Source organism: Falco cherrug, chromosome 1 (assembly GCF_023634085.1).
Source record: "Falco cherrug isolate bFalChe1 chromosome 1, bFalChe1.pri, whole genome shotgun sequence".
Taxonomy (NCBI): domain Eukaryota; kingdom Metazoa; phylum Chordata; class Aves; order Falconiformes; family Falconidae; genus Falco; species Falco cherrug.
This window is the reverse complement of record NC_073697.1, coordinates 78,552,916-78,697,094: the sequence shown is the minus strand read 5'-3', so window position 1 is coordinate 78,697,094 and position 144,179 is coordinate 78,552,916. Positions and strand designations below refer to the sequence as shown.

At 40.2% G+C, this 144,179-nt stretch overlaps 6 protein-coding genes across 8 annotated transcripts in view; 2 read left to right on the top strand and 4 right to left on the bottom strand.

Moving 5' to 3' along the window:
* The window catches only part of RBM46 (RNA binding motif protein 46), a 17,939-nt gene extending 3,044 nt beyond the window's left edge, over positions 1-14,895 (bottom strand). Inside the window, exons 1-4 of the mRNA XM_027804548.2 lie at positions 14,705-14,895; positions 13,785-13,946; positions 8,092-8,559; positions 5,897-6,679 (exon numbers count right to left, since the gene is read on the bottom strand). Coding sequence (XP_027660349.1) covers positions 5,897-6,679; positions 8,092-8,559; positions 13,785-13,935 — 1,402 coding nt within the window. The 5' untranslated portion in view covers positions 13,936-13,946; positions 14,705-14,895. The remainder of the gene's footprint in view (positions 1-5,896; positions 6,680-8,091; positions 8,560-13,784; positions 13,947-14,704) is intronic.
* Positions 14,896-28,930: 14,035 nt separating this feature from the next.
* Positions 28,931-33,372, bottom strand: LRAT (lecithin retinol acyltransferase). The gene is made up of 2 exons (XM_055700922.1): positions 32,817-33,372; positions 28,931-32,304 (listed from the first exon to the last, which is right to left on the bottom strand). The coding sequence occupies exons 1-2, from the start codon at positions 33,354-33,356 to the stop codon at positions 32,152-32,154; spliced, it is 693 nt and encodes a 230-aa protein (XP_055556897.1). The 5' UTR covers positions 33,357-33,372; the 3' UTR covers positions 28,931-32,151.
* A 4,129-nt stretch (positions 33,373-37,501) lies between these two features.
* LOC106631146 (uncharacterized) lies at positions 37,502-103,066 on the bottom strand. Of its 3 annotated transcripts, none has more exons than XM_055704183.1 (20): positions 102,864-103,065; positions 102,499-102,599; positions 102,080-102,149; positions 101,151-101,281; positions 99,330-99,418; positions 96,604-96,703; positions 95,216-95,259; positions 93,984-94,061; positions 83,355-83,551; positions 81,077-81,141; positions 77,969-78,075; positions 74,612-74,723; positions 68,472-68,574; positions 56,579-56,618; positions 55,544-55,595; positions 52,276-52,387; positions 47,138-47,221; positions 45,479-45,602; positions 40,573-40,663; positions 37,502-39,486 (listed from the first exon to the last, which is right to left on the bottom strand). In XM_055704183.1, the coding sequence occupies exons 1-20, from the start codon at positions 103,027-103,029 to the stop codon at positions 39,412-39,414; spliced, it is 1,941 nt and encodes a 646-aa protein (XP_055560158.1). In that variant the 5' UTR covers positions 103,030-103,065; the 3' UTR covers positions 37,502-39,411. The 3 variants fall into 3 exon arrangements, with proteins under 3 accessions (XP_055560158.1, XP_055560163.1, XP_055560173.1); XM_055704188.1 differs by having other exon boundaries at positions 68,472-68,571; XM_055704198.1 differs by lacking the exons at positions 37,502-39,486; positions 40,573-40,663 and adding an exon at positions 46,489-46,530 and having other exon boundaries at positions 102,864-103,066.
* Positions 103,067-111,775: 8,709 nt separating this feature from the next.
* Positions 111,776-117,432, top strand: FGG (fibrinogen gamma chain). Its single transcript, XM_027804508.2, has 10 exons — positions 111,776-111,919; positions 112,011-112,055; positions 112,487-112,670; positions 112,775-112,868; positions 113,889-114,019; positions 114,713-114,846; positions 114,980-115,164; positions 115,896-116,173; positions 116,519-116,688; positions 117,208-117,432. Exons 1-10 carry the CDS (start codon positions 111,845-111,847, stop codon positions 117,220-117,222), a joined length of 1,311 nt encoding a protein of 436 aa, XP_027660309.2. The 5' UTR covers positions 111,776-111,844; the 3' UTR covers positions 117,223-117,432.
* Positions 117,433-123,604: 6,172 nt separating this feature from the next.
* On the top strand, positions 123,605-130,614 carry FGA (fibrinogen alpha chain). Its single transcript, XM_005438632.3, has 6 exons — positions 123,605-123,762; positions 125,560-125,688; positions 126,759-126,942; positions 127,231-127,376; positions 128,335-129,388; positions 129,765-130,614. The coding sequence occupies exons 1-6, from the start codon at positions 123,712-123,714 to the stop codon at positions 130,481-130,483; spliced, it is 2,283 nt and encodes a 760-aa protein (XP_005438689.1). The 5' UTR covers positions 123,605-123,711; the 3' UTR covers positions 130,484-130,614.
* Positions 130,615-133,133: 2,519 nt separating this feature from the next.
* Positions 133,134-140,581, bottom strand: FGB (fibrinogen beta chain). Its single transcript, XM_005438633.3, has 8 exons — positions 140,445-140,581; positions 138,706-138,909; positions 137,312-137,495; positions 136,519-136,746; positions 135,789-135,902; positions 135,092-135,214; positions 134,645-134,930; positions 133,134-133,726 (listed from the first exon to the last, which is right to left on the bottom strand). Exons 1-8 carry the CDS (start codon positions 140,520-140,522, stop codon positions 133,498-133,500), a joined length of 1,446 nt encoding a protein of 481 aa, XP_005438690.1. The 5' UTR covers positions 140,523-140,581; the 3' UTR covers positions 133,134-133,497.
* Between the last annotated feature and the right edge of the window lie 3,598 nt (positions 140,582-144,179).

The window sequence follows — 144,179 nt, the reverse complement described above, 5'->3', positions numbered from 1 at the left end:
GAACTTCTTCCTAATATCTAATATCCTGGGAGGTTTACTCACCTCTACTAGCCCACTATATTGCGTTCAGGGACAGAAAAGTTACATATGCTTGCTCAGGGGCTGTGATAAAAACCATTATGTGTAAGTAATCCGGTAAGTATTTAAGACTTCTAAATTCATACTGTTTCAGAACCTCTTATACTACATTCTGAGCATTTCTAAAAATCCCTAAGAAAATAAACACCTGTTTAATAATCTGTATTTGTTAAACAAAGCCAGCAATTTCTGTTTTGCCTTCTTTTTTTTTTTTAAACATCTTACATTTTGCACCCAGCTGTTGCTTGTTCCAACAGCAATATAGTTAATTTTGACAAAGCAAACCAAGCCAGTGTTGAAGAAAATCCTTACAACGGATATCCCTATAGTAAAATAAAAACATTTCACTTGAACTTTATGTCCAAAATCCAGGGCAGCTATCTATTGATACATTTGTTCCGAGGCCCAGATGCTGAGTACATGCTCTTGAACTAGTTTATACAAGTTTTATCTTTGACTTGTAAATTGCTACTGCATGCAGTATTTAAGAAGATTAAACAAGTGAATTCGTAGTAGTGAGATATAACGCTTGCTCCATCTGTTTCAGTACCGTTTACTACATACATTTTATGTGGTGAACTGGAATTAAAGAGTTATTTACATGCTATAGTTATTAAAATGCTTTTCCTTATTTCAGAGACTTATCAGTACATTTTTAAATACTTTGTTAAATACTTTTAAGTACTGTCTTCTACCTAAAAATTAATTTCTTAAATTGTGCCTCAGTGAGATGCAACATGGATAGCATGTGTGAGTAATCAAAGAACATCCTATTGTTGAATACATGTCTAAGATCTGCCAGATCCCCAAAACTGAAGAAACTACCACAACTTCTTAACTTCTTCCCCATCACCCTTAAGTCAGACTCAGCAGGAAAAGAACTCCCCAGGACTCAGTCTTTGCTACAGAGGGTGTTATCTTAAGGACCAGAAAGAGGTTCTGACATCTTCTGGTATTTCCTGATACCAGTGGAATTCCACCAGCAGTAAGGGAAAACAAAAAACAAAAATAACCACCATGAACCAATCATTCTCAGAAGAATGGCTTCTGATGGTTACTCTTAGTAAAGAAAGGGAGGTGGAAGCTCTCCTATAATTCAGAGCACATCTATGCAACTTCGAGTTCTCTTCTGCCTATACATCAAAGTCATCCAGACAATCTAGCTTGATTCTATAACTAAAAAGCTACATTACTGATGCAAAGGGCCTGAATGACAAATAACGCTTCCTGTTTGGAACTGATTCTGCACTGACACTGCTTCTGAACTAGAGGTAGAATACAGAGTGTGTTAACTAGCACAACTATACAGTCTCCAATTTGGACCTGCCTCACATCTAATCAGTCTCCAGGGCAGACAAGAGTAGGAAGTCTTACTCGACACACATTCAACAGCCAAGCACAGTTTTGCAAACGCTAAGGTGTTGCATAACTTCTAAAGACACAGATCTATTTGCATTGAAATGAGATTCAAATTAATGAAAAAGGTACTAATTTCTTCTACGGTGCATTCAGGTTTTTTTCTTTTTCTGTTCCCCACTGCCACCCCACCTAACAGTTATCTTCTGATATTTCAACATGTAGCTCTGCTCCCCTTCTCACACATGGACATCCAGACATGTAATTTCCATGTATGTAAACAAGCCTGACTGTTTTCACTACCTTGATCTGTCCATGATTTACCCAGTAACATTAAAATACAGGTTATTCATCTTTCAGTGAAATGCTACTTTCTGTATTTTCTCCAAGCATCATTTTCAAAATATTCAGGTGACACCAAGTGGTTAACTGTTGTACTGCTATCTGTTCAGGGCTACTGTTATGTCAAAGTAAATACAGAAATACCTATCACCAAAAACAAGCCAACAGAATGCTTTGAGATTATTAACAGTCCAATTTGAAAATTCTATCAAAGCAGCCCGTTCTCATTCACTTACCTTAGTCTGCTTATATGCTTTAAAAAGAAAACTTGTACACACCATCAAAAAATCAAGTGGGCCAAAAAATTAAGTTCCTGCAAGAGAAGTTACTTACCAGAAGGAATTATTCCATGTCCTCTTTGTATACTCATGCTTTTAGTGAGTTGCTTCCAAGAAGAAACACACTTACACTTTTCCTCAAAATCATTGCTACTTATTAGAAAAAACAAAACCAAACACAAAAAAAAACCCCACACACCGCAAAGAAAAACCACAACACATGCATCCATGCAGCATCATTAAACATGTCAAATCACACAACAGACTCTTCAGTGAGAAGGTGGGATCTTGTGCCACAGCTCGTAACTCTTCTTCAGCTGCAGATGTCTCTTTCAACACAGTGTAAGTATTAAGTTGGAACAAAAACAACTTCTGTAGATTAGATAGGAAAATAAACTTTCTAGACTCCTTAGGGCTATGTTTCAGTATCACGACAATGCCAACATCCAAAAAGAGTTTTATCAACATGAAAAAGATGTATCTTTCCAAAGTCTGCCATGAGGTTTGCTTTGAAATATGGTTCTGTATACTCCATGCAGGGCCAAATCCTCAGAAACAAGAATGCACAAGAAGCCATGAAAAGAAAAAAGTTTTAATAGTTCAAAGAAAACAAGACAGCATTACTAGCACTACGCCATTACACAGAGAACTTTTACAAACCAAACCTGGGATCTGGGAATTCTGCTAAGTAAGAATTCACATTAATTGTGATCATATAGCACACTGAAGTACTCAAAGTACTGTTAATTTAAGCTCACCTTAACATGCTTTCCCTGTAGCACTTGTATGATTGAAGCTATGATTGAAGAGAGAAAAATCTCAACACATACTTTCTTCATTTTTTTAAACTTGTCTGCATTCTGGATTTGACCACAGCTGTGAATAATCATTCTTAGTCTAACTGGTTTTTTGTTCTGGTGATTCTTTCCCAAAAAAGTACAGGAGAGAAAATACTATCTTTAGATAACACATCTGTAAGCCACAAAATGGGCAGGTATGCATGGTCAAGCATAGAACCTGAAGCTGTCTTCATTCTTTTTTAAAGAAGGAAAGTCTCACATCACTATTTCACATTTTGCATCCTTTTCGTGTTCAGATTACACAGGTTATAAAAGCTTTGGCCCTAATTTTCATAGCTATAAAAAACCAGAAACAGACGCTCAACCAGTAACACCACCCACAGTGTGTACAAAACCAGGCACAGATATTTCGCCATTGTATTATTAAAAATAAGTAACTCCCATCACTTTGACCATCTGAAAGCAACGCCTTTTGGAGGTGACCTACTAATGCAAGCCAAAAATACCACTGCTAAAGTGGAGACTGGTTAAGGCTTTGTGTTTTGGAGATTGTCCTTCCTCTGAGACCTTTTGGGCATGCAAAATCAAAACCAAGGAGAAGCAAGATTCTAAGCAAGAAGAAAAAGCTTGTTTACATTTCAGTCATGCATTGCAAAAAAAGGCATCACAGTCAAGCCTTAAAGAAGTCTGCCACAAATTCATCCAGAGGAAAAATCTCACCACAGCCTAAGTATCAAGAGGCTTCCAGAACAAGTGCTAAGTAGCAGTATGAGGAAAAGAAGGATGGCAACACTATTTTAACAGTTTGCTATCAGCAGTAGCTTTTTCAATCCACCAAAACTAGAACAGGTGAGAAAAAAAGAAGAAAGAAAAAAAAAAAAAGAAGGGGGGGAGGGGAATAGAGGGGAACAGAAAAGCCTTTCTTAAAGAAGTTCTCAATAACAAAAGCAGCCATCACTAAACAGGACTCCACTTAATCTTTCTGTTACTATTTCTCCTTCCATTTCCCTGAAAATTTACTTTCACTGGGCCAAAATTACAAAGTAAAAGCATTTTAATAAACACTGCTTTATCTGTTCTCATTTGTCCTCCTTACATTCCTAAAGCAGAATTGAGCTTTAAATGCTGTGGATGTAGTCCTGGGCCCTGTACACATGCACAGCTAATCAGAAAAGGATTATTTACTGTACTGTACAATGTCATCGTGCTTCTATCCAGAGCTGCACTATACTGGATCAAGTCTGATGCCTCAGACACACAGTAGGCACCATCCACAGAGAATGCCACCGCCCTTCAAACCTGGAAGTCCATGGCTTCAGAAGCCTGATATTCTAAACCAAAATGTGAAAAAAACACAGCAGTCTGTTAATAAACACAAATAATAGTATTTAAAGCACAATGTGCTTGAACATCCCAGATAACAGAAGAAACTTTGGAAGAACTTGCCTACCACCACTCTGAAAACCAAAACACTCCCTCCCAAACAAGCCTGACATTGCTTAATTTCTGAAATAAATTAAAAAAACACCAAACAAACACACCAACATACAAAAAAAAACCCAACCCACCACCCACAAACTAAAAAAAACCTCCAACTTTCTGCGCATAATTAGACAAGAAACTAGTTTGCATTATCTGAACAACCCCATCATCTCCAATGTAATTCTTCACAGAAATAATTCTGCATGGACAGGAAAAAAAAAAAAAAAAAGAAAAAAGAAAAAAAACCCGAATCTCTGGCTCTGGGATTCATTAGGAACATTTTTTTTTTTGTAGTAACAGGAAAATATTTATGTTGCTCTAAAAAAAGACTAGCAAGAATTCATTTCATGATACAGCATCTACTGATCTAGTCATGCTGAAAGAAACCATGTAACAACAACACAAGAACTTTAGCAAATCAGAGAAATTATGTGATGGTTTGTAATATATGCCAACTTATAAAGATCAGTCCTATTTCATCTTCAAATATAGCAGGATATAAAGGCCAGAAAGAGAAAACAAGCTAACTAAGCAGAAAAGAAATGTTTAAAAGAACAAGTGGAATAAATTATACAAAGCTTTGTCTGGAAGTATGAGGAGTTTTCAGACCATTATAGTAAGTCTCCGTAACAGCCTTCAAATCTGAGTACCAAAGAGCCAAAATTCCACTTTCTTTGAGGATGGAGTTTGATCTCCAATTGATAGCTGCAATTACTAATGAAACAACCTGGCACTAGGAATCAGTTCTCTGTTCTGAATGCTGTGTGCTGAATGTGCTGAAAAATGCTGGGCAGGAACTAGATGGCAAGTGTTCTGTTTTGTATTATTTACATAATTAATTTCCTAGAGCTCCACGGATAACACTGTCAAAACTCCAATGATCTGTCATCTCAGTTATGAAGAGATTTTACCATTGCTTTTTATAATATAAAAACTTCCCTTTTCTAGCAGCTGCATGCTAATTTTAAGAAATGCAATATATACAAATGAAGACACTAGACTTAGAAATTAAATAAGAATAACTGTATCCATGTTTTATCCCATTTCTGGTTAAAAAAACAATTTAAAAAAGAACAGTAAGTGACAGCACTTGGATACTCTGCTATAGCTTTAGGAACGTCTATAAAGAGCAGTAAGAAAAGCTTCCCAAACCTATTTATTTATCTGAATATGGATCTAACACTTCTGTTTTCCCTTTATGTAATAAATTAAGAACACAGCCTTTCAAATAAATTTTCGGCATCATAATCATCACCCAGAAGACCTTATACCTAAGTCACTTAGCATGTCATCTAGTTCTTCTTTGTAAGTCATTACAGCAGATAAAAGGAAGCAAAAATGACCCTAGCACTGCACTGCAGATGTTTACACACTGTTTCTTCAGTTCTCTCACCTGATGGTCCAGACTCAACTGACAATGTAAGAAATAATTATTCTGTGGACTAACTTGTATTTTATATAAAGATACACACCAAGGCAAGATACATAGACAAAGAACAGTATTAAAGTAACTTTTCTAGCTTCGTTTCTTAAGAACTAGTTGACAACATTTATGCTTACCTAGATGTAGAAGTGTGAACTGTGCTGCCAATTCCTTTGCACCTTCTACTGTTGTACAGAGTTTGTCTGGCATGAAGTAACTCTGGGAACCATCAGCTATACTTGGAATAAGCACCTTGTACACCAAGAGAATTCTCCCATCCTGACTTGTGGTTGAATACAGGTAGTATTCTGGCGGTGCCCAATTATTTTTATTGCAAAAATAATCCAGGTGCATTGCTGCAGAACTGAAGTGACTGGATTTTAAAGAATACATGCTAATTGGAGTAAGCTTTATTCCTGGAAAAAAAGGGTATGTACATCTTTCAACTTCAGGGGGGCTTGGACTGTGCTGACCATTAAGACGAACTGAAAGACTTGCTGGTTTCCCTAAGGATTTTTGATGACCATCTTCTTTGTTAGGAAACCCTGAGAGATTTTCTGAACCAGGACCTATCTGACCATTGAAATGTTGCTTCCAAGTATTTTCTTTGTTAACTGGCTTTGCCAGTGTCACCTCAATACTAGCTCCATCAATGCACTTCCCATTCATTACAGACATTGCAGCAATGGCATCTTCTCGGTGGAAAAAATGAACAAACGCATAGTCTCTCAGCTTCTTTACACGTTCCACTACTCCTGGCTTGAACTTGTTGAATTCAGCTTTAATTGTGTCCTCTGTAGTAAACATCATTAAATTTCTTACATATAGTACTTTAACTCTTTGCATTGTTTCTTCATCGACTTCTTTCTCAGGATCTGCCCAGTCTACTTGAATAGCATGGCCCCAGAGCTGGAATGTTCCTACAGCAAAGCAGTATTACATCAATAAGAAATATGCGAAGGAAAACAAAATCATTCTTATCAACTACCTCTACAAAAAGCAAACGTGATGCATGACACATGAAACTGGTTTTTGTTGCCTGCATCTACTTAAAGCAAAATATGTAAAATATTGCTACTTTAAATTATTAAAGAAAGTAAGACACTGAAAAAATTCAGTGTTCTATCTGTAACCTTTAGGTTCATTCAGCAACATAAGCTGTAATAACAGATTTTGTGATTCAGTGGCATGCATATACATGCATATATAAAGCAAACATAAGCAACACTGTTTTGCTAGTTATTAAACACAGCCTCCTCAGTAATATATCTACTTTAAAAACTAAGGTCAACACCTGGAAGAAGTAATCTAAATGTATATGGACTCGTGTATAGCACGAGCCTTACTCTATGTTGCAGCAGACACTGAAACCATGAACTAAAAAAAAAAAAAACCCACATTGCTACTCATTTCAAGCCACCACTTTGCATAATCACACAAGTAGTTTATTTTACATTCAGTGATATTGCCATATTTCTCCCATTATTTTACAAGGCTTATTTAAGTCTTAGGTAACACTTCTTCCTAACACTGTCAGCAATCAACGTGCAACTTGCCTACATCTTTGCCTTAATACATAAGAGTTTTTTCATTCATTTCAGCAAGGCCAATGCTGTATTATCTGGTTTAACAACTTTGCTTCTCAAACTATTTTGTTTCATTTCCTGTTTAATTTTTCTTCCTCTCTTCTACAATTTCCCTTTTTAACTGTACCTTCACCTAGTCCCTCCTCTTCCACTATATTTAATCCCTTATATTTCCCCCTCTCAAAATGAATAAAGGTGCAAAGAAAAAGTTGTCTTCTATTTGTTAAACTCTTAAAATTATTTTCTAGTAAAAGATTAAATACCCACTTTCAACATATTTAAAGTATGAAACAGCAGTAACATCATTTGTGACACTTAAAGGTAATAAGGAACACATTCCAAGTAGTTTATTTTTTAGGCTCAGCTTTAAGAGAATTCATGTACAGGGCCTAGAGCATGCAAATGAAAACTGGATGGACGCCCAAGCAAATACCTATCTTGGTGTAAATTACAGTAACTTGTGCTTATAAAATCAATGGCTGCTCTTTCATTCTCAGAATTGCTTAAATGTTAAAAGCCCAGCTTCTTTCCTAAAAAAATAAATTATGAAATACAAACCAAAAAAACCCCGATTTATGAATGAAAAAAACCGAAACCTCTTTAGCTGAAAGGCAGCACTGCAGTTTTGTAACTCTCAAAATACCTTAAAGAAAGGAAAACAAGGATGATCATCCACACCCGACACCCCCCACAAAATGGAGACAGATACTCCCACAAAAACTAAATTTAATTACAAATAGGTTTACCTGGGATTAGCCGTCTTCTAGCCATTGCAGCTGCTCTGTGAGATTCATATTCTACAAAGGCAAAGCCACGATTTTTTGTTTTGTCAGTGGCATTTGGATAAACAATGACATCCACCACTCCTTCTGTAACTTTTCTCATTTCATTCAGTATTTCTTCTTTCTTCTTCTCTTTTGGAATTGCTCCAATGAACAGTCGGCAGTTATCCAAGCTTACGCAGACACCAATAAATTTCCCTGGACGAATTTCGTAATTATTTAGAATCCTGATGGCTAGCTGGGCGTCCTCTTTAGTAGTATACATCACAAAAGCATAGCCTCGATTCTCACCACTAAATTCCATCATCAGTCTGAACTCATAGATTTTCCCAGCTTTCTCAAAAACAGGAACTAATTCATCTTCATACATATCACGAGGAATTTTACCCACAAAAACTTCACATCCACGAGGTGGTGGAGGACCTTCCCAACCTTGAAATAAATCATCCAACAACAATCTTAGTACAAACGCCAGATAAGCACACTTCTCATCCCCGTAATTTGCAATTGGAAGTTATTTACTTATTTTTAGTCTCAATTTAGAACTAGCATGTTCTCATCCATTATTTAATTCTTATTTTTGCTATGTTTAAATAAAAAAATGCTATAAGCCCATGATCTGTATTTCTTCTAATTCCATCTTCTGCTTTTTTCACTGAAATCTCTATGCCAACCCACTGAACCTAGCATTATTAAAACACTGATAGGTTTGCTATAAGAGTCCACGTTTCAATTATTTTTTGTCCTATAGAATTATATGTCAGTTTATTAATACAATCAACAGGTGATAACTGAGAAACAACTTAAGTTCTTTTTTCTACTCTAACATTCAGAAGTTGCAAATGTTTCTCTGTACTTCTTCCCATATTTTACGAAATTTTGGTCAGGGTCCCCAGTGCAGTATTTATTTTTTTTCTTCCTTGACATCATTCAGAAGGACCAAATATTTTGCCTCCACCTCCTCCATTCATCCACTAAAACAGGACTCCCTAAGGAAGGCAGGATACAGAGCCATCCTTTCTTCAACAGCCAAAAGGCTGAACACTTTTCCTCTAAAAACAGACCATGCTTTTCACAGGCTGGAGCTGGATGTAGGAAAAAAGAAAAAAAAAGAAAAGAAAAAAAATCCACAGAACAAGCCAGTCCCTAGTTCACATCTGAAAGTTACAAGAACATCCATGCCTCTGTCCTTAAGCCAAGGACTTTAATACACTCTTTTATATCTCTGCATAGGTACATTTAAAAACATGGAGTTATAGTCTGCAAATATGGCACTCCACTTTCCCAAAATACACATTTCAAAAAAAAAAAAAAAAAGCTTGAGTTTTTTGTAACAAATTAGACGAAACAGAAGTTTCAAAGGCAGACAAATAGTCAAACCATAGCTAACAGCTTTTTCTGAAGCTCTGACAAGAAAGGTTCTCTGCATGACAGAAAACAAGTACAAAATTGGCAGAAACAATTCATACAAAATTTCTTAAGTACTAGTATGAAATGACAAAGTATAAGGAGGTAAAGTGAAAAAAATTATTGAAAAATTACTGTTGACAAGTTAAAACAAGAAGGTAATTAAATACTTTGGCTTGAAGCTCAGGATAAATTGTATTTAGATGATTTTCTAATTAACTTAAAACTTTTTCCTTCATATTAGTATCAGCAAAGGGCACATAATTTACTCGTGAAAAAAATTTTAACAGAATTGAGAAATTTTTGCCTTCTCACAGAATAAATTTTCATCTATAAACTGTAGACTAGGAACTACATAGTACACGGGGAAGCTACCAAGGCATCAGAACTGATATGCATTTGGAGCCACGCTGCCACGGCTTATCCAGGACAAAGTCTGGCCCTGTTCCATGCAGCACTCAACATCTTTATCATGTTCAGCTTTATAAACATTTATGACCACTTCAGCTGAGGTCTGACAGGACATGGCAGGTAATCCAGTTTGCAAGTTAGTACTGCCATCACTCACATCATGCCAGTCAGTTGCCCACCTAAAAAGCACAAACTAACAGTACATTTAGGAGCTCCAAAGACAAAAGCAACTGCACACCTTCATGAGGAAAAGAGAAGGCTACGCTTGGCTGTGTAGGAAAGTAATGTAATTCAGTAACAATGTTCATTTACTAACTAGACAAACTTTTACAATCATCTTCAGCCTGGTAACTGATTAAACATCAGTTTTCAGTAAGTAAAAAGCCATCTACCATTCAAAAAGACACCCTTCTTATTTTAGAGCTGCATACTAACTTAGCATTCCAGCACATTATGGTCAACTGGGAGTAAGTTATGACTCCTGACTTAAAACATGGTCTGTGCCACATTTGCCAACGAGCAACATATAGTTAAAGCAAGCATGGAAAGAACTACCCAAAAGCACCGTTCCTCAAGTAGTTCCCAACTGACCAGACCATTTCCTTGACTGGGTATTTGATTCATTCACAGATGATACATTATGGGATTCCTTTCTTTGCAGCGGTTCAAATGATCAAACTTCAGTGAACATTATAGTAATAATCCTCCCACTGTTAGTGAGATCCATGTAATCTCAACTTTTCTTCCATGTAATTCTAATGACTTACATACCTAATGGCATTATACCTGCAACAATCTAAGCAGAGGACTCAAACAAAGCAATGAAAATTCACAATCTTAAAGATTTGGTTTTCCTCACTCTACAGGTACATTTTCCACACGTGGCATAAACTGAACAAGAACTGTGCTGCTGCCAATTGAAGTGTGTGTCGGGGGGAAATAGTATTTTTTAGGGCAATTTTGAGCCAGAAGAGTTGCTTGCTCTGGGTAATGTGCCAGTCACATAAATAACATGATAACAGCAAAACAGAGCTGACAGTGAGACCATCTCCTTTGAGAGCAACACAAGTTTATAGAAATCACATCTTACACAAGCAAAATTCACAGTGAAACTCTTCATTTACAGTTACTGTAAACTTATTACAAGCCATCTCAAACATTCAAGACTCATCTGCCTGGAAAACCATTTATAGTAACTTGGGGTAATTCTCAGCCTAAGGAAGTATAAAAACTCACGAAAATTTAAAGGAGAGGTATATAATTAATGTCAATGAACAGTTGCAACAAAAATATACCTTGTCAAACGCATCTAGTTACAGAAATTCAATTAAATTTGCCAAACACATATGCTTAATACTGCCTAATGTTCTAATTAAAAATCATATTGATAATGTAACAAATGTATTACATAATTTAAGAACAGGCTGAGACCTCAAAGTAGTCAGTGATTCCCTGCAGTTCTTTTTCCAGTGCCATTTGCAAAATAATTTCACAAGGCTTCCTTTGGCTATTTTATATAGCCTAGTAAAAGTATGTACATACTTTTAGACTTGGAAAAAACTTCCCAACTTCCAGAAAAAAATAATTTTGATGCAGCTGTTATCTTAAACTACGTATAGCAATGAGCAATACAGTTCATGCTTACAAGCATGACTTACAAAGATAATGGATTACAGGCCACAACTGAGAACTAACTGAAACAGCAGTACAAAGAATTTTCCTTCTTTCTGCTTGTGTAAGTGCATAATCTGACTCAAAAAGATGCGTTACTGTGCTCCATGGGATACAACCAAGACTAATGGCAAAATTCTTCTACACAGTTGATGTCAACAACTAGGAAAACTATTCAAAATAGAAAACATGCTTCATAAAGATTTAAGGCATTTGACATATTTCATCAGAATAACAAGCAATGTTAAGATAAAGGGAAATGACACAGTATTATTACAGAGAATTACAGGTACTAAGTATTTCATAAGGAAATTTCAAAAAAACTATCTCAGACTAGAAATAAAGCCCAAATTCAGCAGCAATGACACTAACCATTTTAACAAGGTAAGTGTAGGAGGAGATAATCCCACCTTTCAGAGCTCTCAAAACCAAAGCTAGATACTAATCTGAACATGTGTCTTAGCCAAAAATAGTCATCAGGCTCAGCACCGTAACAACTGCAGAAAGTAAATGTGTAAGACATATAGAAGTTCAGACTAAATGATATAGAAGCAACTTAATTTCTTAACGTATTCCTGAAACGGAAAAAATGACATTTTGGTAGGGAAAAAAACCAAACATAAATTTAAACGCTTGAACAGAAGAACAAAAAAATAAAAAAAACAAAATGAAAAAAAACCCCAAAATGTATCTACTGAAATATTCCTCCTCCGCTGTTCAAGTGCCTTCATTCAAAACAATAATAAATTCAATCATTTGGGTTTTATTAATTTATTTAACAAACTTTCAGCCTTTGCATCACGAGATAAACCCACTAGTTTCCAGCATTCGTATAAGCACGGATTAAAGCTGAATGATCCTGCAACATCTTCAAACAAAAACACCCTTTAACAGTCCTACTTAAAACTAAACAAAAGCTTTTCCTTGCACTACCTGTGAGCATTACTCGCTTTCTGTAAATTAAATCTGCCGCAGCAGTTTTCAGCAAAAGTATTTTAGCAGGGAATAGGGCTATTTCAAGAGATTTATTATTGCCAAGTTACTTAATCACAGTATCAGACACGTTTTTAAAACAGCATTTAATATACAAGAAAAAAATCAAGTCTTCCAACACAGTAACATCCTGAAATGTTTACTAAATCAAATAGCCACTGTTTCAAAATTGCAATATACACATTCCATATAGTGCAGGATTTAATTCTTCTTTTTTTTTCCACTGACTTTACTGGAAATATAATTGGGCATACACAAAAACAATTCAGTGGAAAAGTTTGTTTTCACTGCAGCAGTAACTTCCCAGTTCAAGCATGTAGGTCTCCTTTCTGCATCATGACAATAAATCCCAAATCACCATACACTCACCAAGAGGACTGTAGTTTTTATAACAATCTCTGTTATCCTCTGAGATTTTTATCAACTGTTATTTTCTTTTTACATATGGATACATACTCAACAATTTCTGTCTTCCATTGTATTAAGTGAAAGAACAGTAACACAGGAATAATAAACTGTTGTACTTCATTGTTAAAAACACATCCAACGAAAGATAAAAGCTCCAGAAGTTCAGCTATCAATTTTTCTTCTCAGAATGAAGGGGTGTGGGGGTAGTTATGTTAGATATGGAGAACAGATTAGTCAACTCTGAAAACAAAATGAGTTATATTATATTCACTGGTACCACTTCAGAGTTTGTTAACAACAAATATATACATATATATATATACACACACACACAAATGCTTTGGCCAGTGCAAGTGGAAAGACAATAAATAAAAGTAGGTTATGCTTGGTTTCATCAACTTGTTTTTCCCCTTCTGTGCGTCTAAGTATTTTCAAGCATGTTCTCAGTAATATGGAACACACTCAGTATTTTCAGCTCCACATTCCTTTTGCTACCTGTCAATTTTAGCTGTTCTTAAATCGGTGACTTCTTAAATCCAACGAGAGCAAATGTTCAACATAGTCTAGGACAAGAGATCTCAAAACTGCTAGAAACTGTAAAGCACATCAAGACGCTGAGCACCTTGTGTTTCTTACACTCCTCCCATAAGCACCTACTAGCGGTCACTGTCAAGATACAGGGCTATGCAACTTTTCAGCCTGATTAAGTATAGCTCTCACTGGAAAAAAATGAAGTTCAACTTTGTAATCTGAAAAGAAACACCTACCTGGTGGAGGACCACCGAATTTTCTTTGCCCATTTTCCTGAACCATGCTGTATCCAGTCTTCTCCATCAGGGCAAGTAAGGCAGCCTCATTCTGAGTGCCACTTCGGATTTTGCCACATCCATTTGCTGCAGCTTTACTTTCCTCATGCATATCTGCAATAGCTTCAACAGAACATTTCCACTATTTCAGTTCAGATAATTCTGAATTGTTAGATGTACAGAGAAGCTACCAAAACACAGGAAAACAACTTACGCTATACTTGCCTGTTTACTGTGACTTTGTTTAGCATAAGGCTTCAGTCCTATATCCAACTACTATCATCTATATAATGCTTTCAAAACATTGTTCTGTAGCTATGATAATCTTGAACCTTAACCAGCAACTACATAGTCTATATGCTAACTTTTGTTAAGTGGTATCACAACTATTTTCTAAGTATGCTGCCCTTCAAGTAGAATAACGAACTCTTTCATACATCACATTATTACAGTTGCGTAGCGACCTATATGCTACTCAATGTGACAAGTTCCACTTTTTTATTGCTGTATTTTATAGAAAAACTAATGATTTTTCAACTATTTTAGTACAAAAATACTTAAGAAATACATTAAGTCCATGCCTATTTAATACAAAGAATTCAAAGAATGAACAAAATAATTTAATTTAAACCAATACACAACAAAACCAGGCAGAACTGTCTGGTAAAACTAAGGGGCTTAATTAAACCCACCTCTGGGATTCTTGTTTTCATTACTTTATTCATTTTCACTATTTCCAGAACTAAAAAAGTTTATCAATATAGTTGTTGCTGTTGTATCCACTATTTCTCTGGCATGCCATGATCTAGTTCGGCTGCTTTATGTTTCTGTCATCCAGGTGACAGGAAACAATGACACCAAGGAACCTGTTTGGTACTTACAACTTTGCTAGTCAAGCCTCCAAAAAAAATTAACTTTCAAGTCAGATATTTTTTTTTCCCCAACTGATCTCTTCTTTTCCCAAGATTTTCTGCGTTAAGGTCTGCAATACTTGGACAAGCAATCTTCTTCACCCCTTCAATCCTTTGTGTAAATGGTATATCCAAGTGCTATGCCACTCATTCTCCAAAACAAATGCTGCCAAAAAAAAACACCAGCAAAAAAATAAGCTACAACTTCTGTTTGTCATTTAACTTCCCTTGTATTTTCAGCTTGCTTTGTCTCTAGGATCAGACACAAATAAATCATGTCCCGACACATCAGCAGTTGATTTTTTTTAAAAGAAAAAGTCAAAACCAGCTTAAATTTCACATAAACGTTTCCTGTCAACCCACTATTGTCTGATGAACAACAAGGCTTCCTAATTAAGGCCTCGATTAACAAAGTATCTGGAAAACAGAGAATAAAGGCAACTAAATCAAGGGCAGTGAAGAGCACACAAGCATTCACGTGCCTATCTCTTCATTACGCTTCCACTACTTAAGGCCCCAAGAAACCAGTTACTGCAAGCACTGCAGTGAACTGGAAAGTTGTGTCACTGAACTGAACACTTCAAAAGGGAGGGAAGAAGGGTTCAGAACGGTTACAACTGCATCCTTTTTCTACAGTCTGAAGCTCAAGCCACCTTCTTCTCTTCAGCTTATCACTTCTGGTGTTTCTGTACTAACTAAACCATTACTTTTAAGTTGATTATCCAAATGAGCAGCACTGTCTACACAGATTACCTAACAGCTATGTAACTCGAATTAGTAACAATAAAGCCGTATATATTTGCTAACGTCCCAAATGTTACCCCACACATCTTTACACATAAAGGTTTTCAAATGATTGCTCTCACCCTACGCAAGCAGTTGCCTCCATACTCAAAAGATTAACCATACCCATGGCTGCTAGTCTTTTTATTCTTAAAAGATTCCACTGAAAACTACCCCATTACCTCAAATTAAAATCATTTTGCATAAATTTAAGTTTTTTAAAAGATTGTACCTTGTATTTATGGAATGATCAAGCCCCTTCCACTGCCACACTTATGCATGTTATGCAATATTATTGTCCAGAGGTGGACTTCCCCCCTCTCCACCTCCCCCAAGGCTTAAGTCATTTCAAATGTGCTTTGAATCAAAGTAATAATGAAACCATTCTTCAATGCATTCTTTCCACAACTGCCTTCGTATGACATTGTAAGAGATTCTACACTTTCCTTAACAAGAATGGCGACAGAAAAAACACAACTGCTATTTTTTTCCATCCCAGAAAAAAGACAACTTTTTGTGGTATTTTTTTTTTTCTACCAAGCTGGTATTAATTTTGGGGCAGGTATCCATGTAAGCAACCACTCTGGAGAAGTTTCTGACACCCACCACCAGCCATTATAAAAGCCAAACCCCAAGCTCATGGCTTCATCAAAATGAGATTCCAGAAAAGGAGGGTAGAGCATAAAAAATCCCCCGACAGGCACCAGCATGTTGCAGGCATGTAACACCACAGCTCCCGTTTGGTGTCCCACGTCCTTCCAGCAAGTTAATTACATTTACTGTGTTTCACAGCCTACAATCTGCATGGAGATTCCATCATCAGGGAATCTCTCAGCAGTTTCAGGCCTAGCAAGGTACAGAAAAAAAGACAACAAAGGTGGGGCGAGGGAAAGGTAGACTAATTTTCCCTTCATCTCAGTTAGTTCAAATGTGCAGCCAGAAAGAACGCTATCCCTAAGAGCAGCAAGGGGACACCAGATTAAGATAACGGGAATTAATAAGAATGTCCACAGCGCTCCCACAGAGGTGAGGAGGCAGTTAAGAATTCAGATAAAAGACCAAAGGAGGAAACAAGGGGTCCACGGAGGGGGCCCGAGGACGAAACCAGCACTTGAGGCAGGAGGAGGGCATGGGGGACATGGACAGAGAGGGAAAACCAGCAGCCCCAGAAATACCCTGCGCTCCTCTCGCCGACTTGCACGTAGAGGGCGGCCGCCGGCGGCCCCTTCTCCACACACCCTCGTCCCTCACGCCCCCGTCACCCTTCCCCACAGCACAGCGAAAGCCCGAAGCCGCCGCTGTCCCCAAGGAGGCGAGGCCGCGGCACGACACCCACCGCCCCGCTGCGAGCCCCACGCCTCACCGGCCGAGCGCGCGGCAGGACACAGCCTCCCCCCCCACCCCCCCGCCGCCGCCGCCGCCAGGCACCTCACCCGCTGCCCCGCCGCCACGGCTTTCCCTCGCTCTGCGCCCGCCTAGCCAATCAGCAGGCAGCCAGGGTGGGCACGGGTATAATTGAGAGGCGACAGCAGCCAATCAAAACAAGGCAAAGGGCGATGCCCGGCACGCGAGCTCTTTTAAAACAGGAGACCGTTAAATGAGGAGGGTGCGGCCGGCGCCCGCGGAAGACGGTTGGGCGTCGCGTGACCGCCTGAAGGCGGGTCAGCCGCCTGAGGGGAGCCCCGGCGTGAGGGGAGCCGCCTCACCTCTCCCTCCATCCCGAGAGGGGAGTTGTTCAGCCTTGGTTAACTTGGCTGTTACCCGGTGTCTCTTTTGGTTTAAACCTGCTTTTAAAAGGTGTGTTTGGGTGCTGGTGTGCCCTTGTGCTTTAGGAGGCATTTAGTGTTGTGCAGGTCCATGTCGACCAGTAATACTGAAGTGAAATAAGTCTGGTTTCAATCCCTATTTTTTTTAATTAATACTTCGGTCTCTTGCAAACAAAGCTAATTAGCTTAAGGGCTACCGACACTTCTCAAGCCAGTGGGGCTGGAGGCCTTGCAGGTTCAGTGCTGCTCTTGAACTCCCCATTAAAACTCCTCAGGGGTCACAGCTGTGCAGGCACACTGTGGCACTGATGGGCACACATCGGATACACCCAGGTCAATAAAGAGTATGAGTTTGTTTGTGAGTTCTTCAATTTGTTCTTAGGAACCTCTGGCATGTTTTCTTCATCTAGCAAATGAAAGTCTCCCAAAGCCAAAATAATTTCACTAACGACTCCTTCCCCCTCCCCTTTCCTAACATTTAAATGCTTAACTATTAATAAGGCAGAGGACCCCAGGAATTTTAACTTCGGGACATGCAAATTCATCTTCATTATGAGTATGTTCCAGAGCTTTTGGCAATCTAGTTTTAAATACATACTGCCATAAATTTGTTACATCATATTACCCATTTACCTATTTGAGTCTGCTTATTTTTCAAAGATAAAGCTTATTATCCTCTTACTAATAATGGCGCGATACACTAATCATATTTTACAAATGATGTGCCTCCATTTAAAAGTTCTGAACAGCTGATGTACCAAAGCTATTGCCTTCAAGATTTCAGGTGTCTGCTTGTTTTTTGACCACATTTAAATGGGCCACAAAACCTCTAATAGGAACGAATTTGGGGTATATTAAGTTAAATAAAGTTTGGGGCACTTTGACTGCAGCTTAGTGTCCCTGTTACCTTGGAGACTGCTCGGTCCCTGGCAGAAAACTCTGTATGTCTCAGTTGTTATTGTTGGTGGGAAGTAATGAAAGAATGCAGACAACCTCTTCTGAATGAAAACGGGGAGGAAAAAAAAAGAAAGAAAAAAACCCCAAACAAACAAAAAAACCACCCCAAAACCAAAAAAAACCCCACCGACCCCGCAACTCCTCAGCATTTTCTTTGTATTTCATCTAAGTGACATCTTACTGCATGGGTTACCACTTACTTACCGCTGGAGTACGACAACTGCTGTTCTAGGACAGAGGAGCTGGGCAGCTGGAAATGTTGACCTGTTCCAGCACTTCACAGCAGAACGTCTCAAGGAAAACCTACAAAATTGCCACCACGTTTTTCAGTTTATGACATGAATCAAAGAGAAAAGCAAAATAACCTAAAAGTATTCAATGTCTACATTATAATCTCTTATCAAACATCAAAGTCATAGGGACTAAAGACTTTCTTGCTGACACCTGCCTCTCTAAAAGAAATTAGTGATCCTTTTTTTCCCCTTGTTCCCCACATGCTAATTGGGTATCAGAGTTCTCACTACCCCCTTGCCCACAGGTACTAGCTGTTTTTTTTCTCTCTGACAGTCTGATTGTTCAGTATAATTAGTTTTTCGTAAGAACAACTGTTTCTGACCTGTATTTGTTTTGGATTTTGCTGTGACTCAACGATGAAATCTGCATGGAATATTTTTATTTATTTTCTAAGACAAAATTTACATGGGAGTACCATGTTTTTGTTAAATCAAGCAGTATATCTGATAACTTAAGGTCTTCAAAAAAGAGTTTGCACACCTGAAAGCTCACGGCTAAATCAAACAAGTTATTTACTCCAGCACCCTGAAGTGCTGCTTTTCTTCGTATTAGGAGCAGAATCCTCACCAAGCAAGCCCTTCAGTCAATCTCCTATTGTAAAAAGTTAGGTTTAGTTACTTTTAACAGTGTGTAATTCTGTCAAATCAGAAAACAGTTGTAGGGAATAAACTGTCTCTCTCATCCTCCAGATAGGCGCTGCCCCCAGGGAATTCCACCTTATTTTAATTTCTTTCCCTTTTGCCCACACAGTACTTGATTGCATTGTGCATTCAAAAGACGCGTCTGGCCCATTTATCAGTAGCCATCAGTTGGAGAAGGCAGGAGAAGGACAATTAACATTTTAATTCCCTTTTCTAAGAGTGACAGCCATTCACAGCAAAGGGACAGTTTCTCACAGTTGTAATTTCTCTTTCTCCATACATGTATGAGTACCACTTATCCAAATTTATGCCATATTTTAATTTGCTGATTTTTTACTGAAGATAAACAAAAGGATGGGAAGAAAGGCCAGGCCCAGAACAATGTTTGTTATTTATCAGAGTGTTTAGTTTTTTACTGCTTTATTGAATCAGTACCTTAGTACATTGATGTTTAACTTTTAACCCCAATGAACAGAAACTTATTTCAGGATTATTTTACAAGCATTACAGCATGCTTTACAAAAAGCACTTGGCACAAATTCTGATTAGAAAATTACTTTAAATTGCAAATAATATGCTATTTGCCCTGAAGCTTTATACTGTTCCTATTAACACTAAGTTAGTTTCCTCACGAATGTCTTTTTGAAACTGTCCCAGCTCTGATGGATGAGGAATGAGGGCAGAGTCCTGCCAAGATTATGACATTTATTCCTTTGGCTAAATTTGAAGATGTGAAAGAGGTCTTTTTCTTGCACATTTTATTTTATAGGACTGCACCAGACAGTTGCTTTTCTTTTCCTTTCAAGTTATTTTAGGTAGCTGTAACACAGAAGTCCTTGATGTTTTTTAACTTCTGTTTCATTGGAATGCTAGCAAGCCCCAGCATATATATTCCTGGAGTGGGCTATTACTGCAGTTGTAATATGCTTTAATAGAAGCATAAACTTTTTTTTTATCAGTGTAAATTTTACTATGGCCTGGAGCAGGAAAAGAGGGTATGTAGTATTTCTCCACTCTGACAGGTTTGATATGTAGGTGGTGGAAATACTTTAAAAGGAAGCAGACATTCTTTGAAGTTTAGACAAAGGTCTCTGTAGAAAACCTAGACATAATATGATTGTAAATCTAACTATAGTAAGCTGTCTAGAAAGACTTCATTTTGGGTTTCATTTTATCAAGTAGCTGCAATGGCTGTTAAGTAGGATCCTCCTGACAAGGCACCCTAGTGCCTAAAGGGTCTTTTTTCTTGAAAGGTGCTGTTTCTCATCATTCAGCTTTCTGCCCTAAAAGACTTGGAATGTTTTTTAATTATAAAATTACAAAATCTGATATTGCTGGAACAAGCATTTGGGGGAACAGAATATTAATTTTAGAGAAAACATAATATAGAATTGTTTTCCCTTTTTTGTAAACCACTTCAAGACACACATGCCACATGATTTTAACATGCAGATATGCAATGAATATGAAAAAATGGATACTGAAGCATGTTCTGCCTTCACTAACATGGGCATCAACAATTTCACTGATGTAAATTGAATTAAATAAACTTTAAGCCAATGGCGTTGACTGCAGAGTGATGTAAAATGCACATAAAATGTATAAAATCTCTTTGTTTTTCCTCTTACTACTTCCAGAACTATTGTTTGCTGCTCTTCCTCCGTATCTCATGGAATTGTGGAATGGTTTGAACTGGAAAGAACCCTAAAGAACATCTAGTTCCACCCACCCACCCCCCCCCCCCGCCATGGGCAGGGACACCTTCCACCAGACCAGGTTGCTCCCAGCCCCATCCAGCCTGGCCTTGAGCACTGCCAGGGATGGGGCAGCCACAGCTGCTCTGGGCAACCTGTGCCAGTGCCTCACCACCCTCACAGAAAGAATTTTTTCCTAATATCTAACCTAAATCTCCTCTCTTTCAGTTTAAAGCCGCTCCCCCTTGTCCCGTCACTGCAGGCCCCTGTACAACGTCCCTCCCCAGCTTTCCTGTAGCCCCTTCAGGCACTGGCAGCTGCTAGAAGGTCTCCCTGGAGCCTTCTCCTCCAGGCTGACCCCCCCAGCTCTCTCAGCCCGTCTTCATCTTCGTAGCAGAGATGCTCCAGCCCGCCATCTCACTCTAAACCTGGACCCTGTGTGACAAAGCCATACCTTTAATCGCTGAACAAACCGGCTGGTTTCTGGCAATACAGCTAACCCCCAGAGGGAAGGAGCAGATGGGAACTGATGAAAACAGTAACGCTGCAAGGGGAAGAAGAGGTAAATGTCAGGAAATAGGAGGGAGGGAAGGATGGAAGGGCCGAGGGAGATGGAGGGAAGGATGGAAGGGCCGAGGGAGATGGAGAATCCTGCCCTGCAGCCTTTTGATGCTCCACCATTACAGAATGCTTTCTCATCTGCTTTTTAGGCAGGCAACTTAAATGAATTCTAAAATGGTAGTATATCCTCCACATGGCTGTACAGCACCAGTTAAAGAGGTTTGGTATTTTTAGTGCTTCTGAAAGTGGCTACAGCCCCAACAACCTTGAAACCAAAGTTTTCTTTCCACAAGAATGTGAAGCACCTTTTCGTCGCACCGCTAGTGTCTCAGTCCTCATCTGAGGGCTCAGAAAGATTGGAGACAGTCCCCTCTCAGTCACTGTAAAGTTTTGGGTTTTTTTTTCTCTGCAAATATTGTCAGAAAATACTTGAATTTATGGTAGCTTCTGTGAAAATCTTAGAGCGTGTTTCAGCAATGGAACCAAACAGGCATCAGACATCAAACTGCAAAGTCTCTGGTCATACCTGATCTGATCTAGGCATTAACTGGAAGTTTACCAGGGAGACTATAAAATTTTTATATCACATTACCTTCTGAATATTTAATTATTCTGGAAACAAATTACATTGAGTGCAACAGTGGAGAACAAGATTTTTACTTTTCCTAAATTCAAATATTTAAAATACCTTAACTGTAGTTTGAAAAGTGGAAAGAAGCCCCTCTTTCTTCAGGCTGTGCATACTTGGCTTTGAATTCCAGCTTATTCTGAGAAACCTAAAAGACATTGATTTTCAAGCTCACATCCTTTTAATTTATAATCCAGCTGCTGTGAGCTGCTAACTAGCTTTTAAGTCAGGAAACTCTGGACTGTCAATGCCAATTATAGTTAAACAACTTAAGATGCTTCTGTGTGATTTTACTTTACATTTTTCCTCAGGCTTTAAGCATATAGTGCTATGCTTGGAGACACTATTTAAGTCTGAAGCTATATAAGGTGTTTCTGTGGATTTCTTTCACTTACATATATATACACATATTTATATATATTTGTATCTTGTACACACATAGAATCCCATGACTTACCTTTGACGGTTTTAACTGAAAGATTTTTAAATGCTTTTCTGTATCTAGCTCTTGTCTTTCCTACAAAACCTAGTGACACAACCAAAACCGCAATGAAAAACTAAACCAAGAACCACTACATTGTGGGCAACTAGAAACAAAATTGGTGTAACACAGATTAACTGTTCCTTTGTGATTTCTGGTTAGATGTTACAACAGTGAAACAGAAATTAAAGATCAGCATTTCTAAACCTACTGAGCAGTTACGTCGACTTTAATAAAGAGCTGCTGACCTAGCTGTTCTTTAAATGCAAGTTTAGCTAACCTCCCGTTTTGCTGCAGCCAGTGCATTTTCCTGAACGTAAGAAAGCCACTAGGTGGGAGTATGTCCTCTTAAAACAAGGATTGCCAACTCCGCGAGGTGCTGCAGCACTGCCCACACCCTGGCCAGCTGGTGGTCGAGTTGGGATTTTTCAACGCTGGTGGCCACACTGCGCACTGGGGAGATGCTGCTTGCCTTGCTCCTCCTTCAGCCCAGCAGGAGTCGAGCTGGGGCAAGCAAAGGCAAAGGCTCAGCAGAAGTGTCACCCTTCAAAAAGCAGATCTCTTACCCTAACAAGGAGTACAAGCGCTCTGCATAAGCTAGTTACGTAGAAAGCCCAAGGAACCAGGCTAAAACAGAATCAGTGGATCACGTTGCTAACATAAAAGCTAATAATTAAAAAAAAGCAAACAACAAACAACTTAGTAAAGTATTTCAGAAGCCCGGCGTTTGGCAGAGGGAGAACTGGCAGATGATATAGAATGGGCCTTTTGAAGAATTAGGCTATAGGAAAAAAAACAGTTTTTTGTAGTGATACTCAACACAAAAGTGATAGAGAAGTTTTCAGAGTAAGCTGGTTCTTTTTTACAGGTAATAGAGCTTCATATTAGTACTAAACTGAGGGATCAATAAAAGGCATTTTAGGACAGATGAGTAAAATCAAAGTAACAGATTAACAAGGCTGGGTGTATTCAAGTCTAAAGAAACTCCAGGATGGCATTATTGGACTGAGAGGTGTAATGTGTAATAAATTTCTGAAGACAGCCATGGTCCTAGAAGGATGGTGCCAAATGAGCTGCTTTCTAAAGAATTTGAATACACATTTATGGAAACGGCAAAGACTTTGACTTCCACATCAGGAATATCTGAGTTGTAAGACTGTAAGTGGAAAAAAATGAATACAAAATAATCATTGTTCCCTGTAGTACAAGAAGGGGAGGAACAGCTAAGGTAGTCATCAGGCAGCCAATTTAAAATAAAGTGCTTCTTCATATGTTGTAATTAATCTTGCCATAAAACCTTTTGGAGACCAGACAGATAAACTAAAAAAGGAGTAAGCAAGTTCACAGAGCATAAGAGTATTAAACATGATGAAATGAATGCAAGCTTTAAAGCTGGAAGTTTGTGAATTGTTGCTTACGGAAATTTTTGAGACAGTATCAAGACTGTCTGCACCCATAGCCTGTCCACAAGCACTCACTGTTGCTCACCAGTGGAGAATGATACAGGGCTAAACTGACCTTCAGATATTGCCAAGTTCATTCCTGTGTCCCTGTGATGCTGAAAAATTTGGCCCTCATCTATAAGCTCAAGGATCTCAGAGGTAGTTAAATTGTTAACGGTGTCTGGTTGTCTTGCTGCAGCTCTGGATTGAGAGTCCAGTTTTCCTAAAGATTAATGGCACTAGTTGTGCTCACAGAAAAATACCTCAGAAGCCAGCTGAAGAGTACATTGCCTAGACCAGTAAAAAAAACTAGGCAGAAACACTAGTGGCAGCACAAAAGCAACCATAGGCAGCTGTCTGAATAGATTTGAAAAACTACAACAAAAAAACCTGCACAGTTTATGACCTGTAAGATTCTTCAGATCGTAATTCAGTGTGAAGTTCATAGTCACTGGAAGTTCATTTCTGAACATCGTTATTAAATTTCCACAGGTACAAGATTTTGGGGAGGTCAGGGAATGGGTAGGAAAACTTCATACTTAATCTTGCTCTCTGTGAAGACAAGGACAAAGCTCCTGATGATTTTAGCTGGAAGAAACATACTCAGTGATGCTGTTGTAATAAAGGAGCCTGGAGCACTATGTACTATGTAGTGGCAGACCTAGTGAATCACTGACAACCTGTCCTAATGGGGTAATTTTAAAATACACAATGCTAGTAAAGTGATTTTTTTTTTTATTTTAAAGTAACTTCTCTTACTATTCTTTTTCTTAGGATCAAATGGTCTTTATATAAACAGATGTCTTGCTCACATCCCATGTTCCCTTCCTGCTTAATTATACAGTGAGCGCACAATTAATGTCACAAATCCAGCGTCCTTCCCATAAGAAGAGACTTGTTGTTGCAAGCACAAATTTGTATTTAATTGCAGGACTGAGTACTATCTGTTAGAGAGCTTTTAATACAAACATTCCCCAAACTGAAAAATGCAAACTAGAAAGTTACAGAGGAAAAGTAATTTCTGTAACTGTCTTGGGTTTTCAGTTCGCTTGTTAAAAAAAACCTCTTTGCAAGTCATAAAAACCTCATTATAATTTTGAAACAAATTTCATGACTATACATCAGGTCTACTGCCTGTGCAATTCTCAGTGCTTTAACTACTAGAGTTACTGGAATTGCTCAAAGACATCAGAAATAGAAACGCTCCGTTCCTCACTGGAATTTCAGTTCACTGGCCAAGCAGAATTACTGCTTTCTCCAGGCAAGTTTTTGAAAAGACGTTATTCCCAGTCTATACCCTGTCTGTCAATATATGATCTAATCGTCATTCTAAAATAGTTACTTGTACAACAGAGTTGTTCTTTCTTACCTACAATATGACCAAACCTACTTGCTGTCAGAAACTGGGAGTACTACCTAAAGGAAAATAAAAAGCTGTCTTTACCATGCCATTGTCAGTGCTAAATGGCAGATATACTGGATGAAGAGATGTTAACTTTCACCTCTTTGTCCAGGACATGTCACATTACATGTCATTACACATTTGAATTTCCAGAGAAGCTGGGTTTTGTGCATGTCCTGAGCTTGATGAAAGACTGGGGAATGGGACATGGCAACATGACTGGATATCACAGGCTACATCTTCACACATACTTTAGGCATTGCAGCCTTACATACTTGCCCATCTGAGGTAATTCTCAGTCCTGAGCAAGGCCTTCAGGCTCCTCTTCCAAAGCTTGGGAAGGGTTAGATACTTCGAGAAAGACTTCGCGGGAATTGACAGAGCTGAAACCTGTGTAAAGTAACCCATTAATAAAACAAGGCTTGAGATGGAATTTAAACTGTCTGGGGCATAACTGCATGATTTAGAGGTCTTGTTTCAGGCAGGTTGGTATGACTGCAAAACGGGACAGGATCGTGAAGTGCTACCTGTTCAGGCCCCAAACGTGACAGAGCTGGGATGGTGTGATGCTGAATCAAACAGCCTTCTTCCCCGAGGGCTAAACGCACTTCTGTGTTTGCACAGCTATGCTGGTTCTGGAGGCAACCGAGTCATCGCTGGCTCCAGCCTGCTTACACAGTGCACTACCGCATCGTCTGGACAGACTCAAAATGAACATGGTTGAAACCAGGTGCCTCCCTCCTCCTGAGCATCCACTTGGAGCTATGTCCGATCCCGTCTACAAACAGAAATAGCAAAAGTTACTCCGTTTAATAGCTAATTCTGATCTTTCCACCAGGAGTGCAGGAGGGCTCTCATTATCTTCACCGCCCCATTTCTTCGCTTTTGGTTAGATTTAGTTACTAACCTTCTGCCTACTGTGGGGCAGTAGCAGACCCACCCCTCCCCGTGTTTGTGTGCGGTGCTAATTGGAAATGTGCAGGTATTTTCTGCGAAACTGCAAGGAACACAGGTGCAAATCTGAGTCGGGTCTTAAACTATGCAGAAGCAGAAGATAAGGTGGCTTGGCAAGTTTAGCAGAGCATAACCCTTCATTTGCGTGTATTCTTAATTATATTAAATAGCATACCTCCTTAGCCTCACAGAAAACTGGTTTCACAGGCAGGGAAATTGCCTTCTGGTAAGGAACCATGGATTTCATTTATTTGATGAATAAATACATCCAATGCAAGGAACCCACAACCTTATGGAGATATTAACCAAGTCTTGCAGCTGGCCAGAAAAGAGAGAGCGAATTACTGTTCCAGTTACAGAAATAGGGAAGAATTTTAAGAAAGAAACCAAAGGAAACAGTTATGGCAGGTAGCTGCTTTAACTAAAAGTGCTTTAACTAAAGCAATGCTGCAGCAAAGCAGCAAACTTTTGATTTAACCTGATAGTTTCTCACTTATTTTTACCTGAAAGTTCTCTGAATGGCTGCGGGTTTTGTTGTGTCAGAGTCAGAAATGTCCCAGTCAGCACTTTTAGTTCCTGGCTGTATCTAGGGATCTGGTTCCCACTCAAAACCTCACTGGGGTCCATAGATCATAAGAAGCAACACCCCTCTTAGAGGGGGCAAATACACAGAGCCCGAACAGAGCCTGTTCCAACACCGAGTGGCTGGAGAGCCACTTTCTCTTTCTAATTCAAAGCCAAAGGTGTTGCCTAACTTGATTTTAAAAATCCCAAACAAAACAGTAAACACTGTCCTAACCATGAGATAAAACTAGAAAAGGTGAATGGTAACTACCTCATAGCCTTGTCCAAAGTCTGGCAAGTCTCCTGCAGGATGGACTGAGAAGGTCCTAGGAACAGGTCCCCCAGATCCCCACAAATGCTGTAACCATCACATTTTTGCACTCTTTATAAAACGGCATTGCTGTTTCCATTCAAAGTGCTGCTCGATCAGGAAGGGACTCAAGGTTTTAGGTAACAAATGGGGATGTCTACCTTAAAATTCTGGGCAGGTTAATCAGCTAAACAAGGTCACATCTATGTTTGCATGGATGCTCTTTGCATGATGCCAGTTGCAGCCCCTGGTAACTAGTGCACTCTTGGAGTGTGCCTTGGGACAAGGCAGATCAGGGAGCACTACCTATAGTTACTAGAAGTGAAGCTACACTGTAGTGGTGAGGGAGGTTAGCTATATGGATCTGAGTCACAGTGTACCACCGTGTAGTCAGAAGATGGACCACAGCCCATTTTCTTTGCTAGATTAGATTAAAGTCTGTGGCATTGATGGCATACCTCTCAATTTAAGGGAAGGCAAGTTAATCCATTTAATCTCAGCCCTAACATACAACCCCATCTCAATCCCACTAAATTCCAGCTGGGGACAGGACAGCAGAGACATCACTGTTCCCAGCGTGCCCAGCTAAGCAGCGTGAGTCTTCACAGGCACACGCCTCTGCCTTCATTGACTGGTGCTTCAGCACACTCAGTATGACCTGCCCTCACAAATAAAATAAACCTACATTACCTGCCTCCTGCGCTTTCATGGCCTTGTTCAGACCAAGCACCTAGTTGTAGGTGTCGTGATGTAGTTGCAGGGGACTATGCAGCTGATTAGCCTCAAATTGTTCATTCACAGAGCTGCCGACTGTTTTCCAATTCACAGATATGCTATAGAGAAGAGGCAACTACTAAAACAAGGCCACAGGGCTAAAGTTCCCTAATAAAAACAGGGAAAACATTAAAAAGCTACAGAACATCTTACAGAAAGCTTTTTACCCTGAGACACAGAAACAGTAACCAAACCAGCAGTTTTGTCACAGACACAACTGCAGTACTGCAATCAACATAATTCTAATTTAAGTCTCCTAAAGATCACCCCGCTCCTCCCTAGTCTGAGTGCTCAGGACCATATCCTAAATGTTCCCTTGACTTTGGAAGCAAAGCTAAGCCACAAAACACAGCACACAATTGATTTGTAAGAAATTATGCCAAAAACATCCCTCAAACCCTTTTAGTGATCTGTTCCTACAGCAGAGGAGATAGTTTTATTTTACCAGCGCAGTGTTTAGAAGGATTTCTGCAACGCTTACAGCAGTGCAATGCACTACACCAGAGCCTCAAAGCTAAGCTTTTGTATCTTCATCTCCCGTCAGTAAGCCCGTTCATGACAGTTCAGCACTCAGAGGAATTGGGTCCTAAGCTATTACAAAGCATAAGGAGCAAATGGCTCCGAAGTCTCACCTGAGACATTTTCTTTTTTTGTTTCCACGTATAAAGGAGATGCTAACTAATGACTGTCTAACACAGGCCTGTATCATTTAGTGGTATGTGCTGCTTTAATGTGAGAGCATTCAATAAATAATACAAACCCGTATCATTTCTAGAGATCACAGTTCTAATATTTCTTGTTGCTGCAGCTTGCTTTCTAAAACCTGTCTGGACGATGTCAAGTCACACACAAGTTTAATGCGCTCTTCCCCACCCCCTCAGACTTTCAACAAGTATTGCTATGATTTTGTTTTCATTAAAAGCCTCAATGGTATTTATATGTAGCATTCTCTTTCAGCACAGGAGGACCCAAAGGTGAAATCAAGCAGCAGATGACTGTTCACCACAAAATGAGTAATCATTTATGTTCCGAGCTAAAATAAATACAAACAGAAAGCTCACTGTTCTAATGCCTTCATTTAGCAACTTTTTTTTTTTCCTTTTAAATGCAGGGTTTGTAAAAACATTTCAAGCCTTGTGAATGATCATTTTATTTTTGTTTTCTTTGGAAAGCCTGAAGTGCAACATCTATCTTTTTGACTTGATGTCTTCACTACTTGCCTTTCCCAGTGGCACAGGGGTGATGGTTATACTCCTCCATTACATCTTCTGGTTTAACCACACAGCTTTTCAAAACAGCCCCACTACTAAAATGAGCTGCAACTCTAGATTTACACTCCCCGTCACCATCACTTAGTTACCAATGAACAATTTCACTTCTAAGCACACACATTTCCAAACAGCTGAACCGCTCCACAGTTTTCTGTGTTTTTCTTATTATAACTAGCTCCTTCACTTCAACAGCATCACAGTTGAGCTCAAGTCTGAAATGCAATGCTCCACCTAGGGCATGTGCTTATTTTTACTCAAGTAATTACAGAAAAAAAGTTGACGCTGACATTGACCAAAATATTTCAGAGCACAAACACCACCGGCTGAGCTGAACATGAGAATTCATGCCTGCTAGCCTTGTTTTTCCTCCCAGAGTATGACGAATTTGACTCATGCCTGACTTCTAACACAATTTCCAGATCTCTGCTAGAATTAGAGCTGGTAGGAAAAAGCTCCCAAACACACAGCTGAATTTCTGTTCCTATGCCCGTATTATTACTTCTGTTTGATGAAAGGATACAAGGAGACATTCTAGACCATTTCATAGTATTTCATAATGTTAAAACTTTACTTTTTCTTTGAAGGAAATTCTACTAATAGAGGTGGAAGTCTGCAAGGAACTGCTTTCATTTCTTTCATGGACACCCATGAAAATCCCTCTTTAGCCCCCCCAGTCTAATCTGGATTCTTCTTGCTCAATAGCATTAGCAAAGCAGGAGCACTGGTCCTTTGATAGTGAAGCTGGAGCAGGAACATTTCCCTGCCTTCCAACAATCCCACTTATGATTTGGATACTGGTCATGACCCCGTTGTTTATTGCATAAGTGAATTGTAAGAATTACTGGAATGCTTATAAATCCCAAGTAAATAAAGGGGAAAAGAAAAGCCTACCTGTAATCAGACACCATGTAACTGCATGTTAATGGACTGTTCAGTGCCCTACTGGGGTACGTTAAGAGTAATGCTATAGCATTACACTCCATTTCAAGAGACCGGTAGACATTTTTAAATGAATAAATTCTATTTATATAATTACAGTAATGACTACAGTTCATACCTTACACACAGCAAGTAAAAAAAACACACTAGTATTTATGTCAATATTACTAACACATACACGATGAAAAAGCAATTCATGTTAATTAAAAAACACCTTAATTTGAAAAGTTTACCAGAAACAGTTACACTACACATGGCAATCTTTGAAAGCGGAACAGAAGTTGTTTGCAAGGATCCAGCAGTAATTGATATCCAGCTGCTTGGAGCTGGGCTGCAGATTGAATGCGTACTGAAAGCTGGGCTGAAATCCTCCCTTGGTTGATGGCAGCAGCAGTCATGCTGCTGTCTCCTAACAGCCTGGAATTTCACCCCAGTCTTTACATTCTTCGTCGGTTAGAGTGGAGCAGCCAGAAGAAGATGATTAGAGAGCGGCCAGATAGACTGACAGTTCAAGAATCCAATCTTCAAGCAGCTGTAAGGTCTAGGGCAAGGAGGATGGGTTTATACAGCATGGTTAAACGAATCTAAAACCAGGGAAAGTGGCCGCTTCAGTAGCAGTGCTGATGACGGGATACTGAACACCACTCACAGAAGTCCTCGCTGAAGACACCACCGTATTTGCCTCTGACCAGAAAGGAAGGCAAGCATAGCGCGTGAATGTGTAAGTGCGTGTATCGCAGGCAAGGCATTCCAGCTGCTGAACAATTTCTCTGCATACATCAAGACATTGCTAAGAAAAAAAATAGCAAAGGTTTTTAGCGCTCAAACAATTGGCTAGATGAACTTGATTTCAAGTCCAACTTTACAAGTTATTGATAAATGGAAAGGCCTCAACAGAAGACGAAAACGTTTTTAGCACCAACTGCTGGCGAGTGAATACTTATTCACAAGGGACGAGTGCAGAAAGACACGTCATCTTTCACGTGACAGCATGTTGTTTTAAGGCAATATCCAAAATGACAATACAGCCAGCACAGAAACTGCTCCAGTGATCCCTGATGCTTTATGGCATCCACATCGGTCCCAGCGCTGAGGGAAGGCAGGAACTAGAATGAGCATCTGTCCTCCACCTCCCTGCCATGTGCCCTGGCACGCTGGAAACTTCCAACATTTGTATGTCACTAGTTGTCATACAGCAAGCTTGTTTCTTCCTGCATCTCAAAAAACCCCTCTGTAGCCATTTGTATTAGCCATACTAACCACTACCAGTAGCAAGGAAAACGCTGAGGAATTGCTGTCTTTCCTTACCACTAATCCAGTTAAAAAGTTGTTCAACACCATAGCAAGTGTTTATACAAGTCATACAAATGAGAGATTTGTGAAAACTTCCCAGAAGGGAAATGACTACAGCTGATCCGGCCAGATGTGTTCCCGCAGCACCCAGCCTAGAGCTGTTTTTTCTTCTTTGCTATCAAATCGAGGCAGTTTACTTACTTGTATCTCCACTAATGGATATTCTAGTGAATGAAGACAGTGACTTCTGAATATACGCTGTATCTAAGGAAAAGGCAAGTAGTTTGTTCTCCACATCCTTCACTTTGTGGAACACCATCATCCATTTTTATTAATAGTTATGGCCCCTGGATATGCAACCAAGAAACTGAAGAATGTGAAAGCATTACCAGAATCACTTATGGCTAATGGCAAGGAGCAGAACTGCATCGCAACCCTACTTTTTCATGATTTCAAGGTGTGTTAAAATGTACCAACAGAGATTCAGGAAATCTATTATTCGGCTTACACAGTAAGCTATGCCTTGTGCACTGCGTTCTAGACAAAGCTGTATTTAAAAACAGCACACAAGGTTAAGAAACTTTACGTGACACTGATGCTTTCATAAATACAGTAGCATACATCCTATATACAGACAGTGGCTGCGAGCTTCCGAGCAGGCCGTTAGCCAGCCATCCACAGAATGAAGGGAATGAAGATAGTGGGGAGCGTGGTGGAGGGTGCCAAACCCAGGCAGACTATTGATGCTAGTCCCACAAGCACCGAAGCAAGTACACTCCTCTGGTCCCGAATAATCATCTTCACAGTCTCACAGAACTGGAGGGGGGGAGAAAAAAAAAAAAAGCAAAAGATCAGGATTAAAGAGGAAAGCTCTAACGGGGCAAGCTGGAGCTGCCCAGTCCCTCCGTTCCAGAGCACCCCAGCCCTCAGCGGGCTCCCCAGTGCGCAGCACAGGGCGAGTGGGGCTGGCTCACGGCCCCGCTTGGCCCCGGTACCGGCCGCGGCTCCAGCGGGCTCCGGTAGCTCCGGAGCTGCTTTTTAAGCGCCTGTTAATCGTCCCGCGAATTCAGCGTCGCTCTTCTCGCCGCTGGAAGCCAGCGGAGGCCAGGTCACCCGCCCTCCCGAGCGGCTCCGCACCGCTGCGGGCAGGGGGCCCGTCAGCTCCGGCGGGGGGCGGCCCCGGGGGCGCGGTGCCGGCTGACCCCGTTTCGGGGAGCGGAGCGGGGCCCCCCGGGAAGGGCAGCCCCGCCCCCGGCACCGCCCACCGCCCCTCCCGGCAGCCCCGCGCCCCCCCGGCGGAGCGGCTCCCGGGCTCCCCGGCGCCGTACCTTGTCCGTCTGGAAGCTGACCGGGGCTCCGTAGCGGCAGTAGGTGACGAAGTGCTCGCAGTTGTTCCAGAGCAAGCTGTAGGCCGTGGCGCCCACCAGCTTCTCGGCCCGGCGCGCCGCCTCCTCGCTGGCCAGCACCTGGTCCTCGAAGAGCCGGTCCATGTGGTTGACCAGGATGCTGCCGCCGTAGGCGAAGTCCTCCACCGTGTCCACGCGGATGCTGGCCGTCCTGGCGATGACGCCCAGGATGAGCCGCTTGTTGGTCACCACCTGCTGGATCTGCCGCCGGTCGCCGGTGAGGACGGGCAGGATGTCGGGCATCAGGTGGGCGACGCGGTTCTCGCCCAGGTAGATGCCGAAGTGGACGAAGAGGGTGCGGGGCACCTCCAGCAGGTCGCCCCGCTTGAAGCAGCTGGTGTCGTAGTAGCTGGGGGCCGGCGGCGGTTCTCCGCCGGAGCCCGCCGGCAGCGGGCGGACGTGGACGAGGAGCAGCAGCTTCTCCAGCAGCAGCGAGGCCGCCTGCGGCACCGGGTTCTTCATGGTCGGCGGGGGGAGCCCTCGCTGCCGCCGAGCAGCGCCCGCCGCCCGGCCCCGCTTTTCTAGGCTGCGGGGCGGGGCGGGGCGGCCCGGGCCAGCCCACCGGCTGCGGCGAGCGGCAGCGCCCGCCCCGGGCAGCGCCGCGATTTATGGCGGGGCGGCCGGCGGCCCGGGCCGAGCAGCCCGCACCCAGGGGCCGGCCGGCCCCGCCAGCTGCCCTCCGCCTCCCCCTGCGCTGCCCGGGTGGGATGGCAGGAAAAAGCGCGTCCGGAGCCCTTCGTGCGACCGGCTCCCGGCGCCGCGGCCATTCGTCCTCCTTCTCCCGGCGATGGGACCTGCGGGGCCGCGGGCGCCCGCGGGCGGGGACGGGGCAGGACGGGGACACACGGAGGGACACAGGCTCGGAGGCAGGGCAGGGGGCTGCCGCGGTGTCGCCCGGCGGTGGGAGAGGGGAGCGCAGCCGTGTCACTGGGGCTCAGAGGAAAACGGGCATCCGAGGGGGGCAGCGATCCCCTTTATAATGTAACTCGCCCGAAAAGAAAGAGCGGGAGAAGCCGGGAGGCATCCCCGAGGCAGTTGTCCCTGCTCATCCCGTATGTAAATGACAGGTCCTGGCAACGGAGCCCGCAGCAGCGCAGCCCGCTCGGCTCAACAAAGCCGCTCCGGCTGAGGCCAGTTAAATTGCAGTAGCCCAGCAAATTCCCGCCCCCTCGGGGACTGCGGGATGATGGATGGGACATTCATCTTACCTGGGAGGTGACAGGGCCCCGGGAGGGGCGGCCCGGCCGCCCCCCGAGCCTACATCCCTTCCCCAGCCCCCGCCGCCCGGCCCCGGCTCCAGCTGCGGGGCAAGCGCTGCCCTCGGTGAGACTCGGGGTGCGCGGGGGGATGAGTGAGTTTGTCAGAGCATCTTCCCCCAGCCCCGGCTCCGGAGCTGCCGGCTCGCCTCAGCCATCCTCCTGCAGGCTGTGGCTGCTCACTGTAACACGGCGCCAGGTACAAACCCGGAAAGCAGGGAGAGCAGCGCTGGCGTGCAACTGCTTGGCGCCTCTCCACAGGCAAACCGTGTTGGAACACCGAGGTTTTTTCCCCTCTCCTTAGTCACTTTAAACCTGAGAGCCTGTGGGTCAAGAATGAAATCCCTAGACCGTCCTCGAGCTGCAGAACCTCTTTAGTCACACGAGCAAAAAAGCAAAAAGATTCCCCATCCCTTTTCTTTCCAGCAGGGAAACAGCTCTAGTATGAATAGAAAGGCAAAGGGGATGTGAATGATCCAGCAGGTGAGAGCCTCCTACCGCCACGGATACAGAACCAAGGCCCAGGCAGGATCTTCTGCACAGGAAAGATGAGGCTTATCAATGACCCTAAGCCAGTTTTCCACTCCTCAGTGAAGAAAATATTTCAGGCAAGTGGGTAACCTCACTGCTTGCCAGCAAAAAGTGATGGCTGGCGTTGCCCTCCTGCTTCCTCCTGCTGGAGCACAGCCCAGCTTCCTGGGGAACTGAAGATTATCCTCACCTTGCTTCATCTGCACAGAGGGCCATACCATAACCTCGTGTGGTCAGATCACACACTTCTGACCAGAGCGATCAGGCATTTGGGATTTTCTTTGGAGAGTCTCAGCCAAATTTTTATGCAACAGAGGCTTAGTCCTCTCAAGCTTTCCCACCCCCCCCCCCCCACCCCCCTTCAAATGGGATCACTTACAAAAGAGAAAATACCTTATAGATGTGGTTTGTGATGCTGGTACGAACCTGTGAATTAGCCACCACCCCCACGCAATTACATAATTAAACCAGCATATTTTCAAATCCACATTTAAATGGATTTAGAAGGTTTGAAGCTTTTGCTACTAGTAAATAAAAACAGGGAGAGGAGGGGGAGCTTTTCTCATTTTTAACTAGTACGTTATTTTTAATGGACAGGGGGGGGAAAAAAAATTAAACTCCCTCCTCGGGATAAAGGGTCTCACCTGTCTGGTGACAGCCACAGCACCTGGTCCAGAGCTGGAGCATTGTGTCACTGCTGGGAGGTTACCAAAGACTCCACTGAGTCCTGGCACAGTAAGGTTTCCATCTCCCGTCTGCAAGGGCAAGCCCTGGTTCTGCCCTGTGCTGCCATCTTCAGAGCTTCCCCCCACCCCACCCCCACCCCCCACCCCCAGACCCTTCCCAAAGCTGCCAAGGGAGCGTCTGGATGGTCCCTGTTGAAATAGGTGTTAGAGACGCTTCATGTCCCACAGTGCAGGTTTCTCTCTCCTGCCCGAAGGAAGGCTGAGGAACTCAGCCGAACGCCCTGGTAGAAACAGCCATTTCCCAGCAGAATGGTTTACTTGGAGGCATCCTTTGTTTGCTTCCTTAACGCTAGTTAGCTTTAATCCCAAAATCACCAGGGTCCATTTCAGGTAAATCCGAAAAGGAAACCAGGATGAAACTGAAGATGAATAGTCACGAGGAGGAGACTTGAAGTCTTACTCCATGGGAGGGTTTCAAAGAAGTCAGGGCAGAGGTGCGACATTTCTGCAGTGCAATTTCCTCGTACCTGAGGCACCCACGAGCCTCCCCCCTCCCTCCCCAACGGAACAACCCCAACTGCATTACACAGCAGGCAGGTCTGGGAAACTGCTTTGCGCCCCCAGCCAAAACAGGCACCCGGCTGCAGCAGGTGAAATCCACCCAGGTAATGCTCAGCCACCACCTTGCAACTGTTGCAAGCGCTGCTGTCTGCAGAACACTTCACACAACATAGCAAAGTAATTGCTGCATGAAGCCTTCCATATTCTAGAAAGACAACCTGCACCCGGCATTTCCTGCTTTTAACATGTTAAGGGCAGCACTCCTATTTAACTTTCAAAGGGCCATGATGCAAAACAAAATTTAAAAGGTATACTTACAATTATTTTTCCTCTCCTCTAAAGGGGAAAATCACCCCTGTATTTTAGTGGAAAAATGGCTTCATGGAAGATGGCTAAACTGAGAATATGCTCTATGCCTCGAGCACTCTGGCACATCCTTTATCTTGGATCGCTTCTGCATAATAACTTTTGTACCTTTAACACACAAATTTCAGTGGGAAAATTACTTTGAAATATTAAACAACAAACACTGACAAAGTATTTTTTTTGGACTTCTAGCTGCTATAGAATAATTTAATGATAAAACTATTTGTTTTTGAGAGTTAGGTGAGCTGTGGCAAGGAGGCTGTGACAGGTAAGAGAACGCAGCCCTTGTTTTGCAATGCAGATGAGCCACAAGCACAAAAACTTCCCAGGCAAGAGGTGTGAGCCAGTTTCCATTACACCGAAACTTGTATATTAGATGGAACCTTATTTCTTACACTAGGCACTACTACTTCCATCCTGCCCACACAGCTAACACAAATCGGGGAAAGAAAGGCAACTGGAAGCTTAAATTCTTGCCCGCAGGAGGAACAGCCCTGGTTTAACAAGCAGGCAAAATGCCAAAATGCCTTTTTTTTTTTTTTTTAAATTGAAGTTAAACCAGCGCTGACTGCATACACGCTCACCTTCAAGTACAATTTATGTTTTACCAAAGCTCTCTCAATTACTCAACCTCTACTGTACATTAAGAAACAAATGCAGCTTTACCAAGCTTTCAGGTCAGCTGCGACCGCTTCCAGCAGTACAGGTTCATGAATTCAAAACCTGTTAAGGAGGTCAAGGAGAATAAAATCTTTGGATAGGGATTTTTACAGGCTGTAATTTGTGAGAAAAGTATCTGAAAAGCAGTACCACTTGGTTTCAGCTGGTACGCTGAACCGCATAATGGACAGAAAGCCTGTTTGAAGGATGGTTTCACAGCATCCAAAAGGGCAACTCCAGAGAGAAATAACGCCTTTGTATTGCCATACCCAATCCATCTGAACACTGTACCATTCTTCTCAGCAAATTACAGCTTCCTTTGTAGAGCTGTAAATGACCAGCTCTCTAGAAAATAGTATCATTTACTTCTTCAGTTTTTGTATTTAACAAAGACTGGGGACTGAACAGACAAAATCTGAAGGAAGAAGGGGACCAGCAAGACAATGCATGAAACTGCAGGCAAGTGAAACAACCCCAAATCAAAGAACCTTTGAACTAAGTATTGCTCTCCTCCAGTCAAAGAAACAACATCAATGACTAAAGCAAATTTGTACTTCATAAATGTTCACTTTTATTCAAAAATAATTGTATACACAGTTACAGTCACTTAAACAGCTTATCGAGTGAACTGCAAATATTTACTGTAGCCTTTTTATCCTTGTAGGTTTGCTACTTGGGTCTCCCACTTTGTTTCCTTTCAATACCTCTGTGTCTTGCTAAACTAACAGGCTTCCAAGTTATTAACAAGAGTTTTCTAACAATCAATAACTGTAAACATAATAAAGCCAGCATGCCATTTTCCCTTTGAAGTTAAGTTAGATATTTTTCTGCAATGAAGTAATGACTCATTTTTTACAACTAGACTGAATCATGCTGTATACACAGCACTTAGGACTCGCTAAGAGAGTAATATATTTAGATGGGTAAAGTGTTCACTTACGATACCTTCCATTCAAATGAGCAAAACCACAGAAAAGGTGGGAACAATTAACTTTATAGTCCTCATTAGCAAGCAAGAGACTAGCAAATTAATAGTAGTGATAGCACAGATTGAGATTTAGGAACAACTAACAGTTTTGGTGACAAAAAAAATACTCATTTTCCTGATTTTATCTGATATGAGTAGTCTCATTTTGTCAGCACTAAACAATTAATACAGTCCCCCCAAAATAAATGAAAATATTAGCTTGGGAATATAAAATGCCTGAACCTGTGGAGTAATATTTCTACGGCTTCTGCAGAAGAAATACAGTTAGTCATTGGGCCAGAATTTCCACCACAATGTTGTCCCAGGAGGTATGATACAGATTTTTAAGTTTCTGCCTAATCAGGTCAAGAGGTTCAGGAGTACCCGAATTTGAACATGCCAGTCATGTTGTGCAGGAGGGGAGCCGGGGAGGTGATGGCGCAATCCGGAAAGGGATGGAGCACGCTGCGTTCAAACAGGGTATTCCTTTGCAGCAGGAGACAGACCTTTCTGTGGAAAGTTTGTGGACCCTTCTGTGGGAAGGGCAATGCAAATGACAGTCCAGAATTCAATCCAGGTGGAACTCTGCTGCAGCAAACGAGGACTTAACAGCCCTGAAACAAAACGAGGTATCCCTCCACCACCAGGCGCACCGCCTCCCTGCCAGGAATGCACCACCACGAGAGAGCACGAGCAGGCGGACTAGCTCACTGCACTCTCCTCATCTCCAGATTTATTCCCACAGAGATCTGCAATCTCTTACTGATTAATCTATCAGTTGAAAGTTGTAAATTGAAACTGATAGATTAATCAGTAAGAGATGTTAGGAGCTGTAATAATAAAGCCTGCCTTTAATTGGGCAAAGTGCTAGAAGCTCGGTGGATTACCACCAAAGGTCAGCATTTACTACCAGTCACTCTGGAACAGTAACAACGCCAACTTTTCCTTACTGCCCGCTGGGGAAGGCTGTCACCCAGTACCAGACGGTGCTGACTCCGCCACGATGCACAGCAGGTTGCCCAGACACACTCTGCGTGCAGGACAAACGCAGCTGCCACGAGCTCAACGACGCTGGTCCATTTAATTTTCCAATAAAGATTGAGAGAAGGGAAAGCGAGATGGACTGAACAGGAGACAATTTCCATCTTGGACCAAAGATTATCTCGTCTCATAATTAAATGTTATGTTGCAATGTGATTAATTCTATTTTACAGGAAATAAATTAATTCTTCATCCAATGTATTATCCACACAGGAAATGTTATCAGTCACAGACAAAGCCATTAGTCTGGTATTACTCAAAACATTTTCTAATCTGTGCCATATAGCTAAGCCTCTGAGAGATAACTGTCACTAATTGCTACTCTTTGACTTAAAAAAACCCCCAACAACCAACCCCACACTAAAATATATCTCACTCAAGAAGCCCGTTCTTGTTTATAACGTGTTTTTATGCCACTCAGTGTTAAAAGCATATGTATTAAACACCTGTTACTCTATCAGGGATTTTAAATCGGGAACATTTTTAATCTGGAAATCCAACAGCATCTGTCCAAGTGCTTTGCCCTGTAAGAAAAACACCCAAATCAACATTACAGTTTGCCATCTAAATATACCACCTTTGTAAAATAAGTTTTATAAATGGGTTCATAAGGCATTTTTCCTATAATCAGTGTAAGAATGCAGTGTGTTTTTTAAGTTTTATGAGTATTTATCTCAACATATACTTACATAGACACATTTTGGGTGAATTTTATATCAAGCCCTGGATTGTAAGTTATCCAGAGTTATATTTACCCTGTTCATTTATTTGGCTTCCTCACTTGTGAATAAATGTAATGACGTAGGAAAACAATGTACAGTTTAGTTTTCAAGCATCTCAACCTGAACAGATTGAATAGTTTCTTCAATTTACTTCTTACCTAGTGCTAAAATCAATTTATTTGGGGTCAGTTCTGCTAGCCGATTCATACATAGCATGACCTTGTTTTGTGAACAGTCCTCCTGACCACGCTGAGATTATTTGTACACATAAGCATTTGTCACCCTATGCTGGCAGAACTGTGCTCTGCCGTAGCCACAGCATTGCCACATTATGGGATCTCATCTTCAGGTTTAGATGTTTCAAATTTTTAAAAAAGTTAGTTTCAGATTCACATAACGTCAACACAAAAGGTCTTCTGTCCATCTAGTTTGCACTTTGAGATTTATATTATTAACATTTTAGCTGTAGGAGTCATAGGCTAAGCTAGAGGAGCTGTTATACAGTTAACAGTTCCTGTACGTACTAGGAAACGATCAGAATTGTCTAGTACAACTCCAAAAATTTTTGAGATGCTAATTTTGTTGGTGCATCTAAAACCACAGGTAGCGCATCATAATGAGTGCAACTGATTGGAAGACTCTCTTAGTAGTTCCTTGTACATATCTTTTTCACCCAATACTCTAAATAAACCTTCTACCTCCCTGTGTTGTTTACAAATCTTAAAACTTAAAACAATTAGGTAGATAATGTATATTAACAGGAAAGTAAAAGGAACCGAAGAGTCAAAACTAAAAGCTTACAGTTCCAGCCCCAAAGCTGGTTATAAGGAGACTGTGTAATACAGAGTTATAAAGGATTTGCATTAAAACACATGCTTCGATACATGCCTGTGGGTCACTTCTTAGGGATGCTATGCCACCACCACCAAGGGAATTCTTCAGAACAAAGTTTAATCCATGGATTCCTGGCAACTCGTATCTGCAAGGTAAAATCTGAACATTATTTCTCAGGAGAATTTGTACAAAAGGCTTGTACAGAACGTCAAGCAAAAGACAGCATGCAAAAATTCCACGCTTGTGATGGCATACCACTGCTGAGTCAAGCCTAAAAGTTAACTGAAGATTAACCCATGGCCTTCCCTACCTTCTTGTTCCTTTGCCTTACCCCAAATCAACAGCCCTTAACAGTTTTAAAGTAGGATCATAAAGTAATCATTCTCCTATTCAACTTCATGACTCATTCATTTCTAATGAGGTTGTTTTCTACTTTTTTTTTTTCCCCCTAAGAGTTAAAGCCCATACAGAAGGCTCTGTAGACAAGAAGTTCAAGATCTAATATGAACTCTGAGAACACAGTGGGCAGAGGGAAGTAATTTTAATACTTCCTAGTTCTAATACTGAAAAATACCGTCGCTTAATTCCTGGAATTCACTGTTGCTAACAAAGGCTACCAGCTAACTGGGAAGGCATCCTCCTTATTACTGAGATACAACTACGAGTCACTAGATTAAACTCCTACGACCAACTACAGATAATTTTATAACAAGTGGAAAGTAGAGCTACATTTCAATGCTTTCTTGGAGCCACGTACTTTGTTCAGATGAAATTTCATTTTACTGTGACAGACCTATTTTTCTGTTCCATTGCCACTGTAAGGATTTTTCCATCCTTGCTTTTGACTGGTGCAGTTCCAATCTGGAAACTTTTGTGGAAGTTTGGCAAATGGCTCTGTGGTTTCCTAACAAAGTTGTTTCAAATTCCATAAATAGGTCTACAGCGTATTTCCATTTGCTTCTCCTTGCACAATTTTTCAGCATTTTGTCACCTTTCTTCTAGTCTTGCTTTTCTTTGCTTTTGCTTTTCTCCAATATTTTCTTTGTCTAAGGACTCAATAGCTTTCCTTTTTTATATAAGAAAGGATTTAATCAGAACATCAGCAAGATGAGGAATAGCAAAGAAAGATGGTATCCAATTCTTGCTCTGCCTCCAGATGTTTTACTGCTGCAACTTAAATCACGTTTCCTCCAACACCACCTATTTTTCTTTACCCACCTACCTGATCTTCATCTGTTTGGGGCAGATTCTTCAAATCTGTCCCCTTAAGTAGCTGGAATTTCTTGCAGTGCTCTTACACTGCTGACTTTGTCACTGTGAGGTTTATCTTTTTCAGCTCCTTTTTAGCATTTTGAAAACTGCAGTCATTGCTGCTGTTCCCAGCTCTGTATATGCCCCTGTATCTTGGGCATAGGATGCAAACCTTTCACGGAAGGAGATGAGCCTGCTGAGCAGCCTGGCAAACACTTCGGTTCTTGTTATGCTCTTGCAAGCAGTAGTCACGGAGTCTCTGTGCCTGTGTGCCAGGCGAGGGCTTTTCACTGTTGCTTCTACCCTTTCATTGCCACACTCTGCTTCAGTATTAACGTTATTAGTTGTTATTAGGAAAAACCCTGGCGTTAGCATTCCGTTGACCTCCCTTGAAAACTTGTTGCCAGGCAACATTATCATGCTCAAAGGCAAATCCATTGGGAAGGCAGGAAAGTTCAATTAATTCAACAGTGCTCTACTAGACAACAGGAATACGAAGAATAAAGCCATTTCCACAGTAAGTCATCTACCTAATTTAGTAAATCTAATAGCATAATCCACTACATAGCAGGATCAGAGGACCCCACAAAATTTTCAACTAAAAAACTCAAGACTTATTTCCAATAAGAATATACCATGAAAGCTAGAGGTCTACCAAAACACTACACTGCAAATGTTACTCTGAAGAACTGGCAAAGACTTCCAGGCATCAAGCAATTTCACAACTGGCCGATCTCTCCGCAAGGACTAGACTAATGGGATATGTATTCCAGGAGCTAATATCCCAGGTCTGAAAAAACGTTTCATGAAAATCAGTCGCGTAGACAAATCAGGAAAGAAACTGAAGAGCTTATAAAAGCAGAAGCAAACAGTAAAAGCAGTGGAAGAATTTAGTTTTACTTTCTGCAGTAATTCTGGCAGAGGGAGTATGTAATACTAGCAACAGATCTTAATTTGGAACGTTACAGAATGGTGAATTCCCTTCAAGTACTTTGAGGAAATATTTACAGTGAGATACTCTAGCTAAAACTAGGTTTACAATATAATACACAAAGGTCAGCATGTTCAATATTTTAAAGTCTGTTTGAAGTTTGAAGCATTTGAGCATCCAATATATTTCCGCACAAAAAAATACACTCCCACAATAAAAAAAGAAAAACCACTACAACCATCGTAATAGTCTTAAGCAGCAGCAACGCACTAACCAAAATGCTGGCATGCTTTTATCCAGCATAATTAAACCATTTAAGTTTAATTAACTGAGATCTAAAGGAAGAAAATGTTACCTAATTGTACAAATCAATCAAAAGTTTTAAGAGCTGCTTTTAAAAAGCACAGAGAACAAATAAATCCTTCCAAGAATATTAAGTCTGTGACAGAAACCAGTAAAACAAGGAAAATTCACTGTTGTAGCTGAACTGCTATGCTTACGCACAATGGGGTGCCTGCCTAACTACTTCCCTCCCAGTGCTGCCCATGCTGGCTCAAAGGCAGGTTTCCCTCTGAATTTCCTGTTAAAATGCATGGAACTAATAATGGTAACAGAAATTATCTAATGCATTTAAATCAAGGAAGAGATAGGATTCCTCACATCAGAGGAAATCAAGAACCGAGTCCATAGGCTAAAAGAGGCATTTACATATGAGCTATACTATAGAGAAGTATTCCAGCCACCCCACCCCCCATAACAAATGTACCTACAAAAAAAGCAATCTAGAATCATCAGGACGCACACTCTGTGTTCTTCAGCTCTCAGTAAAAATACCCCAGAAGAAGAAATCAGGTGTTATTTTTTTTTTTATTTTTGAGCACTGGGATGCTCTCATAACACAAAGGTAACAACCATATTTCAGAAGATGAAGCCAGCAAATTCTCACAGGATAATCTGACTATCCTTCTTAAATGACTGACCTAATACCACTAAATTAGAAGTCTGTTATTCCATATCTTACGATTATCAGATCTATTAAGAATGTACTCTACATAAGGGGAAGAAGCAATGGCATAGGTTTGGGGTTTTGGGACGCAGGGTTTGAAAGACCACCTTTTGTCACTATGTTACCTGAAAATGTGGAAGTTTATAAATTTTCAGTGTTCTCCATCAGGATAATCCCACCTTTTCCCTGTTTAGTACACCTATTTAATAGCTTTAATGAAAAAGAATGAAAGACAACTGGCTGAATTTCTCTGCTCTGTAGTGAGCCAGAGCCATGGCTGGCATGTTTCTTAACCACTCGCAATTTAAATAAAGGAAACTAAGGAAAATGAAAGAGTAAGGTAGCTCTTTTTATGACAGTTACAACGAAAAAATAAACAAGTAATGTAAAAACAAACTATACAATCTGAAGCACATGAGCTTATAATTCTTTATTCCTTATAATCCTAAATATTTCCACAAAAGGATTTATTCTTTTGCCCCAGTAGCTTTTCAATTCACTCACAAAGCTCCATTATCACATCATTAAAGGAAGCCAAACCCAGAAACAGATAATCTAATTAACCACAATAAATTGCCTTCACCCAGACACAGCAAATTCTAGCTTTTTTTTTTTTTTTATGAACATAAACAGCATTAAGGAACGACAATGAATCAATTTCTAGAAGTACCATTAAGAGGCATGACATTTTGCATTTCTTCCCTTCTTTACGTTTCAAAGGAAACTCAATCACATTTCTTGGTATCAGTTTATTAGATAGATTGGTTAGCACTTGTGAAACTCAGTGGGTGAGACCTGCACTGAGCCGCTTATGAAGACAAAGAATGGCACTTACAACTCAAAGATCAGGGGTTAAAGTAACTCCAAGCTCTCTCTGAACTTCGAGCTGCACCTTTCTGACTCAAGCTGTTTCAACAAGCAAAAAGACACTTAAGGGTTTATCCATTACTCATGGAAATACATAATGGGTTTGGCAGAATCTCCAGATCTGCAGAATAATTGACGTTGTATGAAAGCAGGTTTTAGAAGACTCAATGGTTTGTGCAATATTAAGCTTTTGTTTGTTTTTGAAGAGAGAAAAAGGTTTGAATTCTGTTGACTGTTTTATTGGACATCCTTAGGAGAATCAGCCCTATTACCTCGTGCTACAGGAACAGTGGGTGTCTCATGTGCCAGTCCCCAGGAAGGACCCCGAGCATCAGCCAAAACCACCATGAAAACAAAAATACTACATAAAGCCATCCGCTGGCAGAGGACATTCTTTTGTAGATGAATACCAGGTAAAAGCGTCCTCTTCAGGATGTATTCCGTTTAATATATTAAAAATGGAAATTAGCTGAGGTTTTTTTCTTTCAATTCTGGCTTGGTATATGTGTCAGAAAAGTGGGTAAGAGGCTCCAAATGGTTCAAAGAACAGTGGGAAGATATTTTTCCCAAGGGACATTAGAAGTTACTTCTATTTTGCAGAAACATTCTGTACCGAACAAAACAAAGAAATAGCCCTAACGCTAATGTGCTAATTCTGGGATTTTAAGTGCCTTCACTAAATGGATTCACTACCTTTGTCCAGTTGCAGGAGAGGCCCAAGTTATTATTCTTTTTCAATTAATACTGCTCAAGCTGTTACTTAAAAAGGGAAAGAAAGATACATAAAAATGTACTGAAAACAATACACACAGGTTTGTAATATTTATGTTAACATACTTTAAGATAACTTCCGATACCATCATGTATCTACTGTACAACTGAGGACCAAACAGCAAGCGACTCACCTTGTTACCAGCTCTTTTACAGGTTCTTCTTGCTTTAAAAGGTGTTTGAAGTAATTCTCCAGGGCTTCGGCTGTTAAAGTTTTCTTTAGGTACGGATAGTAGAGGGGATGCCGTGCTATCACACCTGTTAGGTGTATAACTTTGTGTTAGTTGGAACAGCAGCTGTTAAAACTGATCTGTATTCACCCTTTCAAAACTGATTTGAGATCCTAACTGAAACCATGTATATGGATCCTCTTTAATGAGCTCCTGAATAAAAACCAATAGTATGACAGCTTTCCTTCTGTCAGTAGAGACTTAGTGTGGAGAATGACATGAAAGAATGCTCCCAGACTAATTATTTTTCTGGCTGCAAACAGTCCCTTGCCACTGAAAGACACCTAAAGAACAACATCACCACCACAACAAACAACCCACAGGCACGTGTCTTCCCCTAAATGGTTTCCAAGACTTAGATAAGTAATTGCAATTACCGATAACACAGCATGATCAATGACTGAAGGTTCGGTCCTTGCCCTACTTCTTGCGTGAGATCCTGACGTAAGCATGAGAAATCACAATTACATTTTTATTGCTGTAAATATGCTTTCACAAGCTTCAGGTAACTTTATCCTGAAGTTGAGAGGTTCCACAGCAGAATCAGGAAAGCAGATTTGTGTCACGGGGATCTTTCTATCTGTGGACTTCAAAGCCAAATTAATCTTAGAGGTCAAGTTTGTTCTTGTTATTGTTCCTTAATAAAGCAGTAGTGTCTGTATCTGAGGAAGTCTGTCAGTGATGCATCACTGATGGTTTGGCAATGCTACATTGCAACAGTGGTCATCCATGGGGAAAGAAAAAGAATAAAAAAATAATAATAAAAAATAAATAAAAATCAACATTCTTTCATTCTTCAACCCAAAAAACAGTTTCACAAACAAGGACAAGTAAACGATAACCCTAAACATAAAATGAACAGAATTAATCAATTTTAGCATGACAGCTAATAGCAAATCAAATCCCAAACGCACCTTTAATTCATACTGAGCTTTGAACACCACACGCTCTCAATCCTCCAACAAGTAAGAGAGCCAATTGTTGCATGCAGAAGTAAGGAATAGAAGGAATTATTAAACAATGCAAGCAGCAGCACAATCCATGTAAAGAGACTGCACAGTGAAATACACCATTTGGATTAACAATATAATAAAAACATCCTCTTACATGCAAGAACAACTTCAGCATCTCCTAACACTGTCAATGTTTTAGCCATATGCATGTTAAAATTAGATGTATGGGAATATTATACATGATCAGACAAGCAAAAGATTGTATTACATAACACACAGACACGAAGGAGGAGCAACTGACATGTAAAGGAAAACTTAAAAAGGCATTTCTTAACTTTGGGGAGCTTGACTTTGCTACCCTAAACAAAGACCTTTCTTTGCAGTATGACATGCAATTTTTTTTCTTAGTACGTCAGATTTCGACTGCTGCTAAACAGAAAACTACAGATATTTCACTAGTAATATACTTGTTTTAGCACAGCCACAATTAAAAAAAATAAAAACCAAGTAATGTGAGACATCTAAAAAAAAAACCATTAAGAGCTCTTGATACGTAGATCTTACGTGAAAAATCTTGCATCACTTCAGAAAGCAAGAAAAAGAAAGATACCTATGTTCGCAGAATTGCCTTTATCTCCACTTCTAGTATAGGCAAGATCTTCTAAGCGGTAAGTATGTGGACCGCTTGGCAGGTCTAGACAACATAAAAATGAATACATGTTAATGACAGCTACAATTAATAGTACATTTTGAAGAAGTAACTGTCATTTTAAGTGTATACCCTCTGCCTTGTTCTGTAGTACTCCTGAAAACCTTCCAAAGCTTTCTTCCCACAGGAACACGCACAGAACAGAGGCAAGGCTGGGGACCAAAATTACAAAACTGATCCTTCCTGCTCAGTTTCACAAATCCCTTTTACCTTTTTACAGCCAAATACTGTGCCAGGAATCCCCTCTTCCACCACCCTTGAATATAAAAATTCATCCTGGTCTTCGCCATGTGGTACCTCTGAAGAAGCCATAGCAGCTACTTGTCATTTCTTGACTAGCTGACAACTTTTGTCCCCTTAACACACACAAGTCTCTGCTTCCAGTGCAGGCGGAAAAAAATGTAGTTGCTACTGTCCTGATAATTCTGTAATGTCTGTTTATTCTGATGATGTTTGTAGAAAACAGTCACAATTTAAAATTCCATTTCAGGCCAACACGTGCCTCTCACTTTCATATGCCATTATAACAGGTATTTATTCAGCTACATAGAAGAAACCAGAGATTTCATTTTCAAATTAGAAATTTTGTAAATATCTCAGCATTATATAAGACAAGGTCATAAATGCATGCTCAGTAGGAAGCCAATCAATTTTTTTTTTTACTTGTTGATGTCTGAGTACTGGACTTCCAAGCGTTTAGGAACTAAACTCACTGAACTAAGTTCTTACTATTTTTACCCATTTGCACATCAAAAAACCACAAACCCACTCCTGCCCAAATCCAAAAACTCAGTCTTGTGGGATCCACACAGTTTATCCACTAGGTTTGATGGTTAAGTTACACAGCACAGACATCTTGCAATCCTTGATTACTAAGGGTAGTAAGCTATCACCATATAGTTTCTGTTCCCCAAAGCAAGAGATGAAGCACACGCTTGTCACCGAGTTTCAGTTAGACACTGACAGCAGCCCAACACTGGAACTTGAAGCACAGGTTATACCCCAGTTTTTAGGCAGTGAGAATCCAGGAGTTTCCAGCCAGTTTTGCTTCTGATCCAACCCTACAGCCACATCAGCTCTCCTGGCCTCCCTGGCTTTTCAGTCCCAGCACCTCTAACGGACACGTTGATGCTCCTCACTCACCTAGACTTGTCACCCCTCAGCCGCCCTTCTCCCCTTGCTGCTGTTTTGTCACCCTGCACAGGAGAGGCAGCCACCCCCTCTCCCTGCTCCTCGGACACCAGCAGAGGGAACATTCAGAGCAGGGAAGCAACGGCCCCTCCTGCCTTCTGCCACAGCTGCTGGTGGCAGCCACACAGGAAGCAACTGAAACGCGTCCAAAACACTGTTTGGGGTTTTTTTGTTTTTTGTTTTTGGTTTTTTTTTTCACTTCTGCAAAACACCAAACAGTTCAGTCCCAGGCACATGCTTGTCACAGCAAATTTCAGTCTAACATGTTAAAAACTGTCAAATTTAAAGGAATTGAAGAAAAGGTCTTGTCAAGCAATTATGCTGGAGAAACCATACTGCAAGACAATGCAATTTGAAAATGCATCAGTATCTTTTTTGTATTGTTATTGCTTCTGCTGAGGATATCAAACTATTGTGCTGGTTTTGTTTTGGTTTTCCTTTTTTTAAAATTTATTTTAGGGAATAAGAGATCCAATACTAAAGATGCTACGTTCTAAATGCTGACCAAAGGCAGGCTATATTAAGAAGTGTAAATATACTGATCTAAATTCACCCTCAAGGTTCACATGAATGTTTGAACTACACTTTAAAGCCAAGTTAACACTGTGGCAAGTTCAAGTATGATTTAAAGTACACCAACTATTAAGGCATGGGTAGATACCAACTGGTGAACGGCATCAGGTGATCAGGTCAACCCAGCCCCAGCTAAATCATCATTACCTTTAACTCCTTCCTGCCCACAAAAAACTGCTGACTTCTCAGACATGAGCCAGGCTGACCTGAAAAGCTTTAGCAAAGCTGGGTATGAAAGAAACTACTTCCAAATCCTACTGGCTGCCATTTTCACTGTCCCTGTCAGAAAGGGAGGCAGTCTACGGTAGCTGGACAGATCCCCAGAGTTCATTTTAGTATGGAGGGGGAGATACTGTGGATGACAAAAATGCCTTGCTACAACTTCACACATAATTTGTATGATATATATTTTAGTGTATGGCACGTACTTGGTTGAAACAGATCTGGCAGCACTTACAGGAGTTAACCTGCTGGCACATCTGAGTGGCAATAATGGGGAAAACAGTAAAAAACAGCTGGGGGCTCATCCCACCAACCTCTTCTATGGCACAGCAGGATCAGAAAGGGAACGTCTACAAACAACTGCTTTAACTGAAGTTTTACAACATACGTTGGGTTACTGTCAAAAATGAACTGCAAGTGATTCCAGTTTAGTCTGGCAGAAGGGTTATTCGTTGGTATTAAGTCACCATAGCATGATATCTGAAACAGTGGAAGCACACAGTGAAGGAGTTGTTTTGAGCTTGATGCTCAGTCTTTTCCACGATCAGTTCCATGAAAAATGCAAACAGAAATGTGCCATGAAACTCGGCAGAAAATACTGAAGGGTCTATTTATTAGGAATACTATTTTTGATTAAACATCTCCATTGAGAAAGGATCTGAAAAAGTCCAGCTCATTGTTCATTCTGGGTAAGACTACCGCACTTCATGCGCCACAGAAATCACATTATTTTTAATAATTTCATTCAATACACAATTCCAAGAAGAAAAATAAAAGTAGTGCTTCTTCAAAGGCTGAAGTATGACTATGTTAAAATTGTATAAGCTGTAGAAGTCTTCTCCATCAGACATTTTACACAGGCAGTCTTTGAGAGTTTTCCTTTAAACAAAACCAGTTCAAGACAGTGTTCTGGTGTTCTCTACTTATTACTCTCATTGATTTATCTTTCGCGATCTGTTTATCAGGAAATTAGTTTCATTTAATAAACAACTTAAATCTACAGAAGAATTTTGCTAGGGCAAACGGTAAATTCAAATTCCACCCTCCCAGAACCACATCTAGCAGCATTTCTGAAACCCATTTTCACATATTTCTCTTATCTATTCAAAGACAACTAACAGTCCCTCACACTTGAGATAACCATGAAACTAAGAAAAATACTTCCCTCCTTACTAAATGCTGACAGAAAGTCTTTTAGCAGAAGTTACTTCTTTTACAGTCTAACCTATTCATCTATTTCTCATCCACGCTGTCTGTGGGTTAAGCCACAGAAGTAGGGAAGTATTTAGTGACATACAGAAAACATTTATATTTACAACTAAGGGCAAAAGTTTAAGAGATGCTTCTCAGGGGAAACAACCAGAGGAGCTCTGCTGTCCCTCAAAAGTGGGGTTTCGCCTGAATAAAGCCTGAAGAATTCAGTACTTAAATGCTCACGTCAGACACGTCGAAGTTTTCTCAAATTATAAGGTGGCAATCGGGAGTCCCAATAGCTTTTTGTTTCTCCAATAGTTAGCACTGTAGTCACCTTGGGGAAAAAAATAATATACCAGGACCTTTGCTAACCCTTTTATTAAATGGAACAATGATTCCCTATTCATTAACTCCCCCAGTTTGATGGTCCAAATCTCCTGCTGCCCTCCTGGTAACTCCCAGGTATCACAGAGGTTCTGGTGTGATGTTAGATTTGCAACAGATACAAGAGCTGCAAACGTATTTAAGAGTTTAAGTTGTTTCTGCATGACGCATAAATCATGTCATTGAAGAGATGTCTGAATAGATGGGGAAAATTAACTCAGGCATGGCAATCAGGCATCCACTGTTGGTGACTTTCAAATGGCATTAAACACAGTCTACGTGTATTTCAGTGTTTCTCTACATGATACAGAACATTCCCTACAAACTTACAATTAGTTGTTACACTATTCTATTACCAGTTTTTAGAAATACTACTTGCCTGTATCTGGAATCCAGAATAAACCTTAACATATTGGTGCCTTCATAGCATTAATTTTTTGAGCATACACAGACTTAAGTACCTGAATTACGCTTTCAGCATTAGTATTACTTTTAGAAATATTTCTAACAAGTAATCTTTAGGTACAGTTACCCAATTTAGGTTTGAAATTACCTATTCACAGCTTTAAATCAGTTCTCTCAGTTCTCTGGTAAGCAGGAATAAGGTAATAAAGATTCTGTTTGGACCAAAAGGGAATTATGAAGTGTGCTATATGTTAAGAAACACTGTATATAGTTCTGCCATTAGAAAAAAATGTAAACATTTTTGAGTGCCTAGCACTTTGAATAATCCATAATCTAGGACCGAACTTGTAAGGGCAGCTGTGATTGAACACTTCCCTTCTGTTGCAGGCATCCTGACCCATTTTACCCAGCTCATGGGTTTGCCCTTCTCAAATTTTCTTTTTTCCTTCTGCACAGAATTTGGTTAGACAAGTCTACCAGCAACACAGGAATTATCGTGTTGGATCTCATTAGCCCAGTATGTTTTCTTTAAAAGTCACCAGTTCCGGGTTGATCCCATTCTTGTTCACTTTGTAGAGGCTATCGTATAGAATAGGGCCAAATTTTAATTCCCTAAAAGCTAAGCATTCTGTAAGTCTGTTCTCCATTCTCAACAGCTATTTCAATGTAAGAACCCAAATATTTCCAGGCTTAACATTATATTTAATATATATAATATATATATTATATGTGATATATTATACATATCATATATATAATATATTTTATATATACATATACTGCAGTAAATGTCAAAACCACATTTTCATTTCAAGGCAGCATTCAACTGTCTTCATTTGTGTCTAAGGCTTAAGCTTTCTGGACAATTTACTTACATACTTGTTAGTTTCAAAACATGTTTTATACTGTGTGATGCTAACCTCCTTCCTTCCAATAAAAGTAGCTTACGTGTTTTGCAACAGACTTAAAAATAAAAAGAGGCAAAAGTATATTTCACAGACAAAATCTAACATGATTTTCCAGGCTGATAGATAGCAAATGATGCATTCACAAATAAAAGATGAACAGACCTTTCAATTCACTGCTCCTCTTAGGTGGATCAGAGGAAACAACCTCATCTGACGTAAATGTGAGATCCTCCTCAAATGTCTCCACATGCTGACCATTTAAAAACAGGTTGATCTGGAAGAAAAAGATACCAAATTTCAAACTGTAAAATTAGAAATCCAGTGCAAAGTCAATAAATAAAATATATTTCTAATTAAGTACTGACCTGGCACATTTTCAGTAATAGCTTTATGGATAAGGTTCTGTCACTCCCTTTTAGAAAGTCACAATAATTATCTATTATAAATCTAAAAGAAATCTTTGTGTAGGGAAAAGAGCATAAAAATCAAATAAGTGATCTATCTAGTTGGGTCTGTTTCAAAGCAAGACCAATCTCTCTCTTTCCATCTCCTCTTCCAGCTCTTCCATGATATAACCAACCTCTTTTCTTCTTAATGTCCCTGTCCATATTAATGAAAAACCTCCCTTTGGATCCTGTCATCATCTTCAAATAAATTTTGTGAAAGCAACTTAGAACAAAATAAAATTATACTGGATATTTTGCATCTATGTTGAGATGAAAATATGAAATTGCAGAATGCCATGCTGTTCACCTTGTATGATATGCTCTCCCTACCCCTGCCCTCAAAGAAATCGGAAAAAATAGATATAGTGAAGTGTGCCAACTCATCAGCTGGTTGGCCTGTTCACTTAAGATTAAGCAAAGGTTTCTCCAATTAAATCATACAGCACAATCACGCTGAAAAATTAACTCCGTCCATTTCATCTACGTTGGAGGACTCCCAGTACTGAAGACTCAGACGTACAATCAGGTCACGCTGCCACAACAAAACAATATACACCAACTCAGCTGCAGCAGTTATCAGTGCCCAGCTGTCAACAAACGCAAGGTAAATCTACTCAGCCCTCTTTCTTAAGATCGTTCTTAGATCATAGCCAACAGCGACACAGGTCTCCAATGCTTATGCAAGGGGAAGACTAAAAAAAAATAAATATGTATTTCAGAAAAACCTGTTTTTGCCTTCAGTAGCGTTGGCTGGAATTTTTCTCCCTAGGGAAGAGTTTTAGGTTTTTAAAACATGTTTTTAAACATGGAAAAGCACACACGGAAAGTAACTACTGTCCGCACTAACACCACCGGTGATAGATGATAAACTAGGACAATTGCATAAGAGCAGTGGAAACAACGCACGCAATACTGGACCCAAGCTGACATCCAGAAAGGTGTTATCAAACACAAAACAAAAGAACCCACTGTGGCAATGTTAACATATCTGAAAATCTCCTTACGGCGTTTTTTTGGTTTTAGGTCAAATGCTGAACTAGGGCAGCTAGACTCTTTGTAACTGCACTTCCAACCCAGAAAAGCAGTTAATTTATCCCTTACTTACTCTGTAATCTCTACCTAGACCACCGTCGTTAATACATGGACAAAATGCTGAATCAAGGACTTGAATCACTTCCACCACACTTTTACATAACCTTTAGTATTACTGCAGTCCAGCAGTGATAGGTCACGTGGCATGTTGCTAATAGTGTATCAGCGCACTTAGATTAGTTACACAGAGCAAGGGGTTTGATTTTCTGTATTGAAAAGAGCACACGAGACACAGCTTGTTTTCCCTGCTGAATTAGGTTACTATTTAATCTCAACAGCATTTTACGAAGTCTGGAACACAGCGCTAATTAGCATGTTTACAAAACAGTGGGAGGCTAAACTCCCATAAAGATAATAATTTCATATTGAACTTGGCAAAGAAAAGCCATTTGCATAAAGCAAAATGTAATTGACTGTAAAAATAAGTAGCTGAACTTCTTTAAATGACAGGAAAGGTAGGGGTTTTTTCTAATGCTTTTCCTCTACACACAGTTTATAAACTTAGTTTTAATAACTAAATAGCATCTCCTCTGTAAAATCAATCTTAAATTATTTCCCATTAATGCAGAGTATCACTCAAAGAAAAGTATAACATGTGGGCTTGCCTGTGCCAAACACTGCACGCATGTGAAAAAAGTAAATAGTCCTTTTCTGAAATGCTTAGAACACTTACATTGCTGGCTGATAACAGTTTTACAACATTGGGGTTTAGATCAATTGGGTTTTGTTTGTGTCCATCCCCCTCGCTCCTCCCCATCTTTTCACTTGCCGCCTGTGCTCCTCCTGCTCCCCTCCACTACCCTACGCAGAACCCTGTCACAGCACCTGTGGTCCAACACGGACCAACATTCTGGCCTTTGGCTGCTTCCTCGATGGTGAATGAGTGAGAAAGCTCTAACTAAGTGAGAAGCATCATCATTAGGATGCCTTGGCACGAGATGCCTGCAATAGCTTCAAGTCAGTTGAAGGCCTTGCAAAAAGAAGGGCGTGTGTGCAGTTTTGTCTGCAGTCTCCATTCAGAAAACAGAGACCAACATTTATAAATCCAAACATTCTAGTTCACAGGACAACCAGTTTCTTCAAGTTTGTCTTGAAGACTTCGATCTAGACAGACATACACGCATAACAGGAAAGTAGGGCTCTAGCTCAATGTTTCATCTTACGCTGTAATTTCCCACCTAGGGCCACCCCGTCACCTGACCCGTAACTTCTCAGACTGAAAGAAACTATCGTTACCAACCGAGTAGGGCCACAGAGAGAGATCTCACTCATGGGCTCCTCCGGGACACTCATCACAACAGTTGCACAGGCTTTCATAATCCTACAGTTTTTGCAATATAGGCAAGAGCAGAAATTACTATTCCTATTTTTATAGGCAGAGTATTTGGAAGGAAAAGACCAAAACCTGTGTGCATCTGGGGAAATTTAACTGATGTTAATACTTATTTACAGTAGTATATACAAAATATAGATGCCCCAAAAAGTCAGAAGACTTGTCCAAGTTCACAAGATTGATGTTCAACTCTGAACACCCAACTGCCTTCTCTTTAAAGAGGGACCGTTAACTCTCAAAATACATGATTTTCATAACCACTCTGCAGATGCAGTAGAAGTAATTCAAACCTACAGTTCCAGGAACCTGAAAAAGAGAAGTTCAGTTTTGATGCAAGATATTTCAAAATCTGCAGCAATTAAAATGCAAGGTTGGCAAGTTCAACCGCTGTAAAACATGCTGCGGGAGTAACACCAGTGTCCGAGAAAATATTTTTTAATCAAAGTTACCAGAATACTTCGCAGTTTTAGGACTCAAAGTCACTGAAAAATGCCAGAGTCAGCAGATTTTTCAAGCGACTTCAAAGAGAACAGAGCAGGTTTTAAGCAGTAAGTCTTACCTGAACATTGCTTTTGGGATAATAGAAGAAAAATGGCTTCAAAACTGGAGACCTAGACATACAAAACCAACAAGGATAAATGCATTTAACCAGAAATTAATGAAAATGTCAGATCATACATCTTTAGAATATCCATACACCACACAAACACTTCGGAAATTAAAAGCTATTTAGCCACGATTAGCAATAGTTTTCCAAACATCTTAGAAAGCCTGAGAAGTGTAGAAATTCCTTTGATTTCATTATGAAGAAAGTAAGATTTTGTTTAAAAAAAAAAAGAAAATTTTACCAGGGGGAGTAGCTAAAATGAAAAAAAAAATTGACAATGCATTAGCCCCATGTTGACACGTAGGCTAGTTGCAGAGAGATACTAGCAAGATATCTACAGGTTCTTCCCCCACCTCCACGTGCAAGACAGACAAATACTGAAGTATTTGCTTAGTGACAGGAAAGTTTTAGACGCTCTCTCGAGTATGGCAGATATTAGCCATATCTAGAAAAATACTGAATCAAACTAGTTTTTTTTTAATATTCTCAACAGTATTCTGTTCAGATCGCTCACATAATGGGTTCATGTTAACATTTTGTGGGATGTTCTGGGACATTCGACCTCACATTTCTAGGGTAAGTGGGTTGGCACAAACATAGATTTGCTGTGCCCATATTCCAAACTAAGCAGTACAAGAGAAACCTGGTCCAGCAACCTGCAGGTCCTTGCACATGCTTGAGCTTCTGCCCTGCCATAAAGTCACATCTAAAGTTCTTCCTACAGCTCATTAAGCAAAGACATTGTTATGAGTTGATCATAGACTTACATGACTCATATTAAATAATTCAATAAAGAATGTTACTATCTGCCTACATATCTTGTAGCACTCACTATTACCTTGTCATTAGTTATTAAGCACAGCGTGCAACAGGAAACTTCAGTTGCTTCTGTGGCTGCTCTTTCAAGGTGGGGAAGCTTGTGATGGTGAGTGGCAGGAACGCTACCATCACACATTACAACAAGGTAACGATGGGGAGTTAACTTACACTCTGGGGCGCCCTCCAACAATGCCAGTGAGGCCAGGTGCTGCAAATGGAAATCAAATTCACAAAAATTACTGTTAAAGCCGTCTTGAAATGCTCCTATAATGCACATTTAATAAATACTGGGAAATCCCTAGGAAATTACGTATGTTCTCATAAATGAATAAAACTGAGTATTTTATGCAGCAGTTAAAAAGGCAAAACATGTAAAAGGCACTGTGACTTCTGACAAAAAATGAATTAGTTTCAAAATGTGTGAAGTATAAACTAAATTCGTAGGTTCTTCTTCCAAACGTTTTGTATTCCAATGCCAGTCAGGCAATACACTTGATAGAAAAAGAACTTAGCTTTGGGGTTTTTTACTGCTGTTCTTTTACTTACTTTTAAAAAGAGCAGAGAAACAATTCTGACCTGAACCATGGTTTAATACCTGTTTAATATGACTTTGCTTATTGGATTAACTGTTTCAGATTAACTTGCATCTTCCTCTTCAGCATATTCACTGGCTAACTTTGCTTTTTTAAGGTGCTGGGTACTGCAGATCTCATTCTCTCTCTTTGATACATAAGTAATTTAGGGCCTTAAGTCACTAGCATACCAGATTTGCAGAAGTCAGCACTGCAGTTAGACTCCTGTGTATTAGGTTGCCATATGACCTAATACATGTATCTTATATACATAAAACTGACAAATGCAATACACACATGACCTAAAGACATATATTAGGTTGCCAGGCTTTGCTACCATGAAACCCATCTACCAGCTCAGTACTTCTGAAAGAAACAGTTCTGCTCTCCTCATCCTGAGCACAGCTTCTCACCCTTCTTTCTGGCATGGACAGCATGCATGCACAATACATCACAGCTCCACAGAGTTCCTCAGGGGAAAGAAATCATAAAGCGCATACATTAAATGAGTCTAGGAATTAACAAAGTGTGTTAAGCAGTCCCTTAAACACAAATGCTGTGGAAAGCTGCCCGTATGGTGTATTTACCCAAATTAATCCCGGCTAAAATGGGCTTCATGCTTCCTCCAGGTGTGAATTCTCTCTGTGCTCCACACAGACTAAAAGCCATGTAACTGTGCTGCTGTAGTACCAAGTTCACACTAATAACCTCTACTTTGTTTTGACTTGGATTCAGTGCCTTGCTACCGTGGCCACATACCAGCGGCAGCACAGAGGGTACACCAGAGCACAGATTACACTCTTGACACATTCATGCGCACGGGAGGTGAGCTCCCTGCAATAGTGGTTAGCAAGGTGGTTTAATGGAGTTTTTGAAGAGGAAGGCTGTTAACTCGAGGTTACACAGTAGTACGATCGAGATACGTATCTTGATCACACTGCTCCAACTGGAGACACATCTGGAATCAACAAAACTAAAATCCAGTGCACATCTGAATGATTCAGAGATGGTAACTACAGTGAATAAACCTAAAAGGTACGGAAGAGGTCTTTTGCCTGAGGCTAGTCCATCATGCTCTGCCACCTGGGCCAGTGTGCTAGTGCAGTACTTGCATGTTTTAACTCATTCACGGGGCCAGAGGCTGAAAAACCAAACCAACCCCAAAATTCTGACTTTTACTTTTAGCAGCCTTTACAAGCTGCTACAGTTGAGAACAATGGGAAGGGATCAAGTGTGTTAGCACTAACTTCCCCTCTTTCCCCCAAAACATAAGATGTTTTTTAGTATAGGGAAAAAATAATTACTTCAACCAAAAAAATGCCATGAACTACCACCTCCTTACCTAATAAGTTCTGCTGCAAAAAAATGTGGTAGCGGACAGAATGTGAAAGAATCCCTTACATTAGTGTTACACAACCTACAGTGATCCAGTGAAGAGTCAGCCCTATACGTATTACCTGGGCACTCCTTCAAGCAGAAATCTGCCATTCAACATTAAAACCAACTGAAGTTATTTTACTGAATTATGTGCCTAGTTTGTTTATTTAAGTTGCTGGGGGAGGAGGCTGGGTATGGTAAGGTCAGGTTGAAAATGTAAGTTCATAAAGCTAGTTAATTTAAATTATCTGCGGATTGTCACAAGGCTCGCTTCCTGCTAGGCAGCCGCACTGCTCATTAAGGGTACCAGATTTTACTCCAACATAATTTCAACTTCCTGAAAGCTCTGGAAGAAAGCTCTTCACTTGCCTGCTCTCACACAACGGAACTTGGCTCCTACAACAAAGCAGTTCTCTAAACACTGACAAGAAAACAATCCATCCAAGAGCAACCACTGCTCACACCTTGAGGCTACCACAACCTCCTCCTGCTGCTTGCTACTGCTAGTCTTCCAAAGTTCTCCAGCACAAGCTACTGTAACAGCACATCTGCCTCTGGAGATACTACAGCTACCTCTGCACATGAACGCAAGCGCAGAGCAAAGCTACACCAATATTCCAGTTGCAACGTTATTAGGATCATCCAATCCATTGTTTATGCGAACATAAGCAAGATGGGAGCACTTGCAAGTACAATTTAATTTTATCTATATGCAGTTCTCCTTTAGGCTTCAGGCAGAGAAGGTGAAGCAAATCTTAAATTGATTATGGCTTAGAATCAGTGATTTGTTATTTGTGTAAACACCCCTGGAGCACACCACCACACCTCAACCCAGCGCTCAGATCTCCATTACATCTCTCCAGTTAAACTGAAAGAAGGAACGGAAGGTGAAGCACAACCAGGTAACAGCAGCCTTGTCGCTGTGGCCAGACCTACTTCTGCCAAATTAACTGTCGTCTCCTTAGAGCAACTGTTGTCCCATGACACTTCCTTTAACAAGATCTTCTCGTGCTGTACTTTACTTTGCATTGCTTGCTTAAGTATCTCTGTAGATGCTCTGCCTCCCTCCCTCCTGCAATACCTATGTTTACCTACAGTGACACCAACAATTGGTCATACTTGTAGAAAGTATCAATCAGGCTGCAGTACTGTTGATAAGGTTATATATAAAGTTGGGAAGATTATCAGCTAAACTGAAGCTGTTGATCTCCCTTCCCAGAAACTTTACAAGACCACTTTTTAGTTAGCAGAGCTCCATTTATTACTTCCTCAAGGCAGACAAAAGCATCCCTAAACACGGTGTCATCCCATCTGCCCTCCTGTCATACCAGTCACCCTCCTGAACAAGTTGCTTCACTTCAAGTTCACGAACAACTCACCACTGCTACCTGCCAGCTTCTGTGCCTCAGAACGGCACAAAACTGATGTATTGCAAAATAGGCCGACTGCATTTAAGTTGGAGACCTTCCTTTCGATCAGTTTATATTCTGTACATCTGTAGGTACAGTAGTTGTCTGGTGTAATCAAACTAAGTAGCGTGATATTTATTTTGCTTCAAGTGTTTGACCCCACCATTTCTGAGAACGTTTTCCCTCACTGTAGTTTAGGATCTAGCCTGGTAACTACCGATTCCCAGGGTGGCTGGGCACTTAAAAGCAGTGAGTCAGTACCGGGTATTACACCACTCCAGTTCCACCACCTTCATTAACTCCCAAGTATATGGCACGGTAAGAGAAATGTCAGACACTAAGTCCATTAAATTTACTTCTTTCTAGGTGATTAAGCACTGGTATAGGACCCTTTCTTAGGATTCTGTGCTTAAAGGTCTCAATCTACAAAATAAAGAATCAATTATTCGTTAGCAAGTGCTGCTCTTTGGTTAATCTGCGCAATTCTTCATACCAGTGTCATCCTGTCTTTTCATTTTATGACTCCTCCCTCTAGCCTACTTTATCTTAGCCATTCTCAGCCTAATTACCTTAGGAAAAACAAACCATCACCCTCTGCGCGTGTATGTATGTATGTTTATATTTGTCATTTTTTTCCCTCCGTGTCCATGACTCTTCCAGCATACCTGCAAGACCCCAGATTTTGGGTCCAATGGCATGTTTCATCCAAATCTGAAGGATGGAGAGGAATCTCAAGAACATCAAAGCACATTAACACCCCATGATCACCACAACCCTGTGATCTGGCAGCAGTGTAGCGACAGCTGTGCATGTGGATAATACAAGATGAAGCCCACTCGATATACTCCTTGATACAGCAGTTCCATTGTTTCTGAATCCCCATAGATGTTTTCCTTATCCAGCTGCCCCTTAAATCTTCTTTATTCTCTCGCCCTACAAAACTCATCCGAGGATGGACATGCAAGTACTAATACTTTTAAAAATCATATATGCTATGCTGGAAAAGACAGCAAGTTTCTGATAAATTTCATGCACAGTGGTAGCAGGCAAACAAGAGAGTGCTAGAAAAACCAATGTTGCTCTCGGTTCATCCTTTGTCTCATTCTTCTCTCCTCCCCTGCACCAGCTCCAATGCTCATACAAGCATTTCAGGGAGTGGAATCCACTGAAAACCAGCCCTGGCAAAAAGATGCCCAAGATCAGCCCAAACAAGCACCTATTTCAATATGCAGAACCACCATATTCTAATACACTGCCATCTATGCCATAGGTATGACACCCTGCAAAATGCCCTGCGGCAGGAGCAGCTCCAGTCGGAACCTGCAATCAACCTATCTATGAGATGCAAATTCCCAGCAAAACAAGCTTCATTCCTTCCAGCTCTCGTAACTCCCCACTGGATCTTCTGATGGCGAAGAGCCTTATGTTTTGCCTCCTCAATAGTTCCTCTTAGCCTACTCAAATCCTACTTTAATGGCCACACCCAATTTTGGCTTATTCTTCTCGCTCTTTAAACCTACTTCTGCCAAAAAATAATAAATATTTCCATAGAAATCGGTGTATTTTTCAACAGAATAAAACATTATGCCGTATCTGAAGCAAAGATACTACACTGAACCAAACTTTTCATAAAATGTTTTGGAGTGAAAAAAGCATGAAAATGCTCTGACTAGTGGAAATCTGAAAAGCTTTAAATGCTTTAAATTTAACAGGTGACACTTCTTTCTTTGGAACTTCACAGAGATCCAAAATACAATGTCTCTTGCTTACCAACTTAACAGATTTTAACCCTAAAGGGTTTGTCCTTTATATTTCTGGTGAATGAATGAGCTCAACCAAAACATTAATTTATTTACTACGTACTTTAAGGAATGATATATATATTTATATACAAAAAACAGACATCAAAAGAAGTCTACTTTTCAAGCATTTCTTTTTAAATGATCGAACTAGACAAATCTAAAATCACAAGGTTTATATTCAACAGTTCCTACAATATAGTTGAGCAGAAGTACAAAATGCATCCAATCTTTTTTACAGGGGTCAATCATATGTCCTTAATTATTCTATCTACGTCCTCCGAATACAGCAGATAAACTATCTTCTGCAGTATTAGTCTCAAAAACTGAGGACTGCGCTAAACTGTTAGAATGAGAACATTTCTGGAAGTATCTTCCAACATGCTTAGGAGATCAATCATAATATTTACATATACTCAAGCACTTTAAAATCTCAAGTTGTACTAACCAGCTGTCATCTTAGTGTCAAACTCCGGTCATTTAGATGTGAAATAAGGGTCAGCACATGATTTCAGCTATTAGTAAAACATTTCTTAGCTACCGAACCCCTATTAAACTATAAATGCCAATTTCCCACAGCAAGGCTCCTCTTGAGCCTCTTCCACACTGCACTTTATTCAGAATAAAACATCTGAATTAAAGTTGAAAAAATAAATACACTACATCCAAATTATTTAAATGTTAATCCTATTGCTGACCAGACCGTACATGACGAAGACATTTGCACAGAGCAGTACAAACCTGCTCTGTGATTGCTAGCTTTTACGAATTGAGGGTGAATTGCTACAGACTGGGAAACGCAGAGCTTCGCTGAACTCCCACAGGCTACCACCGATGTAAAAATCGGAATCTACGTGCCTAGGATTCTTCGCTGCCAAGTACAGAAAAGCTCACTTTATGGAACAGGAAAATAGGTGCAAAGAGTTCACTATTAAGGCTGAACATTTTACAGACACATTTGAAGTTTTTATTTTTTTCAGGAGACCATACGTGCATAAAGCCAAGCAAGCTTGCCAGCTGCTGTTAAAAATTGGCTCTTATCAAGGTTCAAAGTACTGTGAAATAAACAGAAAGCATACTTTTACCAATTGAAAGTTTAACTCAGGTGTTAACAGTAAAACAATCAGAAGATTGGATTAGGTTTTGTGACTTTTTTTAATAGCTTGTATCCTTGACTTTATTCTTTTTTTAAAAAACTTGTATCCCTTTAAGCTCATCAGAAGAGCATAATCCAAATGAAAACTGATTAAGTGTTCAAACTGGCAAACTAAATACCATGCTCAACAGAAGTTTACAGTAAAAGCCTTCCATTCCAAACAGAAAATAAACAGCAAATCACTCTCTAACGTATGGCATGTCTATATACAGTAACTTTAAATTCTTCTTCAGGCTTAAGAATCTCATCCGTGGTTTTTAATAATACTTCGAAAAACTTCTGTGCAAGTACACTCATGTACCTCACTAATCTTAAACAAAAACAACGGGAATTAAAAAAGCATTAGAAAAAAAAATGTTAGGGAATAGCTATGAAAATCTCAGCCTTTCACTCCTGATTACGGAGGCTTTTTAAAAAAGCTGCCACCTCCCCAGACTCGCAGGTCTCAACTCCTGGTCTGTATGGCAGAGCCCACACACTTGGTTGCTTCAGCTCATTTCAACATATAGGTAGAATCCCTTTATCTTTTCTTTCTGGCACAGAGGATGAGATTTCATAAGAAATCCGGAATTTCAAATCAGCACGGCACCTTGAGACAGTTGTCTTTCTGCTGATTATCAGAAGGAAAGATCTACCACAAATGGGGTGGGGGGAGCTGGCACTCTCCAGTTGATCAGAAGTTATGGAGCACTCTCCTTTTATGAGGCCCAAGTTTTATTATCCTTTACATACACAAATACACAAAATATGTATTATTTCAAAACATTTTTGGATACAATCAAAGCTGCAAAATCAGTCAAAAGTTAAGAAATACTGACATTAAGACTTTAGCTCTTCTAGTGAATTTAAAAAGTACATCTCTGACACTCAAGACCTAACATTGTAAGTTTTAAGTCCTGCTGTGAAGCATCAGGAAGACAATTCCTCAACAAAATTGTAATATGCTTTTTAATCACAGGAAGAAAAATAATTTCTTTTCATCTTACTGTTGTTCCCCACACATTTGAAAAACTGTAACTGGACTCCCTCCCGAAGTTTATCAGGCAAATAGCTCAGAAAACTTCTGATTCAAGTGATGCGGGTGTAGCCTAAGTAAAAGCCCTCAAAACTCGGCTTTTAGTACTGGCTATTAAATAAATGTATACCTCTTTTACCTACAACTTGTAGTTCTCATATGATGACAGTATTGCCAGCCCTGCCTACCAAACCCAGCTCAGGGCTCCACAAGTAGTGACTAGCAGGCTGAGACAACCTGACAAAACCCCCAGAGTGACAGTGCTCCCCGATTCCATCTCAAAAGATGAAGCTGATAAACACAGGTAAATCTAATAGCCTAGGCTGGGTGCTGCTTCCCTCTCAGATGTACGAGTACTAGAAAATCCTGTGGAGCAGAGAAGGAGCTCTTAGGACTCCTCACCCTTATTCTGAATCATCAAGTCTCCTTTCTTTCTCTCGCTCTCTCTCTCTCTTTATTCTTCCCGTTCCTAAATTTTAGCTAGCCCGGTCCCCTTAAATATTGGTGGAGCTCCTCTCTAGCATTTCTTAAAGGAAAAGCAGAAAAGGACTCTAATTCAAATTCTTTTGCGGTTATGCTTCCTTCCACTATCTCAGGAAACCATTTGTACAGCAGAGAGATTACTTCCCAATGTTGCTAAATGTTAGAAAGCTTAGTCAACGGCGTTTACATAGCTTGCTAAAAATTCTTGGATGAAAGGTGCTATATATCTGAAAACTATTATCTGTACAACTGTCCACACATCACAGAGTAACAAACACCAACCTGCTATTGGGATGAAAGAAGAATATAGTTGAGAACAATACTCCACAGTCTCTATAGTCCAAGCAGAAGAACAAAATTTATCCTTTTTACCTTTTTGTCTGGTACAGACTGAATAAGTGTTCTTTATTTTTTGGAGGGCACTGTTAAATACCCCCAAAATAATGAAGTGTTCCAGTTCAGGTGACATCACTCTGCAAGTCAACACCTCCCTCCTTGCTGCTCATTACAAAGGACTTATAATTTGTTCCTGCTTTTCCTCAGTTTTTCATTAAGAAAACATACAAAATAAGAAAGAAGAGTTACTTGCTATCGTTCTCAGTCTACCCTGAGAATAGTCTACCAGCTCTCCTCCTGGAAGAGGGCTAACACAGGAGAGCTGGCGAGGGGACATGACCAGGCTGGCAATCCTTGGGATGCAGGACTTGTTGCTTAAAGGGTGCTTCTGTCTTCATTGGGAAAAGCCACACATGCTCAAAGCCTCACGTGGTGTGCATCCCCACCACTGCCACCCTTCTGGCAGAACGAAGCCACACGGGGTTACATCACACACAGATCCACGCGGGCTGTGCAAACCCACATCTACAGGCACACTCCACCCACGCCAGCCGCGTCAGCCGCAGCTGTGCTCCTTCAGTGCTGCGTGGCAAGAAGTGGTGCAGCACTGTACTAAAGGGGACCCCAGGTGCTCACTGCCCAGAGCACTTGGGGTATGGGAGGTTCCAGTTCTGGGTTCTTCTCTGCCCGTGGATAGTCCCACCCTCCTGAAAGATTGACCGAACTGCCACGGGGCATGCGCTGTTTCTTGCCGATGCTGTGACAATTTGGAGAATTGTAACCATCTGCAAAAATGGCCTAGTGAAACAAAGAGGGCAAATAAGCCGAGGGAAAAGAGGCTCGGAAAGGAGTATCAAGTGCTGTTACTAGAGAATTCACGCTGGACAACAACAATCTTGGTTCTGGCTTCTGTTCCCAAGATCACTCACCTATTTATGCAAGTGTTGCCTATGGAGCTGCCTGTTTTAAGGCAATTAAGCAGCAGGTACTCCTTGTTCTGCTCTTCACAGCAAGTTCTGGCAGCCTACCCCGCTGTCAGAAACTAAACATCATTAAGCTGATTCAGTTATTAGTACACCGCTAATTATTGTTTGGCAATGTTGCACAATTTTTTTTTCCCCCTTAAGTCTCATTGAAGAAAACAAGAAAAGAAAAAAAGACTCTTCAGAACCACTAACTTAAAAGTATTCCACATCAATAACCAGCCTACTGAGCATTTAGATCCCAATTCTGACCCTTCTCTGCACACACTGAATTTATCTGTACAGGTAAAATGGAAACCTACCACATGACAGCAAATGAAAGTGATTGCATGAAGCAATATCTCTTCAACAAATTAAAAAAATAACTATTTATGCAGTTGTTCAAGCACTCTGAAGCATGCCAATAAACAGTTCTCATACCTTCTGACACTAGTAATTTATATCAGGCACACCAACAACCTTCTTGCATGCAGTCCTGTACCTGGCAAGCAAAAGTGCTATTTATCACCAGATGCCCCAGATGATTCCAGAAATATGCTCTTTCCCATTACTGCTCATTAGCAGCTATTCTATGAATTCAAAAGGATAATTATCTTTTTTTTTTTAATAATAGCTGCCACAGGATGTTCTAAAAAGCTTAAACTGTTCCTTTAGGAAACAAAACCAACACCCCCCCATCATCCACGCAGACTGCCTAACCTGATTCTACACAGGAATGAATCTGCCATGGTGAGAAGCCCTGATAGTGTGAACGGACACCTTGCCAGCCACCCTGAAACACAGATCTTCACATATCATGTTAACTCAATTTCAGTCCTCTACGTACTCCACCCAACCCAGGTAGCACGGATTTATTTTTTTTTAAACTTTTCATTCTGTGAAGAACCATGGTGAAAGAAAAAAAAAACCCAAATCTTATTAAACCTAGCACTTTCAGACTTCAAGCAAGGCTTATACACACAGTAATCGCTCTGTAAAAAAAAAAAAAAAAAAAAAAAAAAAAAAAAAAAGGCACAGATTAAGAATTGGAGAGACATGTCCATTAGCTTTGGATCTTACAAATAAGTAGTTATTTTAAAATCTACCCAGCTTTCCTTTGTTCAAAAAGATATTTTCTAGGGGATTTCCTATGCATATATAAAATAAATACTTACAGATCTTTACTTTCAGTTATGTTACATAGTCTACTTGAGTTAATGAAAAAGGAAAAACTACTTCAATTATGAACCGTTAACTAACTATAGAACTGGCAGTTTGGTCCAACTTTCATTCATTAGAGAAAAAAGTCTTTAGAAGCAACTTACATCCATGCTAAATGCTGACCTACTAACCAGTCTTCAGAACTGCAGAATCTTTTAAAATTATCTCAATGAACAGTTGCAATTAGTTCTACATGATCATATTCTGTCTTGGTTCTGTCTTGGGGGGGGGAAGACCATGCATTGACCTTGCCTCTATAAAAACAACTTTTTTTTTTAAAAAAAAAAAAGTCTGCCTTGCATTAACTGTATCTCTGCTACCACTGTAAAGACCACAACACAGAATGTGCATACTTCCATACAATTTTGCATCCACTGAAAATAAGATGTTTATTAGTTCCACAACTGCAAGGCAACACCTACCCACCCCTCCATTAATCAGGATTCTAGATTTGCTATGAAGTTGAGAGATTCAGATTAAGCTCATGGAGTTCGATTTTGAAGATCTATGTAAATCCTGGATATATTCTTCAGTAAGATACATAGAAGCCACTGCAAAGTATCTGAGCTCTAGTCCTCAAAATAAGGTGTCCCAATTTTAAATGGATAATAAAGGTAGGACAAGTATCCATAGCATAAGCAGCAAATCACAATATATGAACGTGCCACCTACAGCTGAGACTGATACAATGGTGGCTTGGGAGGAGAACAAAAACGGGGCTGGCGTGCAGTAGGGAGGGTGGGAAGAGAAGTTTGTGCAAAATAACCGAATGGTAACTCATCCTAGAAAGTGAAGAGAATCCAATGACATCTACAAAGAGCAAATGTAAAGGTTTTTTTGGAACAAACATTTGGTAAATGACAGCAGCATAGATTATTTCACACTAAGTGATGCTTATGCAAATACTTCAAATACACACTCAATACGAAGACAAATTGGTTAAATCCCAGTATTTTGACTTTACCTCACAAGTCACTTACAAAAACCCCCCAACATCTTGCAATAGTTGCAGTACATCACAAAATTATACAAAATCGAATGTTAAAAAGACAGCTTCGTTTGAAGTTAAGACTTAATAGTGCAGGATCAGAATTCAAGTTTGGTAGTTAAGATACCCTGTGAATAAAAAATTAGATGCAGGTTGTTAGCATTATCACTGCAGTATTAAAAAGTTTTGGTTTATATCTGAAAGTTTTAATTACCTACAAAAGCAGCTACACATTAAACAGAAGTACAGTAGTATATATAAAAATCCTTTGCAGTAACATCAGATGATAAAGTGCTGAAGAGACCGGCTGGACACTGTGGTAAAATTTTGCCAGCTGAATAACATTCTTAATGTTTATTGCCAGTGAAGTCTAATAGCATCACTGAGGTTTAATAACATGGTAAAACAGAGTAAGACGCTATTGCACATCAGTGTAACCATGGGTAGGAAAAAGACAAACGAGGAAAGGGGGGGGAAAAGCAGGAAGGGACAGTAGCAGCAATAGAAGGATAAAGAGTCTCAAAAGAACAGAGGTAAACCTCCAGAACTTTCATTTTATCATTTTGCTAATGTCTGCAGGTCCCATTTCTACACCAATAAATACCTTTAAAAACAATTATAATGTCACTAAGCACAGCAGAAATGAAACTGAACACGACTAAGTCTTTGGGTGCTAGTCATTCTCAGGGACAAAAAAAAAAAAATTCACTGTAAAATTATTACAAGATGATGTAAATATTTACCCATGCCAGTTCCAGCTGGTGCAATTTCTCTGGAGAAGATCTCTACAGCTTCTTTTTGCTTATGGTGTACAGCAAGCCAAATAACAGCTTCCCGAGGACCCTGCTTCAAAAAAGCAGAAATTTAGTTAGCTTAGATGCAGAACATCAGTTAAATTTACCAAACTGAAAAATAATTGCAGCTCAGCATTCAAGTTAAATCTAATGGAAATGTTTAGTGCTCACTGCCACAAACTACAGCTTTCATTCTGTGACTTTTCATCCAGCATCACTATAATTTTCTGTTAAAATTTCATTATCTTTTTTATTTTGCTACCATGAAATTGCTGCTGGGTGGAAGCTAGGTAACGGTGCTGCTTCTCCAGCGTTCTCAAAGAATCAAGTACCATAACTAACAGAAATTTTGTAAGAAATTAAATACTTCATTCTCAGTGGAACTGGCAAACAACCTTTCCTCTTATTTTAAGTGCACTAAGAATACTTTGAGGTCAAGTTAAGAGCCAGGTTTACCTCTCTTAGCATCACGAAGCAAACAGATCTGTGCACAGAAAAGAATTCAAACTTAATCCTTGGGAGTTAAATGGGAGAACAGAACCTGTGAAAGCCATCATGTTTCCAGACAGAAGAGCAGATACTCCTCTAAAGGTAAACCCAGCCAGCACTCTGCTCCCTACTCTATAGTCAACTAACATACCTGCTCTTGCAGATAAGCACTCTCTCTCTAATAATCTCTTTTCTGTCACTGCAAGATCTATCATTTGAATCAATACACTGTCAAAGCCTTACAGTGAAGATTAGGTCTCACTGAGGGCAAAGACTTCATTATACAAGAATTTGCATCCACCAGGAAGACCCACTTTTGGTCTACCTTTGAATCTCTAAAAATGTGAAGCCTGCTCACAACAGAAGTCTGTCTTGTCTTGTCCCAAAACACAAGCACAACCACTTCCATCATACAGATGAAACGGGACTGCACAAGGTATCAAAATCTACTGGTCAGGAGTTTCTCACACCGCACTACTCCAGGCGTGGAGTCCTGCAGCAGGGTGTTTCTTCTCCCTGGAAGTCAGATTTCTTTGTTAATGAACACAAAGAAAGTTTCTAAACTTCTTTCTATAACTTCTTTCTATGAAGTTCTTTCATAACCTTACATGAAATTCTTGGCTTACTTAACATCAAATTCAAAAAGGAGGAGTTTGACTACAAGATACTAGGAGACTTCTTGTAGTATTCATGTCTTTTTTTTTTTTTTTTACATCAACAGGAAAGGATGTATTTCATGAAAGCAAGAATAACGTACCAAAGTGCCTGGGGTTGCCTGGGGCAGGGGAGTTGTTATTCTACAGATCTCAGAGCATTTCATAACTCTCTAAATGCCCCATCTACAGATTTTTGCAGATTTGGTAGCTGTTCTAAAAATGTAGAAAAGTAAAGGAAAGTTGAACAAATATCTACTTAGGATATTGAAGAGGACATTTTCCTGAAGCAAGGAACAACTGGATTTTGGAAGATCCAAGCCCTTCTGAATCTATGCCAGACGTCTGCTGTACCAGGAAATCAATATGTATGACAAAATAAGCCATTTTAAAATTTATTCCAACATCTCTCATTGCATATAATAATTTATGAAACATTAAATAGCTTCCCAATTGCGCATAAAATCGTGAGTATTTTAAAATAACACAACAGATTTTAGCAGAAAGTCTATTTCTTTCAGATACAGAAACCATAACATTTCTGAAAGCAGAGAATAAAAACTTGGCAGACAAGAAGGATACAGAAGCTGCCAGAATTCAACAGCCCCAACTGCAAAATGCAGCGGTTGAGGTGTGGAGTAGAGGGGACATTTTTTTGGCGAGATTAAAAGAATGGAGCCATGACTCCTTAAAGGAGTCCTTCCTCCTCTGGGCTGGAACAGCATCACCCTACACAGCACCAAATCCTTCGTGACTTGGCACAGAAAGACAGAGGAACCTTTCTTCACACTAACAGCATCTTCCCTCTAACACACAGGAACAGGAGAGAAAAGATAAACACCTTGAAATTGTTCCTATATGCAGGCAGTTGTTAGATGAACTGAATTAAAATTGCCATCAGAGAAAATCATGTTGCATCCTTGTTGCTGGATGTTTTGATGTTTATTCACTATCCAAAGTTGAATGGGTATTCCCGATTTCAAGAACTACAAGTTGTGTCAAAAACTATTGTAAAAATTACTTGAATCAATTGTCAATTTACACAGCTGGCAGTGAAAAATGCTAGACTAACATGCCTAACAAAATATAAACTTATTCATTAGAACTTTAGTAACTTTTAACAGTATCATCACAAAATAAATTGTCTTCCCACCCCAATTTTTAGGACTTGACTAAACATTTTAAACTTTAAAAAAATCTCTCTCTTCAAAATAACCTGAGAAACTACATGCTGGATCTGAAGTCCTAAACTGCTCATTTTTTACAACATCTCTTAACTCCAGTGCTACTTAATTGCCTACATTTCTGTGAAGCTGCGTTATTAAAAACGTTACCTACACCAGCAAATTCAGTATTACCTTTTGAAATCCTGACATCTAGTACATTAGAATCGTTTTCCTGTGGCTATACAGTACATTTTTCCCAAAAGCAATGCTGTTGAACATGTCAACATTCGAAAATCTCAAGTCAATTTCAGGAATTTAAGTAACTTCAACAATGTAGGAACGTGGATGTATTTCCTAGTGACAGCTGCCAAAATGGTGTTTATCATAAATGTTGGAATACGCTGCACTAAGCGTCCTGGCTACTGTAAGTGTATCCCAAAGAGACTGGATACGTTAACAGACAACTAAATCCTCTATTCCAACCAAAATACCTGACAAAACCCCAACACGAACAAGCTCACTTATGCCAGCTTACACTAAGGGAGGAAAAGTTCCTGACTTTATAGCTGTGGTCAGCGAAAACCCAGGAAAAGTCTTCTTGTTTTAGTGTGTTTAAACATAAGTCCTTAATATTCATGATATTGAAAGATAATTTTTCTCTACTTCCTATTCTAGTGGCACATCCACACAGAGGTACTCTGAGGTACCATAACAATAAATATAATTGCTTTCATCTTTCTTAAGTACCCCCATATAGACATACTCACAGGGAGACACACACAGCTTGTTTCTCAGCCTCCAAACCCCCAGACCAGAAAATACTGCCACGATACTATTACGTAGGAAATCATGCAAACTTGATGCACATTTTTATTAGTTTATCTCCATAGTCATGTAGGCAAGCCCTAAAATAAAAGTTTAGCACAGCCAAGGTAGGAGAGGTTCTATTCTTCCAGCAGATCATGTGTCACTGAAAGGATAGAAGTCCTCTATGAATACAGAAACAGATATCCTGATCAAGGCAATACAAATACGAAACCAATCAGTTCTCCAGTTTAAAAAAAAGCTTCACTGGATTGTTGTAAAAAACTGTTTCTACACAGAAAATACGCAGCCATGACACAAATTCAAATGCATTTTGTAAGAAATATTCGATGTTCCTAAAGCTACCACGAGATTCATTAAATTACTACAAATATTTATGAGAAATATTCTTGCAGAAAACGTACGTATGCATTCACAACCGCTTCCTGGTTCTAAACTGTACCATGGCTCCAACATCCCATTTAGGTTTGAGGTTTACTTCCTTGCCCACAGATGCACATATATATACAATGGTTTACAAAGACAATGTGCTGAGTCCTGTTCTGAGTGGGTGAATCCCACTCAGTATTAAAACTAGATATATAGACTATTTTCGAGTCACTTATCTTACTGTATCGTAACTAAACCCCAAAACAGCAAAACAAAGTTACAATTTCCTAACAATGTGCCGTAAATTGGTTAACAAAGGGTTAGTAGAAAACTACTACAGACAGCACACAGTTTTTATATAGCAAACTAATACCTGATGTACTATTAGTACATGAAACACATCCAGTATTTCTAAACCATGCGCTGAGCGACAATGTGACACAGTCACAATGTGACTGACAAAATGCCACCTTCCTCCCCACCAGAAACCCAAAGAGCAGGCAATATTAAAAATTAAATACTGCTGTGGTTACTCAGGGCTGACTCAAGTCCCATTCTTGCTCATGCTGGGCTGCTGCTGATAAAGCAAGCTATCATAGTGGGAAGCAACCCCCGTGTAAACAGCTGGGGAAGACAGAAAGGAAAGGAGGCAAGTGTTTCTTGATTTCTCAAGGATCCTTTCTGTTGTCAGAACAGCTACAGAACACAGGCCTCCGTAAGCCTGGGATATGCGAGAATTATTCAAGGCACATCAGACATGTTCACTGAGCTCCAAATATTGTGCAACTTAACCTGTCTCGGTATTCATAAATACATTTGCTTCTCCACTTTAAATTTAGATGCTAGAATCTTCAAAGCAGAAACTGTTTTCCTTGTGTGTTAATATACTGCCTAACACAACATGGCTCTGGTTTTGAGCACTGTTATTTGCAACCCAAATAATCATGTCTAATTTTGTATGGAAAGATGTGGTAGGAAAGAGGGTTTGAGAGACTACGTTATTCCTACCTGAAGCCCCAACAAGCAGACGTTTTCCTTTGGATTCTATGACTTTATATCTTAAATGGAAAAGCAAACCTCACTCCCCACCCATTTTTCTTAAGCTACTAAGCTGCTTTCCAGGTGAAAAATTGTCAGGTTAGCTCCTTCTGAAGTGCTGGAGGAACCAAGTGAAGGGAGGAGGCAATGGAGCCATTTCCAGTATTTCAGCCTTAGCTCTCATATCTTATTTCAGGCACGTATGGGGAAGAACATACAATACAGATAATGCTCTATTTACTTTTAATATAGGACCTGGGAGTTGAGGCTGGAAATATGGAAAATACTACAAATACTCAACGTAATTTGGAAAATTTATTTAACGTACCGTAAGCAAGGCAAACTGAGCAATAAGGAAGAAGAAACTGCTCTTTTTCAAAAAAATATTTGCTCTATACAATGAGACCAAAAGCTTCCTATGTAACAATTTAATTAACGTATTACAATGCATAACCATAAGCAGCCGGTATGAACAGAATACAGACAAGTTTAACACCTGGAACATCTTCCTATGTTTCAAAATCTTGATCCTGCAATCTCAGTAACACACATCTAACACGACAGGTTTTATGGTCCTAAGAGGAAAAAGACCACATTATAAAGCCTGTTACTCAGGGGAAGAACCTTCTGCTGCTGTGCAGAAGGAAACTGAAGCTCAAGCACTAAAATGAACAGCTGCAAGATAAATCTTGCCCAACTTCTACAAATACTTAATTTCTATAGTAAAAAGTTTGCTGTCTTTCTCCACATCACATTCTTGTTTCCTATACATACAAACTGTCAGCTGTTTTAAGTGTTGTCACTCCTAAGATCAAACTCAGAGCTGAGTTTTGCCACGTGTACCTTAAGAGTTTTGTAAGACTGCCATTGACAAAGAAGAATTAAATGCTACCGCTCTGGAACAAACTAAACTGTCTAAATATTTAAAGTGCATGTAAGTGAGGACAAGATTTACAGTCTTTTTTCCTTTAAGAAGGACTTTCATATTCTAGATTAGGAAAACAGACCAAGTATATCACAACTGCAGTGGCTATGGCCATCATTCATAATCTTCACTATGTGTATTTTATAATTTTGTAATATATATAAAATTTTGTAAGTTAAAAAATAGGATACAGAATTATGAAGTTGAAGATTGTTTCACAAAGGACTCACAGACAGTTTTAAAGTTGCACAGGCAACACTAACACTGCCATCTCTTAACTGCAGTCTTTATAATGTGGTCATTTAGTTAAATCTCATGCAATTTTAGTCCATGTCACAAGAACTTCTTTGTAAGAAGATTTATTTAAATGAACAACATTAACACACACTACAAAGCCAACATTTTTGTAGTATTTCATATCATCGCTTCTGGAAGACCCAATACTGCAAAGACCTAGTCAGTTTTAATTTTGTACACTAAGTAGCGACACTGAATTCTTTGCAAGACGATGGGGTGAAATTCCCAAGATGACAGTGACTTCCTTTAAAGTTGTGGAAAAGATAACAATATGGAGAGATTAAAAGAGGTCAGTAAAAGTTTAAGAACGCTCCACTGAATACTTACACCATCTATACTCCTTCTAGCATGAGGTCCATATGTATCTTCGGACCCTAAAACCTGTATGTTAACTGCACTGTAATCTTCATACCCAAGCTGACTGAAAATAAGACGAGTCCTGCAACAAATGATTGTTTTTTATTAGTAAACTGCCTCAAAATAATTACCTGAAGTAGCCCTGTGTGGTCCACAGGAGCTAAGGCTCTGTCATGTAAACTGGAATATGAATACTTTACACTAAACAAATATATCTGAATACTACAGATCAAGCAATTACTAACAAGGAAGTTATGCCTCTGAATTTATCCCTAGGTTTCAAACTGAGCCTTTCGTTTATTCAAATTATTTGAAAGATGACAGGAAGACAAAAATAGTTTCCAGCTCTGACTTTCAACTTTAAAACAAAGACAGCTTGAAATGTAGTTACAGTATATGCAATCTCCCTGGTTTTCATACTGGTAAACCAGTTCTTAATTCTGTTTCTGCTATAAGGCATTATGGACTACCAACAAATACATAAGACTGACTCATTAAACCACAGGCATCAATGAAGAAAAAGCAAACTGAAGAGGGAACCTTCTTTCAAACCTTAAAGGTATTTATTTGGGGTTAATGAACATGCAACTCAAATGCCAAAAAGTAGATGAAGTTTTTAAAGAGAATGTTTCTTCATTACTCATGCCTTCCCAGTCTAGCACTGAAATCCCTCAAACTTTCTGTCAGGACATTTGCACCAAAGCACATTGTGTCAAGAATGCCAAGTTTCTCCAACCATAATTAATAACGGGGATGCACATTACCTTTTTATACGCCATGAAAAGACACATTGCTTTAAGTGAGCCAGGAATTAATACTGGCTTTTGACAAGCATTAAATTTAGATTAAACAGACTGTTTGCAACAGCTCTTAGAAAAAGGAGACCAAATCTCAACCACTAAAACTGAATATGATTGCTGTAGTTTTAAAAAAATAATCATATGAAGTTCAAAATAAAATAAAAAAAGAAAACACAGTAAAAAAGTTAGAAAAAAGTTTTAAAAGAATCCAACTGTTAAAAAGTCCAACTTGTTAACATGTTGGAGACTGGAAAAATAAGTTAAATTCTGAAGCAGCTAAACTGGATTCCCAACAATCTTGTTCTGGCACCCTTCTAGCTGTATCAATTGAAACGTTGGAATTAGGATGAGAAGAATACTTTGCATCAGTGGAACATTTTGAAGACACTGTTAATATATTATCAGTGTTGTAAATATTAACAAGGTACCTGAAAAATTAAGCAGTACACAGGACTGAAATATAAAATACAATTTTCTAATTGTTGTAAAACCACGAAGGTGGTCCATGTACCACAAATGAGGCCATCTTTATTTCGGTGACCACAGAAAGATAGATACTTGATTTAAGGTACCTAAATTTGCAAATTATGTCTGTAATAAGTTATTTTAAGTTACTTATCTACAAGCATTACAGTTTGAGATACCGGAGTTCACAATACATTCTGTGGGTAATTTTTAGCCCTTTCAGATTTTTAACCTTTTCAGAATTACCTATTGGTAATGCAATAGAGAACCATCAAAAACAAAAGGACACCAAAGACTACTCCAAAGAGACTTCTTCACACACATACTGCCAAACCTCTCCTGCTTTCAAAAATTAAATAAAGCAGAAGCATGCAAGAAAAGTTGTATTACTAGCTGCAAAAACTCTTCATGTCTTAGGCTACCAGCTAATCTGACCTGTATCACTGAAGCACCTTACATTTGTGCACTTTATTCTGTACTTGTTGCCATTACACTACCGGGCAGAATTTAACCTAGAATGGACTGGGGGCTGGCTTGCTGAAAGATCATGTCCTTAGACATTCTCCTGCAACAGGAACTGGTGGAAATACTGAAGCTGGAGCTTCCTAAAAAGATGTAGTTGCTGCTAGAGCATTCTCTGTGATCAGAATAGCTTAATGTCTTATTCTATATCTGGGCTGACAGAGAAATCTTTCAAACATGCTGAATAAATGATTCCACACATTAAGCTGGTTTAAGACTGTTTGAAATGGAGAATATATTGATAGGTAATATTTTTAACCCACAGAACAAGCCACAACTGCTCCAAGCATGCTTCATGGGCTAGAGGCCACTTATCAAGCCAGTTAACCAGCTTTTGGCTGCCTTTATCAGCCCTCTTCCAAGGATTACTCGGGACAGCACAGTAAGCAGCCCAAATTAACTTTATGGTGGTCACAGAGGCAGCAGCACCACAAGCTGTTTCAATCAGATGAAAGATTCATGTAGTCTGGTCTGAAATAATGTCCAAGAGCGAACAGGAAAGGGAAAATATACCATTTCTTTTTTCTCTCCAAAATAATCACCAAGCTTCCAGAAAGACTGCTTTTTGGAGACTTCCGAGTCTTTGTATTTTACAGCTTTTGAAGGTTTTTTTTTCTTGATTTTCCTCAGTAGCTCTTGGACGCAAACTTTTAGCATTCACACGACTGAAGAAAGGGATCCCAGAACTTAATTAGACATCCCGTATCAGCCTGCTCTCATCTGCTACATCTCTTGAGGGAAGTCACACAGCTCCTCCTTCACCAGTGCTGTACGTGGGCACACGAGCAGCGAGTCACTCTCAGCCCCAGAAAAGCTTGCATTTCTGACAGACTTCTATCCTGGTGTACTTGCTGCACAGGTCTATAATAGGATGGGGGGAAGTTCTATATAAAGCGTGGCACAAAGAGACAGATCTCCTAACCAGAAAGACTGGGGTTATCAGGAGTACATGCTCTGATATTTCTGTGCATTGGAATTGTATTTAAGAGGAATCCCTCCTCACCCAAATATACTGGCATGACAATATGTCTAAAGGTCTATCAGTCTGTCTTACAATTGTAAAATTGTTCTAGCAAACAAAATCATTAGCCAACTTTTACAAGGTACCAAGATGATTTTGTTTAACACACAAACTTGGTAAGCTGCCCACATTTCATAGTACTAAGATTTTTGGTTAAAATGTTCTGTGAAAGTCAGCGAAAAGTATTTCACATGGGTTTCTCTGGCACTTAATACATTTTAACCTGAGTCACAGCTTTTCCCTCATTAATTTGAGTTTCTCTCCACTACCCAGCTATCTATTTTCAACAGTATCTGAGACCTTTCTTGTTCTGTCAAATGTAGCTGAAGTGTAGTTGCACATTAAAAACAGGTTTCCTGAACAGGCTACTTAAGTCTTGAGGTGTCCTCCCAGTTGGAAGATTTTAATCTTCTAGAGTTCTTACAAGGTTAAAACAGTTGCCATCGTATGTCACAGCTTTAATTTTCATCACCTCTGAGAAGAAAACGTGAAACCCCCTTCTAAGACTCCAATACTAACCTTTGCAGAATACTTTCCGCAGTGCGTCTTCCTTTTTCTACTGCCTTTGGACCTCCCACCGGACAGACAGCAGTAGCTCTGAAGCCATCAAGGTAAGTGGCATTTACCTAAGGATAAGGGATTATGACATTACATGGGATTCAATACCAATATGCTATAAATGCTCTCTGACAATCATTATCCATACATGAAGTAAAAGCAGAATAGCAAGAAACCATTATCATCACAAAATACAAAATTCTACTGGAATATTGAGATATTCAAAACAAACCCTGAATCACTTCTCATTGTCATCCTCAAATCCTCCTGTACTTACCTATTTTAGTACATAGGACACATTCTGATGATGAAAAGCTGAATATCCATCACAGTGAAATAGATCAGACGTAAGTTTCCCAGAAGTATTAAAATGAATGGGAAAAAAAATATCACATACACTCACATTTGCACACAAAAAAGAATATGCTATATATTGCAAACATTTAACTAATAAGCATTTTACTAGACTTCCAGTACTATAACTGCTTAACAGAGCTCTAGCACGGTGAAAGAGATTACCATAATGCATGGCCATAAATGGTAGAAAAGCTTTAATAGATGTATCTAAACTAAGCATAATGAGCATTTTCAACATTTGTTAGGTAACATAAAAATAAGAGCAGAAATTGAAGAACCTGGTAAAATATTCAGCATAAATATCTACAACCAGAAATGCTTTATCTACAGTAGATTTTCAAACACTTTACCCAGCCTACTTCTAAATGTCTGCAAAAAATGGTGTTTCAGCCATTACTTTTGAGAAACTATTTCACAGGTAATGTATTTCTCATTATTATCCTGGAAATCTACCTTGTATCTCCCTTTCTCTTATCACAGTTTTACTAACTAAACTTAACCTTTAATGCTGCAATTAAATAATTTTCTTCTACAGTTACCGAGAGATGTAACGCACCCTTTAAATACTTCTACCTTGTTATAATGCCTATTCAGTCGCTTCCTAGCCAAGTTGAACATATTAATTTCCTAAAAATTACTTCTAAAAAAGGGGTGCAAAGCATATGGACATTTATTACTGAAAGCCAACTAAACAGTTTTAAAATATATATAAATAATTCACAGAAAGTATAACTTAACACTTTAGAGTATCATTACGCTGTTTAATACACAAAATGTAAGATTTATTTTAAAAATATTCCTAAACTTACATTTCAAATGTCTTGCTTAAGACATAATAATAAAGAAATTAAATTTTATTTTTAATTTTACTGCTATGTAAAAAACAAACTGTCATACTATCTTGTTTACTCCATTTCATGGTTCATCAACTGAAAATCTTAAGTCTCAGTTATTTCCCTTAGGTATACAGAAGTATGGAAATGTAAAGTCAAGAACAAAAACTGCAGGAGGACAAGGCTGCTGAACAGAAAAGTTGCTGAGAAGCAGCAAAACATTCTGCTTCAAACCGCACAATCTGACCAAGGAAGAAGAAGGAAAAAAAAAAAAAAAAAAAAAAGTATTTCCTGCTTCATATATTCACTGCCTTCTATATTTGCCAGTATCAAATTCCACGATTTATTACAGGAGTAAGAGCATCAGCAGAGCATCAGCATAGCTATCATCTGACTGATGGAATCTGATGTTTTGTACAGAAGTATACTCCTCATTCTATGTCATTTTTAGGAATTACTTCTAAATTCACTTCTCTGTCAGTTATACGGTGACACTGTAAACTAAACATCTTTAAAAAATGTGCTTTTAATTTGTTTTAAGGCTATTTTGTTGCCATTTCAAATGCAACAAAAACTTATTTTCAGATTAAAAAGACAGTTATTTCAAGATGCAGATAACGCAGACACAGATCACTCATGGAAAGAAAATCTGTTGTTCCAGCTTCTGTAACTAAAATTATTGCACTAGTAATTAAAATCCTGAAGAAATGCAAAAGCTGGCAAGACTATTATTGTACTGAAATTGTAGGCTGCCTATCAAAAAATAAATAAATAAATTAGTGCTTCGTTATAATAGGGGAAAGTTTAGAAAAAACTCATGTTCAGATTGCACTCCCACAATACTTTCAAAATATCAACCCCTCTTCCATAAAGCTGATTCAAAAGTGATTACTAGAAAGTAGGCTGACTGAAGTGAAAAACTAAGGGCATGAGCAAAGTGACCTGTGGTACACTGAATTCTAAAAAGGCTTTGTCAGTATGGTTCAACTCTGGAACCTTTAGCGAGCTCTTTATTCTGACTTCACAACCCACCAAACCCAAACCTGCTTTGGTGATATTAACTACCTCTGAAATACCCTGTCTGTTAAATACCGAAACCCTATCTTATATAAAACTGAATATATTAAAAGCATCAGAAATGTTTCAAAAATGCAGTAAAGAGTTTTGCAGAAAAATGATATTCAGACATAGGTTATATTATTTAAACAGAAATACTAGCACAATTCCCTGCTTAGGTTAACTCTCTTCTGATACGGCTCTGCTAAGCAGTTAGTTTCTGATCTTGATCTTGCTTCTGTAAAAGTCAGTTTTGCCACTAGTTTAAACAAGAAAAGGATCCAGCCTCACTGATACTCCAACAGAACCGTATTAGCATTCATTCAGGAAATGGAGATCACTGGAAGACCACAGTAACAAATTAAAAAATTCACAGTTTTACAAGAAATGCAAGAAAGGCTTCTTTCACCTGTCCCATTCTTAGCTGCTGTCTTTGACAGATGTGATTACTCATTACTCCCCTTTTGAAAACCACTTGCCACAGATAAATTTCACAATGAAATAGAACAAAATTAACATACCTTTATAAAAATCAAAAAGTATAGAGGTGTTATTGGGCTAACATGTTCTAAAAATTATCATTATTACTATAAATGAATTCCATCCAGTCTTCTCTGGAGGTTTGTGGATAAGCCTGTTATACAAATTAACATGGTTTTATGTATCAAAGTTTGTCTCCCCCACCTTCTTTTACTCCTGGAGAAGGGAGGATGACAATTTCAGTGACAACAGTTTTTGGCAAAAACTATTTAATATTTTCTCCAAAATACAAGATTTTTTTGAAATCAAAAATACCTTACAACTTCACAGAAAGAGATAATACCTTATAAAACGTTGAAGGAGGCGATCCTTTTGCTCCATGAACTTTCACTGCCCCACCGTCAAAACCTGTAGTAATTAAAAAAAAAAAATATCAGTATTTAAGCTTCTTCAACGTAACTTCAAAGACATTCTTTTGTGATACATATTAATCAAATGCACTTAATTAAAAAGCAAAGCATTGATAGCTATACTGCCACAGAAGAGAGAACCCTTCATGCAACAGTCCTCCCCTGCCTTAGAAACACGAACAGCAAATGAGCCTTTTAACAGAATGCTTGAAATGTTTATTCCTGTACTTAAAAAAAATAAATATATCTTAAGGCAGAAAGCAGCCTTAGGACTTCAGACCCAATAGTTATTTCCCACTTAACAGCCATTTATTGCACACACGCACACAGAGCACACAATTCACTGCAGCTGCCTTTGTAGACTGCAGTCCACTTGGTAAAGAAACAAAACAAGGCAGATGAGAAAAGAGCAAAAGCTTATTTGCTGGTAGCTTAGTAAGTGAAGGGATAATTTCACTTTAGCCTTCTTGTCAGTATTAGGAATACTAACGCCAAAAAGAAACTGGAGAAAATTGCTGTCATGGCATCACATTCAGGCTTGAACAGGAGAAAATCAATAGGTGCGGTGAAAATTAGAGTGCAGGATCAGCACCTTATGACAGCCAGCCAGCAGTACTGGAGCTCACCTGCACCTAACCTCTGCTTGCAAATATTTAGGAAGCAGTTCAAAGCTTTAAACAAATACTCTAAGAGATCAAATCAGAACGTATCTGAAAAAGTGAATGTGACTAGCAGAAATGTTACGTATCACTCAAATAACATCCCTCTCTCCACAAGACTGGCATCAGGTTAATGTAACTCTCTCGATACAGAGTAATATCCCTACAGTCAGGGTGAAGATCTGGAAGAGTTTCGTGTTCCAGGTGAAGGAGTAACACAAACTAAAACCCCCACAAAACAAAATGCATAGTATTCATTGACAAAAAGAAAACAGAAGCACCTCTCAGTTCAAACACTGCAAGTAATCCAGCAGGACAATAAAATCAGCAATGTAAACAGAAAAAAATAGATAGCTTGCCTGTTTTTACTGGGGTACGTGTCAAAGCACTTCAAACTAAAAATATTTAAGAAATCTGCCCATTTTCCATCTGTTGTATTTCTAAGAAGGCTAACTGAAAGTTCATGTGAAAGTTCATTTTAAGTTCAAACATGTCATATCGGGTCATTTGCAAGCTAAAAGTTCATAGGAAGGTTAGAGTGTCTTTTTTTTTTTTTGTAAAAAAAGACTGGTGGCTAAGAGCAGCAAGCTGGCCTTATCGGACTGCCATTTGGTTATGTTGCATGTGCAAAAGGTTCACTGCACAACTTTACAGTGCCTTTATTATTGAAGCAAAATATTTTTGACACTACAGTGTTTTGAGTTTTATCACAGTAAGTTTTTAATTTGAGATTTCAATTGTCTTAAGTTTTAGAGAGACACTCGTCATACTGTCACAGCTAAGTTCTATTAGAATGAAAAAGGACATATAATACGGATGCTGTAAAAACCAAACTTCAAATGACTGTTGTTCAAATGATTTTTTTTTTCAAGCAGTCTTATCCAACCTACAGATCTTCAAATCTGTTAAGCCTAAGTCTTTTTGTCTGTTTTGCTTTCAAAACTAAATCCAGAACATACATTATCCTCATCTTTAGTCTACTGGCTGTTGAGATTTTTGAGGCTAGCAAATGGACTTTTTCAAACAGAGATGGTCTGTTGGAAACCCAGTACCTAAGCATGCTTCTACCATTAAGCTGATCCACCCAAATGTCTAAGAAAAACACCATTACCAAGCAGTGCTTTGAAAGACACAGCTTTCCACTGTTACTAACATTTCAAATGCCATATAAGACAACATGTACAAAACATACTTTTTTTTGAGCAAAGAAACTGACCTGCAGTTTAAAAAATTCCGAGATCATAGTGGAGCTGTCTCAATGTTGCTCACACAGAATACATAGTTTAAAGACTTGGTAGGTGCAAGGCATTCATTTAGAAGTAAAGCAAAAGGAGCAGCGATCAAAGATGTGAGTTAGTCAGCCAGGAAGATAAATAAGAGTATGGTTAAAATTTCTAAAGGCATTTCTAGCAAAAGTCCTCGAAAAAGTCAGTTTGGTATAGTATCATACTCCAAGGAACTGATTTAACAAGAAATACACAGAGAAAACATGTAAATTAAAGTAACTGCTTTAGCTCGATAAACCAGTTCACTGACATGTAAGGGGACTAACCTGGAATTTCAGTGATGGAAACTTCGGAAAAGTCACATGTGACATCTGGTAAAAGATAGTGCTGAGGATTGCCCAATTCATACACCAACTGCTCAGCTACAGTGCCAAACGATACTAGTCCCCCTGTGTCTGGTGGTTTGGAAAGAATAAAGTCTCCTTCAGAGGAACATTCTACAATGGGAAAGCCTATGTTGTGCCTAGAATATAAAAAACATTGAAAAACCTCTATAAATACATAGGGAAAGTGACAAGAAAAATGAGTAACAACATACCAGAATTTTATGGTAACGGCTAATTAAATAAAACTGATCAAGAGTTGTAACATATCTGGTCGTTTCTGCAGAAACACAAGAAAAAGCACTGAACAAACGGATCAAAATAGTAAGAGGATGCATTTTCTTGCCTGGCAAAGGAGTGCAGATGTAACAATAGATACCAACAGCGAACAGGTAGAAAAGGGGAAAGGAATGGAGAAGGACACTAACAGAAATGGTTAAAATAACAAGAAGCCAAAAGAATTAGAGGACTACGGCTAAAGAAGTAAATTCAGAAGAAAAACCATCATTGCTAATTCTACTCTAGTTGGGCTACAACACCACACACAAGACAAAAGGTGAAGACATGTAAATACATCCTGCACTCTGGATTTGTAAAAAGATAGCCAAAGCACGAAGAACAGACTGTTCACACCTATTAAGGACAATTTCACATGCTAGTAACAAACTATAGACAGACCTTACCAGAAAACAAAGATACATGAAAGTTAAGATTTCCAGGCCAGAACAGTAATAAAAGACCAAATGAATAGAGAACTATGAGGCATAGCAAAAAAGAAAAGTAGTAAACCAGAAAATTATAGACATGTTTGTAAATGAAAATATTTGACATTCTCACAAGAGTTACATAGAGAAAGTGACCAAGTACCTCTTATTGAGAGAGGCATATGCTGGTCATTACGGTAGCAGGGCAGAATTTTCAAGGTTACAAGGACAAAAACTGGATCTCTTTTCCCAGCTAAAACGCTTTTATTTTATTTACAGAGAATTTGAGCAAAAGTAATAACAATAAAAAAAATCAGAAAGTACTTGAAAATTACAGCAGAGCATTAATATTCTTCTTAAAAGGCTACGTGGCTCACTCCGCTCTCACAGGAAGATGGAAATTTGTACAAGTAATGTGTCCCAGAGACACAGAATGAATTAAGGAGACACAGCCCCTTGCAAAAGCAAAACTGTTCTAAAAAGGTCCTAATGATGAAAGGTGGTGAACATCACCATTCTAATTAAAGTCAATGACCTTCAGGTCCTTTGTACATACTTAAAATCAGTCCATTCCTGAAAATAATTAATTTTGGGTGCTAATGGCAACAATGTGCTGAACATACAACTCAATTGGTTATCAGCAAAGGTTAGATGAGCATAGTTTGTGTAACATAAATCCACAAAGTTTCGAAGGAAGTAAGCAAAGAAACCAGTGAACTTTTAAGTGACATTTGTAAAAGTTCATGGGAGTTTGAGCAGATTCCTTATCATTGGGGAGCTTCAAACATAACCCTGTTATTTAAAACAAGGATTAAGAGACAAGCTCTGTTACCAGAGATCAGCAACTAATACTGACAACATACACAACTTAAGAAGTACGGTAGCTGTAGGACACCTAGAAAAGTCCATGTCAAATCAGTAAGGATTATACTTCATAATATACCAGTTGGTCCTTGAAACCATTTAAACTGCTAAACAGATAAAAGGAAACAAAAAACCCTATCCTGGTGAATACATAGAATTGAATGGAATCAACAATTTTTTATAGAAGTTATCGTGGGGTTTTTTTGAGGGGAAGAGAAGGGAGAAAAGATGGCAGTAAGAAGTATGTAATTCAACATTTTATTAAAGCATGACATGGAAAAAAACCACCACCCAAAAAACCTTTTCAATTCTTGGTCTTGCACATTAATGCAGGGTAACGGACTAACACAAACAATTATCCCAATTTTACAGATAAGGAAACACCACAACCCGCCCAGCGTCACACAGCAGGACCAGTGACTGAACAAATTAAGAAACTTTTACCCTTTTGGTGCCACTTTTCGGAGCCAGGGTTTGTGTGCTCTGACCCTCCCACTCGTCTGTCTCGTCCCAAGGCAACAGCACCATGTGCATTGCTAGCAGGCTCACTGCAGCTTATTCAATCACCCACCCCTAAGTGAAATCACCTTCACATCAAGACAGACTACGAAGTGCAGCCTATCCCACCGGAGGGACAACTGGCATCCTTGCTGCAGCCCACTGTGATCATCAGCAGCACATGCAACTCTGACACCACGTTCCTGCACCCAGCCCCAGGGATCTTTGTTTTGAAGGACAAAGGGGTAAACCATAGACACTCAACTTTCTACTACGCACCACTGAGTCTGCTAACATCGATTAAACCTGTTTGCCCAGCTCCACTCTCAAAAGACCCAAATCATTCAAACCCAAAATCTAACAACAATTAGACCAATTATGGAAGACAGCGGATAAACAGTATCAGCATAAACAACACTTACTCAGGTCCCTTAGTACGCAGAAGGAAGGACAGACACTGATTTTCCTGTTATCTTAAAGCTAAAGTCAGAGGATCTTTATGGTGCAATTTTTTACACTGCCAAGTAGCTGGAAGGAGGCCATACAGGTACAAATACATTTTCTGGAACAGCTTCTAAATACCCTCTTAAGGTCGAGGCATATTTGCTATATAAAAAAAGACACTCAGCTGGTACCACTTGCAGCAAAGCATTGACCCAAAGCTTGCAAGAAAACTGTATGAAGAAGACATGTAACACAAAAAAACCCAAACACCTGTTACCCACCCACCCTCCCCAAAAAAAACCAACCCACTAACCACCACAAAACTGAACAAAGAACAAAGGGGAAAGCCAAAAGTCTTCCTAAGAAGACACTAGCATGTCCTAGCAAGCCAAGACTTTTTAGCCATGTTTAAACCATCCTGAGATCCACAACCCAGAAAGAAGTTGGATGAAAAGAACACCACCATCAGTGACTTACTCTTTGGTCATCTCTTTCACTTCTCATCTGTTTCAACAGTTAACAAAGGTATCAAGGAAGACTTTTTGCCTTCATCCGAGATAAGCGTGAGGGCTGTTTCCTTCTCAAAGTACACCACCACCCAAGGAACCTTCCTGAATGCTCACTTAGTTGCATAAGATGTGTGTTCTCCCAAGTCACGCCAGCTCTGAAAGCCTCCCTCACTTTTTAACAATTCAAATCAATTCAGAATAATTTCTATTGGAAGACCTTTAAGATGAAGGTCAACTGTACATATGCAAGGAATTGAGCAAGAAGCTGCTGCATTCCACCTGTATTGTAACTGGTTGACTGCGAAAGTACATACATCCTATATACTACCTCGTAACAGATATATATATGTTAATAACCTACATTAACATATGCATGCTTAAGAGAAAAATTTGTTTTTTATATTGCTAGAAGTTGTTACTTAAAACTAATTTTCAGCTTGGAAACAAACTGGGACTAAGTCACTCGTGTGGCACTATTCAGTCAAGTGACAGCTACTTAACCTGGGTATTAGAGCTCACTAGTAGCAGTAACTACCTGGATGCAATATTCTAGTACATACCACAGGTACGATGAACACAGCATCTCCCCGATCAGCACTTCTATTTGCCCAATTCATGGCTGCCCACCATAACGACCTCGGGTCTGCAACACACCAACTTCATGCTGGCCATAATCCACAGCCAAATAGTAACTTTGTACAGTGCAGCAAGGGAGTTAAACCACAGAACTATGAACTTCAGCAGCAACTACAGCCACGGCATCCAATGCGGCACAGTGGCCAAGTAGGACCATTCAGTAATAAAAGAATTGCATCGATTTAGCGATAAAAATCCCCTAGTAGGATGGGGCAATATTAAGCAATGTGAACAATTCAGAAAGGAAACTACTGAAATGAAATTAAATTATATGACTATTTTTAATTAATAGAATACAATACTGAAAATAAATATGAAATACTACTTTAAAACATTTCAAGCAATTCTTTTAACACAGAATTACAACACAGAAGAGACCTACATCAGTTTGTGACAGGAGATAACTACTATTCTTTTATACAAAATGTCTGGTTTTGGTTGCATGTTTGGTATTTAACAATTAAACAAATTATTTGCATTAGTAAAGCAGAGCACTGAATAAATCCCAATAAATCCAAGATTAAATCTCAGAAAGTGCCTCCAAGTTGGGGCTAGGGGAGGAGTTACCATTTAAAGCAGGTCCTCACTGACTACAGCACAGGGGTAATGAAATTCCCAAACTGGTTTTGCTGCTGCAGCCACCTTCTCACCAGCCACCTACAGCTGCTCCCCTACCCTGACAGAAACCAGGGCTCTGAAATTGAGTCTCCTGTCAGTTTTCTGCAGATCAATTTTTACCACGTAAAATGCTGGTTCTTCTTCAGTTTTTGGCTCTCAGACATGGTACAGTTTATGGGCATGTCACAGGTAATGTCTAAGCAGAGGTCTCCTCTCCGTCTGCTCTGGGACAATGCACTAGTCAACCTCTGTGTGGCTATGAAGACACCCTTCCTTCTTGTTTTGCCACACATCTTACGCCATTTGCATTTAAAAAAAAAAAAGAAAAAAAAAGTAAAACCTGTGAACTGGGTCTTGTTTGGCTCAGGGAGAAAGACACTGCCTGAGATAAAATGGTATTTCTTCTCTCCTAAGGTGCCAAACTCCTCAAGTACCTCATTCTGGCCACTACTGGCAGACTGAGGAGACTACTGACAACAAAAGATGGGAAAATTAGCATAGTACATTTACTTGCAGGGAAAGCTGCTGCAAGAAAGAAAACAACCCCCAAAAAAGCCACAGAAATGCATGTGACATGGAAGTGAACCCGGGTCCAAGTAGGCTGTGGTATGAACTTTTAGCTTTACAGCTAACGCAGCTTCCTGGGATGTGACCCATGAGTGTCACACTGAGGAGAGTTCCAAGCCAAGCTTCCCGACTCCCTGGGCATGTATCTCAACTGCAATGCTATTGCAAAACACAGAAACTGCTACCACTTCCACAGTCTTTTTAGAACCAATTCAGCCCTCCTAACATGTGTCAGACCTGTAAGTTTGTGCTGATCGTGCAAGGTTTACGCATCTTTACATGTAGGTACCAACAGATTTCCTAACTTCTGCTGCAATTCCAATTTCAGTGATGCAATTAATGTTTTGCTTATCTCCTCGGACTATAGGGCATTTCAGAGTATGCATTTTATGTGAACTCTTAAGACCTAGGCAATTTCAGGCTAATCAGACAGGCTGCCTGCTGTTTTTTGCTGCCTGCTGGTTTTTGCTGCCTGGAATAGATGGTGCTACAGAAGAAAAAGGCACTCCACAATGCTGGTTGGGACTCGCATACTGGATTCTGTTCCAAGTCCCAAATTAAGCAATCTGGATCCAGCCCTTAAGAGACTACAACTATTGACTTACCCTTTTGGTCATCCCAGGCCAGAGGATTATGCAGTCTCAACCATTGCACACTCTTGGCTTAGGGCAAAATGTCAGTGTTTATCATCTCCTCAAAATGATTACTCTACTGATCAGCATTAGTTTATTCTCTCCTGCATTTCAAAACAAAACAAAACAACGTACTAATCACCCATTAGCACTAAATAATAGTAAGAGACAGCGATGTCTGGTGTTAAATTAACTACAGAGCTGTGCATTATCAATACAGTTCTGATATCACAGTTCATTTTCAAACATTGCATGAATTTCCTATTGAGTGCTGTGCACTACACAGTGAATAGGGAGCAGTGATGTATTATCACTTCCTCTGACCATCTGCTGACATGTATTACTACACAAATAACACAGAAGTAGTGAATGCCTTTTTTGATGTTATTTACTTAGAATCAGTCATTTAAGAACACACATTAGTTTTCTACAAACCGTGAACTAGTGGTTTCTTGCATTTTCTCTGCTAAACATCTGCGTCCACACAAGAGGTGAGTCAAGCAGCCTTCCTCTTACTGCGAAAGTAAACAGCATCTATCCCGTCTGTCTGCCCATTTTCATGAAAACTGGACAAAACTTTACAGCTTCAAGATTCCTACCTTTAAGTCAAATACATTAAGGAGATACACCCAGCACCATTAAAGAAATCCCGGTGCCTTAGATCAGCCAACAGAAATCAGCTAAGCCAAGCTTCTATCAACTGAAGTAACTCGAGAGTCACGAGTTGGAACATGCACTTTACTTGTTTTACATTAAAAACTTACTTTACCGAGACAACAAAGACAAAGAAAGAATAGATTAGACTTTAACAGCTAACCATTCAATAGCCACAATCTACACACATGAACATTCCTGAGCCTTAAAGCACTCTTTTGCAGGGGAACCAAGCTCCTAGAAGTGGTCTGCATCAAGCACCTCAAGAAAATTAAAAACCAAACAACCAAAACCAAACCAACCTAAAAAACTATGTGAGATGAATGAAGTGGGTCCAATCCAGTACCTCAGTACTCAGACACATAACAACATATGCACGGAATGTGAGATCTGACTCTGACTTGCCCGGCTTTACTTAAAAGTGCTCGTTTACACGGTTAATTATTTTTGATTATGTATAAGCAATAGACAGATAAGGTGTGTAAGCCTAAAGCTTGGCAAATTCTTCTTTTTTTGTTTACAGGTTCAAAAAAACCTTGTCCTTCTTAGCAGTACACTTACACCCTTTTCAGCAGCCAGACAGAAGGGCAACCCACACTACTGTTCCTAGGGAGAAAAACACCTCAAAGACAGTAAAAAAAAAACAACAACCAAGTCTAATTATAACCAAATCGACCTTCTGCAATAAGATGCGAGGAAAAGAGAGATTGCCATCTAGTGTTTAGTCACCAGGGACAGCATAAATGCTGCGACAGGCTTCCGTAAACTCTAGCCTGAAGGTCCAGTACAGGCTTGCAGAACTGAATGGTGAGTGGTCTCAGCTGCAGAAACGCACTCATGGCAGTGGGAAATTCGTACCTGAAAGGCACTTTAATGACAAACACAGAGATTTGACCTGGCTTCTTCCTCCCACATTTACTGCCTTTGCTGGCCTGGTCTAGATTTAACATGATGATCACAGACACTATGATTTACTGAGATTGAAGTTACACACACTTATCTTCAGGAGACAGCTGAAAACATAGCTTTTCCTAAATTAGGAAGAAATCATTAATACACTATAGACAACTAACCTCTGTAAATTCTGCCAGAGCTCTGCTGACCTATTGGCAATATAAGCAATGCTAGTGGCAGCAGGTATTGCATGTTTTGGTTGCTACTGAAATAATGAATCATCACATTATTTTTGTGCATTATTATACAATGCATCATCAGCATGAATTGAAAACAGATTTAGACTGTCTAAATACAAGAACTTCATGTCATCAAGTTGCTTTAACTTAAGGAGTCAGTTTACTACTAAGCTATCAAATAGAACATGCATTTTTCTGCAGCCTAAAAGCTTTTGTAATATTCCTCCCTCATGCATTTGGGACTAAATATAGTAAAAAACCTATCAGGGGGCGGGGGGCGGGGACACCACCTGCAAGGCTCTCTAAGAATCTCCTCCCCTCCTTCCTTTCTTCCCCCTGTATCCTAAATGGGTATGCTAGACCACAAGTCCACTTTAGTCAGTCTTTTACTCTGCCTCTCTACGTGAAAAATTAAAGCTCACATGTTATTTTGGTTTTGACTACTTTTAGTAGTTTATCATACAAGCTGACATGTAATATGTTCAATAATTTCACCAATTAAATGCCTAAAACTTTCCAAATTGGCAAACAAAACCACTAGTCTATGATTAATTCTTTATAGACTTAACCTAAAGGTAAACAAATTACTTTACATTAGCACAAATACCTCCATGCATGGTTCAGAATTGTGCACGCGGCTGTATGAGGACAAGGCAGAAGAGCAGCACTGGGTGCAATTCAAGACAGCACCAGTCCCTTCCAAGCCACAAGACGACTATGATTTTAGACAAGTCACATGACTTTTACATGTACACAAACATGAGTATTAGCTATGTACATATGCAATGTATGTATATCTGTCTGTAAAATTAGCTACTCTCACTCCAGTAGCTCATAGCTTAACACACTCAAGCTTCCCTTTTTTTAAAACCAGACTGCCATTTCTCACAGCAAAGTCCTTAAAAATAATTACCAAGCATTTTAGTAAGAAAAGTAATATTCTGGTTTTTTCTTTCACTCTTTTATAAAGCGAGGCCTTTCAGAGTCACAGTTACAGGAGAATCTAAGAACTTTCATGATACAGCACAATAAAATCAACAGGAGATACATCAAGAGTAAGATTAGCAGTTATAAATTTCAAAACTGAACAGTGTCCTGTTACTATATACCCCTCATCTGACTTCCTATTGAACACAACAGTGAAGAACACATGTAGTTTGCTCAGGGCTAGTAGCCTTCCAATAGGTGAAAAGAAACATCTGACCCTGTTTCTGTCGAGGCCCTGTGTGCCTTCACCTGTAAATCAGCAGTTTTCAGGAACTCAGAGAAGCAGAATACATCTTTCAGGATGACACTCCGGATCACAGTCACTACAAGGAGGAGAAAAAAGCTTGGCAGCCCCGGGAACTAGGTCTGGAGAGCACCTCTCAGGATGCAGGGCACAGTGCCCTGCTGACTCATCCACCTGGACCACAGGCTGCCCCCAGCAGCCTCCTTGCCAGGGTCAACCTGGGAGCAGGAACGCAGCTGATGGAAGCCACCCTTCCCTCCTGCATCTCTCCCACCACTCTTCAGCCCTCCCCTTCATCACATAAAGGAACTTTTGCAGAAAAGTATTAGCCAACCCTTCTGTATGCCCATGCTTATGATGGGTGGCCTCATTCTGCAAACCGGGGACCCGTCCTGTGACCCGCACTCACACCAAGGGGCCGTAACCAGCAAGTGTGTTGCTGTCTCCTGAAACATGCACAAAAGAAAGTCAACAAAAGTAATAGGGGGATGTTCCAGCCCTGAAATAACATAGAAAGAGAAAGCCTAGAAAGTTTAAGGTGACTTACGGGCACTGTCTTCTCCACACCCCTGGAGGTACAGGGCACAATCTACTCTGTAACTGATGTCCACATGGGGAAGCAACTTGGAAACCTCTGACCCTCTGATACTAGGCACAAACATTCAAGCAGACCAAATTACCAGTGTCATTCATTTGCACCTTTCAACTTAATGATACCTTACAAGAAAGGAAAATTCAAATTAAAAATTGAGGCTATTAATATATCTTTGAAAATGGTAAGGGAACAAGATTAAGACCAATAGGAGGCCCCTAATTTTGGCATACTTCTGACTCGTGCCCTTTAAATCATTGTAATACCCTGTTCAAATTCAAACATAAGTAGTTGGTTTTTTTTTTACGAGGGTGTTAGTGCTCCTGCTGCATCAAAAGCCATATTACATTTTACGATTCCTAGATATGAGAATATTCATTCCCAAATTAGAAGGCCTTCTTGCCAGATGATCGTAACGCAGATGACAAAATAACGTTACATTGACATAAGCTATGATTAACCTTTCTGATACAGCACAGAACAAGATTCCTTCCTCTCATCCCAAGGCAAATAGGAATCAACTGCAGCCAGAATTGCCCACCCTATGCAAAGCACATTCCCTGACTACTTTTAAACTACCCTTAAAAGTAAGTTGGTCAAAAGGTGGCTATAATAGTCCTTCCTTGATAGGCAGACGGATCTACCTATGTGAAAGTCTTATTCAGTAGGTCTGAACACAAGACACACATGTAACTTTTTGAAAGGACTGCCAGCTCAACGCATTTATGAGATAGATCATAGAGCAGGAAAGGACTGTGCCATACATTCATCCCTGCTTTCCTCTCTCCCTTCCCATTGGATTGCATTCCTCTCTCCCCTCCCTTTGGATTGCATTCCTCTCTCCCCTTCTCCCTCCTTTTCATTGTAACTGTTGTTATTATTATTCTTATTATGGTTCTTTTATTTTATGACGTTTATTAAAATGTTATTATCTCAATCCTCAAGTTTTACATTCCTGTCCAATTCTCCTCCCCACGCCTCTGGGTAAGGGGAGAGTGAGTGAGTGGCTACATGGCACTAATTATCGGCTGGGGTTAAACCACGATTCTACCAAAAAAAAAAAAAAAAAAATTGTGACTGAACAGTAGGTAACTCTGATTTAACTAAGACTGACGAAACAGCATCCAAAATATGCACATTGTCTTTTCCATTACAATCATACATGAAAACCAGCAGCAAATCTTTCCAAAAAGCAGATGATGAAAAAGGAAACAGAAAAAAATATCTAAAAAGAAAAAAAAAAAAGGCCAAAATTTTTTTCAAACCATCTGCTTCTCAAGTTAACAAAGCAAGTCCCCAACTGACCAGAAAGGAAAACTGCAACAGGGAGAACAGATCACAGAAGAGTAACATTACAGTGGAAAAATACCAAGAGGCCCATACTGCCTCCCTCAAAAGAGTAAAGTAGAAGCAGTTTTCACAACACAGATGGTAGGAAATTTCATCTTTGGCCCACTGTAAACATACATGCTGATGTCACAATTACCTACCAGTCGGGTACCGCATGCCAGTCAGTGAATATTCCACCTGTACACTGAGCACCACATTCAATGAGATGACCTGCAAGGCTGGGAAGATAGCATTCAAGTAGTTAAATATTCTGTAAAATTAAGTTTCACATATCCAACTTTAAAATAGAAAAGTACAATGGAAATAAAGCTATGTAACAGAAAATGCTATTTTTCCTCTATAGGCATCTAATGTATTTGTAAATTTCACATTAAACATAATAAGGGATTCTGAAAGATGAGTATAAGAGTTAAAAGAACTAACTTTTACATGAAGAATCAAATTAATTTCCTGAAAAAAAGAGAACACCTGAGAGATTATCTAACACCATGAACCAAGTTTCATTGGTCATTTATTAAGTCTTGACCTAAGTGCAGTATTTTAGCAGTTTGCACTGTGTGGAACTGAATATGCAAACCCCATTTTTAAAATCAAGAGATATAACATCTCACTTCCAATGTGAAGGACAGAATGTGTTACGATTATGTATTATGATTTTCAAGTCTTTGATTGTGAAAACCCATAAAACACTCAACAGAATTACAGGGTAGATCCTTATCTCCACATTTATTCTCAAGCAACAGGAGGTCCAAGCAGACTACTACTAGGTGTACTCAGGTCACCCTAGTAAGCATTCATTTTTATGGACTTCAATGCAGTCAGGTGATGCAGAATGTTAAATTAGGTGACAGAATCTTACCCTATGCCTTCAGCATCAGATCCCTAACCGTAGGACTTACAACTAGGGTTTGCACGTGGTAGTACTGACACTGCGCTTCTGCAAAACCATACAAGGATGCTGACCTCTGACTGAATCTCCTTCTGTGCATCCTTGAGGGTAAGACCTGCTGCCATCTCAACTATCAACAGTGATGGCCAAACAGAAAGAGCTGCATATCCCCGGTCTGTACTGTAAGATTTCACCTCGTGACACAAAATGACAGGAAGAGAAAGTTAAGCTGTTAAATAAAATCATTCACACTCCTTTCCTCATTTTGTTACTTCAAGTTGGTTCCAGAATGAAGTTTCTATCATTTCAATTCCAAATGAGAGTATTAAGCAAGCCTTAAAGAAGAACCCAAAACCTAACAGAAACATTCAAATAAATTAATTCAATAATAAAATGCAAAATCACGAAATGCTTAAAGAGTTCTGTTACCCTGACATTATGATATGAAATACAAATTTACCCATTTCTTCTTATATCATTTACCTTCCCGCAGCTAGCAAGTCAAATTCATCCCTATTCCAGCCAAACTAGAAGAAAATACAAATACGTTAAATATATAAAAATTCCATACAGTACAGAAAAGTGCACATTATACGTTCACTGCTTTGAGTAATAACGCATTGGATATATTTTTCCTTAACTGCAGAAATCTAAAGAACAATTACTGGCAGACACTGTATGTGGATTTGAGTTGCTATACAGTAAACTAGTAAAAGTGCTCTGATGTATTTCAGTTTTCCTCTTATCAATACACGCAAACAAATATAAGTTCTCCAAGTCACACCCCTCTTCAAAAAACCTGGAAGTGCTATATCCATGTTATCCAAAATTTGCATAAAAATCTAGCATCTATTTTGTGTCATGTAAACAAACCGCTATCTTTTTCCAACTTTTGAAAATTATCAGTTCCTGGAGTACCACCAGTCATCCTTAAGATCTGGGAGTATGCTTTCTGTTTAAACTAGAACATATTTTTCCCCCCCAAGTCCAACACAGTGCAAGCAATATATTCGTTGTTTCTTATTTAGAACTTAGCACAAATCTCCCTAAAACCTTTCAGTAAAGCCTCTCTGCAGTCATTCATACATACTGGCAACTATTTTGAAAATTTAAACAGCTAGGAATAAAACAGCAAGTCATAATGGCACTTATAAATGGGAAAATTTAATTCTGTATTAGACTATAATATACATGAAGTCAGAAAAGTATGAAGTTTTAGAAAGGATGTTCGTAATTGGACACTAACACATACCCTCTTTTTTTTAAAAAAAAATACACACCAAAAGAAAGCTTACATATTTCAGTGTGTGGTCATTCACAAAAATGTATAACCTATTCAAAATACTTCAGAAAACCACATATCCTGCTTGTACACCTTGTTGAAAATCAAGGAATTTGAGAAATGTTGCAATGAAACTCAAAGAAAAACTGCTTACCCATTGAAAAAGACCAGTGGTTTAGACCCCCTCATGTGCATCCCCCCCCCCCCCCGCCCCCGGCAAAACCAAAGGGAGCTCTACTATCGCCACCTTGTGGTAAAGAAAAATATACCTGTTTCTTAAATTTTAAATTTTCTTGTATTTTAAAAAGGTAGGGGGCGGAAGGAGTGGCGAAACATGGTAAGGCTTCCTTAATTTCACCAAAACGCCTTCCAGCTTCATGATACACAAGTTTGTAAATATCCCTGCTATACGTTTAGGAGAAGTGAAAGCTGGCAATTTTTCATGCATGCAAGGACAAAAATAATAAAAATGCTCATTATTTTTTATGTAGTATCTACATTTTTGTAAGGAACAAAAATTGTCTGACAATGAATACCGAATATTCATTCACATAGGTTCATTATCATATGGAAATTAACTTGTACTTACAGAATGAATGAGTGGTCCTAATACAATCCCACTGTCAACACATCTACCCGTCACAACAATATCGGCGCCAAGGTCGAGAGCCCTGCTTATTGGTCTTGCACTGAAGAACACAAAACACAACAGTAAGTACTTTTCACAGCATCATTAAAAAAAAATCAGTTCTTGCTACACCCAGGATAAAAATCACTTAAAAATCCCATAGGAAATAATATCAACTTTAACAACCAGTTTGTCATTTTGTATATACAACAAGAATATTTTAAAAAGCAATCATCACAACACCCGTTCATATTTGGGTATCCAAATGACATAATTGAAACACTTGTCTTGATACTCATAGAAACCGTCTTGGCCACAATACGCAGAGGGTCACTTCTGTTACCAGTAACAGAAAATAATAAGTGTTTTTCAGAGATTCATTACTCTTGTTTCGTTTGTAGATGAGTGTATAAAGACCAACATTCTTCACAGAGAAAGCTTAGGGACACTGCCCTCCAATTTAAAACCTTTCAGGTCAATTTATGTGGTTTTAGAACTTCCAGCATCAACCAACTTCAAGAGGAGCACTGTGCAGTCATTATTTTCAAAGCAATAGATTTTTCAGATTTGGTCAGTTTAAGAGTCTGCCCAGTCCAAATTAGTTCGGCTTGAAAAGATTCACCCTGGTGAACCACTCAAGCTCTGACCAGAGGGCATGGCTCCCGGCTTCTAAACCCATGCTGTGTGCTGGATCCTTTTATTCTTCTTGAAATAGGCAGTGTGAGAACACAAGCCATGTAAACAACGTGTCTTGAAAAACAAAACCAAGAGCAGTGGTTTTCTAGTTTCTATAGACCTAGCCCTGTTTTTGTCTGAGGCAAGTTAGAAGACACAAAGTTCTCTTCGCAATGTAAACATAAAATATACGTATGTGGGTCGTTCCCCCCCCCCAGTGCTACATGAACCAAAGGATAGTAGCTAGAACAACAAGCAAATATACAGAAATATTTTACACCTCTGCGCATAGCGTCGAGTAACAAGAGTGATGAGTAAAAAGCATAAATGGGGTTTCTGCATACATACAGGGCACTGATAGAAAAACTGTTTAATGACCTTTAAAAAACCAGTAAAGTCATTTGGCACTTGCAAACACACATGAGTTCAGTCCACAGAACTAACAGCCCAAATCAGGAAGGACAGAAGAAATTCAGTATTGATACCCCAGTGCACATTTTTCAGATGGAGTTTACACCTTTGAAGCAAGAATCAAACTGCAAACATCAATTTAGGGAATTAAAAGTAAACTGTCTACAGAACTTGCAGATTTTACCCAATACACTCCAATGTTGACTTGTTTTACAAGTATATATCAATTTATCATTTGCTTCATAAATAAGCATCCACTGCTGATGTTGCCAAATAACTCACAAAAAATGACTAATTTTAGAAATTGATAATAGCATCACATTTCAATGCAACTAAGATTAAGGGGCCCATAAAGAAATACCACTTTTATCAGAAAACCAAGAGACTGCTGTTCTAGCATCTGTTAATGAAGCTGAGACAGATGTAACAGATTTTTAAAATGTCTCATACTAGGCTGCTTTTGTCCTCTCTGCTTTGATATGCATTGCTTTAATTCATGAATCACCAGAATGGCAATGAACACTTTCTCATAATTACAAATCTTGAATGTTATTTCTTAGATTTCATCTACAGTTAAACTCATGGTCTGCAAATGTTGCAAGTCAAAATTCAACAAACAGAAAATCCAGCAACAACAGAAAACACTAAAAAGGAATTTAAAAAGACTCGTTTATTAAAGGCTCTTACTGTACAGATGAAAAAAAAAAAAAAAAAAAAAAGACATGCTGTGTTAGGTACAGCCATACCCTGCTACCTGTCAGTGATGCATTTTTGGAAAGTGCAATGAGAATGATAAAAGAGAGAGCACAGTAGTTTTCCCATAAAGATTTGTATAAGAAAGGGGGGAACTGGGCTCACGGGCTTTAGAGAAACACTGAACAGGAATACAGGAGGGATGGTATGTACAACACTGAGAAAGGAAAAGCAAAACCAGGATCACTGGGATCACCAACTGAAAGAGATGCTGGCTTTTGGTAACACCTGACTACTTTCCCATTTCTCAGTCCTGCCCCTTTGAGCGACCTGATTGACATCGATTCATCTGCAGAAGTTCATAGTGACAATGAAAATGTGACTCTTCACAAACAGGCCGCTAGAACACTTGCATTTAAAGATTTCATGGGAGGCTTTTGGTATCATAAAGGAGATCTTTCAAAACTGTGATCTGTCCTGGAAAGCCAGCCTGACACACAATTCAGTGCAGCCTAATGGAACCTCCTACAGTGCGCAGAGCATGTCCCAGTACTCAGGTACACTCCTCTAGTGACAACACCCTAAACAACTGCTCCACACAGCAACAGGATACTCCAAATATGAAAAAGTATTTTTACTATTGTTATAATTAAACTAGAACTATTTTGGCTTGAACTAAAACCTGAGGATTCACAGAAGATTTAATGCTAAGGAGTCACAACTGGCAAGGTTCTACATTGAAAGTTTATTTACAAGTTACAAACAAATTTTTTTTCTGGTTGCCCGAGTTACACAAAGGTGAATCTCACAAACCAGGTGGTTCTACTTGCAAAACAAAACAATTTCATGTTGTCAATGTGTTAAAATTATTTTTTGCATAATAAAACCAACTTGCTCAAATAACTCACCCAAGATACACATTCATGCTATGAACACTCTCTGGAAATGGTTTGCCACTCTCTGTATCAGTGATACCAGCTCCTTTGAGGTTCTCTTTCTGTTAGAAAAGAAACAAAACACCAAATCTGTAAGCATTTTGTAGTATCTACTGTAAGCCTTTTATTAGTATCAAACAATAGATACACCTCATAGCAACTCTAAGCAACGTAGAATCATTAGTTAGCACCAATACAAACCAGTTGAATGGCTAAAAGCCCTTCATACACTTTTAACCATAGTTTTCCAGCACACAAAAGAGTTAGTCAGTCTTTAAAGAATGCTAGGTCAGCCACAGACTATCAACTACAGTGCACTGACATATTCCCTAGGCTTTTAAACTGTCTTTAATTGCTGTAAGATTGGATAAATCAAACCCTACGGAGAGAAATGTGTCTGCCATAATGGCAGTGGTGGAGTGGCCAGAAAATAAGTATAATTCTGCGGTTCCAGGTGATATCTAAAATACTTTGTGTTCCCAGCGAGATACAGTGAGGGGGGTGGGGGGTGGGAAGGTGGTTTTGACCATTAATTAGCAGCTTGGGAAACCAGTGGATCCAGATGCTAGTGACTGCATAGACTCAATGTCTAGTACTAGCTACAGGGCAGGGATCTATAGTGTGGGGAAAAAACCCAACATCTTCCACTTTGAATTTATTTAATATTCTGTGTTAGGGATTGTAATCCCCCAAACCACAAATAACATATCCTAGCATTATTTATGATGTTTGGTATCAACAGTAAAAGTTTTCTGTAAAAGCTGTCTGGTTTTGATTCCTGGAAGTTACGTACTGACAACAGCATAGAAAATAATCTATTTCAGATCAGAAACATCCAAGCCAAGCTTAAACAATGACTATTTCACTGTCGGACCAGTGATGAAATTCTGGACCACTGATGCTAAAGTAATTTCAGTACGGCAAAAGTTTCTCGAAAGGAAGTCCAAGCACTGCACGTAATTTGCAAATAAAGAATCTTACTTGACCATCTTCCACATTCAATAGCATGCAAGGAGTAACAAAGCCTACACAGATAAATAATTTTCCAAGTTACAGGCAGAGATTTAACCATAGCGCAAACCCATCCCCTCCTAACTACTACCAGTATATAAACTGTTTTCACAGTATCTTTTCAGGTACAGCCAACACTTTTTTGCAGAACCTGACTTCGTACATAAAGCATCATCCTTTAAATTAAAAAAAGCCATGTATCTCATCTTTCTCTTTTTTTTTTTTAACATTAAAACTTTGAACCTCCTACTTAACATAACCTTACTGGCCATAAACTAATCATATAAAACCAGAAAAACAAGTACTGGTAAACAAAATTACAGGAAATGCCTGTAAACTACTAAAAACAGCTAGAAGAGAGGAACATTTGAACACGTGGCAACTACACCACATTTAAATTTAAGATTTTTAAAATTCAGGTTTATTTAGTTTAGACAGAAACAATAAGTAACAGCACATCCTAGCTTATCCTGAAGAGCAAGCAGACCTTAGATTTCGAAGCAAACTGTGAATGCAAAGATAAACAGCAGATCTACAGCCTTATAAAAAACACAGTCCCATCACACACCAAACACAAGAGATGCCAGGAATTGTTTTCATGCATCAAAAAAAAAAAAGAAAGAAAGAAAAGCATCTTAAAAATGTTGCTTCTAACAGAAGGCTTCTGCATAAAAATACACAAAGTAAGTTCCTATACCAGTAGGACAGTAAATGCCACCTTCACGCTATATAGATTAAAATAATTTCCACCATGCTACTAAGCCTTAAGACAAAGTAAAATACCTCACTCATTAGGTCATCTCCAGCAACAACAGCTATTTTCAAATCAACATCTGCCTTCTTTGCCACCTCCCCAAGGGCAGCTGCACAAGCAAGTGGATTAATTCCACCAGCATTACTGATGACACGAACACCTGAACAAAAAAGACAAATTAAGTTCAGCAGCAGCAACAATCACTTATATATATATAAGAAAGGTATCATCTTTGCAAGGTGTCAGACATCTAATCAAGTAAAGTACTAAACTCATGTTAAAATATGAACCTCATTTAATCTGTGAAAGGATCAGAATAAGCCAAAGCAAAATTGTTTACAGAAAAAGAATTGTTACAGATACTTCTCATCTTTCTTTTACATGTGGAAGGAGAAAGGGACCGAACAGACGTACATGATAAGGCAGAGAGACTGTATCAGGACAACTCCTACAGGAACAGTATTTGACAGCAGTCACTCAAGCATCCATGCTCTCCAAACAACTGGATTTCAGCAGAAATATGCATCTGTCTCTATAGATTCCAGACCGCAAAGTATTGAGTACTTAGAAGTAATTCCCTTTCACCTCTCAAAATAAGAAACCTGTGAAGCTATGTTAATGTAAACAGAAAAACGATCAAATAAGCGATATTCTAAAGCTATATGGGATTGTTGAAAAACTTCCAGATTGCCTTGAAAAAGTCTAGCTCTCATGTTTTAACAAAGATGTGCAAAGTGATGCTCCATTCACAAATTCAAGCTACAATAATAAATACACAGGGATACACATACATAAAACCTGATTTAAATGTCACCATCAGAGCTGCACTTCACACCTATTACAATGGGATTTGTGCTGATGCTGGGGGAAAAGCAGCTGTTTACAGTAACAGAAGCCCCACAAAACATATCAGAGCAGCTAACTTCATTAACACACAAACACATGCAGACTGGCATACCTTTCCTGTGAATATCTTTTATATAGGGAGCCATGGCAGCGGAGACAAAATCCGGAGTGTAACCCAAACCCTGAAATAATTAAAAGCTGTAACCGTTCGTTACACTTCAGTCAATGCTACCCCCTTGCTTAGTTAACCAAGACGAAGGAAGAACAAGGAGCACTCAAAGGGTTTGGATAACGCTATTAGAAACGGACGTGAAGGGTCTGACTAGAGGAAACAATATATAAAATCGAATAAATACGTGCGAGTAAAAAAAAAAATGCAAAAACACCCCCACAGCCTGACACGTCTGAGAGAGACTTAAGGAGTCCTGAAGAGACGGTGGGGGCGGGAGAGCTGGGGGCCGCCGCCCCGCCTCGGCCCCGCCTCGGCCCCGCCCCCACCCAGCCCGGCCTCGGCTGCCGACGGCTACTTACGGGAGACCGGGCTTTGGCAGCCGTCAGCAATGACATGGTGATCTCGGAGAGATAATCGAAGACGAGGAAATCCAGCTTCCCTCCGTACAGCAGCTGAGGCACTGCCGGAGCAGGGAAGACCGCGCCGTTAGTACCGCGGCACCCCCGTCCGGCCCGGCCGCAGCCGCGGGGCAGGGCTGAGCCGAGCCGGGCCGTCCCGCCCCTGCCATTGCCGCTTACGCAACGGAGCCGTTCGCGGCGCCGGCAGCAGCCGCCGCCCGCCCCGCCAGGCCTCGATACCCCAGCGACCGCCCCCGCCGCCCGGCCGGGTCTCCCCGCCGCCCCCACGGGCAGCCGCCGCCGCCGGCCCCGCGCCGCACGCCTACCTGCGGTGGCCGTGTCCCCCCAGAAGCCCGATGCGCAGCCGATGCGCACCGCGGCGCCCGCCGGGGGCTCGCAACCGGTGCTGCGCCACCGGCCCCGGCGGGCCGGGCGGGCGGCGGCCCCCAGCAGCCGCGGCCCCCGGAGCCCCAGCAGCGCGGCCCAGCTCATGGTGGCGGCGGGCGGGCTCGTGGGCGCCGCCCCTGGCTGAGGCCCGGGCCCGCCCCGTCCCGCCCCGCCCGCGGCAGCTGCGGGGGGGCCGGGGAGCGGGGGCTGGGAAGCGCGGGCTGGCGGGGGGAGATGGCCGCGGGTGGCCGGGGCGGGGGGAGGCTCGCTGGGGCCGGCCGGCCCGCCTTGGTCCGCACGTAGTGCCGGGCAGTGGCACTAGGGCTGTGACGGCCCCGCGGCGGGACGTGCCGACACAGGGCGCCCGGCTGGGTTCGGCCTTGGTGCTGGCCCAGCCGCGGGTGTGCGGCTGCCGCGGCCCTGAGGGGCCGGCACGGGCTCCCCGGGCCGCCTGAAAGGTGGGAGCCCTGCTCAGGGCTGTGGGGACGTCAAATGCGTGTGAGGTGGTCTGGTTCTGAAAGTTTGGTGAAACTGTTTCCTCCTCCTCCTCCCCTAAATAAAACAGGTGTTTATTAAAAAGCAAGGCCTGCTGTGGGAGTAGGTGTCTGGGTTGTGACAGGGAGGGTTTCTCAGGTCCCCGGCTGAGGTAAATGTCGCCACACCGGCAAATTCCTTGGTGTGTAAGGTGGCAAAATCAAAATTTCACAATCCTGCAGCCTGCGTTGGAGGTCCGTGGAGGTCTCCACAGGGTGCTGGTCACGTCCAGCTGCTGCCTACAGAAGATCCACATCCTTCGCCTGATGTGACAAGGGCTGTGACTGAATCAGTCTTGTATGCATCCCATGCAGCAGCCGCCAGGGCTCCCTTAACACGTGTACGCTTTGATTCTGAGTGGGTTTGAATTTTCTCTTGCAAATCAAGAAATGCTACAATTTGCAAGCACACTGAGAAACACAACGTTCAGTGCAACGTAAGCATATGACGAGAGGTTTTACTGATGTAAAAAGTAGCCATGTTCAAAATATGTAAGTACTTTTGAAAATGATTGAGAAAGTGTCCAGTTAGACTAATTTCTAATTACAGTTAGAAATATTGCAGCTGAGAGAGGATAGAAAATAGTCATGCTGTGATCTTAGATTTTGCTGCTTTATTTAGGGAGGTGCAATGTTTTCCTACTGCAAAAAGGCCATAAAGCACCATCCCCTCAGTGCCTAATAAGTGATGAACAATTACTGTCCTAAGTTATTAAACAGGCAGAACCAAGGGGGTCACAGAGAAGGGAAAGCTGTTTCCCTACATATGGAGAGGACTTAACTTGGGATTATTAAATTGTTGGAGTATTTAATTATTGCATTGAAAGCTTGCAGGTTTTAAGTCCCTATAAACTAGTAAACATCCAAATAATCACAGTGGGAAAGAAAACCACATTATATATTCATAGCTGACTCCAGATTAGCTTTGTCCTAAATATGTACTTATTGTAGCTCCGTAAAGTAAACTTTGAAACAAGAACCAGAAAGACCACTGTCTGGTACAAAATACACAGCTAATTAGTATAGCCATAGAGGCAAATGCTTTCTGTAATGAAATTTTAAAGTGTTTTCCACGTGTGTTTCAATATGGAATACATTGCGGTACCATTCCAATATACTGTAACATAGCAGGAAGCATGGCTAATCCTCAGCAAGTCTTGCAACGGTCTCAAATCCCGTGGCAAAATTCAAATGCAGTTTACCTTGTCTGAGATTCCGTAATCAAAGTGCTGCATTGATTGCATACTCGCTCACTTCTGTGCTTAAACATACCCAGAATAAATGCCGATCACTTAACAACCATTTACGACCCATGAATATAAGTAAAACTCATGCTGATAGGGCTTGGGTCAAGATTTTGTGCTGCAAAACTGAATTTTTGGATGTGAGAGGAGAGCAGGCCACTCAAGCAAAGCAAAGCAGAGGCCGGTAGATGGCTGTGTTTCACCGCCATCCGCACCTGCCTCACCTGCAAAACAACCACCGGCCCCCAAAAGTGGTGTCTATTCCCACCAGCATCCCCTGTGCTGTCTACACTACACAGAGAAGCAAAATTCGCCCTGGATGAACAAATAAGTTTTCTCTATATTGAGATGCAAATATTCACATGCGCATGTGTACATTGGTAGAAATGTCTTGGAAACTAGAAGGTACTTTATTCTTTTAACTTCTTTCAAATATATTCATAGCGTGGATTTTGGCAGCAGGTGCTCGTGGTTATGTGAAGGGCTGGATCTTGCTTTGTCAGAAACCATTTTAAGACCTTTATGGGGCCTTAAATACAATTTTAGCAAATTTGTACATGGATGTTTACATGTGTGTGAGAGAATTAAAATCCAATGTGTATAAAAGATGAAGGCACACCTATTAGTTGATCTGCCAAAAACATGAGGAAAAGATTTAGGATTGCTTCCGTTATTTGCAACAGTGCGTTGAAGAGATGAAGGGATCAAATTGCCTGTATTCTGTTGGTTCCCCCAGCAAACTTGTTTCTTACTCAATTTAGACTTGTCCGTTAGTAAGTAGGCTATTTAATAAGCTTGTTGAGGCTTCAAAAAAATCATCCATTTTATTGACAAGAGTAATTTATACACATACTCTATTACTTCCATTTGACTAGACTAATTATTTTCCTAAAATAAAGGCTGTGAGTTTTCATCATCATCATCATCATCATCATTCCAGCATGAACAGTAATAGCTCAGGGCTTGTAATTTCATATATGAGGTTAGGATGGTTTTGAAAAAAACAGAGGCAAATTATTTAGAGGCTTTTTTTCCAGGTAGGCTTGGGAAGCAATGTTCTGTGATGGTCAAGTCTTAATTTTGAGATTTTGGGCTTTATGTGATTTAACCAATTTTAGAAACAGTTTATTGCTCTTTGAGGACATCAGATGGCACTGTGTGGTTGTCGGTAAAACCCAGAAGAAGCCACAGTCAGTAACAAGCCTATGTGAAATTCATACACGGAGCTGCTAGTAAAAAATGTGAATGTCTTTGTGGCCTATGTAGGGGATAAGAGTCAACATTAATAGATGCCATAACTCTGTCACATGATAGGAATTCATTATTTAATGTACAGCTTTTAAGAGGTAGCATGATTCTGAATTACTCTCATAAGTTGTGAGAAGGAAGGGGGAAAAAATCTTCTGTCTTTAATTTTTATGCTGGAGAAAGAAAAAGGCCACAGAGTTAAAAAAAAATAAAGAATACAAATTTTTCCTGTGTATGGTTCAAATGTAGGTCAGTCTGAGATTCAGTTCCCTTCAGTGACCCTAAATACTTAGATTTACTTTTATTATGCTAGTGCCATTAATGTTTCAAACATAGGCCTGCGCTTCCCTCCCTGTAAACAGACTTGTGCACCAGCATGGAGTACATATGATGTGTGAAAGAAAGGTGAAACGCATTCTTCTGCTACCACTGTCCTGAATTAATGGGGTTCAGAGCTAATCCTGGAAGCCAGGGAGGACAAGGCAGCATACATTTTCCCAAAGCAAATACACTTTCCATTATTTTTCTAGGATTTTTCTGACAGTCAAACTTCCTCTGATTGCTTAAAGGAGCAAAGTATTTCACAAGCCAGGGTTTTATTGTGAAATATATTACATTTTTGTTGTGTTTCCTTTAATGTCACTGTAAATAAGTTCCTGTACAAATAGTATCAGCAATAGCATCAGCAGATACCGACAAATATTTTAGTTTCTTGAGGCTCTGTCCTCTCAACTAATTACAAAATATTTAGCAAATATTTGAATTTATTACTTATCTCATTCCCACAAATTAGTGCATCTCTTTGTTTAACAAATGGAGTTCACTGCTCTTGCCCTCAAGGTAAAGTATACATTGCAATCTCTCTTTTGCAGACAGTCTGAAAACCAACCTTTTCAAAGTGAATCAACAGTTGAAAATGAGCTCTGTAAATCAGTAAAGGGAGAGAATTTGCCATGTTGCATCTAACACCCCTATATAAGGCACAAACAACTCAAAGCTCAGTAATGATGTTTAACTGATCCCAGCACGTGGTTTGGGGGTTTGTAGTATTTTAGTAGATTTTTAGCATGTTGAAGTATAACAACCTATGCTCTGGGACTCAGAAAAACCTCAGCCATGACAAAACACAAAAATATGTAATCTTCTGAACTATATTGATTTTGTTCCTTTATATCACATTCATATTGTTTTCTAGAGATATGTTCACTTTTAATTCCTCAAGATTTGAATGAAGTTTAAATAAAACCCTTAACATACGAAAGTAAGCAAGCACGAAACAGAAACACTATAGGACTTTTCAAAAATAAGGTAATAGCTCACTCAAACCATCAAACATCTGGCTTAGGGACATGAGGTATTTTTAGAAGTACTTTAATGGTGAGGTGCCATGATTTTTGGCCTTTCTAATTGTTAAATATTTTTGAAAATACGTCTGTAATAATAAGCAAAGACAAAAAATAAGAACTATGTATTAAAGCAATGATGCATTAGGTATATAAAAAACCCCTTGGTTATTCTTTGCAGAAATCCATGGGTCTTTTACATTGCTATATTATGTACAAAAATGCTGGAAAAAATGACTGCAAGAATGTATGTGAGTAAAAAACCAAATGACTTAAAGCAGTCATGCATCAGTGTGATTTCCATGCTTAGATTTAAGAAAATATAATATCCCATAATGATGTAAGAATACACTCTCAGGTGAGTGAAAGTATCTCTTCTGCATTCATGGTAGGCATGCAGCAAAACAGCTCATGAACTCTTTCCAAAATGGAAAGCTCGGGCTGATGTGAAATATACACATTTCTTTCTTTTCCTCACTCAGTTTTCAAAGCAGCGACTGTTTCCAGCCTGTATTTGAACCGAAGCATAGTGGATATCTGCACTGGTGTCATAAGTGAGAAGAAATTCAAGCCTCTGCCATGCACAGCAACTGGTTTTTGCTGACTCACGAATCCTCCAGGCATTTCACTTCAGGAAAGGTGAAGAAGTCTGTTGCACAGAGTGGACTACCCAGTTGGCAAAAATGTTGTGATTTACCTTTTGCCCAAGTTTTGAGTATTGAAAGAGAAAGAGGAGTTACAAAAGTTGGTTTTTTTTCATTTTCACTTTTCTGCAGTTGGTTTTGTAACACACCAGCGGCCTAACTTCAATAGTAGACAGCTTTTTAGTCATCTCTATTTCTCATCCTAATTATCACTCATTGATTGACCTAGCTTTTACCCACTAAGCTGTGTATCTTGTTAGTAGTACAAGCAGGGTAATGCATACTGGTGATGGATTGCAAAGTAGGCAATTTTTTTCAGTATTACTATTCGGGATTTTTCAACATTTATTGTTGGTATTTATTTTCACATATGAAAATTAACTTCTGGAGCATCTGAAAAAAATGCCCGTTTATGTCATGTCCACCAAACGCTTTCAGTTAAAAAAATAATATTACTCCAATAGAAACGTTAAAATAGATTACTGAAGCATTTCTGAAATGTTGTAGACTGATTTTTCAAGTTAGATTCTTAAGGCATGTAGGTATAAGCCATAAACAGTTGTTTGTCCAAGACAGCCATAAGAATACTCAGATATCCAGGAACTGATTTACATATACAAGCATATTTCCTCTGATTTGCATTTCTGAGGGAAGATTTACTAGGAATAATGGGAAGATGTTGGATAGTCTCGCAGTGGCTGTTTGACAAAAATGCTGATAAAAATGAGTTGAAGAAAGCTCTTTTAAACAAATAATGATTCATCTTTACTATCTACTCAAAAATAAATAGCAAGAAAAAAGTAAACTGACTTTGAGAACTCTTCTTTGTGACTGCTACATGAATCGTTCCTCATTTGTTACCAAATCAGCAAATAGACTTCCTGGAAAGAAAAAAAATGGCCATTAAATCAACACAGTCAAATTATGTTGGACACATCTCAGGTACAACGAGGTCTCTGGCACGTTTGTTTGGTAAGTGGGTCAGCTGTTTTGCAGCCAGGACAAACCAAGACAAAATGGTATGTGATAAGGGAGGAAAAATATTACATAGCCATTCCACTAAGAATACATGTTGTTTTCAACTTAATGAAAAGCAGGAATAAGTTATTTCTAAGTCATGCAAGGTGAAACCATAGAAGAAAAGTAAAGGAAGCAAATATATGAAAGCATTAATTATTGAAGGCTAAATCATGACCATGTAATCAAGTAAAGCAAACAAAAATTTCCTGAAGCTTGCATATTTACATCTTCTGCTAAGAAGTACAAGCAGTTGCAACCAGAAATACAAATAGGCAACACTTACAAATGCATTGTACAGATATTTTGTAATCATTAGGGCAATGTTTAAAATAGGTTCCTTCATGGATGTAAATATATACAGTGATAATTTTGTGTAACACAAGCACCTCACTGAAAATTCAGTTTTCCTATTCCTAAACCATTTGCAGGCATAATGACCTTTTGTTTTACCCACCCAACTAGCCAATTATCTAAAACAATGAATCTCTAGTTATACAAAGACATTATTTCATTACAGCCATTCTTATGTTTTAATTCTAAAATGTTAGGCATTTTATCTCAGGGTTAGCTAAGCTATTACTGCCAGTGTTGGCTGTTGTCATCTTTTCTGAACCACTACATTCTTGCATGGGAACACAAGACGCATTTTTCTGTATTTTGTTACCAAATACTCTTCTGAAAGAGTTTCAAGCCTATATGTATTACTATTAATGACAAAAGGGAGGGGGATGTTCTTTACTCTGTTAAAGAATGCGGGATACCTGGACTGCATTATATGATTCACCTGTTGTGACATGAACATCACGTGCCCATCTGCACTCTAGTGTACAGCTGTGGCTGATTCTGGGCCAGTCGTTTTACAAAGTTCATACTAGCAACCTACTCATTCTATATTGTCATATCTAAGGGAATCCTAGTGGTGTACAGCCACTGCAATTGTACCTCCAGGATCCTCTGGACCCCATGTCATGACCTGCAGCCAACAAAGCAGCAAAGCAAGCTCCATGTGTGAGCCGCAGTGGCAAGGAGATTCGCTGGTAGTTTCCTGAGTCTATGTTAACAGTGCTAATGAAGCAATAACAGAAAACACAAGAGCAAGTAGACTTTTACTGAGCTTTATTTACTTTATTTTCACTCTTTAGGAAACAGAACTAACCATGTAGAAGGTGGAGCCATGTTCTATTTATATCAGTAAGGACAACAGAAGCACATTCTGCACATGATCCTTGAATGTAATTAATACCAGGTTTGGAAGGGCAAACTTCTAGCACCTGACATCCTTTGGAAAGGACTTTTGGCAGCCTGGCAGCTAACTCACTGGTCATCAGTACAGTTACTGGAAAGCTGGCTTTCCCATGAACAGTGCTTCAGCTTCACATAATGCCATAAATTTGATTTTTAGCATCATAAATGCTCAGACTTCCATCTGGCAATATGTGGCTGCATCGTCGGACATGATGGGAATCTGGTTGACCAGATGTGACCAGATGAAAAGAGAATATACAGGTCAGGGACTCTCCATGTTTCATGGCATAATTACAGAATCATAGAATCATTTAGGTTGGGAAAGACTTTTAAGGTCATCAAGGCCAGCTGTTAACCCAGGACAGCCAAGTTCACTGCTAAACCATGTCCCTAAGCATCACATTTATGCTTTTTTCAAACACTTCCAGGGACGGTGATTCCACCACATCCAGGGGCAGCCAGTTCCAGTACTTGACCACCCTTCCAATAAAGAAATTTTTCCTGATACCCGAACTAAATGTCCTCTGGTGCAACTTGAAACCATATATCTAATTTTGTAACAATCCAGCTCCTACAGAGTGCTTTTGCTATGAAGCAGACTTGAAACACTGATCCTGCTGGACGGAGGTGAAGTCGTTTGCCTGAAATCACAAAGCCAGTGACAGATCTAGCAATGAGCCTCGGCCCCTCTGTTCTTTTTATCATTTGGTCAAACGTGTATTGAAGTCAAAAGCTTCTTCAACAGTGTCTCACCACACCTGATACCGCACAGACAAAAAATCGGGCTTTCTCTGGAGAAGCCACAGCCTAAAGATCAGGTGCAGGGCATGAGTAGAAAGCTATTAAGGCTATACATACAGATAGCAAGCAGAAGCACATACCTAAAATAATTTGGCTGGGATAAAGCCGGTAGCAGAAGAGGAAGCGTGTCACTCATCTTGTGGGCATATTGAATAAGGCAGATATGACAGCCTTAGTTCTCCAGCTAGGAAACTTTGACCAAAGTCATTCAAATGGACTCCTTGAGCTGAAGGTTAGAGAAGATCCATGCTTTCATTGCCTGTGAGCAATACCACAGGCTTCTTTTCCAGATATGCCACTGCCCAACATAACTTCATACTTTTCTCTGCCTTACTTTTGTCATCTGCAGACTAGGGAAAATGATGATGGTTCTTTTTGCAAAGTACACTGAGATCTGTGGCAGGAAAGTGCTACGTAACTGCAAAATAATATTTATTGTTAGGGTATTGGTAGTTGTTACAGATAACTCAGATATAGCTATTGTGGCTTTTCCTTGGGCTGTTTGAGTGAAATGTCTGCCAGCCCCCGTTCCAAAGCTGTGTGTGAGTTTCCTTACACTCGTGCTGCTGGAAGCAGCACCTCCATGCCTTTGCTCACGCCCCTGCCTCCCAGGACCTCCTGGCTGGAGCAGAGATCAAGCGGCTAAGTGGGAAACAGGTTCTGAAAATGGGAAGAGAGGTGTGCAAATTCTGGGAATCCACCTCAACCCCTTACCCCACCTCTTCCCGCCACCTCCCAGTGCCCGCCCCCAGTTTCAGCCTCTTGCCTTAAACCGCAGCCGCCCAGTGCTGGGCTCAACATTTTCGGCTGCTGAGGGCACAGCTGCACCCGCTGGGACAGGCATGATGGTGCTGAGGTGGTGCAGCTGGGCTCCCCTGGGGCCTCTCCTCTCCCTCCTCTTTTCTACCAGCATGGCGGTGAGTGAATACACAGTGTTAGAAAACGTGTCGGCACCGAAAGTGCTATCAGAGAAAATTCACTGAAAATGGTCTTCTTTCTTCTCTTCAGTACATTGCTACCAGAGAAAACTGCTGCATATTAGATGAACGATTTGTAAGTACCTAAACCATTTTCTTTTATCTTAAGAGTCTAATTAAAGCTTTTCTACGCTGATCATTAACCACCAGTATCACTTGATCCTCATTGTTACTTTCCATACTGACTAAATATCCTGTCCTTCAACCCGTTATTTATTAATAGCGGTATACACTTGGTAAAAGCGTATGGGAGACTGCACTGCTGATGAAAGCGTATATACAGAAGATGTTCCGAGTAACAGCATGCACTGTTTTCTTGCTGTGTGTGCACACAGTGTGAAAGTAAACTGCCTCTGGAAATTCGAACACAGACGAAGCGGTGGATGCCTGCCCTTTTTCATCCACAATCGCTTATAGAAGTGGCACCTCAAAGTTCCCTGACCAAATATTCTGCTTGTCTTTATTTGCTCGTGAAACAATTGCTGATTATTATTCTTTCCTCTTTAGGGTAGCTACTGCCCAACAACCTGTGGCATTGCAGATTTCTTTAATAAATACCATCTCACTATGGATAATGAACTGAAGGAAATGGAGAGAATTTTACAGCAAGTTACTAACTCCACAGGAACAGTAGAACATCTGATTCAACACATCCAAAGCCTCTATCCTCCAGAGAAGCAGACACTACCAAGTAAGAATATAAAAACAAGTACACAACTGACAAATATAATTTATGTAGTTCTGTTTTTTAATTTGCCTAATTGCAATAATTTTATACCTTTGTCTGTTTTACAGATTCAATTGATGATTTCACTCAAAAGTCAAAGAAAATAATTGAAGAAATTATCAGATATGAAAACACTATTTTGTCTCATGAAAGTACTATACAGTAGGTATCTTCCACCTTTTATATCACTTGACAGTCCAAATTGTTTTCTTTCTGTGCTTTTATCAAGTGCAGCTAAGGCTCCCTCAGAAAGGTTTTTTGTGCTCATGTGGACCGTTGTGCCCACACTGTCATTAGTAGCTGCCTAGCAAGACACAGAAGGATCCTGAGGGCCTGATATTCATTCTCTGCTCATCTGCATAAGCCATTAGCTGTGCAGGAAGAGCAAGACAAGAATGTCAGGAAGCCTAGCAATATTTTTATTTATGCTTCTTTTTTTTTCTTTTTTTTTTTTTTCCTGTGCCAGTTACTCCTACAATTTTTTTCATGACTTTTGGAGATTTTATTTATATGAATTTGTGCTGTAAGGCAATGTGTGGAATATTTGTGCAGCCATCCACCCTGACTAAATTTGCTGCATCTATCCCTTAAAATCAGCTTAGTTACATTGATATAAGTAACTATAAACTCACTGGTAGCTTTTTGTAAATTGATGTTGAAAATAAAATTGAAAAGTTAATCGTTAACATTAGAAAATCGTTAACTTTCTAAATCTTAAGGGTATGTTTTTTGACCTGAATGTAGAAAAAATTCCACTTCTGTAACATTACATCAAAAACAATTTAAGCATTCTGCCACTTGCAGCAGTTTATTTACAGCATTTATGTTTTACACGTGCATCCATAATCAAAGAGGAGTAATTTATCATTTACTTTAAGAGAACAAAGAAAAACTTTCCATAGAGATAAATCCATACTGGTTTGAGTTTTGCTGATTAGAGTCAAGTCAAGTTTTGCATAAGGGTGTGCTTCCATATTTGGCTAGTCAAGTTTTGCATAAGGTTAAGCGTGTGCTTTCCTATTTTGACTAGTTTCCTCAACTTTAAACATCAGTGCTAATAGAGGCACAGCCCTTTACAGAGGTGTGTGTGGCAGCATGCTGCAGAGGTGAGGCATGTGTGCAGGGAAATGCATATTCAGGAACAGCTGGAACAACAAGCCATTTTTATGTCTCTCTGTCCAGACAGCTGACAGATACACATATATTGAACAGCAACAGGATCGCACAGCTGAAAGAGAAGATTGCCCAGCTGGAGTCACACTGTCAGGAGCCATGCAGAGACACAGCTGAAATACATGAGACAACTGGAAGAGGTGCAAAAAGTGCTTCTTGTATGGTGGAGGGTTAATTCAGTTACAAGTATCACCAGCTGGCATCACAGCAATGGGTTGTTTGTAATCTTACGGGCCGTAGCCGCCTGCAAAAATATAGTAGATTGCAAGTTGATGAATTGCAAGATGAAACCAGTGCCTTGATCACAGTAAGTACCGGGTAGAATGCTCTGCAAACAAGGCATTCAGATGGAACAGAAGTCTCACTTGCTCCTTTGGCCTTTTTGGCCAAAATATGATTATTGTTACAGCCAAATATTATTATGGCCAAAATGCATGATAAACACGAGGGACATGAGTTTCCACAGACTCAGCACAAACAGCAGATAACTCATTATCACATTTCTACTAAGTCATCTGAAAAAAAATTTAATTATCCCATTGGCTTCAAATGTGCTTTTTTGTTGCTGTAGAAATCAATGCGACAACTATATTTTACATTTTTGCTTAAAGTCTATGTGAGAACAGATTCTTCCTCATCTTACACAAGTCCTGTGACCTTCAGTAGTATTTTTTATAGCAATGACATTAAGATGTGCGGACTAAATAGCTAACTTTGCAACAGTGACATTTAGATGAATTGTGTTTCTTGCACTAAGAAAGTTACAATATCAAATAAATGTGAGGATAGCACTGTAGCTGGATAAAATAATCCTTTGGATATCTTTACTTCAGATTGTCAAGACATTGCAAATAAAGGTGCCAGAAAAAGTGGTCTTTACTTCATCAAGCCTCAAAGAGCCCAGGAGTCATTCCTCGTCTACTGTGAGATTGACTCATATGGCAACGGCTGGACAGTATTACAGAGGGTATGCCACTTATGTATTATTTCCATGAGCAAGCTTATTGCATCAGCACTGGTTTTTATTTACCTCCATAAAATACCTATCTTTTTGATTGAGGTTTTTGATTTTGGGTTTTTTCCCTTTTTTTTTTCCCCAGAGACTGGATGGGAGTGAGGACTTCAAGAAAAATTGGGTTCAGTACAAGGAAGGATTTGGGCATCTGTCTCCTGATGACACCACTGAATTCTGGCTGGGCAATGAGAAGATTCATTTGATAACTACGCAGTCCACTCTGCCATACACCTTACGAATAGAACTGGAGGACTGGAGTGGCAAAAAAGGGTATTTGCTCATAATGCTTCTGAAAGTGACAGCTCAAAACCTCTGCTCCCACTGCTGCATCAGTTTGTACATCATCTGAAAAAATGATGAGCCCTTAGACCTGCTAGCATGCACAGGACACTGCTTTGGCTCCTGAACTCACAGCTGTGGCAGCAGTGACTGTATGTGACTTGTTGCACTTGCGTGTCTGAAGGCCACGTGCTGGCAGCTCTAGTTTATTTGGCAGAAGGAATCTGTTTCTTCTCTTCACGTTTCTTCATATCTTATGCATCTTATGGACTAGATGATTATTGTAGGCCCCTTCCAACTGAACTATTCTATTCTATTCTTTCCTGTTCTATGTATTCCATTTTCCAGAAGGGCTTACTATCCTTGCTATTTCTTGAGACATCCACTCCTTCCTCCCACCCATGAAAGATTTCCTCATGACCTACATAAGCCTCAGCATTATGAACCTGGGAGATACACGTGTGTGTGTGTGTGTTTATATAATATAGATCTTTCCTACATCACTGAAGACCAGTAGTCAGAAAACACATCTGATACCGGAGCACAAAAGTTGGTTGGATATATGTCATATACTGAGGCACAATCCTGCAAAACCAATTCCTTTCCAAATGCTAGGATGCCATCAATGCCTTTTCTGCGGTTTGAACTCCTATGAATTTTTCATTTCATGCATGTACGGGGAATACAGCATGCTCACATTCACCATTCTCCTTTGTTAACAGCACTGCTGACTACGCCGTATTCAAAGTGGGAAGTGAAGAAGACAAGTATCGACTGACTTATGCCTACTTTATTGGTGGTGAAGCTGGGGATGCCTTTGATGGCTTTGCTTTTGGAGATGATGCAAGTGACAAATCTTTAACCTCTCATAACGGCATGCGGTTCAGCACCTATGATGATGACAATGATAAGTTTGAGGGCAACTGTGCTGAGGAAGATGGGTCTGGATGGTGGATGAATAGATGTCATGCTGGCCACCTCAATGGCAAATACTATATAGGTAAAGTATCTTCTAAATACCTATAACCCAGGACACTGTTTCAGTGACAAAGAGGAATGGGCCACTTTCATTATGTTTTGCCATCTGGATTTCTCAAAGCTGGCATAGCCCATTCTTTGCAATAACTGTTAACACCAGCAGTAGGAACTAGTGGCCACTCGCCAGCCCAAATTGGGAGAATCAGTCCTGGTCCTGAGAGAGGCAACCTAAGGGAAGAAGAGTAGTGAATGTGGCCTGTTAGTATGCCCAGGAATGCCATGGAGGTGTTACTACCAAAAAAATCTATGGGCACGTTAACTGTTGTAGAAAGCAACTAACTGTTTTGCTCCAAATGATATTTTTTAGGTGGTGTGTACACATCGAAAGAGGCTGGTCCAGCTGGATATGACAATGGCATCACCTGGGTAACCTGGCGTGACCGGTGGTACTCCATGAAGAAAACTGCAATGAAAATCATCCCATTCAACAGACTGTTAGTGGATGGACAGCAACACAACTTAGGCAGTGCCAAACAGGTTCGACCACAGGGCCAAGGAGATATTTAAAATGACAACAGAACATAGTTACAGTTTCAAACACTGAGCATGGACACCTGAAATGTTCAGCCCATTGCACCTTAGAGAAGTTGACTTTGTCTACCATATTTGTATTTTGTACATAATATTACAATTTTTACATTACAATTTTTGGGGGTATTTTTTTTTAATTTACATTACAATTAAATTACAAAAAATAAAATTGTAATTACAAAAATCGTAAAAAATTACAAAAAAAGAGAAAACAACAAAAAAAAGAAATATTTGTACTTTGATTTTAGTATACCTTCCCATTACTGTTTCTTTTAACAGATAGAAAAATGGATAGTCTCGTGATCAGAAATAATCCCTTGCCCTCATGTATTTTAAATGCTACATTTTTAATTGCCAACTAGTATAACTATGTATGAACACTATCAACATGTCATCGTAGCCTTATGTTCTTCTTTCTTTAGAAGTACATTATGCTAGTAATGCTTTCTTTTTTTTCTGTTGTAGGTTGGAGACTCGTAGAGGGAGAATTTCACAAAGACTGGTCTGAACAGAGAAAACACATCTTTTATCTCTTAAGACACCAAACTTACCTAAGGTTACACAGTTCAGTTTTGACTATAAAACGCCGTTGACTGTAAAATGCCCAAGCTTGAGCAGTGCTTACCTCTGTACATGGGTTGGTTTTTTTTCTGTACAAATTCCCAATAAATTTTTGATTATTACAAAAACTCTGAACTTGTTATCTGTGCTCTGCTGTTGGCCAAACCAAGCAAAATAAACTTTGTGATGATTGGAAGGTTACTCTGACCAAACTTTTTTGATTCAGTCATTCCTGAATTGCGTGCCAGTAGTTTCTGCTCTTCATTTAGAGGCGAGTGTTGGAGCTATTTGTCCATAGAATGTGGCTTGTTTCCAAAAGTTTCATTTTGTTTTCTGATGAAATTGCTTTGTGACATAGATCAAAATACATAGCAACTTGAAAGAGGCCTAGATTACTGCTGAAGGCTACTTAACTGAACTTACCAAAAAGTAACGAATACATTTTGTATCAGAATGCATTAGGAAGTATACTGTCAATGACCAAGAACAGATATTTTACTCCAGAGCATGTATATTAACAAGTTTTTCAAATACTACTCAAAATAAAAGTTTAATTTGCTATGTAGCACGTAGTATTGCACTGTACAGCCATTATTCTTGAATATCTCCTTTTTATTAATAAATATTTAAAAATTAATCTAATGTATCTAGTGCCATTATCCAACCAAAGACGTTAAAATTTGTAGCAGAAATTAATTGTATTATACTTGCGTTTTCTTTTTTCTAGATCTGGTAATAGTTTTCTAAGTGATCCACATAAGAAAACTCACAGCACAGATCAAGAACAGCAAAGTCTGTGATACTGTTTGAATATACTTACCCAGAATATCTGATGAGTGCATTTGAGGAGTGCATTAGCAAATCAGATTAGATTTGTGGATAAATTCCTCAACAAAAAAATACACTCAGAGCTACAATAGATATCTATATATCTATATCAACTTGATATATTAAGAACTGAAATATGAAGTGTATCCTGGTCTTTATTTCTACTAGCAAGAGGCCAGAAGTTCACCTGGTATCTGAATAGCACATTTGAATGCTTCGTTTTAAGGACAGGGAGACATTACACTAATTAAACAGATCTCAAGGGTGGTTTATGCCGCCTCAACACTTTTCCAGCTTTGGTGCCCAGGTCCCCAGTGCCGCTGCTGCTCAGCCTTTTCGCCTGCATCTGAGTCTCCACAGCATGATAAGCTGCTGTCCCCCTGTCTTTTTTACTGAAGTTGCTTTGACTTAGTTCAAGTTCTACCCATGGGCCAAAATCTAAGAGGAAGGAGTAGGTAAGAAGGAGCCCTCATTAGCATAGGGTCAGCATGGGGTTAACGAGCTTTTGAGTTGAGGGACAACCCCTCCACACCACTAAACCAGCATATGCGCGTGGCCCTGTTGCACCCATGCAACCAGCCATGCTGTGGGGCTCACCACCAGCCTTGACACCCCGTTTCTTGCCGAGCAGAGCAGTTTTCTTGAATGCTTTGTGTCATGAGGCCTGTCCTGTGGTTCCTTGTAGCTGAAGCAGTATTTCTAGAGAGGGCTGAGGGTTGGCCAAGTTCAGTCTGATCCTGGTTCTGCAAGCAGCCACTTGAGTGGCATTGGCCAAGTCCCTTCCACTTTCTGTTTTCAGTTTATCCCACCTACGACATGACTTTAAGGTTGTTACTATTTGTAAGTTTGCAACATGGAATTAAAAAAGTATTCCTTTCCCCTCTGTCACTTTGACCTCTGTATCCACACTTCGCTAGGTCTGCACTATCATTTGCCTCTCCTGGTCTAGGTTTTGGCTGCAATGATTTCTTTGACGACAGTCTGGTGTAAATACACATGTTCGACTAGTGGGAACTGGCATTTTATGTGTTGCTCACCAGAGCTAAGACCGGCTTATTCTTCCGGTCGGTTTCTTCATTGGTGTCCTAAGTTTTTACAAATAATTTTAACCTCTTTGAAGAGGACCGTTTGCTCTGGGTGGTCAGGAGGGTCGCAGCTGTTGAATCCAAGAAGCTTGATTTTTTCAAAGAAGCCCTGTGCCAGAGTTCATCAGGCAGTCTGCAGGATCCCAGCCTGCAGTTACATGCCCTGGGCCCTGAAAGAAGGACTGGCAAGACTCATGCCTTTCAGAGCTCCTTTCTACTGTTTCCAACCCTCTAACTGTCAGAAAGAGGCCTGAGAAGATCTCCTGTTTTGCCTGACTCATAGAGAGAGAATGATACTCTCAGTAGTATTTTTTGCAAGCAAATACATTGCGATTTGACTTAATGCCCCTATTTTGTATACTGAGAGGTCATATTTCTCTTTTCTGAGTTAGTCTTTATCGTACATGACTGTCAGACCGCAGCCTACAGTGGAAGTTGTCTGTATTTAGGCAAGCCTGTCCCCTTCTGAGTTTATAAAATTTTGTTATAGGATTTGGTGGCTGCAATGAGTTTTGCGTTTCTTCCACACCTTGTGCTTGCAGTCACTCTTCCAAAGACCCCTGTAGCACAGAACAGAGGATTTGGGAACAGCAATATTTTTTTCTTTTGCATGCTCACCCCAAAGCAGGAAAAAAACCCACCCAAACCCAAACAGAAAATGTGGACAAGGAAGGGATAGAGGTAGGAAAAGGCAAACGAGGTGGACGGAATGGAGGCCTTGCTGGGTCCCTCAGTCCCTGGGACATTGCATGGGGAAAATGTGGCACCAGATGCTGGGACTGGCTCATAATGAACTCTTTTAAGAGTTGAGTAGTCCAAGGAGTATATGAAGAGAAAGTGGAGCTGAGAGCTGGATCTGAAGGAGAATGGGGTCTAAGAGAAGGTATCCAGAGGAGGGACATGAATGAGCAGGTAAGAGGAGGACAAGGCACTGCTTGGAAACTGGTTGTGGAGACAGGTGGTAGGACAGGGGACGGGGGCAGTGCTGGCTCACATCTAGGGCACACAACCCAGAGATAATTCCCAGACTCCCTGACTATGACTGTGGCAACCTGCCAAGAGCAGAGCAGCCGAAGTAGTGAACTGCACTTCTGTCCTTCGATCATGAATTAAAGTTAAATCCAAAGTTTATCTAGCTCTTGGCCTTTAGCCTTTCAAACAAACACAGGGAGAAGCGACTGTATGATTGCAACATGAAAGCAAAGGTACAGGCTGAAGGTCAGACCCCACATTCAGTCCTCAACTGGAAAGCCTGAGGAGCTCCTCCTTCACCTCAGCTTCACCCAGCGACGCCCTTCGCATGAAGCTGGAAACCCCGGAGCTTCACTAGCGTTTATGATCAGCTATCAGGTTTTTCCAGTCCTTCTAGCTTTGGTGGCCGAGTTTAGTTGGACCAGAGCTTAAATTTTCTGCGTTTGAAGGTCACCAGAGAGCTGCGCTCTCCACTGGGGTCAGAGGAGGCCTGGCACATGCTACTGCCGTGTCCAGTGTTACCCTGGCAGCCGGTACCTGGGACATCACCTAGCAAATTGTCTCACCCTTTGTTAGCATGGCTGAAAAGACAGAAATTCTGTCTTTTCAGAAAAAGAAGAAAAATAAAAAAATAATTTAAAAAAAATGCCTGATGTGCTCTTGATTTTTAAGGCCTATTGAATTGCAAAAATAATGTTCAGAGATCACTGAAGATCACAAAATCAAGCGCTTACAAAATGAGAAAAGCCAGAACTAAGGTGACATGTACATCCCATCTGAATTATGAAGGATGCTTGAGTTGTTTCATAGCTTGTAATGCATGTAGTGAGTAAGACCAGGTGGGGCACAGTTGTCCTTTACTTACAGCTGACACCCTGCAGAAGGAGGTACTATTCCTGCCCTCACCACCCGAGCAGGTTCCTGTGGGACCAGAGGCAAAACTCTTCGATGTCTCAGAGCTGGCTGCTGGATGTTCCCCCTGAGCCACATTGCAGACACGGAGCTACAGCTGCCATCAGTGGGATCTGCATGGATGGTGTGCTCGGAAGACTCCGACTCTCCAAATGGATCCCAAAAATTTATAACTACTTTTTGACTTAACCTTCTCTCCTGGCTTCTGCAGCTGTGTAGAGGGGAAAGGCATGCCCAGGGAATGAACGCTTGTAAAGCACTGGGGTAGCGGAGTGATGAGCACCATAGGAAAATTCTTGAAGCTTTAAACAGTCTGCAAAGCATCACCATAGAATAGAAAGAGCTGGGCAGCTACTTGCTTGCAGAGCACCATCCATGTTTTCTGTGAAGAGGAAGAGGTTCAGTGGAAGAAACATCACACATGATCCTGCAGTGAAGCAGAGATGAGCGTACGCACAAGGACAGCATATGTAGGTTGTACCTGCGATCCTTGTGTTCCTGACCATGGAGGTCCTAAGGCTATAATCTCTCAGCAGAGTTTTGTATCCCTTGTGGAGGCTAAATTAGAGCTTGCTGGTTTGAGTGGGAGACTCTCCATAGACCCCAGCTTCACTTTAGATGAAGCTCATTTTACTCTGTTCTGTAAAATAATTAATCCTAACGCTGCAAGACTTCCTCTTATTGTGGTCCTTCTGTCCTGTAACCATTTTATTGTCCTCTGAGCTTTTTATAATTCTTTCACAGAACTGCTGCAACAGAGTGAACAAAACTGTGTAGGACTTGGAGTGGGGAAGCATCGCCAGTCTGGCCGCTGCTCAGGTTAGCAGCTGAGCATTTTGGTGTGTAGGTGTATTGATTATCTGCTTTGAGTTCAGGAGCTGCCTTATGGACATTTATCAACCAAAGAACACAGCCATGGCTGGCTGATCCTCAAACTGAGCGAAGGTAACATGCGGTCTGTTTGGACATCTGTTGCTGAAGTTCGTTGGGCTGTCTTGCTGCTGAAACCTGAAAACCTTTGTTACATCATAGTATTACTGGCACTGCACGGGATTCAGCAGAAGACTTACAAAGCAGTTGCAGGGAATTGAAATAAACAAAACATCTTGTTTCAGAATGTGCACAGAGAAGACTAAGCCTTAAACACAACAGAAGCCCTTTGTCATGCAAAACCAGATCCTTGGTGTAGGTGTTGAGCACTGCAGCACCATCTTATTGAGCTCTTCTCCTGGAGGATATGAGGTAGTGATATTGGTATAAGTTAAGTTAGGTTTCAGAGGGCTTTCCTAGATAAGAGAAGCATGAAATGCAAGGCCAAAATTGGGAGGAAACAAAGGGTCCCGGCCAACTGCAGTGAGCTTTACATGGGGAGGGTTCAAGCCTCCTGAAGGCAGAAACCAGTAGAAAAATCAGAGGAAAGGAGGATAAGCCAAAACCTGGAATGGCTTGGAATGGAATGAATGGCTGCTGGAATGGATCCAAAGCTAAAATCAGCTATTTTGATTTAAATATGTTGTACAAACTTAAACATGTTCCTCCAAAGGAGACTGTGATAAGATGTTACAACCTGTAGATGATGAAGAGTTTTGTGAATGTCACGTGCTTTGAGAAAGCCAAGAAAGAATTTTGTTCTTTCAACTGATTAGGCCCACATTTGCTCTAGCAGAGGTTCTCTTGCTCGTTCCTGCTCACTGCGGTGGCAACTTCTAAGATGGGCAGCACCTCTCAAGTGTGACAGCCGTGTACACCACTTCCCACTACCAGTAAGGCTGGTTGTAGAGCTCGCAGCAGCAGCATGGTACCGTCGATTGCCACACACAAACTATACACATTACACAAACATTTAAGGAGATGTGACTCCTTAGGAAGTTTTAATTATGCTTAACATCTGCTCTGGGACATCTTCATGTACCACTCTACTGTGCTTTTCATAAATATCTGTTCATTCCAAACATCCTACTTGATAAAAAATTATAACATTTGTGTGAGAGACAGCATAATGTTGAACACATCATGTGTTATACCAATACCAGTAATGTAAAAACTGATGTAAACTGGGTTCTGCACTCCTCAGGAATTAATTTTGGTTGATGACCACATAGTCACAGATAGACTGTATCAACTTTTCTTAGACTAGTATCTGCTTTGAAAAGGCCAGTGAATTTCACAGCAATGGAACAGTCACACAGCAAGGGCAAACAAATTACTTCCTTTTTCAAAAATCAGCTCTTTGGTGGTGCCCGTCACACAGAGTGTGTGTCTTCCAGCAGGTAAGCATTGCTGGATCCAACTAGGTCCTGCATACATCTTAGGTGAACATCCAGTTACAAGAAACTAAGCTTTAGACAGATTTTTTTTCCTGGAATACATGGTGTTGCCCACATGTTGGTGTTGTGCAAACTTATCTGGAGCAAATAACATCAGAAACTTGTGTAAGAGGCCTTAAGTAATCACCTAAGCGGGGGGGTCGGCGGGGCACCTGGCATGTTTTGTCTCCAAACAGAAGGGAGCATAATGATTAATCACAGCTTTGCATGAAGGTTTAAATTGCACGAAATGAACAGGGAAGAGCATCCTTTCAGTCAGAGTTCTGCTTGCTCTCCTCCTGAAGATGATATCAATGAGGATCCTCTGTGTCTTGCTGTGCCTCCACTTACCCTGGGTATGAGTTTGCTTACTTGATTCTTTTCGTATCTTTCTGTTTTGAATAGTGAGCGTTTATTTAATGTTCATTCATTAGACAGATACATTTTGGCTGTCACCTAGCTCATAAAATTCAATGCACCCACATATGCACAAGCTTACTGTAACTGCTTCACTGCTGGACTCTCGTCAGTAGTTCTTGAGTATCCAGCTCTCTTCCAGCTCTCTAGTTTTGCTTAATTTGGTTTTTCTGAATCTGCCTAACTTCAGGAACAGCAAAGCACATACATTAACATGAATTCATAAATTCGTCGGTGTTGCTGTAAGTCTTAAACCTAACAGACTGGATGCTAGTGGCCCCAGCCAGTCAGGAATTTCCATGTTTATTAAGGTGAATTTCACTCTCTGTTGGATGGTGCTTCAGCAGGCTTTTCCACCTACAAATGACACACAATACATTCATTATAAAATACACATTAAAACCCAACAATTCCTGTGGCAGAAACATCAGGTTAAACTAGAGCTAAGTAAGAAAAAAAAATTTCAATAAGGAAAGAGATAGACTTGATTTTCAACTATGCTAACATAACCTTGCTGTTTTCTCATTGAGGTCTCAGGCCATAATCTTATGTTAGATTCTTTATGTTTCTCTTTTGACTTTTTTTTTTTTTTTTTTTGAGGAATGTGCATGTTTAACAAACCACAGAAATTCTAGGAAGCAGATGGGACAAAACAGAAGCAGTCGTATTGGAGCTGTCAATGCTGAAAGGGCACAGACCACATAAAATCAAAGTTTTTATTTGCTGCTTTTAAGAGGCACTTGGGCCAGATCTTCAGGATGCATCAAACCAGCGTGAATCTGCTGATTTTAATAATGACTTTCCAGTTCTCTGGGGCTGAGATTCTGGCCCTGGAGGCTAGAATTAGGAAAGATTTATCTTCCTTGGAAGTAATAATTGAACATAATAATCATAATAAGTAAATATTAATTATTAATATTTTCAAGCATGAATTATGCTGCTTGAAAAGAACATCAAGTGTGCAGAGGAATCCATTCAGACCAAATTACATCTCTAGCCATAAAACAGGGCTTTCTTTTATGAAAAAAGAATTGTTTTCCAATCTTTTACTAAGTGATTCTTAGGTTTGAAGAAAAACTCAGTATATTTATTTCTTTTCTTTCCATTAGCACCATGGAATCCATCCATCACTGACATTACTATTGTACTACAGTGTTGTTAGCTTTCTTGCTCTTTATGCCAGGTGAAACAGTGCTACAAGCTTACAGTTAGCAACTGGGATTAAAATCAAAGACACTCACGGGAAAACTCTCTTCATATGTATCTTTAAGCCAGTTTTGTGTAGACTGAAGGTGGCAGAATGAAAACAGAAATTTGGAAATATTGAGGCAAATGGAAATAGAACATAGGATTTTTTAAGTATTTGTTTTAACTTAACCAGCTACAATCTAATTTCAAGTTAATTTTGTATGTGTACGCAGAACACAAGACTTCTGTGGAATGATATTATCATAATATATCCTGAGCATCACCAGCTCCCTACATAGCAACATTAATTTTAAGAGATGGAAGACTTTGTTCTGACAAAACAACAACAACAAAATAATCATATCTTAGAAGAAATGTCAGGAATAAAATCCCTGTACTGTTGGGTGTGCTGCTTTCCAGATGGCTGCAATTGCCACATGTCACCTATGCCACCGAGGGCTGGAGGACAGCAGCATTATGTTGCTGTTCTCTCGGCAGCTGTTTCGTTAATCTTGGCTTTGCTTTTTTCTCTTTTTTCCTCCTGGCAGGCACAAGGTGGAGAGACTGACTTTGAAAAGGAGGGTGCAGGAGTGCGTGGTCCCAGGATTGTGGAGCACATGGCCCAGTCCACGTGCCAGTATGAGAAGAACTGGCCCATCTGTGCAGATGATGACTGGGTGAGCGATGAGCTCTGGGGGCAAAAGTAGGGTGCCCACAGACCCCAGACGGACCGCTATGATGGGTGCCATGCAGCCAGCACGTGGCTGGGATGTATGTCTGAAGGAGGACGGGGGATGCTTCATGTTGGGGCAGGCTGGAGAGAGCTCCTGCAGGAAAGAAAGAAAGAAAGTGAGAAATGAGGAGAAAGAAAGAGAGAGAAGAAGTTTGCAGGGGTGCAGAATCAGATGAGAAAGTAAGCCTGGAAAAGAAAGATGAAATAAAAGAAGGCTTTACCTAGAAAAAAATAAGACAGGTTTCTTTTCAGAATTCTGATATTGCCACTTTTGGAGTTGGTAAGAGAAAGGCACCAGAAAGAAAGATGTGTGACAAAGAAAAATAACTAGGAATAACTTACACTTCACAAGTTACTGCTTAGGAAGGCAGATGGCAAAATGTTCAGTAACCATTTCATAATGATCGACGGAATGTCTTTGTGTATAAACTGTTAAAGTTCTCTCTCTCTTGCATCTCAGCCCACCTCTATGCTACAGTTATTTGATGAAGTCTTGGCAAAGAGTTTTAGTCTGTAAGAACATTAAGTTTTTCTGCGGAAAATGTTACTTAAATAAGTTTGCCTCTAATATCCTTGCTCAAACTGGACAACCGAATTCTCCTTACAGCAGCCCTTTGGGAAATATATATATATATATATATATATATATATATATGTCTTATTTCACCCCTGAGGAACAGAGGAGGTGGAAAATTAAGGGTTTACTTGTTCCTCATGCCCCACTTTTGGCAGGTTTCTGAGGATGCACTTCACTGATTCCATCACACCACCGGTGCCAGAGGCATACGAGGTAAAGGATGAGCCCCCCGGTCACTTGCTCTAAGTCACACAAGTCCTTTGCAAGGTCACTGGATGAATAGGACAGGACACCTAAAGAGAACTTGTGGAATCTTGCCCTGATTTTTTTTTTTTAATGTGTTTTCAGTGTTAGCCAAAAGTGCTGGCAAACATAATGTTAGAAAAATGTTTACTCGTGAAGATTTTAAGACAATTATTTCCCTCTTCCAATTTTAGGGTACCAAATGTCCTTCAGGCTGCAGGATGCAAGGACTAATTGATGAAACGGACCAGGATTATAGTCACAGAATAGACAAAATCAAGAAGCTGCTAGCAGAAAGTCAAAACAACTACAAAAAATCCAATCGGATAATTGTGGAAACCATAAATGTACTAAAACCAAACCTGGACAGTGCTCAGCGTAAGTATCTCACATGCAGTTTTATTATCCCTTGCTGAATTATTGGGGGTTTTTTAGTGCATAAGCAATATGTAGTGAAAATATAAGCTGCGCTGGACCTTATTATCAAAAGCCAGCATAAACATAGTAATGCAAGACTCTTAACAGCTAACTAATGAAAACTAATGTAATGTTAACCTGCTCGGTGCTATGAGAATTACTGTTTTAATTACATGTTTTAAAATATGCTACTCTTTTAGGAAAGGAAACCACATGTACATAGCTGACTGTGAGGCATTTCTGTTTCAGAGACTGATGAGAATTATGGTCACGTGTCAGGAGAACTGAGGCGGAGAATTGTGACATTGAAGCAGAGAGTTGTCACTCAAGTAAACAGAATTAAAGCTCTGCAGAACAGCATCCAGGAACAGGTGACAGAGATGAAGCGCTTGGAGGTAGGTGGCTGCTACGTAATTTCTATTCCTTCCAGTGCTTAGCTACAGGAGGGTCTATCCATCACACCGTATGTGGCGAGCAGTGCTCTTTCTGGAAGACAACATGATGCAGCTCTCACAGGATCTGACTTGCCAAGGCAAATCCCCGAACAAGTTGCTTTCTGTGCAGCTTGGTTTTCTGCTCCTGCTGCATGGGAACCAACATGAGCTCAGGAGGACTCCTGGTCCCACCTGCGGCTTCTGCTCTGAGACAGGCAGCAAGGATATTATATATTGGTTATATACAACTGGCTCTGTGAGGTGTGTCTGCTCCTGTAAGGAGCTGCTGAGCAGCTGGGATGAGGGGGATGTGCCCTGTCCTTCCCCAGTGCTGCCCACAGCCCATGCTGGCATTAGAGCCCATGTTCCCTGGTTGCAGCCAGTTCTGACAGTAATGCGAGGAGAAGTCCTGGCTCAAACAGTGGTTTTGCTCAAAAGCCAATTTGGATCCCTGGATCAGAGACCCAGCTTTTGGATCATTTGAGAAAACAGCGGTAACCCCAGGATGGGAAGCCTCACAGCAGGGCCATAACAGGCTCTGGGACAAGCCCAGTGTCCTCCCCTCTCCCTGAAGGACCTGTTTCTGCCCTGGTCCCCAGGGAGCGTGCCCAGTTCTGCAGCACTCCCTCCAAACCCAGAGGTCATCCCTATGCCCTGAAAATAGAGGGAGCAGAGATTGGGAACATGTCCTAACGTACTTCTCCGTGGAGCTCATGTGCACTGCGCTATTGCACTTGTCTATTTACAGTGGAAATAAACCCAGGGTTGATTTCAAAACTGAGCTTTAGAAAAACTCAGCTGTAGGCGGGAGGTACCAGGGCAGCTCCCACCTTTCCCTAGCCCACTTAAAGGTATGATATCTTTGCTTGAGAAAGTCACGAAAGCTCCCTAACCGAATTATTTTTCTCCATTTGTGTAGGTGGACATTGATATTAAGATACGAGCTTGCAAAGGAACCTGTGCTAAAAGTTTTGGTTACCAGGTGGACAAGGAAAGCTATGACAACATCCAGAAGCAGCTTACCCAAGCCAACTCCATCGACTTGCACCCAGAGCTTCAAACCACCACCTTAAGCACACTGAAAATGAGGCCACTTAAGGACTCAAATGTTCCTGAGCATTTTAAGCATAAGCCTCTGCCAGAAATGCAAGCTCTGAACATAATTAATAACATCAAGCAGATGCAGGTGGTATTAGAAAGACCAGAAACAGACACAAACCCTCCCCGAGGTGACAGCTTGTATCACGTGGCAGAATCGAGGGGGGATGGACCTGCATACACCAGCAAATTAGTTATTCCTGCTCATGGGAGAGAAACCCTTAGTCTGGGAGACAAAACCTCCTCCCCTGTCCGTAGATGCACCAAAACTACCACCACAAAATATGTCAGTGGCCCTGATGGCCCTAGGGAAGAAGTAGTTGAAAAGGTGGTTTCTTCTGATGGCTCAGACTGCTCCCATTTCCCAGGAACAGGAACTGTTGGTGGGACAGGTGACTCACACAAGCTAGAGAGGTTATTCCCTGAGCTAGAGTCGTTTTTTACCCCTGACTCTCCATCCACTGCTAGTAGGCACTTTGGTGGATCTAGCAGCATTTCAACTAGCAGCCACTTAACTGGCACAGGCACTAGCCACTCAAGTACTGGGGTATCCAGTCATTCAGGGACTTATGGGGGGAAAGGCAAATTTACAGACTTAGGAGAGGATGAAGAAGATGACTTTGGAGGACTTCACCTTCAGCCATCTGGATTCCCATCTGGCAGTGCAAGTCACTCCAAGACCGTAGTGACCAGCGCCTCTTCTAGTTTCAACAAGGGAGGCTCCACTTTCGAAACCAAATCACTAAAGACCCGTGAAATAACTGAGCAGCTAGGTGGGGTGCAACATGATCAGAGTGCAGAGGACACCCCAGACTTTCAGGCACGCAGCTTCCGACCGTCAGGATCGAAGCGAAGGACAGCCAGTGCTGGGAAAGGTACACGGGCATCACAGAAGTAGTTATTGAGGTAGTGGAGCCAAACTCCATCCATAACCAAACTGACACATTGGGTTTAGATACTGCAGTACAACAATGATGATAAAATGCAAGCACTGTGTGTTTGTGGCCACCTTGGAAATCAAAAGGAAAATATTTCATTAATAGTTGGGTATTACATAGGCGGTTCACGATTTAAGAAGTACGTAAAGTTTTATTTTCTGAATTCTTTTTAATGTTGCCTGTCACTATACCTAGTGTAGTCCAAGACATGTTTAACAATTTCCCTCAGAGCTATTGGTACTTGGATTCCTCTGAACCTTTTATTAAAATTTGCTGATAACTCCTGTCAAACCAGATCAACTTTTTTTTTTAGACTGTGATGATATCCGCCAGAAACACACTTTTGGTGCCAAAAGTGGCATTTTCAAAATCAAGCCAGCGGGATCCAATAAGGTTTTGTCAGTTTATTGCGACCAAGAAACCACTTTGGGAGGATGGCTATTGATCCAACAGAGAATGGATGGATCAGTGAATTTTAACCGGACCTGGCAAGACTACAAGAGAGGTTTCGGCAGCGTGGATGGCAGAGGGCGAGGAGAGTTCTGGCTGGGCAATGAAAACATACACTTGTTGACTCAGAACAACACTCTTCTTCGGGTAGAGTTAGAGGACTGGGATGGAAAAGCTGCGTATGCGGAGTATATCGTACAGGTAGGGTCTGAAGCAGAAGGGTACACCCTTGCCGTGTCCTCCTATGAGGGAACCGCTGGGGATGCTCTGATCGCTGGCTGGCTGGAGGAGGGCACCGAATACACATCCCATGCCCAGATGCAGTTCAGCACCTTTGACCGCGACCAGGACCGCTGGGAGGAGAGCTGTGCAGAGATGTACGGGGGTGGCTGGTGGTACAACAGCTGCCAGGCGGCCAACCTCAATGGCATTTACTATTTGGGGGGCCACTATGACCCCAGGTACAACGTTCCTTATGAGATTGAAAATGGCGTGGTCTGGCTGCCATTTAGAGCCTCTGACTATTCCCTTAAAAATGTTAGAATGAAAATCAGACCCGTAGAAAGGCAGGCTTTTAATTAATATGTTACAACTACAAGTTGAAAAGTTTTTTTTATATGTGTGTGTGCATCATGTACCTTTACTCTGGGAATTTGAAGGCAACTGGACACATCTATGGCTTAAAAATAAACACTGATTAATTATCAACAAAACAGTCCTTTCATTTTATTTATAACTAATGTTTTCAAAGAAATACTGATTTTGAAACTCTTTTTCTATGAACTTGGTCTATGTCTGTGACTATGTCTATGTCTTTGGCAGCTCACACCTTGACTGGAGATAAAAATATTTATAATTTGAAGTATTTACTTTGTTTAAGAGTGTTAAAGAAGTAAAAGAATTTAGAAGTTCAACACTAACTCCTGCCTCCACTAACATGAACTGTGAAAGTCTGAGTTCAACAGTGACGCTTCTGAGTCATCTCCTCTCATCTCCATTTGCAGGCGAGCACAGGGAGTCAGTTCTCAGGCAGAGCCGCGGGTGGTTTGGGGTCTCACTTTTGCTGCACACTTACTATGGGGTACCCTTTGATAAATGATGCACGCATTTTAGGACTGACTTTTAAAGGTCTCCTAAGCTTTGATATTACAAATGTGGAGGTAGACCTTCTATCCCATTGATGAATTCGAAAGTAGTTGACCATGCATATTATAGCTTCAAAATAAGACAGTTCATGACAACTCATCAAAATATAACTTCAAAAACAGGCTATTTTTTTCTAGTACCAACTAAAAGGTTATGACTGTAACCAGCGCAAGCAAGATGAGGAGCACCTGGATGGCTACAGTATGTATTTCCTTGGTTTAGAGCGTTTCTCTGCACAAGTGTCAAGCAAGGATCCTGCAACTCAGGTGTTTAAACCAGCAACTTGCTGACGGTGTACAGAAGAATATTTTAGCAAAAAAGCTGGCTGCATGGAAAAACATTTATATTGGTTACACAAGAATATACTGTATTTACCTTTATACCTTATGAGACAAAAATCACACAAGTAGTTACTCTGTTTAATATTTCTGTGGTTTGACTGAAAAACAAGCAGAAGCAAACTTCCTTGCCTCCAATCTCACTGTCCAGCATGTTGCAAACCATTTAACAATATCACCAAATACTGGCAAAACAGCTCACTTTTAGCCTTTTATTAGTGCTTCTCAAACACAGCTACTATTTAACTTTTTTGGAGAGTTTGTTGAAGAGCAAAGACATCTTTACAGCCATGTGCAGAGAAGTGACTCTGCTTTTGGAAAAGGGGCTTCTGCTTTACGCTTAGTGGTTTTGTTCCCAAGCCTCAGTAGAAGCCTGCCTGTGGGGATGCTGAACATTTGCGCTCATGTAGTAAGATGCTGCCATGGTGTCTCCTCCTTGTCCTCCTGGGGTCCACAGGTAAAATCAACACAAGAGTTTTCATAGAATCACAGAACGTTCAGGGTTGGAAGGGTCCTCTGGAGATCACCTGGTCCATCCCCCAGCTAAAGCAGGTTCACCCAGAGCAGGTTGCACTGAATTGTGTCCAGGTGGGTTTTGAATGTCTCCAGAGAAGGAGACTCCACAGCCTCCCTGGGCAGCCTGTCCCAGTGCTCTGTCACCTTCAAGTAGAGACATTCTTCCTCATGTTCAGATGGAACTTTTTGTGCTGCATTTTGTGCCCGTTGCCCCTTGTCCTGTTGCTGGGCACCTCTGAAAAGAGCCTGGCCCCGTCCTCTCGACACTCGCCCTTAAGGTATGTGTAGACACCAATGAGATCCCTCTCAGCCTTCTCCAGGCTGAGCAGGCCCAGCTCCCTCAGCCCTTCCCCATAAGGGGGATGCCCCGGTCCCCTCATCGCCCTCGCAGCCTCCGCTGGGCCCTCTCCAGCAGTTCCCTGTCTCTCTTACTGGACCCAGTACTCCAGGTGTGGCCTCACCAGGGCAGAGCAGAGGGGCAGGACAACCTCCCTCAACCTGCTGGCCACACTCCTCCTAATGCACCCCAGGATGCCACTGGCCCCTTGGCCACCAGGGCACCCTGCTGGCTCACGGGCAACTTGCTGCCCACCAGAACTCCCAGGTCCTTCTCCACAGAGCTGCCCCCCAGCAGGTCAGCCCCAGCCTGTACTGGTGCAGGTTTCAGATGGGACCCATCTACCACTAGCGATCTGGGCACCTCGCTTTCGGGAGGAAGGCTGCTCCCACTGAGAGGTGCTTGATCCTGCTACCAGTGTTGAGAAGTCCTGTCTTTGGGACAACCCTTGCTCCTGGCTACCGAGGGAGCATAGACCAATAGCTTCGGTGAAATACCCAACCTTCACCTACCCTATGACTGGTGTCACTAACTGCTCTAGTCCCACAATACTGACTGTTTGAAAGGCATAGAGCCAGGTCTTCTAATACTGGATTTTATTCTATCCTGTGATAAAAGACTGTGGGAGGGTAGAAGGGATATTAAGAGGCACAGTATGTAAGCTAGGTCCCAGGAAAGGGCATGTTTTGTCCAGCATTCAGGATTTGAACTAAGTGACTGGTGAGCTACCCATTTCTTAAATATTATCTTTTCACTTTATTCCTTCTCAGCTCATTACACAGGTAGCTACCGTTACCTTTGTAATACAAAAGAAAATGACTGTCCCTAATTTAGTGGAATGCATTTGCTTCTCCATGCATAATGCATAAATACTTAGGAATCATGTGAAGAGAAGTTTACTTTTAAGGCTTTATTTAATTTTTAGAAAACATTTTAAAATAATCCTCTCTCTCTTCAAACATGTATATAAGTCCTTTGTAAAAGAGTGAAACAAGCTGGGTCTTGGGTTTTTTTATCAGTGTTACTCTATACTAGTTCTGTCTTGCGAACAAATGAAAAATGGAACAAAACCCACTTGTGAGTTATTTTCATCGGTCAGATTTTGATTTAAAATTGACATAGCTTTTCACTTAAGGTCACAATATGCTCATACATATTTGGTTCTCATATGTAAAGACAAGTCTGAATACTGTGGCTAAAAAGATAACCATGTACAAATATTAAAAGAAAATCCCTGATTCTGTGCATTTTGATAATGGTTAATCTGGAAAGTATGGCCTGATTTTCATGCTCATCTTCTTCATTGAATACCATGACCCTTTCCAGTTCATCCATACAACACCATCATCTGTACCATGTTTTGACATATCCCAGCTGTAGGTCCCTCCCCAATAATATCTGCCGTTGGGGTTGGCTGAGTGGCAGCGGTTGTACCACCATCCACCACCATCTTCTTTAGAACACTGTTTTCTTGGATCTGCAGTTAACCTGGTGAGGGAAAAAAATATTGTTGAGAGTGACAGATTAACTGTAAGCAAACAGATTACCAGAGCGTGTACACCTGCCCCTATACCAAAATTTTCAAACCATAATAAACATTTAAAGTGCTCTCTGAACTTTCTTTAAAAGATTGACCATCATAAGTGTGTGCTACACGGTGCACTTGGAAGGTGAAGCAGCTAAGAAAAACAAGTCAAATTTTGGCTGCATCTCTTTGGGAGTGTAATTTTAGTTTACCAAATGATAACTACAATTACTTCTAGTTCATAACGATAACTGCAATATCAATGCAATTTGAAGACATAAACCAATGAGAAATGTATGTCTTCCCAACCTAAAAAATTCCTTTGCTCATTAATATGTAATCAGGTATTAAGATAAAGACATAGCACATAGTTTAGAGATACAGTGCTAAAGTATGTACTTTACATCTGAGCACCTGTCTTCTGAGTAGGCAGAACTTTGCTTTTTAAATAGCACATGCTACCCGTCTCTTTCCTCTGGATTCATTAGGTGTTACTGATGTGAGTACCAATATTCCGACTTAAGCAAGACAGTGTCCTCAGCTCTGCCACCATCAGTCTCTGAGAATGAATATATTGCACCCAGATTTACTGATTTGTCTGTGGTAACATCATTCATGGAATTAATAGAATCCAGTATGCTTGCTTCTTACTTGGTCGTAGAGCAGCACTAACCTGATATATAGTTTCACCCACCCTTGGCTACACTAAGAGAACTGCCTGGACAACTGCCTGGACATTTGACTGGTAACTTGCAGGGATAAAACATAGTTTAAGATACTACGAAGTGCTGTGAAAACTAACAGCAAATTAGAGAACTATTCTATATTCAGCTCTATTTTAAGCTCTATTTTTATTTTAAACATCTAATGCAAGTACATACCATCCATCATTGTCTCTGTCATAAGTACTGAAGAACATGCCATTGTGAATTGTCATTGTCCTGTTTTCTCCATGCACCTGAGAAGCTCCTTCCATTAGTGCATTGCCTGCAGTGCCTTTGTAGTTACTAACTGAAAGCTGATACTTGTTTCCTTCATTCTGTATGGTGAAACCTCCGTAATGAGCTGACACTTTATCACCATTCCAGTCCTCCATTTCAATTAAAACTTCAGTGGGACCTATTTTGGTAAGCTGGCTGATCTTGTCATTTCCAAGCCAATATTCACCTGAGAAGCAACAAGTGAGAGTCCTGTGAAACAGATGTCACAATATACTACAAGGAAAAATTATGATTTGCCTATGGGTCTGCCAAAGTGGATGAGTTAATTTAAAAAAATCAAAATGCTTCAAGAAATACCAGAAAACAGTTTCATGCTCAGTGTTTTACCTGGTGTATCACAGTAGTTCTTCCCTCCACTCTTCGCAACATTTCCAAATCCTTTTTTATATTCATCCCATACTCTTCCAAAATTAACACTGCCGTCCTGGCGGTTCTGAATCAAAGTCCAGCCTGCAGAAGTGGCAGGTTTTAGATTAAATTGCCATTGAGCAGGGAGCATGAGACATTAAGATACTTTTATCTTCCTTTTATCAGCTCTTTTATCTTCATCACAAGATAAGTAGAGCATATGGCTTCCTGGCAGCAGGTATTAGTTTTCACTGCTTATGAGCTCAGCTTGCCATTTTTGCTTGCACTTAAGTAGCACCTTGCTTCATAAAGAAAGGTGGAAAAAGCAGAACTTAATGGACTGCCCCAGTTTTCTGTCTAGTGCATAGTAGCAGGGTAAGAAATCGGCCAGGCCGTCCTTGTCTGCCCACCCACACATGGTCCATTCTAGTCATAGTAAGATACATTTTTATTTACCAACCCTATCCCAGCAATTTATTTCCAGTTTCTTTATAAAAGTATCCTACTGCACGTCTGAAGATGACCAAGACTTTTCTGAATGAGTCAGACTTAATTCTCAAATAATTACAAAATTTATAACAACTCCCTATTAGTTTGTATAAAATGCAAATTACTAATATGATTTTTTGTAGCATCCCTATCAATTATTTTAACAACATAGTTATTTTGCACTAACCTCCTTTATCTGTTTGCATGTCACAGTACACTCTGTATGGTTTGACAAAAGGACCTGGCTGGATGATGTACATTTCGGATACTTCACCTCCCTTTCTGAAAATATCCTCACATTCTGCAAGAATAAACCAGAGACACTGTTACTGAAAGAGCTGTGAACTTCAACAATCTTCTTATCCTTTGGTTTGCTGATTATAAGGGATCAATTTTAAATACACATATCATTCTACTTTCATTTTGATTTCTGTGATAGATCATGTGAAAGAATCAGGGAAGAAAGAACAGTGCACCTGCATTGTTCTACTTTGCCAAACAGGAATTTCTAAGAGTTCATATTGAGCAATGGAAGACTGTGTACTTGCCAGTGACTTTTTGAACTAGATAAGCTTGTGAAAAAAGAACCTTTCTTGACTGAAAAAAATTCAAGGGCACAACTATGATAGTCACAAATGTATCACCTCCACCTTACAAAGACCATGAAGCACATATTTCTTTAAAATGCTACTGGTCACTAATGAAGACAGATATTGGGTAAGAGGATCTTTGTTCTAACCAGTATAGGCATCTATAAAATATTTTTTTTTTCATTTAGTATCACTTTAGATCTTTTCTGCTATTCCAATCAATGACACAGGCTTCAGAGGCATGTTCAAACTAATTGAATGACGCATCTATCGATTTGCACGGTGATATAAATGGGGAAAATGATGTCATTATAGTTGAACGAGTACCTTTGCCTGAAACCACTGGAATATTACAGGAAACAACACATGGGGAACGGCAGTAGTCCACCTGGGTTGCAATGGCATTTTCCAGTTTTTGTATCTTTTTGTGTAAAGAATCCACAACTGCACGAAGGACCCTGAGGCTAGATGGGATGTTATTGTCCAGATTATCCTTTATGTAACTATAATGCAATTCCACTTCTGTGTTGTACTGAGAAAGTATATCATCATTGTCTAGAAAAGCAAAGAAATTAAAAGCAGATTAGTTTTCAACATGCTTTCCAGTTATGAAATAATGAAGATCAATCTGTAAGCACAATTTGAGAAGCCACTTCTTTCCTTAGCCGGGAGGAAGGATAGGCACTTCTTTTCTTACACAATGTGCAAAAACTGCGCAGAGATTCTCAGGAAAGTGGTACATGTATATTGCTATTTCTTTGCTAGCTAGTAGATTTATCACTGGTGCTATATTCTCCCAAAGAACTATAATTAGCTTCTTTCCAGGGAGCCATAGTGCCAAGCCAGGAGCTGGGCATAAAGGGATGGGATGGACACAGGAAAGCAGTTAAGGGGAGAACACAACCCTTATGTTTAAGAGCCCTGTATGAATCTTGCCTTAGTATGAGATCCATTCCTTTGCCCCTCTCAAAGGATTTTTTTGAGGTTTAACAGGACATGGTCATGGAACCCTACTTCACTAGATATTCCACTGTATTTTTATTTTTTTGAAGAAGTAACAGTAGCAATGCCAATAGAACTGCAATACCATTTACTCTAGTAATTCACAGAAATAGCATACCTTTTCTTTGTTTTTGTGTCTTTACCAGTTTATCATCTAGAGCTGTCACATATTCATAGAAAGTTGTAGAGGTATCAGACAGTTTGCTCACTTTGTCCTTTAGGTCACGAACAACTGATTTCACATTTTTTTCCTGCTTTACCAGTGTAGTTTGCAGCTCACATCCAGTTGGACACAGCACTCCCTTAAAAAAACAAACACACACACAAAAAACCACAACAAAAAGAACTGTGAATAAAAGTCAAGATAAAAATTTTCTAATCCCATCAGTGAATAACCATAACTTTGAACACACTGAATACTTAGTAATGTGAGACCAGATATTTAAGCACCTAGATAAGAACCCAAGACATTCAACTTCTATGAAGCAGTTTCAGCCTGAAGGTCAGGAAGAAGCCCTGAGTCCCCCAGGAGGACTTTTCTTGAAGATCTTGGGAAAAGCACTCTCTCTTCATACTTTTTGCTCTACTATAGGCTTTTCACTTTTCTGCACTGTTAAATGTTCAGTGTTAAGCCATCTGAACTATGATTAAAGCCTGTTGCACGTTTGTATCTAGCCCTTTACTCTTTCACTAGCCTCAGAGAATCAACCATGTTCTCTACATCTTGTTATATGCATCACTTGTGAAATGGCCACATGATCTCGATATTATCATCTCAAGAAGCTGAACTTCTGCAACAAGCACCGCACCATCAAGGACAGCAGTGTTTTAAAAAGAAGTAGGAAATTCTGAAGTCCTGTGAGAACCAAAACACCTCAGCAGCAGCGGGACTCCACCGTAACCATGTATTCAGTATGCTGTAAGAGACTCATTTGTTGGAAACCTCCATGAGCAAATCTGCTCTCAGATACTAAGATGACTCTCAGCACCGTTATAGCTTGCATTTTCCAGCAGAGAGAGTACTGCAAGGCAGCAAGGAGTATGCTAGACCTTAGCACGCTTGCAAGCTCTTCCATAAGGGCAGTGACTGAGGATAGACTATACTTTCAAACAAATCGTCAGAAAATATTTTTTTTGTTTGTTTGCTCCCTAGGGTTCCTTGAGATTATCTGAAATTCAAGACAGCACTTCTGCAGAGTTTTTTTTTTGGGGGGGTCCTTCTTAATAGTTACTTATGCAAAGCCACATGGAAAACACAGTCTAACCCACAGATACTTCCTTTCCTCACGTACGGTTCAACTCTCATCTCCCCATCTTCGCCGTAGGCTGTCTGACTGCGACTAATCCCATAGACTCTGTTCCATTACTCTTCTGCACGCAGTCCTACCAACCTCAAGCAAATTGAAACAAAGTTGGGCTGCTTTAAATGAACGACCATTCCTTAGGTGGCAAAGAAAACCCCACGTGGGGTGCACTAGAAGAAAATGACTGTCTCAACAGGCAGACATATACCAGCTCGTCCAGAGGATGCTTGCAGCCACCAGCGTCGGGGTAGATGATATGTTCTTTCTTGTCCCCTGGCTTCACCCGCTTTTGGGGCCGGGGCTGGTACCCAGTCCCGCTGATGGGAGGTGCCACGGGCCGCAGTGTGGGGGCTGCTTCCCGTCTTTTGTCCAGGGGTCGGTGTCCTCGAACCCCGAGCTGAGGGGTGTCATCCTGCAAAGCCAGGGGGAGAAGAAACTCTCTGAGTCTGGGATTGCTACTGTAAAATGCAATGCACAGAGCGGAGGCATCTGTTCAGCACTCTTTGGTATTTTAAAGAGCAAAGAAAACCACGGAATGGAATGAAAAAAGCAATAATGGAAATATTATACTGGCATGATGTAAAAGTCATTGCTATGCCCTCCCCTGTAAGACTAGTCACTCTCCTGCCACCTAGACGTACACAAACTAAAAAGCCTTCAAACCAAAGCAAAACAGTATTTCAATAGTTCATTCTGACCAAGGAATAAAGTTTATATAGCTGAGAGCCTCTAAGCACCATGAAACTTGAAGCAGTAGGATAAAGAAAAAAGTAATTAGGCATTCTTGGGGCTAAGAAGAATATTCAGCATCACAATATCAGTGTTCCAATTCTTCACTAGGCTACAGGAAAATTTGTAAGGTCTCAGAAAATCAGGCCGCATCGGTCAAATACATCATCAGGTCTCGGGCCACATGCTACCTATTGATTGATGGAATTAGGAAAAGCATTCAATAACATCTCTTAGTGTAGGCTTTTAGAGCTGCCTCTGATGCATACATTCCCCATCTCTGCGAAAGATGAGAAAGTCTAGAAGGCTGAGCAAGGAAAACAGACCTGGTCCCTAAGCACTTGCTGAAACTAAACCATTTGAATTAATAGTTATTTGAATTACTGAATCAAAACCTTTGACCATCTCTAGTCCCACTCAGACATAGCTACAAATAAACGGTTTTAAGGATCCGGGATCAGAGGCTTCAAGTCATTTCAAAAGTAGGCAGTATACAAATCATAAAATCGCTGAAAATGGTTTAGCATAGTAGTCAATGTACAGACACAAATGTTTAGATTGTGTAACAGAAAATAATCTCATTTCTGATTACCCTGCTCTATTTAATTTTTGCAGGGATTTTCAAAATGTAAAAAAGGTACTGAGATTCTAAATTGTATTTCCCATTAAAACATTTTACCTGAAACTAAATATAGGTTAAACTGTTTAGATTGATCCTCATTGCTTGCCTTTTTGTTTAACAATCGTTACCTCTCCATTTCCAATGCAAAGCATGGCAGTTAATTTTGTTTTCAATGTGCCCTGAATCCGTAGAAATGTTTTTACTGTCTTTGAGACAGGACATGATTAATTACACATTTCTGCTTCTTTGCACCCGATATTGTCTGTAACATCATGTGTCAACATTGCTAAATTAATACCCTTAAATAAATTCAGGTAAATAACTAATCTTCTCATCAGACATTCTTCATTCCCTATAGAAAAAGAAAATAAATAGGAAGAAAATATATCCAGACTCAGAAAATAACTACTGTGCAGTTACATACACACAAAGAAATAACACAAAGGTTTTTTCTTTGAACACTTCAAGCAGAAAAACAACATGCACTGGATTATTTTTTCCCGCAGCTTCCAATTTAGCTAATTCACAGGAGTAAGTCATGCATGCAGTTAAATTAAATAACTTTTACTATTACTAATTATGAACAATATTACAACCTCATCATCATAGTCAGCAGATCCTTGTTGGGATTTAACAGAGGAAACACAGAGCAGGAACAGCAGGAGCAGTTTCATGGTGCTGGCTTGCTTGAGAGCTTAATGACCTTCTCCCACCAGCAGCTCTGGCAAGGAGAGGTCCTCTCTGTTCCTATATATACAGGCGGCAACCCTCATTTCCAGCTTGACGGTGATAGGACCAACCCTTCCGAGCAATCACTGCATCTCTGTTAATATTCAACCTTTCTCTTCACTGTGTGCCTGAATACATTTGTTGTTGAGCAATTTATCTGGACAACTCTTATCTACATGTCCCAGAGACCTCTGTTGATGCTGGCATCAAATACATGTTTAAATCCTTAAAAGCACCTCCTGCTCAGATTACACAAGGTTACCATTTCCTAAAAAATCACACGTCTTTTAAACGAGTTGAAAAGGTGAACATCCAAAGAAAAGAAGCATTGTCAGATGTCACACTGTGACGTCTCCTTTTTTGCTCTCTGCTGAAAATTTGAATGTTTCAGAAATATCATATTACATTTAAATTAAACTCACATCATACAGATTGCTGCATTTTTCTAAATAGTTCTGATGGTGCCGGATAGGTATGCACGTCCTTGGGTATCTTTAAGTACAAAAGCAAAAAAAGAGTATATTACATTCATCACATTAATTTTGAATGAAGACATTGTTTTGATCTAATTAAAGATCAGATTACTATTGTAAGCATAAAACAATGCTATTCCATTACTTTAGCAATATGAAATTGTAAATGACCTAGAGTAATTACATTTTACATATTAATTTGCTGGTTTCCTTTTTTAATACAAAAAGTGTATCTGTCAAATATTATTTAAATATTTTTAATAATCTTCTAGAAGACAGAGCATGAAGTTACTTGTAATCATACTGGAATACTCAAACATGCTTTCTGATGCTTTATGAGAGTATGGCGTATCACTGGTCTCACATTAGTGGTGTTTTAACATTTCAGTGTCTTTATACCCTGTGATTTTCTTGTGATCATAATATAATGAATTAAATAAAATGTGCCAAGTGAGGGCCAACATATTTTTCTAAAGTCATTCAAATTGATGTCTGAAGACATAAAGAGATGCAAACCATGGGCTAAGGTTCCATTTAAAGACCAACTTGATGGAGCAGATTTTACGGTAAGCAAAGATGAGAACAGCTAAAATTGCTTGGCTTACACATTTTTCCTGTATTCATGCTGTTGTCAGAATTCTTCTGAACTATGGAGATTCCCGAAATATGAAAACTATTTAACTGAATGGTTTAATTATTAAACAGCTTGGAACAAAATCAGCCGTGGCTCAATGAGCTCTAACTCCACTGAATTTGATCCCTTGCAGGGGGACATCACCAACACCATTAGATTTCAAAGAACACAATCTTCTCCCCAAGGGGATTAAGGAAATCTGCCTAAGGCCAAACCCAGTATCATTAACATGCTATTTTCATGCAAAGACGATAGCCAAGATATTATCACTGGTTCCAGGCACATCCCAAACTTAAATGCAGTATTCCCCCCATGTGCGTCTGAGGGAAGTTCAGTTACCCTCATCTTACATATAAGAAAGGGACTAAGTGATGCTGAACCCTTGCTCAGGGCTTACAGGTTGCTTCTGGTACAGTGGAATTAAAAGAAGGTCTCACTAGTCCCGAGATAGAAACTTACTCTGAAATCATCCTTGCTCAGTCTAAACAAATCTTAATTACATGTATGATATTTGTCCTAAATCCATTCTGAAATCATCACCATGTTCTGCTATAATTTACACTGTCCTGCAGGCATTAAGTACTCTTCACCCCCCTGTGAAGAAGCGTGGCTGTGGCTGTGCAGCGGGTGTTGATGGGGACTGGATGACGGGGACTGGATGATGAGGACTGGCATGGGAGCCACCAAGCCTGCTGTAGAGTCATAGCACAGGAAACTCCCAGGCTCCATCTGCCTTCAGATGGAATTTCCCCTTTGAAACTCAGCCTTTACCCTCCTGGCTCCAATACTTTTCGTTGGCTTCCCCAAGAGAGTTGGGTGGTTGTGTCTCCCTGGGGATTTACCAGGAATAGCACATCTATGTCCTGCCACAGCAGGTTTGTAGCTTTATGTCAAATAAGCAGATGCCCCAGGATGGGGATCATGCCACTGGTGACCACTCATCTGGTAAGCGGAGACCTTGTCTGTGCTGCAAAGGTTTTGTTTTATCAGCAAACCCCAGTCCACATCTGGAACTGCATACAGAGCAATCTATACTGGCAAGCGTATGCATATATAGAAAAACATTTTGGCAGAACAACTTAACCTTTGTTAGCATGCTGTTTCTTCTGTCATGCTTTCAACTGTTACAGTTAGGCTGACACTCTCTAAGGATTGAACGAAGCCTTCTGAACGACCAAACCCGTGGCTTAAATGTCTTCTAAAAGTGGTACCAAAGAAGCCTTCTCTTCAAAACAGGACACAATCTTTTTTCCTTCATATTCCCTCCTCCAACTCACATGGTTAACGAGAAGCTGTTCCCAGAGTTAACGTGGTAGCGACACCTCAACGCACCCACCGTTAGGAACTGTAATAATACAACACAGACTGGATGGTATTCCAGGACATCCCTTTGTACAGTATGTTTGTACTGAAAAGGCACTTACTGGCAGAGGCGTGTGTGCGTTTTGAGGAATGACTGTTTGCATGCTGCCCGGGGTGTTTGTTGTGCCGACGTGTCTGTCAGTGGTGCAACCCTCTTTACACAAACCCCCATTGGGCAAGTCACGGCCACCGGATCGTGGCTCTTCAGAGCTGAACATGGCCCCCAAGGTGGCCTTGGGGTGGGGGAACAGAACCTTCTTGAGCCCCCATGAGCTACAGTGTTTACTAAATTCAATTTTAAAATAGGAATTGACTTAGAAATGACCTTTCAAACAACTAGTGTGGTAATAGTGTCATAGTATAAAAAGAATACTGTAAATTTAAATATTCATCTCCGCTGAGATGAATATTGTCATTTCTTGCTTTTACCAGTAACAAATATCACATCAAAGGTTTCTCGTAAAAGAGAATTGATGCTGCCTTCATGTTCTGGGAGCAAGCAAGTTCTTAATGAGCAGGGCTGCTCACTTTAGCATTAAAACAGCACTAAAAGTACAAGCAACTTCCCAGTCACCTTCTTCTAAGTAGTGATTTATAAAAAATTACAGAGTTTTGCAGCTGTGGCTGACATGCAAGAAGACATCAAGTAGCTGCATATAATAAAAACCAATGAATAAAGTGCATGTTCTAATCAATATTGGTGACCTGATTTGTTGAAGTTCTGGGGCTAAATTTCCCCTTAGACTAAATCTTCTAGAAAAAAACTTAAATTATTACAGGAATTAATTTGTCCTCCGATTTTCTAAAGCTTTACAAGGACGTCAAGAAATAGGCCAAGATTATAAATTTCTGAGGGGTATGTTTACTTGTAAAAAAATGAGAACAACTACAAAGCCATGTGAACACTAATAATAATAGTAATGAACAGCACATACAAGTGAAGTTTTCTTGCAAAATAGAAGTGGATTTTTTTTTTCTTGGATTGCAACAATAGCCTGCATTTCAAACTTGGTTTCCTCTAAAAAGGCAGTAAAAATAAGCCCGATTTCTTTCAACAGACAATAGAAAGGAAACAACTATATTGTGACACTCTGTATGTTGGCAGAGATTAGTCCTTAAACCATTTCCACACA

Coding starts and splice junctions, on each gene's coding strand:
- LRAT (XM_055700922.1), bottom strand. CDS start 33,356: ATGAAGAACCCGGTGCCGCAGGCGGCCTCGCTGCTGCTGGAGAAGCTG. Junction 32,305..32,816: donor TCAGCTTCCAGACGGACAAG/GTACGGCGCCGG, acceptor CCCCCCCTCCAG/TTCTGTGAGACTGTGAAGAT.
- LOC106631146 (XM_055704183.1), bottom strand. CDS start 103,029: ATGAGCTGGGCCGCGCTGCTGGGGCTCCGGGGGCCGCGGCTGCTGGGG. Junction 102,600..102,863: donor GGGGGACACGGCCACCGCAG/GTAGGCGTGCGG, acceptor CTGCTCCGGCAG/TGCCTCAGCTGCTGTACGGA. Junction 47,222..52,275: donor GAGGAGCAGTGAATTGAAAG/GTCTGTTCATCT, acceptor TATGTTGTCTAG/ACCTGCCAAGCGGTCCACAT.
- FGG (XM_027804508.2), top strand. CDS start 111,845: ATGATGGTGCTGAGGTGGTGCAGCTGGGCTCCCCTGGGGCCTCTCCTC. Junction 111,920..112,010: donor TCTTTTCTACCAGCATGGCG/GTGAGTGAATAC, acceptor TCTTCTCTTCAG/TACATTGCTACCAGAGAAAA. Junction 112,869..113,888: donor TCTCATGAAAGTACTATACA/GTAGGTATCTTC, acceptor CTCTCTGTCCAG/ACAGCTGACAGATACACATA.
- FGA (XM_005438632.3), top strand. CDS start 123,712: ATGATATCAATGAGGATCCTCTGTGTCTTGCTGTGCCTCCACTTACCC. Junction 123,763..125,559: donor TGTGCCTCCACTTACCCTGG/GTATGAGTTTGC, acceptor TCCTCCTGGCAG/GCACAAGGTGGAGAGACTGA. Junction 127,377..128,334: donor CAGAGATGAAGCGCTTGGAG/GTAGGTGGCTGC, acceptor CCATTTGTGTAG/GTGGACATTGATATTAAGAT.
- FGB (XM_005438633.3), bottom strand. CDS start 140,522: ATGAAACTGCTCCTGCTGTTCCTGCTCTGTGTTTCCTCTGTTAAATCC. Junction 138,910..140,444: donor CTGCTGACTATGATGATGAG/GTTGTAATATTG, acceptor CTGGCTTTGCAG/GATGACACCCCTCAGCTCGG. Junction 135,215..135,788: donor CATGCAAACAGATAAAGGAG/GTTAGTGCAAAA, acceptor CCACTTCTGCAG/GCTGGACTTTGATTCAGAAC.